General features: G+C 41.2%; 2 protein-coding genes across 3 annotated transcripts; one reads left to right on the top strand and one right to left on the bottom strand.

Moving 5' to 3' along the window:
* The first annotated feature begins 64010 nt into the window (after nt 1–64010).
* On the top strand, nt 64011–95787 carry SBSPON (somatomedin B and thrombospondin type 1 domain containing). The gene is made up of 5 exons (XM_061123477.1): nt 64011–64275; nt 76308–76502; nt 87830–87920; nt 89580–89756; nt 93608–95787. The coding sequence occupies exons 1-5, from the start codon at nt 64062–64064 to the stop codon at nt 93723–93725; spliced, it is 795 nt and encodes a 264-aa protein (XP_060979460.1). The 5' UTR covers nt 64011–64061; the 3' UTR covers nt 93726–95787.
* Nucleotides 95788–103794: 8007 nt separating this feature from the next.
* TERF1 (telomeric repeat binding factor 1) lies at nt 103795–143645 on the bottom strand. Of its 2 annotated transcripts, XM_061123475.1 has the most exons (10): nt 143311–143645; nt 137242–137337; nt 131213–131334; nt 127543–127629; nt 124244–124393; nt 123211–123323; nt 120888–120947; nt 119343–119437; nt 113051–113160; nt 103795–104968 (listed from the first exon to the last, which is right to left on the bottom strand). In XM_061123475.1, the coding sequence occupies exons 1-10, from the start codon at nt 143612–143614 to the stop codon at nt 104792–104794; spliced, it is 1314 nt and encodes a 437-aa protein (XP_060979458.1). In that variant the 5' UTR covers nt 143615–143645; the 3' UTR covers nt 103795–104791. The 2 variants fall into 2 exon arrangements, with proteins under 2 accessions (XP_060979458.1, XP_060979459.1); XM_061123476.1 differs by lacking the exon at nt 120888–120947.
* Nucleotides 143646–144179: the final 534 nt, after the last annotated feature.

Genomic DNA, 144179 nt, shown 5'->3' with positions numbered 1-144179 from the left:
AGCAAATCAAGTCTTGCCGTCTTTCTAGGCTTCAGATTCCTTAGTTGTAAAGTGGGAGAATTTTAGAAGCTCTGTCATACAGACGTTGTGAAGATTAAATGAGATTATCTGTGCAAAGCACTTGGAAGCATGCCTGCCTGCTGGTAAGTGCCCCATGGAGGTGTGCTGTTATTTCATCAGACAGAAGCTGTGACCCATCCTTCTCTAGCTGTTGGTTTTCCGGGATGCCTGCCCACAAGCTATGATGCCTTGCTGTGCACAGAGCTAACACCCTCCCCTCTGGATTGCATGCCAGCACTTTTGCACTTAAAAAGGACCAGCCCACCTAATAGGTTCCTTCCTTCAAGGGACGATACCTGGTTCCCCCACTCCCCCCTCAAATGTGCCCCTGAAAAGGGTTGTCAGGGTCAGAGGTCTACCAACCACAGCTTCTATTCCCACCCCTAAATGAAAAATATAGTCTCCTTCCCTCAATAAAGACTCTTAAAATTTTTTTTTAATTTTATTGCAGTATAGTTGATAAATGCCTTCCCAGGTGGCTCAGAGGTAAAGAATTTGCCAATGCAGCAGAGACTCACGTTCGATCCTTTAGTCAGGAAGATCTCCTGGAAGAGGAAATGGCAACTCACTCCAGTATTTTTGCCTGGAAAATTCCATGGACAAAGGAGCCTGGAGGCTATAGCTCATGGGGGTGCAGAGAGTTGGACACAACTGAACGCACATGCACGCACATAGTTGATAAATAAGGACTCATGTCTCAATATTCCTATGAAATAAAAGAGTTCTTAGAGCTTATTCCTTATAGTAGATTTTTTAAAATAAAAAGTACCTTTTGTACAACTAGAATAAGATCACTTCATTGAATAGAAGATTTTTATCTATCCATAGTGTACAGAAAGCAATCTTGTCCCTTGATTCTTCTTTTTAATCACTCTATCAGTCTCCTGAATTTCCTGGCCCTTGTGCTCTGAAATTGTAGCTACTGAAATGTCTTGACGAATCCAGGCTGCCTTGAACTGACTGGGCACCAGCGTCCAGCCTTTCTGAGGCTCCAGGCGGAGGGGGAACAGCAGAGGGCCAGAAGACCTGGGGGTCTACGGCTTCAGGGAAGATTCTAGCCTAAGGCAAGAGTTGACCTAATCACTGAAACAAGAAACCCTGAAGGGACAAAAGCCCATATTGAAAGATAGGGGAGAACTATACATTTGTAAGGGCTTCCCCAGTGGTGCTAGTGGTAAAGAACTGGCCTGCCAATGCAGGAGATGTAAGAGACGCAAGTTCGATCCCTGGGTCAGGAAGAGCCCTTGGAGGAGGGCATGGCAACCCATTCCAGTATTCTTGCCTGGAGAATCTCACGGACAGAGGAGCCTGGTGGGCTATGGTTCACAGGGTTGTAGAATCAGACACGACGAAAGTGACTTAGCATGTTTATATATGTATATATATATATATATATATATGTGAGATTCTATTGTTTCTGTTTCTCTAAAGAACCTTGACTAATACAGGAATTCAGTCTCTGTTTTATTGTCCTCTTGAAGAATTTTGCATTTTATTAAATAATTGTTATTGAGTTTTTTTTAATGATAAAACACATGCTGTATTGAAAATACAAATAGTATCAAGGTAGTCACGGTAAACATCTTGCTGAGAGCCCTCCTCTATTCGCTATGCCTGTGTTGGCATGTTTACCCTACAAAATTTGAATCATGAGTCTATATCCTGTCTTTTTTTTTTTAAAATAGCATTTATTGTAAGCACTTAAAAATGTCATTATAAAATATATGGAAAGCTGTTTAGGGGCTGTCCACTAGTCTGTTTCTGTTGGAAATTTAGGTTGTTTCCTATTTTCTGTCATTATAAATAGCTCTGCAAGAAAAGTTTTTGTACATAAATCTATGTCTGCCTCTCTGATTATTTCCTTAGGGAAGATTCCTGGAAGGGGAATTACTCAGAACTCTGGCCTCATAAATAAGAGAATTATGAAAAAGGGAAGGGGAAAATTCAATAAATTAAATGAATTGGGTCGCTTGACTCATTCTAACTGAGAAAATAAGAAACACCTGACCTCCTCCAGGGCTGAACTCATAATCGCAGACATTACTCAGGGAGGCCATGAGGCGTGACAGAAAGAGGACCAATTAGAAGCTAGTTCTGGGCCCACTTTGGTTCTCTTCACAGCCAGGAGCTCTGCAGCAGCCTCTGACGTGTTCTGCTTCCAGTTTTTCGTGTCAAGTGGGGACATAATAACTGCCCTGCGTACTTTCCAAGAGGTCATGAAGAGCTGTTGATGGAATATATGTGAAGGGCTCCGCTAGGTGGTGGCGTGCTGTTTCTTCTGTGAAGTTGGTTTCAACTTTCCAAGGATAGGCAGTAAAGAATCTGCCTCCAACGCAGGAGATACGGGTTCGACCCCTGGGTCGGGAAGATCCCTCAGAGAAGGAAATGGCTACCCACTCCAATATTCTTGCCTGGAGAATTCTGTGGACAGAAGAGCCTGGTGGGCTGTAGTCAACGGGGTTGCAGAGCTGGAAACACTTGAGTGACCAACACTTTCCATTTCACTTTCACTTTCCAAGGATAAGTCAGTAGCCTTTACTCTTAACGCTTTCTCCAGGCTCTTTACTATTAATAGCATATGTAATGTTAAATTACAGTGATTTGTTTGTACTTCTGTTCCTCCAGCTGAGTCTGAGTCTTACTCAAGTTTTCCCCCCACTGGTGCTCATCAGAGTGTGAGGCATGCAGGAGGTGCCCGATTCATGTTGACTAAAAGAAACTGTAAAGTGCTAAACAAATGTGATATCATCCATCAGCATTTATTAAACACCAATGGTCTGTCTGAACTTAAGGTTCTCATGTGACAGTGTGGGTGTGCATGCGTGTGCGCTCAGTCATGTCCAACTCTTTGCAACCCTATAGACTGTAGCCCACCAGGCTCCTCTGTCCATGGAATTTTCCAGGCAAGAATACTGAAGTGGGTAGCCATTTCCTTCTTCAGGGGATCTTCCTGACCCGGGAATCGAACGAGTGTCTCTTGTGTCTCCTGCATTGACAGGTACGTTCTGTCCAGGGAAGTCCCCACATGCTGGTAGAACAAACATTTAAAAATTTCACGTACATTCGCTAAGTGCCCAATTGCTTATGCGGTTGTGAAGTGCTGCAGGAGCCATAGCTGAGGTGGTGCTGCTCAGGAAGGCGTTCTTGGACCAGACTTGCGTTTCTGAGAAATATTGGTCTTAGATGAGGGGAGAATAAAAAGATGTTATCCCAGAAAGTGGGACCGTGTGAGTGGAGGTGGTCCAGTGCAGTGTCCTAAAATGGGTCTGGTGTGCAGTCGGGGACCTTCCCAGGTGTCGCTAGTGGTAAAGAACCTGCCTGCCAATGCAGGAGACGTAAGAAATGTGGATTCCATCCCTGGGTCGGGAAGATCCCCTGGAAGAGGGTATGGCAACCCAGTGTTCTTGCCCGGAGGATCCTTGGACAGAGTAGTCTGACGGGCTACAGTTCATGGAGTATCGGAGTCAGACACAACTGAGCACGCACACACATGCAGCAGGGACCCCATGAACACTGACTGAGTAAGTGGGTAAAGAAGACACTGCAGCGTCACACATTTTGAGACCAAGATGGCCAAATGTGCCTTTCAAGGGGACCATCTATTTTATCAGTGCAAAGTTAAGATGTCACCCAGCAAATATTCCTGGAGTGTCTAATCATCTCACCAGTTTCCCAATACAGGTATGAGCGCTGTTTAGTTTTCCTCCATGCTGTGTGTAAAGTCACCTTGGATCTTCAGCAGATGAGTGAGAAGGGATAGCTGCTCTGTCACATCAGTTCCCGTGAGCAAGTGACCTGCAACCCTGAAGGGTCCTTCTGCTTAACCCACTCAGAGAAATTTTAAAAAGTCACTCTGTCCATTCTGTTCCGGCTGATATGGTACAAACCCTCAGTGTAGAAGTCATATTGCTGGCCAAAGACCAAGAATCAGGGGTTGTAAGGGATCATCACCAAATCATCAGTAAATGGCCCAGTAATCACACTGGATCATATATTTTGCCTTTCAGCCTCTTACTTTAGGTAAGATATTAAAACTCTCTGGAAAAACTGGGTCAAAGAGTGACATTTTTCAGATAAAATTAGAATCAGCTGGAAAGCAGACAACCCCTCCCCACCCCCAAAAGAAGTTGAACAAGATAGTAGTCTGACTATTTCTCATATGTAAGGTTGTCCAGGGTTTGTTGGTTGATCACACTGTCACCAGACAATACAAATTCCTTCTTACCCTACCTTCTTCTTTTCCCTGGTTATGGCCTACTTCTTTATGTCCAAGATGTCTGTGCAATTTCAGCCATCTCAGCCACTTTACAAACAGTAAAATGGAAGAAGGGAAGGGAGCAGGTGCAATTTCTTCCTATTACAGAACTTCAGAGAAATTCCACAGCACACTACTGCTTATGTCTAATTCAGTTCAGTTCAGTCAGTCTGAATTCAGTTCAGTTCGGTCGTGTCTGACTCGTTGTGACCCCATGGACTGCAGCACACCAGGCCTCCCTGTCCATCACCAACTTCCAAAGTTTACTCAAACTCATGTCCATTGAGTCGGTGACGCCATCCAACCATTTCATCCTCTGTCGTCCCCTTCTCCTCCCACCTTCTATCTTTCCCAGCATCAGGGTCTTTTCCAATGAGTCAGTTCTTCACATCAGGTGATCAAAGGATTGGAGTTTCAGCTTCAGCATCAGTCCTTCCAATGAATATTCAGGACTGATCTCCTTGAGGATGGTCTGGTTTGATCTTGCTATCCAAGGGACTCTCAAGAGTCTTCTCCAACATCACAGTTCAAAAGCATCAATTCTTTGGAGCTCAGCTTTCCTTATAGTCCAACTCTCACATCCACACATGACTACTGGAAAAACCAAAGCTTTGATTAGATGGACCTTTGTTAGTAAAGTAATGACTCTGCTTTTTAATATGCTGTCTAGCTTGGTCATAACTTTTCTTCCAAGGAGTAAGCGTCTTTTAATTTCATGGCTGCAGTCACCATCTGAAGTGATTTTGGAGCCCCCCAAATTAGTCTGCCACTATTTCCCCATCTATTTGCCATGAAGTGATGGGACCAGGTGCCATGATCTTAGTTTTCTGAATGTTAAGTTTTAAGCCAACTTTTTCACTCTCCTCTTTCACTTTCATCAAGAGGCTCTTTAGTTCTTCTTCGCTTTCTGCCATAAGAGTGGTGTCATCTGCATATCTGAGGTTATTGATATGTCTCCAGGTAGTCTTGATTCCAACTTGTGCTTCTTCCAGCCCAGCATTTCTCATGACGTACTCTGCATAGAAGTTAAATAAGCAAGGTGACAATATACAGCCTTGACATACTCCTTTTCCTATTTGGAACCAGTCTGTTGTTCCATGTCCAGTTCTAACTGTTGCTTCCTGACCTGCATACAGATTTCTCAAGAGGCAGATCAGGTGGTCTGGTATTCCCATCTCTTTCAGAATTTTCCACAGCTTATTGTGATCCACACAGTCAAAGTCTTTGGCATAGTCAATAAAGCAGAAATAGATGTTTTCCTGGAACTCTCTTGCTTTTTTGATGATCCAATGGATATTGGCAATTTTATCTCTGGTTCCTCTGTCTTTTATAAATCCAGTTTGAATATCTGGAAGTTCATGGTTCACATATTGTTGAAGCCTGGCTTGGAGAACTTTGAGATTTACTTTGCTAGCGTGTGAGATGAGTGCAATTGTGTGGTAGTTTGAGCATTTTTTGGCATTGCTTTCTGAACTGAATGAGACATAAGCAGGGGTGTGGTATGGAGTTTCTCGGAAGTTCTGTAATAGGAAGAAATTGCACCTGCTCCCAATATGTCTCATTGTCTGGAGCTTAGTTGGATGGCCACACCACACTGTAAAGGAAAATTGGCATTTAGCTGGGTATCAGTTCCCAGCTAAAATCCGGGGTTCAATTCATTTGAAAGAGAAGAAGATGCATACTTGTTGGACAGCCAGTGATCTCTGTTGCAAATTCGATTGTACCTTTCTCATCCTTGACTTGTTTGAAAAAGCAAACAATGATCCAAATAAGTGGAAGAATGTTGCACTTGGGGAAAATATTTAATACAACTTGTCTTCTGAATCTCAGGCTCTAATATTTCAGAGACACCAAATGAGAAGCTTATGGCCCTAGTGTCTTGTGCATTAGCCTGTATATGTATAAAAAATATAAAATATATTTATGTTTATTTAGTTAGGATGCTAATATTTGAATAGGTACCTTTTGTTTAGCAAATTTAACAATAATTTTTAATTGTCATAGTTATATTTTTCAGATTCAATGATTTTAACTTTATTCGTTGTGAAATATAGCACACACATAGGAAAAATGTCTAAAGTATAATGTAATTAATTTGTTTTTTTTTTAATATGGATCATTTTTAAAGTCTTCATTAAGTTTGTTTCAATATTGTTTCTGTTTTATGTTTTGGTTTTTTGGCCACAAGGCATGTGGGATCTTAATTCCCCAACCGTGGCTGGAACCCACATCTCCTGCATTGGAAAGTGAAATTTTAACCACTGGACCACCAGGGAAGTCCCACTTATTTTTTAAATAAAGCTTTTGAGTGCTTCTACGTCATTATTTAACTCGACTTTCTCAATAGTTCCGTGAGGACAGAAGGGGAGCCATCCATATTGTTACCCACGTTTGTTAAGAGAGAAACAAGGACAGATCATTTTCCCAAGTTCACAGCCAGTGGTGGATGCAGGACTTGAGCCCGTGTTCTGCCCCCAGAGCCCGTGATGGTCTGATTCACATTTTGCATTTATCTGATTTAGCATTTATCCAATGCTGCCTCTCTCAGAGGCTGTAGAGATCCTGTGAAATTTGGCAAAGACAGAAAGAGGTTGAGTATAGAGTTCTGAAAAATGATTGGTAAGTAAAAATGAACTGAAAGGAGTGGTAGCTGCTGTAGGTGTTTAAACATAAGCCATCCTGAGAGCTATAGAGTAAATGCAACATGAATTACCCTTCGAGATAAACAGTGTCTAGTGGAAGGGACGTGAGAAACCACTCTCATAGATTTAAGATTTTACTATAAATGAAATAAAGAGGGGGGAAAAAAGGACACATCCTTGGCAACCGTTCCTCCTTGCCACTATTTTTGGTTCCTTGTCCAAAGAAAGTTCTCAAGATTTCCTTGTAAGGACAAAAGAAAAAAAATCACCGTGTGACCTCCTGACCTGAGCAGAAACAACCATGAGTGAATATTCTCTTCTCCAGCAGTTGGAAAGAATTGGTTGCAGACTGGAAAATCTTCCCACCCACCCACAAAGGGCATAAACTGACAAAATCGCTTCAACAGTCTCGAAACATGGTCTCTTGGAATCATCATGCTCTCCATTTCAGATATGGAAAGCCCCCCAGGGTTTGCAGAAAGGGAGCACCCTAAGACGGAGGCTGCCTTTTCTTCCTTAAGTAGACATTGGATCTGAGCCCTTAGGAGAGATGTTTGGTTATATCATCATCCTTAGGAGAGATGTTTGGTTATATGTATTTCTCATAAACGCTTTCATTTGTGGAATGTCTTCTAGTTGGTGGAAAGAAACGATAAGGAGAATGTCTTGCTCCCATGTATTTGAAGCTGGATTCTATTGTGTGAACAAGTTGCAGAGCAATAGAAATAAAGAGTAACTCTTCTCCCACAAAGGAATGTTCAGTGAACCCAGCTTATTTATTTATTACACACACACTTAAATAATGTTTGTCAGAGTGCCAGCTGAGCACTGGACAAATACTAACTCATTTCATGCTCCTAACAACCCTCTGAGGGAGGTATTGTTTTACTGGTGAGGAAACTGAGGCACACAAAGTTTAATCAACTGGCGCAAGGTCATAGAACTTGTCAGTGGGCACAGGGCTATGCCCTGGAACCCATGAACACTCCCATCTTCCTGTTTACAGAAGTCCAGGAAAAACATCTATTTTTTTTCCAAGAAAAATTAATTTTTTATTTGAATAATGAAAGAAATTTCATAATGCATTTCAGTTTATCATATTATCTGATGATTTTGAATTTATGTTTATATATCTATACTAAAATTTTATTTTTATTTCCATTTATTTTTATTAGTTGGAGGCTAATTACTTTACAATATTGTAGTGGTTTTTGCCATACATTGACATGAATCAGCCATGGATTTACATGTGCTCCCCATCCCGATCCCCCCTCCCACCTCTCTCCCTATCCCATCCCTCTGGGTCTTCCCAGTGCACCAGCCCTGAGCACTTGTCTCACGCATCCAACCTGGGCTGGTGATCTGTTTCACCCTTGATAGTGTACTTGTTTCAGTGCTATTCTCTCAGAACATCCCACCCTCGCCTTCTCCCACAGAGTCCCAAAGTCTGTTCTGTACATCTGTGTCTCTTTTTCTGTTTTGCATATAGGGTTAGTGTTACCATCTTTTTAAATTCCATATATATGCGTTAGTATACTGTATTGGTCTTTATCTTTCTGGCTTACTTCACTCAGTATAATGGTCTTTATCTTTCTGGCTTACTTCACACAGTATAATGGGCTGCAGTTTCATCCATCTCATTAGAACTGATTCAAATGAATTCTTTGTAATGGCTGAGTAATATTCCATTGTGTATATGTACCATAGCTTCCTTATCCATTTGTCTGCTGATGGGCATCTAGGTTGCTTCCATGTCCTGGCAATTATAAACAGTGCTGCAATGAATATTGGGGTACATGTGTATCTTTCAGATCTAGTTTCCTCGGTGTGTATGCCCAGGAGTGGGATTGCTGGGTCATATGGCAGTTCTATTTCCAGTTTTTTAAGGAATCTCCACACTGTTCTCCATAGTGGCTGTACTAGTTTGCATTCCCACCAACAGTGTAAGAGGGTTCCCTTTTCTCCACACCCTCTCCAGCATTTATTGCTTGTAGACTTTTGGATAGCAGCCATCCTGACTGGCGTGTAATGGTTTTAGTTTGCATTTCTCTGATAATGAGTGACGTTGAGCATCTTTTCATGTGGAAAAACATCTATTTGAAGATAGAAGAACTTGGGAGCAAAGTTTATTGTAAGATGTTTATCAAATCCAGTGCCCTGTATTGTTGTTTTTCAGTTGCTTGGTTGTATCCAACTGCAGCTCCATGGATTGCAGCATGCCAGGCTTCCCTGTCCTTCATGATCTCCTGGATCTTGTTCAAACTCATATCCATTGAGTCAGTGATGCCATCCAACCATCTCGTCCTCTGTTGTCCCCTTCTCCTCTTGCCTTCAATCTTTCCCAGCATCAGGACCTTTTCCAATGAATTGGCTCTTCACATGAGGTGGCCAAAGTATTGGAGCTTCAGCTTTAGCATCAGTCCTTCCAGTGAATAATCAGCATTGATTTCATTTAAGATGGACTGGTTTGATCTCCTTGCTGTCCAGGAGACTCTCCAAAGTCTTCTCCAACATCACAGTTCAAAAGCATCAATTCTTCGGCGCTCAGCTTTCTTTATAGTCCAACTCTCACATCCACACATGAGTACTGGAAAAACCATAGCTTTAACAATGCGGATCTTTGTTGTAAAAGTAATGTCCCTGGTTTTTCATATGCTGTCTAGGTTTGTCATAGCTTTTCTGCCAAGGAGCAAGCATCTTTTAATTTTATGGCTGCAGTCACCACCTGAAGTGATTTTTGGAGCCCAAGAAAATAAAAACTGTCACTGTTTCCATTGTTTCCCTGTCTATTTGCATGAGGAAATTTTTTTTTTTTCACCATTGAGCCATCAGGGGAAGCCCCAGAAGTTCTCTGAACCCCTTCAATTAAGGTTTTTATGGAGGCTTCATCACTAAACAGGTTTTCACCAAAAAGAGGAGGTTTTCACTGAAAAGAAAACTCCATTTCTCTCTCTCGGTACTGTTTATGTTGCCCAAAGTGGGTTTTTTCCCCACACTGATCATAAGGCAAGGTGTGGGGGAAGCACAAAGATTCTGTGACCTCTCTAGGTGGCCCATTCTCCAAGTCATCATCAACTCAAAAGTTCTCTTTGTTTTGTCATTCAGTCGTTAAGTCCTATCCAACTCTTTGCGACCCATAGACTGTAGCCTGCCAGGCTCCTCTGTCCATGGGATTTCCCAGGCAAGAATCATGGAGTGGGTTGCCATTTCCTTCTCCAGGGGTTCTTCCCGACCCAAGGATTGAATCCACAGCTCCTACATCTCCTATATTGGCAGGCAGATTTTTTTTTTTAACCATTGAGCCATCAGGGAAGCCCCAGAAGTTCTCTGAACCCCTTCAGTTAAGATTTTTATGAAGGCTTCACTACATAGGTGTGATTGATTAAATCGTTAGCCATTAGTGATTAACTCAGACTCCAGCAGCTTCCACCCACCCCCACCCCACTCTTTCTGGAGGTGGGGTCAGGAGTGGAGGGGCATGCTGAAAATTCCAGCCCTCTAGGGAAACCAGCCTTCTACCTACCTCCCCTATCCTTAGGGGCTGTCCAAAAGTCAGGTCATTAACATAAACACTGATGTGGTGGTAAGGGACTTATGAATAACAAAAGATGCTCCTTCCACCTTATTGCTCTGAATCTGTTTGGGAGCCAGGGATGAAGAACAAAATATATATTCTTATTCAATCACAATATTACCATGGCAGAGTATTCAATTAGTGGTTTTTGGAAGGAAGGAAGGGAGGGAAAGAAAGTAGAAAGGAGGGAGGGCTGGCAGGTGGCAGCATCTTTAGATACCAGGAAGAGAACACTGGTTTGAGCATTATCTCAAAAAAAGAAAAAATGGTGCTACTGAAGATGAAGCTATATCTAATCCTCTTTCCTCATCTCTTTCATGAGGATTATCACAGCTAACTTGCATTTGTTTGTCTGATATAAAGAAAGAAAGTGAAGTCGTTCAGTCATGTCCAACTCTTTGTGACTCCATGGACTGTAGCCTACCAGCTTCCTCCGCCCATGGGATTTTCCAGGCAAGAGTACTGGAATGGGTTGCCATGTCCTTCTCCAGGAGATCTTCCCAACCCAGGGATTGAACCTGGGTCTCCCACATTGTAGGCAGACGCTTTTCCATTTGAGCCACCAGGGAAGTCCTTGTTTGATATAAATATACATCAAATCAGATAATACCTGTGGTGTAAGTACTTTTAGAACTAACACCCAAAAAAGATGTCCTTTTCATTATAGGGGACTGGAATGCAAAAGTAGGAAGTCAAGAAACACCTGGAGTAACAGGCAAATTTGGCCTTGGAGTACGGAATAAAGCAGGCTAATAGAGTTCTGCCAAGAAAACGCACTGGTCATAGCAAACACCCTCTTCCAACGACACAGAAGACTCTACACATGGACATCACCAGATGGTCAACACCGAAATCAGATTGATTATATTCTTTGCAGCCAAAGATGGAGAAGCTCTTTACAGTCAGCAAAAACAAGACCGGGAGCTGACTATGGCTCGGATAATGAACTCCTTATTGCCAAATTCAGACTTAAATTGAAGAAAGTAGGGAAAACCACTAGACCATTCAGGTATGACCTAAATCAAATCCCTTATGACTATACAGTGGAAGTGAGAAATAGATTTAAGGGACTAGATCTGATAGACAGAGTGCCTGATGAACTATGGACGGAGGTTCATGACGTTGTACAGGAGACAGGGATCGAGACCACCCCCATGGAAAAGAAATGCAAAAAGGCAAAATGGTTGTCTGAGGAGGCCTTACAAATAGCTGTGAAAAGAAGAGAAGTGAAAAGCAAAGGAGAAAAGGAAAGATATTCCCATTTGAATGCAGAGTTCCAAAGAATAGCAAGGATAGGTAAGAAAGTCTTGCTCAGCCATCAGTGCAAAGAAATAGAGGAAAATAATAGAATGGGAAAGATTAGAGATCTCTTCAAGAAAATTAGAGATACCAAGGGAACATTTCATGCAAAGATGGGGTCAATAAAGGACAGAAATGGTAGGGACCTAAGAGAAGCAGAAGATATTAAGAAGAGGTGGCAAGAATACACAGAAGAACAGTACAAAAAAGATCTTCACGACCCAGATCATCATAATGGTGTGATCACTCACCTAAAGCCAGACATCCTGGAATGTGAAGCCAAGTGGGCCTTAGGAAGCATCACTACAAACAAAGCTAGTGGAGGTGATGGAACTCCAGTTGAGCTATTTCAAATCCTGAAAGATGATGCTGTGAAAGTGCTGCACTCAATATGTCAGCAAATTTGGAAAACTCAGCAGTGGCCACAGGACTGCAAAAGGTCAATTTTCATTCCAATCCCAAAGAAAGGCAATGCCAAAGAATGCTCAAACTACCACACAATTGCACTCATTTCACACACTAGTAAAGTAATGCTCAAAATTCTCCAAGCCAGGCTTCAGCAATACGTGAACTGTGAACTTCCAGATGTTCAAGCTGGTTTTAGAAAAGGCAAAGGAACCAGAGATCAAATTGCCAACATCCACTGGATCATCAAAAAAGCAAGAGAGTTCCAGGAAAACATCTATTTCTGCTTTATTGACTATGCCAAAGACTTTGACTGTGTGGATCACAATAAGCTGTGGAAAATTCTGAAAGAGTTGGGAATACCAGACCACCTGATCTGCCTCTTGAGAAATCTGTATGCAGGTCAGGAAGCAACAGTTAGAACTGGACATGGAACAACAGACTGGTTCCAAATAGGAAAAGGAGTACATCAATGCTGTGTATTGTCATCCTGCTTATTTAACTTCTATGCAGAGTACATCATGAGAAACGCTGGGCTGGAAGAAGCACAAGTTGGAATCAAGATTTCCTGGAGAAATATCAATAACCTCAGATATGCAGATGACACCACCCTTATGGCAGAAAGTGAAGAGGAACTAAAAAGCCTCTTGATGAAAGTGAAAGAGGAGAGTGAAAAAATTGGCTTAAAGCTCAACATTCAGAAAACTAAGATCATGGCATCTGGTCCCATCACTTTATGGGAAATAGATGGGGAAACAGTGGAAACAGTGGCAGATGTTATTTTGGGGGGCTCCAAAATCACTTCAGATGGTGATTGCAGCCATGAAATTAAAAGATGCTGACTCCTTGGCAGGAAAGTTATGACCGACCTAGACAGCATGTTAAAAAGCAGAGATATTACTTTGCCAACAAAGGTTCATCTAGTCAAGGCTGTGGTTTTTCTAGTGGTCATGTATGGATGTGAGAGTTGGACTGTGAAGAAAGCTGAGCGCCGAAAAATTGATGCTTTTGAACTGTGGTGTTGGAGAAGACTCTTGAGAGTCCCTTGGACTGCAAGGAGATCCAATCAGTCCATCCTAAAGGAGGTCAGTCCTGGGTGTTCATTGGAAGGACTGATGCTGAAGCTGAAACTCCAATACTTTGGCCACCTCATGCAACAAGTTGACTCATTGGAAAAGACCCTGATGCTGGGAGGGAGCTAGGGCAGGAGGAGAAGCAGATGACAGAGGATGAGATGGCTGGATGGCATCACCAACTCGACGGACATGAGTCTGAGTAAACTCCGGGAGTTTGTGATGGACAGGGAGGCCTGGCATGCTGCAATTCATGGGGTCGCAAAGAGTCGGACATGACTGAGCGACTGAACTGAACTGAACTGAAGTACTTTAAAAAAACAGACTGATATGTACATGAAGCTTTGTTGAAATTATTATGACCAGACCAGCTCACTTGTTTTCGTTTTCAATTTTTCCTTATGCCACCCTTTATTTGACTTTGGGTGAAAAAAGAAGAGTCAAGAAAAAAAAAAATTCTCATGTTCTCCAGAAGTCATTAAAACTAGCTACTAATCTTTTTCCCTTTGGCTGAACATTCCAAATATGACACCACTTCCCCAAATGCAAAACATTCATTATTTTAATGATACTTTTATACAGGAAACACTTTCTGAATGGCATTCATCCAAAATCTTCAAGTACACTAATCTTCAAGGCTTGAAAGTGTTTTACTGGCTTGCAAACTCTTAAACTTTCTGTTTATTGTAAAAATAAGGATGACACACCTCATGATTATCTGCTATCTCCAATGGAAGAGTGTTATCTACATGAAGCTTTATTCTTCTATGCCCCTTCCATACCAGTCAGTTCTCACTTAATCACGGACACATCCCGTTTGTGGTGTCACCTGTCTCTCCTTGGGAGGGTTTCAACTACGGACTTTAGGGGCACATCTCAGGAAGTCTAGGACCAGAGGTGGGACTGTCTGGGTCTCTGAAAGAATATAAGCTTTCTATGGAGTCTAGGTTCAAAGTCAAATGTAACTTTTGAGCTTCTCTCTTTTCGTGTGTTTCACCCACATTTCTCTCTGTCCTCTCAGTGTGGATAATTGAGATTTAGCCACATTTTAAATCCCTCCTTCCCAGTTCATTCCAACCAGAATTCCACCCCTACAATTTCATGGAAACTGCTCTTAGTTGTCCAAGTCACTAGATATATTTTAGAACCTGGGAATATAGAGGCAAACAATCAGGCCTTGACGTTGAAGACGTTGTTGACCCTGGATTAGAGACATGGGTAAACAAACAGTGTAAGACACAGTAAGGGCTTTGGCAGATGTTTAGGAACAGAGTGGACATCAACTGATCCGTCTGTGGTGGTTGAGATGGGTGGGCAAGTTCTCTCGACATTTTCTGTTTTCTTGGTTTCAAGAATAATGCCCCTTGGTTTTCACAGTGCTGCCTCCTCTATCCATCCCCTACATGTTGGTATTACTCAGGTGTCCAGACAAAGGCTCCTGTTCTTATTCCTTGGGCTTTCTTAGGACAATCTTATCCATAGTTCTGACTTCTGCCCCAATAAGATGGTGACATCCACATTTCTGTTTTCCATTGTGTATCTCTCTTTTTGGCTCCAGATTTACTTGTCTGTTCACCTAGGTCTCCCACAGTCATCTCAAACCCAACACATCCTAATCTGGACCCATCATCACAAACCTTCTTCTCTCCTCTGTTGCCTATTTCAGTGAATGGCACCACCATTCACCCCTCCCCGTTACAATCCTGGGAGTCATCCTTGACTCACACAATCACCAAGTCCCATTGGTTCTGCCTCCTCACTGCCAGATGAGCTGTGCTCCATGCTGTCCCCCTGTCCACAGAATCAGAGCCCTGCTCCATACAGCTTTCTGGGACTGGCACTTGGGTCTCTCCTTCAACTGTTTCCCTGATAACTGGGCCATCGCCTGGTGACGCTTCTTGGTGAGAAGCGTTTCCATTTTGGATGGCAATGTGATTACACAGGCAGTGGGGACCTGCTCTTGTGTGTGTGGGGGTGGGGGGAGTGTCTCCTACTCTCTAGCGCTATAATCTTTCTCTGATATCTGTTCTTAAATGCCCTGTTATTAGCAGCCAAGTCATAAAATGGAAAAATAAATCTTAATCTCTTCCTTAAGAGGAATGAGGAAAGTATTATTGAAATGGAAAACATGATAGAGGAACAGCTTCAGATTGTTTCCGATGTTTGGGAAATTCCGACCAGGGCAGAGTGGAGGATATTTGTATTAATTTTTTACATTTAAAAAAGTTTAAAAATAAACAGTGACTGTAAGATTTTGAAAGAAATTTCTTTGCAGAGACCAGAAAGACTGGGCCTCCTGTAGTGTTATTTAGAAACTTGAATCCATGATGACAGTGTGTGGTTGAAAAAAGGGAAACTATGTTTGCAAAGATACTGCTTCTCATTGTGTTTGGATCTGAGTTAGTTATAGGTCTTTTTCATTTTTGTTATGTGTTGCAAAATTGGTATAGAGAAAAATTAGAACTGGGGGTTGAATAATTTTCTCTAGTGAACAAATAATTCCACACAATTTATATAATGATGAGTCAGATGAACAGTTAATTTACCATTTAAGTGAGCAAATTCTAGTCCTTAAAACAAATGTACTCTATAGATTAAATAAACAATTCCCTGTTTTACATGTTTTGAAATTTAAGTTTACATTCCAGAAATTTTGTATTTAATGTTTCGGACCATCCTAGGTGGAAAAACCCTTGAAGAACTTATGAATATTTCAGGAAACTTCTTGTTTCTTCTTAGGAAACATAGAAGTGGTCATCACTATTCAAATATAAAATAAACATAAATAAGAAACTCCTTGTTTCTTCTTAGGAAGCATAGCAATGTCTCATAGCGCATGTCATTTTTCTTCTGTCTGATTTCTTTGTTCTTTATACTGCTGAGATTACAGGAATGAACAGCTGTTCAGACCACCTGTCTATTAATGACTAGTACTTGACACAATAGGATTTTGCCCCCAAGACATCCAACTGATGCTAACCTATAATTTCCTTCCATTTTAGACAAGACAGAATCAAAGTGTTTATGTCTCTATTTTATCATCACTGTATTTAATCAGTTGTTGTATTTGAGAGTTATATCTTTTCCCACTACAAAAATGATCCTTCCTTCTTTTGTTTCTTCCTTTTTTCTTCCATTTCTCCCTCCTGCCCTCCCTTCATTCCTTCTTTCTGTGTTTAACAACTATTATCTGAGCCCCTAATCTGTCATACAGTGGATGTTGGAGATGAAAGAATAGTTCAGACATAGATTCTCACAGAGGAGGCTAGTGTAGTGGAGAAAGCAGATATGCAAAGAGAAAGTCATAAAAGAAGTAAGTGCGGTGATCAAGATACATACAAGGAACGCAGACAAAACCCAAAATAAAGGGTAGTTGGGACTTCTCTGGTGGTCTGGTGGTAAAGAATCTGCCTTCTAGTGTGGGGGGTGAGGGTTCAGTCTCTGATCAAGGAACTAAGATCCCACATGTCGTGGGGGCAACTAAGCCCCCGCACCACAACAAAGAGCCCACATGACACAACAAAGACCAGACACAGTCAAATAAAGTAATTAATTAATTGATCAATTAATTAAAAGATAAAATAAAGGAAGGTTGAGGATCCATCAGGAACTGCCTCCCAGCAATGCGAACCCGAGCAGGTAAAGGAGGTTTGTGTGTAGGAGAGAAAAGTGCTCAAGGCTTTCTGGTTAGTGAGCCTGGGACAAGCAAAGAACAGGAATCTGAAATCATAGAGTGAGGTCAGAGAAGAAGACCAGGTCATCATATCTAGAGTGTGAATTGTGAAGCAGGAAAGAAATAAATGAAGTTAGGAAATTGTTCAGGTGCCAGATTATGGAGACATATTAAAGAGCTTGGATTTGATTCAATCAGAATAGGATAGACTTGTGGGATCTAAGATTGAAGACAGAAAACAATGAAGAGATGATCACCTTGGTCCAGGAAAGGTAAGAAAACGTGAGGTCCCAAACTAGGGTGGTGAGGAGGGAAGAGAGCCCAGAAATATTTAGAAAGTAAAATTGGCAAATGTAAATGATTGTTGGACACTAGGAGAAGGAAGTCCATGGGTGGAATCTAACTGCTAGGTTTCTGGTTTGTGTGATGGAATAAAGGGTGTGCTACCAAGTAAGGTGGGGTGGGGGGCGGGGGGAGGCAGATACGCTGGTTTAGAAGAAAGCATCGTGAGCTGTATTTTGGACATGTTGAGCTTGAAATGTCAGTGGGGTATGAGGTAGATGTGTTCAAAGGTGGTTGGGTATACAAGCCTGGAGCTTGAAAGAAAGATTTGAAGATTTATATTTTTGAGTGATGGGCATGTATGTAGTATTTAACATCCAAAAATATAATAATATCATCAGTGACTGCTCTGGGATATAGAGGATAAGAGAAGCAGTTGGATAAGGGAGAGACTTTAGAAACAGCAACATCTGAAGAATTGCTAGAGCAAGAGAATGCCCACAAAGAGGACAGGAAATAATGGTCAGAGGAGCATGAAAATAACTGAAGGAGACATCATCATGGACAGTATGGGAGGGAGATGTCTCAAGGAGAATGAGAACAAGACTCTACAATGGAGGGATTTCCCTGGTGGTCCAGTGGTTAAGAATCCACCTTGCAATTCAGGGGACTCGGGTTTGATCCCTGGCCAAGGAACTAAGATCCCACATACCTCAGAGCAACAAAGCCAGTGCCTCAACTAGAGAGCCCATGGGACACAACGAAAGATCCTGCAACTAAGACCTGAGACAGCCAAAGAAATTTTTTTTTAAAATGTAAATGGACTAAATTAAAAATAGAAAAAAAAGACTATACAATAGAGGAGAGGCCCACAAGGTTTTGACAGTTAGAACTTCATTGGAGAGAGAGGGAAAGAGTTCAAGGAAGGGGATGAGGAGAGAGGTGGGAGAGAGGTTTAAGAGGGAAGGGACATATGTATACCTACGGCTGATTCACGTTGATGTATGGCAGGAACCATCACAACGTTGTAAAGTAACTATCCTCCAATTAAAATAAAAAATTGTAAAAAAAAAATTAAAAAAGAAGAGTAGGGGAAGCAGAAGTCACACTAAAATGCCCTAGAGGGGAACAGGAGCTGACACTTAGAATCAGTGAATGTATATTCACTGATTGTAGAGAGTTTGGATGAGAAAGAGAAGAGAGAGCGATTTGATAGTAATCAGAGCGGAACTTGTAGTTGAGAGAGATCTTTGAAGAACTGGTGTGGTAGAAATGAATTTTTGAGAGAGCTACTTTGTAGAGAGAGTAGAATGTTGCAACTTAAGGTTTCTGATATGAAAACAGTTCTAGGTGATAGTAAGATTCATGGTGTGGCCCTAGGAATATATAGATCATTAAAGTTAAAGAAATCATTAAAGTGAAAAAGTATAGGACTGTCTAAGCAAGGACATTGTATCTGCAATGTACATACAAGTGTCCCAGGTTCATGAGAGAATTTGAATGTAATAGGAATCTGTGAACCAGACTCCAAAGACTTTAATGATGGTAATTGCATATCTTAATCAGGTGATGTGTTTCTAGGGAATGCTGTAAGTTATTTGTATATATTTAAATCCTGTGGGACTGGTGTTGAGGAGAGGAAAGGCTTCTCTGAAGAAGTCACACTTAAGCTGTGTCCTCGATAAAGGTCACAAATCAGTCACAGGAAGAGCCCAGGGAATAGTATTTCAGACAGAGGGAGCAGCAAGTTTAAGAACTTCAAGGTGAAAATCATCTTGATATGTCTAAGAGACACAAATGAGACCAGTGGATGAATGAGATGAGACTGGAAAGGTAGGAAGGGGATAGGTCAAGTCGCCCTCCTAGGTTATGATAAGGCAGGGTTGGATATTATTCTAGTGACAGAGGAAATCCATGGAGGGTTGTGAGCAAGGGAATGACTGGTAGGAGACATTTATCAATGGATTCCTTGAGCTCCTGCTGGTTTGAGGTCTTCTGAGCCAAGGCATTTACAGCCATTGTTTGTATAAGGAGATCTTCCAGGATAGCAAAGCTTAGAGATGTTCTTTCTTTTCTCTGGAGACATCCCAGAGTAATAAAGATAATGCTCTTTCCTTTTGCTTCCTGGAGGAGTGTGGCTTACATTCCAGGGTAATGAGTAATCTCTCTCTTTAAGGGGAGGATGGGCAGGTTACTAACAGCCCTATATAAAATCAGATTTTCCTGACTTCAGAGTTCCTCTCCTCTGATACACTCCACTGCATGTGCAGGTATTGTCTGCCTTGTCATGTTGAAGAACCAAAGCAAGATATAGCTCTGGCTACTGCTCCTGCTGTGAGTAAGAAATGATCTTTTTCTCTGAACCAGAAATACAGTGGTCTCATGTCTTCTGTTGGTATAAGTAGATAAACCTGTGATATGGTAGGCCGGCTTGTTAGCTCTCAAGTGGGTCAAAATCTCAGACCCTCCATAGTGTCTGATTTATCAAGGGTCTAATCCAATTTGCTTTGGGAAGGGATTTTATAATATCAAAAGGAGATGGAAGGTTAAAGAGCCGAGATGCTTTGCCTGAGACGAGGTAGACCAAGGTTTTCATTGGGACTTCGAACATGAGAAAGTTTTATAGGTGATTTTTTAGTGCTTTTCAAAAGAGACCATCTTGGCTCCTCTGAGTTTCTCTTCTGAACCCTCCAGGCATGTTATCATATAGTTTCTATTCACAGATGACTCATACCAATCTTCTGAAAGAGGGCTATATTCTCAAAAGGTGATTCAAGTAGACTCGAAGAGATCGAAAGAAAACGTAGGGTTACCAAAGGGAAAAAGGAGGAGAGAATAAATGAGGTATTTGGGACTAATATATGTTCTGTGCTCAGTCGCTCAGTTGTGTCCAGCTCTTTGTGACCCCAGGGACTGTAGCCTTCCAGGCTCCTCTCCATGGGATTTTGCAGGCAAGGATACTAGAGTGGGTTGCCATTTCCTTTCCCAGGGGATCTTCCCAATCTAGGGATCGAACCTAGTCTCTTGAGTCTCCTGCATGGACAGGCAGATTTTTTTTTACCACTTAACACCACCTGGAAAGCAGCATATACACACTACTGTATATAAAATAGATTAACAATAATCTACTGTATAGCACAGGGACCTATATCCAATATCTTTAATAACCTATACTGGGAAAAATCTGACAAAGAACATATATATATATATATATATATATATATGTGTGTGTGTGTGTGTGTGTATATATATATATATATATGCACATATATACGTGTATATTTAACTGCATCACTTTTCTGTACCTGTGAAATGAACACAGAATTGTAAATTCTATTTTAAAAATTCAGATTAAAAAAGAAAAAAAAAAAAACAAACGTTACTGGGTTTCCCTGGTGGCTCAGTGGTAGAGAATCCACCTGTCAATGCTGGAGACATGGGTTTGATCCCTGATCCGGGAAGATCCCACATGTTGTGGAGCAACTGAGCTTCTATGCAACAGCTATTGAGCCTGTGCTCTGGAGCCTAGGAGCTTCGACTACTGAAGCTCATGAGCCTAGAGCCTGTGGTCTGCAACAGGAGAAACCACAGCAATGAGAAGCCCTTGCACAGCAACTGAAATGAATGTGCTAACTCGTTCAGTCATGTCTGACTCCTTGTGACCCCATGGACTGTAGCCCTGCAGGCCCCTCTGTCCCTGGAGATTCTCCAGGCAATAATACTGGAGTGGGTTGCCATGCCCTCCTCCAGGGATCAAACCAAGGTTTCCCGTATTGCAAAAGGATTCTTTACCAGCTGAGCTGCCAGGGAAGCCCAAGAATACTGAAGTGGGTAGCCTATCCCTTCTCCAGTGGATCTTCCCAACCCAGGAATCAAACCGGGGTCTCCTGCATTGTATGTGGATTTTTTTTTTACCAGCTGAGCTACCCAGGAAGCCCTGGCACTTCATTTTTGGACTGAGCAATGAAGACCCAGCACAGCCAAAAATAAATAAATAAATTTATTTAAAAAATAAAAAACAAAACTTTGCTGATTAAAGGTTAAAAAAAAGGGGGGGATTTGAAAAACAGCCCAATGGAAGGCACACACAGAAAGTCAGGAAGTTCCGCCATGGACTTTACAGGAAACAACATGAATAGACTAGTTCTAGAATTCTTTTTGAAAAGAAGAGGCTGCCTGATGGATTTCTGTTTGAACTGAGTTTACTGAGAAAAGGAGTTCATGTAAAACTGTCCTTACATTGTGTGAAACCAGCATCTGAAGATGCAGTGAAAACCTTGCCACCCTTCTCTCTGTCCGGGACCAGATGCTTCCAGCCCACGCATGGCAGAACTGCCTCCCTCCGGATGCAAGGCTCAGCTGGTGTGGGAGGCTGTGTTCGTTTCATGTCACCTGGAAAGAGAGCAGTCAGACAAGGGAGACTCTCTGGAGACCTCTTTTTCTGTCTTTATTTTGACTATGCATGTTGAACACAAAGCCAGTGACACCTTTGATAAAACTTACTATTTCCAGGTCCTACTGAACATCTGCTCTCGAGTAAAGAGCACTATTTGGATTCAAAACCAAACCAAACAACAATCTGCATTAAGGTAATGAATCTTGTACCTTCTTTTGCAGGGTCCTTTCCCCCCCTTATTGATCTCTAAATTCTCCTGTAGTCTCGGGGTTTACAGTTGGTATTTCTATCATGGACTCACATCTTCAAAGGAATTTGTTACTTTCAAATTTGTTCTGCATTATGCTGCCCCTCACTGCAATGGTGTGCCGTATTTCAGAAATGGGGAAACTCCTAAGAACTGATCCTTTGGATAAATTATAGTATTCTCTGGGTGGCCATGCTTTTCTTATTGAACATCCTACCAGTTATGGGGTGAAACAACCTTGTTGTTTTTTTTTTTAATTAATTTATTTGTTTTAATTAGAGACTAGTTACTTTACAATATTGTAGTGGGTTTTGTCATATATTGACATGAATCAGCCATGGGTGGACATGTGTTCCCCATCCCATCCCTCAGGGTCATCCCAGTGCACCAGCCCTGAGCACCCTGTCTCATGCATCCAACCTGGACTGGTGATCTGTTTCACATATGATAATATACATGTTTCAAGGCTATTCTCTCAAATCATCTCACCCTTGCCTTCTCCCACAGAGTCCAAAAGACTGTTCTTTACATCTGTGTCTCTTTTGCTGTCTCACATATAGGGTCATCATTACCATCTTTCTAAACTCTATATACATATGTTAGTATACTGTATTGGTTTTTTTCTTTCTGATGTCCTTCACTCTGCATAATAGGTTCCAGTTTCATCCACCTCATTAGAACTGATTTAAATGCATTCTTTTTAATAGCTGAGTAATATTCCATTGTGTATATGTACCACAGCTTTCTTATCCATTCATCTGCTGATGGACATCTAGGTTGCTTCCATGTCCTAGCTATTGTAAGTTGGGCTTTCCTGGTGGCTCAGTGGTAAAGAATCTGCCTGCTATTACAGGAGACACAGGTTCAATCCCTAGGTCATGAAGATCCCCTGGAGAAGGAAATGGCAACCCACTCCAGTATTCTTGCCTAGAGAATCCCATGGGCAGACGAGGCTGGTGGGCTACAGTCCAGAGGTTGAAAAGAGTTGGACATGACTTAGCAACTAAATAACAACAACAAATATCTATAAGCCACTGCATCTGTGGGAATTTGTTATAGCAGTGAGAGAAAACGAATATGCTTTATATGCATCAGAACACCTGACAGGCTGATTAAACTCCAGGTTGTTGGGGCTCACTGCCCAAAGCTTCTGACTCAGTAGGTCTTGATTGATTGAGGCCTGAGAATTTCAGTGTCTAATAAGTATCTAATAAGGAGATGCTGATACTGGTGGACACTTTGACAATGTCTGCTTTATCTCTCTGAAGCCCTAAACTGTAGCAGGTTATTCAGCTTTGAAAATGTCCCATTTTATTTATTCATACCCTTTAGTTTGAGAAATTCAAGAGTGAAAAGAGGACTTGAATGTATGGGGATAATGAAGCAATGACCACACTAAGCATGCACGCAAGTTTGTAAAAGTCAGTTTCATTCCCTGTGGCATGAGTTTGGGGGTAAGTCTGTATCAGAGAGATCAGTAGTAGCCTGTGCAAGAATGTAACTAGACAACTCAACTAGAAAAAAACCAACAACCCAACAGAAAAATGGGCAGAAGACCTAAATGTCTTCTTTAAAGAAGATATACAGATGACCAATAGGCACAAGAAAAGATGCTAAGCATCTCTAATTATCAGAGAAAGGCAAATCAAAACTACAATGAGGTACTGCCTCATACTGGTCAGAATGGCCATCATTAAAATGTCCACAAATAACAAATCCTGGAGAAGGAGTGGAGAAAAGGGAACCTTCCTACACTGTTGGTGGGACTGTAAGTTGGTGCAGTCACTATGAAGAACGGTATGGAGGTTCTTCAGGAAACTAAAAATAGAATTACTATATGACCCTGCAATCCCACTCCTGGGCATATATCCAGACAAAACTACAATTTAAAAAGATACATGCACCTTTATGTTCATAGCAGCACAATTCACGATAGCCAAGACACAGAAACAACCTTCGTGTCCATCGACAGGTGAATAGATAAAGATGTGGTACATATATACAATAGAATACTACTCAGCCGTAAAAAAAAACAAAATAATGCCATTTGAAGCCATGTGGATGCAACTAGAGATGATCATACTAAGTGAAGTAAGTTAGAAAGAGAAAGACAAATACCATATGATATCTCTTAAATGTAGAATCTAAAATATGGCATAAATGAATCTACCTATGAAACAGAAATAGACTCACAGATACGTAGAGAACAGACTTGTGGTTGCCAAAGGGGAGGGAAAGTGGGTTGAGAGTTTGAGGTCAGTGGATGTAAATATTATGTATAGAATGGATAAACAACAAAGTCCTATTGTATAGCAACATCCTGGGATAAATTATAATAGAAAAGAATCTTAAAAAGAATGTATATATGTATATAATGGAGTCACTTTGCTATACTGCAGAAATTAGCCCCTGGTAAATCAACTGTACTTCAATAAAAATTAAATTAAAAAAAGAGCATAATTAAGGGTAACCGCTTTGGGCTGCGTCATGTTCTTTGTGGGACGGAGCTGGATTCCACAACCCCATAACTCAGCATGGCCTTAATCCCCAGCATGGATGGAGCCCAGTGAGTCCAGAATGACAACATTGATCTTGATTTTCACCTGAGCTCAGGCCTTACTGTTTTCCCAGGTTTCACTACATGTCTGCTATTGCACAAATTCTTCAGCTTTTCTCATTCTCCGTGGACCTTTTAAAGCTCAAAAATATTAATAGTTCTATATGCTGAATGGAGTCTCTAAACCAAAGCCAGGTTGGTTGACAAGGGTGACTGAAGAGGCTTCTTATGGTCACTGGGCATCCTCACCTCACTTGGAGAGCAGGAGCTCGGCAAGAAAGGACAATTGTACTCAGGGTTATTTTTCAAAGCACATTCACATCTTTTATCTCATCCTGTCTGTCACAAACATTAATGACAAAAGTCAGGAAGGGAATACAGGCTTCCTGATCTTTAGCCCCATGTTCCGTACTGCTTATGCTGCTGTGACATTTTATCTCTGCCTCTCGATCAATGTCCAAAACGCTGTTGTATCTATAGGGAAGACAGAGCTAGAGAGAGAGGCAGAGACAAAGAAAGAGAGAGAAAAAAGGATACACACTACCCACACAGAAGGAGAGAGGAAGACAGAGACAGAGAGAAGGAAAGAAAGAGAAAGAGACAGAGAGAGGGAGAGACAAATAGAAAAAGAAGGAGGAAGAAGAAGGGAGAGAACAAAAGGAGTAAAAGAGGAGAAGGAAACAGAAAATAGAAAAGAGAAAGAAAGTAGAAAAGAAATAGTGAAACTCCTCAACGATTAGGAAAGATAACTCTCCATGTCTGTGAATGGGATTACAGGCATCCTTCGTCATCCACGGGGGACTGGAAACAGGACATTGCTCACTTCCACCCACACCTTATACCCCCTAACCTCCCACCCCTGCTGTCTGTCACTGCAAATACCCAAGTCTATGGATGCTCCAGCCTCATAAACATACACACAAAAGCCGGGTACAGCTGGCCCTGCACGCTCACCTCCTCCTCCCCCTGGGTGGCAGGGTCTGAGACAGCGCGTTGGCAGCTTACCTGTGGTGTCTGCAGGCTGTCCTGAGTCAGACTGGGGGAAGGATGAGGCTAGGAAATGACCCGGACACACTGACCGTCCCTGGGTTCTCAGGAGTCCCATAAAGTCCCTGAGATTACTCTCAGATAAGACCAGATGGAAACTGGAGAGAACAAAAGTTGGGAAAACAACCCTCCCCATTCTTTTTCAGTGTTGTCTTAACTATTATAAGATTAAGGTCAAGAAATCTTTCCACAGGGAGTGTGGGTCAACGTAACACTACTTGAATGGTGGAATGACATTTTTCAGAGCATAAAATAAGACCAATTCTGAAGGCTTGCTGTGACAACAGTCAGTTTGGCCAGGCTTGGGGTCTGGGAGGGGCAGAGGTGGGGAGGATGGCAAAGTGGGAGTTACTATCTCATGTTACGAGTCGCCCAGTTTTGTTTTGACTCAGGATTTAGAACCATCTCACTTCTTGCTTGACCCTCGTCTATACCTCCTGTTCTCTGTGCCCACAGACTTGCCTCTTGAGGTCCTGGCCCCTGGCACAAGCACCTGGCACATTGCAGGTTCAGCGGGTGAGGGGTTGTGTAGAAGGCAAAGAGATTCTGCTCCTGGGGAGGGCTAGTGCAAAGGGCGCTTGCTCCTCATTTGGTGGAATGTGGGAGTTGTGGGTAAAATGGATAGTTAGACAACATGACTTTAGGGTGCCTCAAAACTCTGAACTTCTGTATTTCTTGTGTGCTTAGAAAACTTCAATGATACCAATATCTGCACTGGAAAGATATTTATTAAATATATATATACTGGGGCTTCATTGGTGGCCCAGTGGTTGAGAATCCACCTTCCAACACAGGGGACTCATCTTTGATTCCTGGTCAGGGAAGTGGGATCCCTTGTGCCATGGGGCAACTAAGCCTGTGCTCCACAACTGTCTAGTCCATGTGCTCTAGAGTCCCCGCTCTCAACAAGAGAAGCCTGAGTGCCACACAAAGACCCAGGGCAACCAAAATTTTAAGAATAAATTAAAAAAAAATAAAAATAAAAATAATAAAACCTTTAAAAAATTTTATAGTAAATTTCTTTGTCAGAGGCTTATAAATAGCATTATTATTTGTCTTGAACATAAGGTCCCACTTTTCTATTTTCCTCTTTACTTAAATTAGATACCATAAATCCTAATAACTCTTACTGCTGTCATATCTTACTTTGCAAAACTGAAAGGGCACATTTTTAGAGTTCTGAAAGAAAGTTAGATTCTTCAAATGGAATGTATTCAGCAAAACATCAGTTGCCTCTACCCAAGGCTTCCCTGGTGGCTCAGATGGTAGAGAAAGTGAAAGTGAAAGTCACTCAGTTGTCTGTCCGACTCTTTGAGGACTGTAGTCCATGGAATTCTCTAGGCTGGAATACTGGAGTGGGTAACCTTTCTCTTCTCCAGGGGATCTTCCCAAGCCAGGGATCAAACTCAGTCTCCTGCATTGCAGGCGGATTCTTTACCAGCTGAGCCACAAGGGAAGACCATGAATACTGGAATGGGTAGCCTATCCCTTTTCCAGTGGATCCTCCCAACCAAGGAATGGAACCAGGGTCTCCTGCATTGCAGGCGGATTCTCTCAGTTGGTAAAGAATTAGCCTGCAATGCAGGAGACCTGGGTTCCATCCCTGGGCTGGGAAGATCCCCTGGAGAAGGGAATGGCAACCCACTTCAGTCTTCTTGCTTGGAGAATCCTCATGGACAGAGGAGTCTGGCGAGCTACAGTCTGTAGGGTCACAAAGAGTCGGACATGACTGAGCCACTAACACTTTCACTTTCAAGGTGTACATTATAAAGTATCAAAAGCTGTTTTTTCCAAACTTTCCACAATATCATCTATCAGTTCATAAGCTCTGGGAGAGCTTATAAAGCTTAAACACTTCCTGTGGTGATAGTGTTTGGTTGTAAGCAAAGGAAGGAAAAATAGCTGGAAGTTCTACAGAGAAAAGAGAGATGAAAAGGAGAAAATAATATCACTGTGAAATAAAAAGAAAATGAAAATATTTGACTTTGATCAACTATCAGTGCTTTGTGGAAAACAAAAATCCAGATATCCAGTGTCACCAATTTTGCAAGATTCGCCAGCTTCTATGTTCTTCTTCTTTTTTTTGGCTGTGCTAGGTCTTCATAGTTTCGAGAGCTTTTCATAGCTTTGAGAGCTTTTCTCTGGTTGTGGGGGGCGGGGGCCACTCTCTAGTTGTGGTGCACGGGCTTCTCATTGCCATGGCTTCTCTTGTTGTGGAGCAGAGGATCTAGGGTATGAGGGTGTCAGTAGTTGCGGCTCCTGGGCTCTAGGGCACAGGCTTAATAGTATGGCACACAGGCTTAATTGCTCCCCAGCATGTGGGATCTTCTTGGATCAGGGTTCGAATGTGTGTCTCCTGCATTAGCAGGCAGATTCTTTACCCCTGAGCCACCAAGGAAGCCCCAGCTTCTCTGTTCTTGAGGAAGAGAGTGAGGGACTTCTAAGAAGAATGTAGCATACTGCAGAAACTGAATTCACACTAAAGCAAAAACCACCCAGCCTTGTGTAGGAATTTCCATACCTATCACATTTCCTGGAGGCTGGGACCTGTTCAGAAATATTTACATGTGTTTCAGAAAAGAACTTTAAAGAAATAACATTTCAAGTAAGAAGTTACATGAAGAACTTGAAGAACTCAAGCTTCAGCTAATTTTTCAAAACCTACTTTCAGCCATACTATTCAGCCATACTAAGGATGATGGCAAAATAACAACATCTATTTTCTTGGGCTCCAAAATCACTGCAGACAGTGACTGCAGCCATGAAATTAAGACATTCCTTAGAAGAAAAGCTATGACAAACCTAGACAATGTATTCAAAAGCAGAGGCATCACTTTGCCAACAAAGGTCCATATAGTCAAAGCTATGGCTTTCCCAATAGTCACGTATGGATCTGAGAGTTGGACCATAAAGAAGGCTGAATGCCAAAGAATTGATGTTTTTGAACCATGGTGCTGGAGAAGACTCTAGAGAGTCCCTTAGATAGCAAGGAGATCAAACCAGTCAATCCTAAAGGAGATCAATCCTGAATATTCATTGGAAGGACTGATGCTGAAGATGAAGCTCCAAAACTTTAGCCACCTGATGAGAAGAGCCAGCTCATTGGAAAAGACCCTGATGCTGGGAAAGATTGAAGGCAGGAGAAGGAGGCAACAGAGGATGAGATGGTTAGATAGCATTATTGATTCCATGGACATGAGTTTGAGCAAACTCTGGGAGATGGTGAAGGACAGGAAAGCCTGGTGTGCTGCAGTCGTTGGGGTCACAAAGAGTCGGACATGACTGAGCAACTGAGCAGGCACTCACACTAAACAATTTAGGGATAAAAAGCCTTTAAAATACTTTAACTGGTTTTTCTGTGGGCATAGTATTGGCAACTTCCCTTCAGGGTTGTGTCAGTTCAAACTCAGGTTTCCTAACAGTATGTTTGAATGCTGATGGCAGTTTTCTAGTGGAGAGGAGAAAACTGATGATCGGGGTGGGGGGAGGGATGATTTCTGGAGAAATGTCCCTGAGAGGCAAGAAGGTGTGTGACTAATCCAGGGCTATTGACTCAGAGGGACCCTTGGACCCAGGCCAGTCTATAAAGTGTTTGTTGACAAGGTAAGTGCAGAAGTTGAAAGTATACATTCTGAAATAACAATTTAACAGAGTAATTTGATGCCTTTTAAAATGAGGCTTATAAAAAAGATGGGTTTTCTGTTACTTATAACTGATGTAGTATTTCTTACTTTGCCATCACCATTTCTGGGCTTCTTAACTCAAGTCTTAGATGGGTTATATCTAAGACAACCATTGTTGAACAAGGGTATTGCCCACAAATATACACATAAATATATTCATGCATGTATCATGCACGTGTCACACACATCTGAAGATAGCTTTCATCAGATGCCTGTAGTGGTCCATGACCCATGAAATGCTGAAGCAGCCTTGCCCCAGGGCTGCCTTGGACGCATCCTCTATACTCTCCTTTGACTTGCCTGTGTAGATACTTTCTTTCCCAGATTTCCAAGTCTTAAACTTAAATGCCAATTCCCAGCCCTACATATTTGTGTGGCCCCATCACTGATAATCATTTAAGCACAAGTGTCTTTGGTGGTCCCCTCCTCACTCTTCCAAAAGGGAGCTTTGAGGCTGAACCTTACAGGGAAACCAAGTTTCCCCCATGACGACCAAGCTCCCTCCCACCCACAGTGGGGGAGGGGGCACTGGGAAAGCCCTTCTAAATCCTCAGGCTCTCACCCATCTTGGTCCTTGGGATACAATTCTTTTTGGCTTGGCTGCTCACCACACGATTCACTGTTTAAACAAATTCCAGAAAGCACATCAATTATTACTAATGAATTCCAAATCAAATCATCCAGAACTACAAAGGGCCGCCAGATGTTTAGGGCAAGGAGTAAAGAGCGGGTGGGAGGCATGGGGAGAGGGAGAATTCTTTCCCACCGCTCTATTAACTTGGATCTGAAAGCTATAATTTATCAGGCACCTGACATAAAGAAGGATCACACACATTTTAAAATATTTCTTGGAGATTGTCCAAACATTAATTTTATTGTGGAATATTGCTTTGTATTGATGTCGTGTCTAGCAAAAACTTTTCAAACCTCTTTTTGCATTAAGGTCTAATTTTATCCTTAGAGTGTCTGAGTGAAGAAGCAAGGGTATGACAAGTTCTTGTTTTTCCAGATGAGCAAATTACAGCAAAGGTTTTGGGGGATTTGTTTTATAGTAGGACTTTGTTTAGAAACCAGATGTTCTGAGACTAGGACACTGCCATTTCCAAACAACCAGTGAGCTAAAAGACATGAAAACTTTGCAAGGTATAAATTTGCTAGGACTCACATGAAAGGCTCACAACAGGTTCCAAGGTATGTATCTGAATGAGATATAACCAGAAATAGAAGTCAGCTCTGCAGTGGTGAGTCTCAGGTTCAAAGTCAGAAAGTGGGATGGCCATGGGCAATTGAAGATCCCTGAGGTTGGGGCCCCTGACAGGGGGAGAAGGAGCCAAGGTTCTTTAAATGCTAAGATGCCATCAGCAAAGACATGGGAAAGCTTTTCCATTGTGCACCTAGGGTCAGCTGGTCAGCAGTAAAGCGCTGCTGAGCTGGTCCCTCTCTGAGAGGTTGAATTTCCTCCAGAAGCTTCTTCCATCATCAGGCTGATGTCAAGATTTCCAGTGGCACCTTTGGATCTAAAACAAAACCCTTCAAGTGGCTGTAATCAGTCTCCTGCAAAATATGGACGACTTTTGAGGTGGTTGATGGACTTCAGAGTGAGAAGGAGGGAACTGTGGTGTGTGAGACCAAGAAGGAAGGCTTTTTCAGGTGAAGGACCTGGGGCGCAGATAGGGTCAGAGATTCACCAAGGACCTACACTTTCTTTCTGGATGTTGAAGTGATTGTCGGTTTATGAATTTCCTTCTTCTGCTTTAGTTTCATTTTTATGCTCATTCAAAATACTTTTACCTCCAGTGGGTTTTGTAGGCTTCCCTGGAGGCTCAGATGGTAAAGAATTTACCTGCAATGCAGCAGACCTGGGTTCGATCCCTGGGTCATGAAGATCCCCTGGAGAAGGGAATGGCTACCCATTCCAGTATTCTTGCCTGGAGAATCCCATGGACAGAGGAACCCATGGGCAGGGCTATAGTCCATAGCGTTGCAAAGAGTCGGACACCACTGAGCAACTGACAATTTCACTTGCAGTGGGTATTATGTATTTAAAACTTGTGGTCTCAAATGTTGGAATGAATAAGAATTAAGTTTCCTGCTACATATTAGTTAAAACAACCAAATTTTCTTTAGAGGTAGATTTCTTTCTTCCTGTTCTTCCCCTTCCTCCTCCTCCTCCTCTTCTTTTTACAGTAACACATGTTAACTATCTCAAGAAGTGTTCATAGTTATAGCCTCGTGGAGAGAAAAGTCATAGTGGCTGCCCTTTGGTTTCTGCTGAAAGGACTGCTGAATAAGGCTGGGTTTTTGTTTGCAAGTGCATTTCATGCCGCATTCCATCTCAACAATACATTTGATTTATCAACTCTAAAAATAAGACATGCTTTAGAGAAAAAATGTGGGCTTGCTTGGTCAGGGTGAAAGTAATGAAATAAGCAATCTCTTGCAATCATTAACATTCCAAAATCATTTTCCATGGTGACTATCGAGCCAAGAGCTACCAAAACCGTTTTCTTTCATTTGCACTGTACATATCAATGCAAAACAAAAAAAGAAAAGAAAAACCCTACTTATTGAGTCAAGGACGTATTTGTTTGTTTTTTAACTCCAAGATCAACTTTCTAATCATCCATTTCTTTTAGAAACAATGGGATGATCACATAGTTAGAATAACACCTTGCTTCTTTCTCTTCCTTCTCTCCTCTTCTTGACTAGGTTTTATTTTTATTTTTTAATTTTTAAAAGTTTTTGGCTACACTGTGTGACTTGCAGAATCTTAGTTCCCCAGCCAGGGATCAAACATAGGCTCTCCACAGTGAAAGTGCAAAGTCCTAACCACTGGACCACCAGGGAATTCCCGTGACTGGATTTTAAATTAACTTTTACTTTAAAATAATACATAAACATGTTCATTAAAAATGTTAATTTTAAAGGCAAATATCATATGATATTTCTTATATATGGAATCTAAAAAACCCACAAATGAACTTATTTACAAAACTGAAATAGACCCACAGACATAGAAAATAAACTCATGGTTACTAAAGGGAAAAAGACAATTAAAATAAATTAGGAGGTTGGTATTAACATATATACACTACTGTCTATAGAATAAATAACCAACAAGGGCCTACCATATAGCACAGGGAACAATACTCAGTATCTTATAACAATCTATAATGGAAGAGATTATAAAATATATATATTTATATGTATATGTATAACTGAATCACTTTACTGTGTACCTGAAACTAATGCGACATTGTAAATTAACTATATTTCAATAAAAATTGTAAAATAAATGTTTACTTAAAGCTGAAAAAAATGTAAAAAATTTTTAACATGCTTAACATGTAGATTATTACTTTGAATTTTAAAAATAGAAGCATATCAAAGGGCAGAGAAAATTGTCTCTCCATCAAGTTCTCTTCTGACAAATATCACGACTCTCTTCATCTCTGTCGGTGCCAGTCGCCAAGTACCATGCCTGAAGTAACCAAAACCTGATGTTTCGGCAGAGTGATGGCTTTGAAGAACTGTGCCAACCCTTTTGAGAAACAGAAGTGCTGAGTGCAAGCCCCCACCAGACCTTCTGAATCATGAAAACCTTGTGTTGGAGGCTGACTTTCCAACAGAGTAGTCATTCAACAAACATTTATTGGGTGTCAACCCATGCACCAGGAGTTGAATTTCAAAGACGAGGGAAACGTGGTCCCTGTCTTACAGGAGTTTGCAATCTGTTTCTTCCTCTGCGACAATGAACTGTGCGTTCCCAACCAGCAAGGCTGCTGCTGGAATTAAATGAGAGATGTGTCAAGATTGGCAACCAGCACGTGATACTCAGAATGGGTTGTCATTGTTCAGTCACTCTCTGGCCTCCAGATGACAGCCTCACACCCTGACATCTGGGGCTCAGAGTGGATTCCTGAATTCAGCGTGTATATACGTGTGTGTGACTGCGTGTGCACGCAGGCATGTGGAGCATTGGGAAGAAAAAGACACGTCTGTCTCTTCCAGAGATTCTCAGTCTTGACCCTATTGGCATTTTAGACTGGATGAACCTTGCTGGGGTGTCCTGAGCACTGGAGGGTGGTTAGCGGCATCCCCATCCTCTACCGACTAGACTCCAATAGCACTGCCCCCACCCCATCATGACAACCAGAACTATTCCCAGACATCGCCAAGTGTCCTCTGGGAGGGGCAGAACCCACCCAAAGTTGAGAACCACTGCTCTACCCACTGGTCTTTAACCCCTCTTGTTGCCAACCAAATACATCACAGAGAAGGGGATGATAATTAACCTGTGTCGATTACTGTTGCATTGAAGTTTTCCAACATGTGCTGACTCAAACAGAGACCTGCTTCAAAGGACAGACCTTGTCAAGGTTATCTGCAGGCTTTCACTCACACTCTTAGCAGCACAATGCTCTTGACCTTTTGAGTCCAAAATGCTGCTCTCTCCAGGCTTCCTGCCCCAGGCACACCTCTCTCTTCCTGCTCACAAGTCTGCTTTCTTCTCTGCATTTGTGCAAGTGACGTTGTGACACTCTCATTGAGCTCCTTTTCTCATTTTTCCCAAGCAGACACACTCTTGACCTCCCCCTGGTTCCTCAGGATGTCTCTGTTCTCACCCCCACCGTGGCTGGAAGAGCCTCCCACATCCTTCCTGCTTAATCACCCCTGTCTCTTCCTTACAGATCCTTTTCCAGACCATACTCCGCAGGGACGGCTTTCCTAACTCTCTGTCTAGCAGTGTCCCTTCCCTCCAGCAACTTTCCCATGGATCATATCTATCTACCCGTCAATGAAACAGGCTCTGAAAAGAGCATAATTTGACATGCCTAATGGATTTCATTAAAGACGAGGAAACTCACTGCTCTCTACCCTTTTTCCTGAGCTGTATTTGCTTGGGTAGTTGTGAATTTCATAGTAGTCTCTAACATGTATCTTGGTCAAACATCCACTTGTTCCAGGCCTACTGATATTTCAAAAATGAAAGTCTATATGCTAGATGCCTGGCTGTTTACAAAGTCCATTTAATATCAGGCGTGAACCACAGACTCAAACTCCTGAGCAATTTGATCTCGACATGTACTTTGCCAGTTTTACTCTCTGCTTTGCTCCAAATCAATGTTGTTTTCCAAACTCCTTTCTATTTCCTGGCATTTAGTTCTCCAGTTTATGACAGTTTCTCATAGATTTCAATTCTTGCTAAAAAGTTATAAGTAACTTTTAATGAAAGAAAAAACTTAAAAGAAAGGGATAGGGAGGAAGTAAAGGCATGGAAGTGGGTGGGGGAAAGACAGCTTTGGGGTGAATAAGGTGTATCTCATGCTGATGACTCACTCATATTAAAACATATTAAAGTTTTTAGGTTTATTAATACGTTTCATTGAGCCAATAATATCCTCAAAGGCTACTTAGCATACTTTTGGGAAGAAGTTTGGGCACATCCTGTGCTTTATGAATCTAGTTACCAAAAAACTTTTCTCCGTGTAATTTCTCCATGTAATTGACTTTTTGACTTTCTCTTCTGTATTAAGTGTAGAACAGATTGATGAGCTTTTTTTTTTGTTTGTTTGTTTGTTTTTTATCCCTGGTGAGCAAATTTGGTGCCCTGGTTTTCTTTAGGTTACATCTGATGACTTTTTATTTTGATGACAATTTATTTATTGGTACTTAAAGGATAATTACATATTGTGTTGGTTTCTGCCATACATCAACATGGATCAGTCATAAGTATACATATGTCCCCTCTTCCCTGAGCCTCCCTCCCACCCCATCCCACCCCATCCCTGAGCCTCCCATCCCACCCCAGGCTGTGCTGGGTCTTAGTTGTGGCTTCCGGGATCTATTAATAGTTCACTGACCAGGGATGGAACCTGGGCCCCCAGCACAGTCTTAGCTCTTGACCACCAGGGAAGTCCTTATACCCAATGACTTTTTATGAGGCATTCAGAAGGTTCACCTATTTTCCTGATGACAATGGAATGAACAGTCTCAGTTCTCCTCATGGAGTAGCTGGTTTTAGTCCTCCTAAAGCTGCACTCCTATTCTTCATATGTTCTCTATCACTAATCCCATTCATTACTGAAAATTCTTCATTTTTCACTAAAATTTGTCCATTTTACCTGCAGGGGTGCTTATTTTTTCCAACACCTATTTTTGTAGATAAAATTTAAAGGCTCTCACATGCTGGCAGCTGTCTTGAGAAAGTTTAGTTCTGTACAAAGTAGTTCATCTTCCTGTCCTCATAACTTTCAAAAATTCTGAAGTAAAAACTGACCTGGAAACCACCTTTTAGAAACAGGGCAAAAATTTGAGCTGAGGACTGACTCAGTCTAACATTGTCCCTCTCCTGTTGCCTGTCATCTGAATTGGGTTTAAATTCCAGCTCCACCACTTTCTAGCTAGAGGATCTGAAGCAAAGTCACTCAATGCCTTTTTAACCTTGGTTTTCTCCTCTGTGAAATGTATTGCATTGAATTTTCATGATGATTAGATGAGTTAATAAAGGTTGTTGTTGTTTAGTCGCTATGTCGTGTCTGACTCAGCAATCCCATGGACTATAGCCCGCCAGGCTGCTCTGTCCATGGAATTTCCCAGGCAAGGAATACTAGAGTGGGTTGCCATTTCCTCCTCCAGGGAATCTTCCTGATCCAGGGACTGAACTCGTGTCTCTTGCATTGGCAGGTGGATTCTTTACCACTCAGCCACAAAGGAAGCCTGTTAATAAATGTAAAAGCACTTAAAACAGTGTCTAGCACACAGGAAACACACAGGGGGCTTCCCTGGTGGCTCAGATGGTTAAGAATATGCTTGCAATGCAGGAGACCTGGGTTCAATCCCTGGGTTGGGACGATCCCCTGGAGAAGGAAATGGCAACCCACTCCAGTATTCTTGCCTGGGAAATCCCATGGATAGAGGAGCTTGGTGGGTTATAATTCATGGGGTTGCAAAGAGCCGGACCAATTGAGCAACTAACACACACACACACACAGCACATAGTCAGTACTCAATAAATGTGAGCTTGGTTCTTCTACGGGATTGGGATCAGAGGATGGTATCTCTTAGGATAGGGTCAAGGTGAGAGATAGAATCAACATGCTGACCCTCACTGCCCTCCTCAAATTAGGAAATACCAACTGTGAATAGTTTTGTGAAGCAATAAACATCACTATTTTCTCTTTTTTTTGGCCACCCCATGTGGCTTGTGGGATCTGAGTTCCCTGACCAGGAATCGAACTTGTACCCTCTGCACTGGAAACCCAGAATCTTAACCACTAGATTGCCAGGGAGGTCCCCAACACCACTTTTAAAAAGTGAATTACAAACAACACCATAAAAATATGGGCAAATAACCTGAAGGCATTTCTTTAAAGAAGGTATACAATCGCCCCTTGAAAAACATGGGTTTGAACTGTGGAGTCTACTTATAGATGGATTAAAAAAAAAATGCCTACTACAGTACTACATGATCTGAGGTTGGTTGAATCTGCATATGCAATATCTCAGGGACAACTGTACAAATGGCCAACCTATACACACAAAGACATTCAAAATCATTAGTCATCAGGGAAAGGCAAATCACAACAGTAGTGAGACATCACTTCACATTCACTAGGATGGCTATAACCAAACCAAAACAAAGAAGCAAACGAAAACCAACACTGACAAAAAGGGGAAATAACAGGTATCAGTGAGGCTGTGAAGCAATTGAGACATGGTAGGACTGTAAAATTGTGCAACTCCTGTGAAAAATGTTTTGGCAATTCCTCAGCAGGTTAGTGTAGAATTACCATATGATTCTATAATTCCACTCCCAAGGTATATATCCTAAAGAATTGAAAATAGGCATTCAAACAAATACACGTGTACATGTGTGTTCACAGCAGTGTTACTCACAATGGCCCAAACAGCCTAAATGTCCATCAACAGATGAATAGGCAAACAAAATACAGTATCTCCACACAATGGAATATTATTCAATCATTAAAAAAGAATGAACTATGCTTATATACTTTTATACAACCTGGATGAACCGTGAAAATACTATGATATGGGAAAGAAACTAGACCCCTAAAAGTCTCACACCGCATGATTCCATTTATACGAAGTACTCAGAATAGGTAAATCCACTGAGACAGAACACAGGTTGCTAGTGGTCAGGAGCTAGAGGTAGGAAGATTTAGGAGTAACTGCTTAATAGGTACAGAGTTTCCTTTTGGGATTATGAAAATGTTTTGGAACTAGATAAAAGTGATGATCTCACAATATCATGACTGTACTAACCATCACTACAATCTAGTTTTCATTACCCATTACAGCCTTTAATATTCTGGTGGTAACTAAATGTTCTTCTTTTTCTTCATTATCTGTCCAGCTGCATAAAACCAAATTGCATTAAGTCTTGCATTGAGTTAGCCACCAATTCAGTTGGCTGAATTGTTCGTGTTAAAGTGGTTGATTTTATGTTATGTGATTTTCACCTGAATTTTAAAAAACTGGAGTGAGTTACTCACTTGCCAGTGAAGGTGATTTTTATAGGGGATTTAATACTTCATTGAGATGGAAGATGTATTTTCTAATGTATTTTAGTCAACGTTAGAAAAGTTTGCAGAAATATTTTCTTTAAAAAATGAAAATCCAAAACAGAAGTGGTCGTAAACTGGGGACTTTTAAGTGACTTCGCTATTCTCTCTGCCATGGCACAGCAGTGCTGAGTATGTGGCTTCTCTTGCTATGAGAGCTGTCATAGCATTGAAATCTTCCAACATGTTCTTGAGGTGCGCATTGTAATAGACTCATTGAGCGCTCTAGTCCAGTCTGTCAAACAGCATGAAGTAAGTCAGAAAGAGAAAAACAAATATCGTATATTAGCATGTATGTATGGAATCTAGAAAAATGGTACAGATGAACCTATTTGCAGGTCAGGAATAGAGACTCAGGTGCAGAGAACGGACGTGTGGACGTGAGGAGGGAAGGGGGTGAGTTGGGAGACTGGGATTAACATATATATACACTATCATGTATAAAATAACTAGTGGGAACCTGCCGTATACCACAGGGAGCTCAGCTTGGTGCTTTGTGAAGACCTAAACGGGTGGGATGGGGATGGAGTGGGAGGGAGGTCCGAGAGGGAGGGGATATATGTTTATATATTGCTGATTCACGTTGTTGTGCAGGAGAAACTAACACAACATTGTAAACCAACTATACCCCAATTGAAAAAAAAAAAAAAGAACAATTGTTACCTAATCCAAATGCCCCTTTTGACTGCCAACATAGAACCTACGAAAGTTCAGCAAGATCTGTGGTTTTAACCACATAAAGCCTCCCACTGTCCACAGGCCACACTGTATTTTCCACTATGTCCCACCTCCAATTCATGTGTCGCTTCAGCTTAGCTATCCTTGTTCACATTGAGACTTGCGCTTTCCTATCTCCTATCTTTGGTTATTGTCCAGATTTTATGACTGCACTGAAGCGCAAATACTCCAGTGGTGACTAAATGTTCTTTTCTTTATTATTTGTCCAGCACAATGAAACCAAATTACACTGAGTCTGGCTTTGATGCCAGTTGACTGGCTCCTTTCCAGGTGATAATTATTGAAGAATTTGTCTTACTATTTGATATTAATTACTCTGTGTGGGCTTCAGTGGAAAAAATATTCCAGAGATGGAATGTGACATTGGAAACAGGCCCAAATCCTGAATATTCTTCTCACCAAACCAGGGTGTGCTGAGCTTTTTAACCCTGGGAAGAATGATGGGACGCTCATGGGTGCCTTTAGAAGACTTCAGAACCTAAAGAAAAAAATGGAAAGAGCAAGCAGAGAAGGACCAAAGACAGTGGATGGGTGTGGAGGACACGGGATGGCAATGACTCTTGGAACATTACTTGAGCAATAAATGGTCATTTTACATGGTTTTGCTATTAGGAGGCATAATGGTTAACAGGAATTTGGGAATCAGAACATTATGGGTTATAAATGAAGCCCTACTAGATACTCGCATAAAGGCAGTCTATCTAACCCCTTAGATCCCTAGTTTTCTCATATGTAAGATGAAGATAAATTTGACAATAGCATATTAAAAAAATTTTGGGGGCTGCACTCCATAGTATGTGGGATCTTAGTTCCCTGACCAGGGATTGAACTCATACCTCTTGAATTGAAAGGTGGAGCCTTAACCACTGAACTGCTGGGGAAGGCCTTAGCATAACTTTATTATGAGGAATGTTTCAGCTAATGCATGCAGGATCTCACCACATGGTAGGTGATCAATAACTGACGTCTCTTACTGTAATTATTGTAGTAGCTGCTGTTTGTGCAGCCATTTACCTTTTTTCTCCTGCTTTATGGATAACTTTATAGAAAAGGAGCCCTGGTGAGGTACTTAAGATGACCTCTTTATTTAATTTTGAGCTATTAACATGAGCTAAGCAAGTATTCTTTTTTACATATTATTTATTTTTGGTTGCACTGTGTCTTTGTTGCTACCCAATGCCTGTCTCTAGTTGCGGTGAGTGGGGGCTACTCTTCATTACAGTGCATGGGCTTATTGCAGTGGCTTCTCTTGTGAAGAAGGGGCTCTAGGCCCCCTAATTTCAGTAGCTGCAGCACCTAGGCTCTGTAGTTGAGGATCCTGGGCTCTAGAATGCAAGCTCAGGAGTTGTGGCTCATGGGCTTAGTTGTTCTACAGCATGTGAAATCTTCCTGGAAGAGGGATCAAACCTATGTCCCCTGCATCGGCAGCTGGATTCTTACCCACTGGACCACCAGGGGAATCTGATGCAAGTATTCTTAAAACAAATGTTTGTTTTTGGTGTGCTGATTTTTCTTTTTTTCTTTTTGGTTTTGCACTAAACTCAGTCTGAGTTCTAAGATGCTTGTCTGGAAAAGAGGAACGGGATGAAACTGAATGTTGGAGAGTCACTGTGGAGCCAAGAGGCCACACAGGAGACTGGACAGCAGATGGCTGCCCCAGAAGGTGCCATGGAGGAGAAACAAGAGTTAACAGGATGGAGAAGTGGGAGGAATGTTGGAGCCTGAAAGATCCCCTGGGCAGTGGTCTTCAGGCTGGAACACGGAAATAGAAAAACTCAATTTTAACTCAATTTTTCCTCTGTGTGTCTTCTTTCTTGCTCACACGGGGCATTTCATTTCTGACACTTTGGTCACCAAATGTGTGGAGGGTTTTCTCCACAAAAAGAAGCAAGTCTTTATGGCACGAACTGAGTGTCCCACAATTTAATCAGTTCTGACACTATCTGCTCAGAGATGGCATCAGATTCCACAGGGTGAGAGTTCAGTCCTACAAGACTATCTGTCCCACCCCCTACCACACACACACACACACACACACACACACACACACACACTTCAGATGCCAGTTGAAAGCCTAAGTTGTCATCTGGGCTTCTAACCTCCCAGCTGTAGATTGGAGGTTCTAACAATCCCCTCCTTGGGTTTGATTACTTTGCTAGAGCAGCTCACAGAATTCAGAAAAAGTGTTTCCTTGACTCTTACCAGTTTATTATCAAAGAATATGATAAAGAATATAGATGAACATCCAGATGGAAGAGGTACATGTGACAAGCTAGGAGGGAGGTGTGTGTGCAGCATCCGTGTTCTGTCTAGGTACCACTCTCCCAGCTCCAAAACCTGTTCACCAACCCAGAAACTTCCTGGAACCTGTGCTTTTGGGATTTTAGAGAGGCTTCATCGCAGCGGCATGATCAGGCATCAACTTTGTCTGCAGCCCTTCTCCTTTCTCAAGAGAAGGGGGAGCGGAGCAGCACTCCTCTCACCCAGGAAACGACACGGGTTTCAGGGGCTCTGTGCCAGGAACTGGGGGCAGAGACAAATGTACATTTTTCCATTGTTTCATAATCACATTACCCTGGAATATACAAAATCTTTCCAAGAGGCATGTAGCTCATAGATATCTCTTTAAAAAAATATTTATTTTGGCTGTGTGGAGTCCTAGTCGTGGCATGTGAGTTCTTTTAGTTGGCACTCGAACTCTTAGTTGCAGCATGTGGGACCCAGTTCCCTGACCAGAGATAAAACCCGGGACCCTTGCTTTGGGAGTACAGAGTCTTAGCCACTAGACCATCAGGGAAGTCCCACAAATAGCTAAAGCTATCAAATTCAGTCATCAACATTCACATATATACTTCTTCATATGTCTTTGCCCAGCAAAGGAGTTGTAGGCCAGAAGATGCTCAGGCTCCCTCCACATTTATAACTGTTCTTCATCCATTTTACAAAGGAAAGATATCATCCATCTCTAACCTAGCAACACTGCACTGTCCTGGGTCTGACAACCTCTAGAATATCAAACAAAGGACCTTTTGATATATCATATTGGCAATCATGAACTTCCCAGGTGGATCAGTGGTTAAGAATCCACTTGCCAATGCAGGAGACATTGGTTCGATCCCTGGGTTAGGAATTTCTGCTGGAGAAAGAAATGGCAACCCACTCCAGTGTTCTTGCCTGGGAAATCCCATGGACAGAGGAACCTGGTGGGCTACAGTCCATGGGGTTGCAAAAGAGTCAAACATGACTTAGTGACTAAAGAACAACGATTGTCAAAGATGTGGAGAAAGTGAGTGATTCTAACAATCAAGGAACACACATTTTTCCAACTCAGATGATTTCCAAATACTTACTTTCAACAAAATTGAAGGATGACCTTTCTCAGTTGTAAGTTGATGATAAAAAATAATTTTTAATTACAGAAGACTCTAAAGGAGTTCAAAGAGTTGAGGGACTTTGCGATAACAAAGTATCTTTCATTTTCATATACTTAATTTATATGAACATTTTCCCAGTGCTCACATAAAAACAAGAATAAAATGTATACCAAGCCCAACTCATTACAACAATACGGCTACATGAATGAATTTTTAAAAACCCCAGCTAAGTCATTATTAAGTGATATATTTAGGCTGCCTTAGTTTATAGGCAACCCACTCTGGTTCTCCTTAGCTCTTTCACACAGCTCAGTTGAATTAATTAAAGGAAGAGTTCTGCTTTTTCAGCGGAAAGATGTTATGTAAGTGGTCTCTTGAACAGTCAGAACTCGGTTAGTTACAAACACAAAAGAGTTCAATTTTTCTTACTTAATTGTTGCCTTTAAAAATACTCTGGCAAATCCCCCACCCTCACAGCTTTTGGGTCATCTTCAGCTTTTTAAAAAGTTGGATCAAGTTCAGTCCATAAGGAAGCCTCATATCCAAACTGGCTATGTTCTGTGCTACTCCACTGAAAGTTTCTCTTTCCCATTAAATAATTCATTAAGAGACATACCCTTCACGGCTTCTTCCATCCTCAGCTGAGGCCATGGGTACCCTGATGCGTTGGTTTTCAAAATGTTTGTTTATGCACCACCCCCCACCAAAGGATGTTTTAAACTTGGGGTAAACCCTCACGAGGGTTTATCTTTAAAGCCTCATGTGTGTGCGTGTTAGTCACTCAGTCGTGTCCGACTCTTTGTGACCCCATGGACTGTAGCCCACCAGGCTCCTCTGTCCATGGAATTCTCCAGGCAAGAATACTGGAGTGGGTTGCATTTCCTTCTCCATTAAACCCTCATGGTTCAAGATAATTTGACTTTTAAAATTTTTTCTCAGTGATATAATTTGTGGTAACTTATACAATTTCTATTGTAGTATAAATATTGGTACTCAAACATACGCGATTGTATTACTCTCTTAAATATATTCATTGAAGTATGAACACCGTAGTTATGTTATAACCACTGCCATTCATTTGTAAAACATGGAAAAACGCTTCTCTCATCGTGGGAAAGTTTGCAATGTTCCTTTGCTTCTGTGAACTTGTATTTCCATTCTGCTTCTCCCATAGAATTTTATCTTATTATCTTGTAATGCTTGAAAGTTTAGGAACCACCCTATCACAATGCTTTATAATAAAAATATGTTTATAAACTTAAAAGTCTAGGTCTCTTATGTCTCTAAGACTGTAAGTGTTTAACTTTTATTCGACTGTGAGTTTTCAAATATTATAAGGATTGCTCAAAGTGACATATACATGTTAAAATATTTAAATAAATAACATTGTTAAACATAAAACATACAATTTAATTGGAAATATATTTTGTTTATATTTTGTCCTACTCCCCTAGCCCTATATTGCCTCTCCCCCATCACCGATGACCACTAGTGTTTTCTTTACATCTGGAGTCTGCTTTTTTTTGTTATATTCACCAGTTTGCTGTAATTTTTTAGATTTCACATGTAAGTGATATCATACAGTATTTGTCTTTGTCTGACTGGTTTTACTCAGCATAATGCCCTCCAAATCCCTCCCTGTTTGTTGTAAATGGAAAAATTCCATTCTTTTATATATTCCCAGGTGGCACTAGTGGTAAAGAATCCGCTTGCCAATGCAGGAGACATAAGAGACTCAGGTTTGATCCCTGGGTCAGGGAAATCCCCTGGAGGAGGGCATGGCAACCCACTCCAGTATTCTTGCCTGGAGAATCCCATGGACAGAGGAGCCTGGCAAGCTACATTCCATGGGGTCACAAAGAGTTGGACATGACTGAAGCAAATTAGCACCCATGCATGCAAATATATACCACATCTTAATCCATTCATCTGATGAACACTTAGGTTGGTTTCATATCTTGTCTACTATAAATAATACTGCTATGAACATTAGGGTTTATGTATCTTTTTGAATTAGTTGGGTTTTTTTTTTTCTTTTAGATTCCTGGGAGTGGAACTGCTGGGTCTTATGGTGATTCTAATTTAATTTTTTGAGAACCCTCTGTAAGATTTTCCACGGTGGCTGCATCAATTTACATTCCCACCAATAGTGTACAAGGGTTCCCCTTTCTCCACATCCTCATCAATATTTATTAGTTGTATTCTTTTTGATAATAGTCATTCTGACAGGTGTGAGGTGATTTCTCATTGTGGGTTTTGATTTACATTTCCTTGATGTGATGTTGAGCATCTTTTCATGTGCTTGTTGGCCATCTGCATTTCCTCTTTGGAAAAAAACATGAAACACACAATTTTATTGGAAATATGTTTTAGAGAGCTTCCAGCTTCTTTTCCAGCACCGTCCTTACCATGATGATCTGCAGACAGTGAAGCAAATTCCAGGAAAAGAACTTCTTTCTCTCTAAGAACAGAACTGAGTGGTGGTGGCCATGAAAAATTGTGCCCAGTCATGTCCCAGGAGTTCCATGGGTCACTGAACTTCTTTTAATTTCTGTTTCCCATCTTTGTAAACTGAAGGTAATACAATACATGCCCTGTTTCCTGCTCAGGATTGTAGAAAGGTTCACCTAAGATAATGCAGAAATGCCTTGTATGCAAACAAAACATAATTACTAATGACTGTTATTAGTAAAGGAGAGACATGCCCATCTCTGAAATGTTAGCCTCTGAGGCCTGGAACTTAAATTGCAGTTTTGATCACTATAATGCTCACTTAAGCTTGACCTGTTTGAAGCTTATCAGTATACAAGATATTAAAATAGATTAATTTTTCTAAAGAAAATGACAAGAGTCCTTTAGAGATCTTTGAAATAATCTTAAAAATAAAATTAAAAGGATTCCTGTAAGTGGAAGGGAAAAAAAGGACCAGGAAGCCTGGTGAGCTGCAGTCCACGAAGTCGCAGAGTTGGTCACGACATAGCAACTGAACAACAAAAAGCCAAAATGACTCAGGGTTCATGCTAGTGAGAAGTTGGCTCTGGGTTAGCCCCCAGCTAGGGCCTGGGACCCAGAAAAGCCAGCCACCCACTCCTTAATCAGGAATGAACTGTGAGTCACAGACTCAACACCCTGTGTGCACACAGCCCCGCAGCTTCTGGTTTTAAGAACCTTTCATCCTAGGCTCTTGGATGTGAGAGAAAGAGTGGGATCTCTAAAGAGTAAACAGACAAGGAAATAAGCAAGTGAGGGAGAAAAAAAAGGAAAAGAAAAATAGAGACAAGCAGCATGTTTGAAGTCTCCCATCTTGATTCCATCAGTGAAATCCCCCAGAGAACCTACAAAGTGAGCGGGCGGGCTGGGAGAGGCGGTGGAGGTGAGGTGGGGCCAGCACTCTGCTGACAGATCCCCCATCTCAGCTCCGCTTTGAAGTTGACCTGAACGATCCTTTCATCGGGTTCTCAATATCGCCGTGGCTATAATTTAAACTTGAAACAGGAACAAAGTGTTTGTACTATTGAGTAAATCCTCTGCTCCAAGAGCAGCTTCTCCAGCGCACATGGCTCCTCTCTGCTCTTCTCGGGGCTGCGTTGTTGCCTCCACGCTTCACACACACACACACGGCTCGAGGAAGCTTCACTCTGTAGAGCAAGTGGACACATACGTCACGACTGAGCGTGGCGTACAAACAGCGAATAATTAATAATAATTTTCTGAAGTTTTTCTGCCTCCTCCCTCCTTTCTTTCTTCCTTCCTCCCTTCCTTACTTTCTTGCCTCTCTTCCTCTGTTTCTTAGGAAAAAAATTGTTTTCAATCTTTTGTTTTTTTTCCATACTAGCATAATTCTATTACAAATGTAATGCTCATTATAAAATATTAGGAAAAATACAAACAAGGAGACACAAAAGGATCAAAACAGAACCATAGACTACCTCATGCTAAAGTAATCTCAGTTAACATTCTGGTGAAAATTCTTCCAGACCATCCATCTCCCTGTGTCTCTCTAACTGTGTGTGTCTGTCTGTATGTGTGTGTGTAAGTTGCTTCCGTCATGTCTGACTCTTTGTGACCCCATGGACTGTGGCCCGCCAGGCTTCTCTGTCTGTGGGATTCTCCAGGCAAGAATATTGGAGTGGGTTGCCATGCCCTCCTCCGGAGGATCTTCCTGACTCAGGGATCCAACCTATGTCTCTTACATCTCCTACATTGGTAGGGGGATTCTTTACCACTAATGCCAGCTGGGAAGCCCTTGTGTGTGTGGATTCATCTATTAATGATTACTTGACTAGAAATGAAGTTTCTTGGGGCTGATAACTTTTCTTCCTCTCATTTTGAGCTTTTAAAAATATTTTATTTATTTATTTGGCTGCCCTGGGTCTTAGTTGTTGCAGGATTTTTATTTGTGGTATTCAGGATTGTAGTTGTGGCATGTGGGACCTTTAGCTAACTCTTGGACCCCATAATACAACATGATTTTCAGATGAAAGGATCTAAATAGATGTGGAGGACAGAGCTTCCCGAACAGGATTTGTCTGATCTCACCCATGTGGTGTGATTTGAATGTGAAGTAAGGGAGCCCCCAGCGAGGCCATCATAAATAGCTTCCTCCCTAGCCCTCTCTGGTCCCTACACTTTCCAAGAGCCTATCATTTTTGTGCTACAGGAACCCTGGGAAGATTCTCAAGGAGAAATATGCTTGCTTATAGATAGTTCACCAAACTCTTAACAAGCTTTTAGTAACCATCAGTTTCTGGGAGGAGAGGAAAGCTTTGATCAAGGTCTGGGTTGGGGTGGAAGAAGTGAGGAAGAAGAGAGAGTTAAGGGAGGGGAAGTTTAGGGAAGAGGCTGAGTCTAGAGACCTCCTCCAGTGTGATGGATGTTCCAACAGCAAAGAAACACACAGACGTGCATGTGCACACATGTGCGCACTCACACACACACACACACCTGGGACATTGGAAGGAAGGATTAGTATAAAGATCCAATACTATTAGTACTATGGGGAAATAGCTCAGTTGGTAAAGAATCTGCCTGCAGTGCAGGAGACCCTGGTTCAATTTCTGGGTCGGGAAGATCCGCTGGAGAAGAGATAGGTTACCCACTCCAGTATTCTTGGGCTTCCCCTATGGCTCAGCTGGTAAAGAATCCACCTGCAGTGTAGGAGACCTGGGTTCGATCTCTGGGTTGGGGAGATCCCCTGGAAAAGGGAAAGGCTACCCACTCCAGTATTCCAGCCTGAAGAATTTCATGGACTGTATAGTCCATGGGGTTGCAAGAGTTGGACACCACTGAGTGACTTCCACTTTCACTTTCATGGGGAAATGAAATGAAGTATAGTAGGTCTTGAGCAATTGGAAATTCAAGAACAGAGGTCCCTCTGTTTCTTTTGCCTCTCTTGTTCCTCTACCCCTCAAGCAATGTCTTCTAATCACTCACTTGGCATCTGGCCCCAAATGGCCTCAGGCCCTAACATCATGACCGTCCTAGCCCAGTGCCCACTACCACTGACAGTTGTCTCTGTGTCTCTCAATTCAAATTCCACAGGGTGACGGCTCTGAAATCTAGCCGACCATCGAAATCGTTTGAGGGTTTGTAAACAGATTCCTGGGGGTCTGTCCCAAGCACTAAGTCAGCATCTCTGAGGAGAGAATAGGAGACTACTGCTCTGACTCTGTCAGAACTGCCGATGGTTGCCCTGGGGTCAAGTGTCTGTCCAAGGACACTGGACTGTGGCCAGGGTGGGTGGGCTTCAGGATGAATGTGGGGCCATTTCAGGGTTGAGATCAAGGAAAACACAATAACACTTGTTTGTGACTCTGTTCCTTCCAATCCATCTTCTACTTGCCACTGAGAGTCTTTTTTTTTTTTTTTAATTTATCCATCAGGTCATGCGCACAATCCTTTAGCAGATTTCTTATCTTTTTAAGATAAGGATCAAAATCCTTAGTATGGCTCACATAGATAGAGAGGTGAGGGTGGAACAGAAACAAACAAAAACATGCAGCAAACTCTAACTGCAAAACTGAATATCTTGTGACCTAAATTCTGGCTTGGGTTCTGCATAATCTTGTCAGTCCTATAACCTCTCTGGCCTTAGTTGTCTCACTGTAAGAGTGTGTGGTTGGATAAGATAATCTCTAAATTTCAACTTCAACATTTTGATATTTCTTGAGTCTGTACCACTGTTTGGGGGATAAGAAACCATTCTAAGTTTGGAGATAGGATTTGGTTGATGTAACATGGGTTGTGAATATTTTCACATCATATTAACTGGGGAGAAGTAACAGTGAGAAGTCAGTGGTAACAGAGGACTCTGTTTACAAGGTACTGACCAAGTCAAAGACAACAAACAAAACAAACATATTCCTTCTGGCTTTTGAGAACACAGTCAAATGACAAAGGTGAAACATTGGGATTCTGAGACTGTTTTTGCAAAAGACTCACTCTAAAACTGCTTACAAGTGTGTCCAGGTTTTAGCTCCGACAGTACATGGTAAATGCTGAAACAATTTAGTTCCAAACACACTGAAGAATTGGTACAGGAGGAAATGATGTGAAACTAACTACCAAGAGAAAATTAAAAGTCTTTAAGGATGACTGGTCACATTGCCGCTCGTAATAGTCATCTGTAGAGTAGATGAAATAGTGTGTCAACAATTCATTGGTTGAATGATTATAATGACTCTTGTAAGCTGATGAAGAGGCTTGAGTTGCAATTCAGGAGTACTTAATTCATTTCCACTGGTCAATGTCCATGTCCCTGAGGTCAAAGATGGCATCCATCACTTTAACATACTTGGGCCTTCAATAAATTCCAACAAATCCATAGCAGTAGATGGAGGCCAGTGGTTGGATGGAAGATGCTCAAAGACTCTTTCATCTAATATCCCACTTCCCAATCTTCCATCTACTTTTGAGATTGCTCACAACGGTTCCCCAGTTTTGAGGAATGCCCTTCTCTTCTGTAGGCCAGCCTTTCTCTCTCATCATTCAACCTGCTATGAAGTTTTACCTTCATCATGAATGCTGTCCTTGAGACTTCCCTGGTAGTCCAGTGGCTAAGACACTGCACTGCCAATGTAGGGGGCCTGGGTTCGATTTCTGGTCAGAGAACTAGATCCCACATACTACAGCGACTAAGAGTTCCCATGCTGCAACTAAAATCCCGTGTGCTGCAACTAAGACCTGGAACATCCAAATAAATAAATATTTTTTGAAAAAAGAAAAGAATGAGGTCCTTTAGTAGATAGGTTGGGGATGATGCCTTCTGATTCTTAATGTTTGATTGGTGGCGCTAGTGGTGAAGAACTTTCCTGCCAATTCAGGGGACGTAAGAGAGGCAGGTTTGATCCCTAAGTTGGGAAGATTCCCCTGGAAGAGGGCATGGCAACCCACTCCAGTGTTCTTGCCTGGAGAATCCCATGGACAGAGGAGCCTGGTGGGCCACAGTCCACGGGGTCTCAACAAGTTGAACATGACTGAAGTGACTGAGCACACACGTGCATGCTATCTTCTGTGCTGCCACAGCATCTTATAAATACTGTGACTGTAAGGCTTAGAGTATGTTATGTCCATCTGCTCCTCTCGACTGTATGTTTTTTTATAGCGGATGTCATGACGGCTTGTGTTTGTGTTTCCCACACCTACCACAGGCTGAGTCACTTCAGTCGTGTCTGACTCTTGGCGACCCTGTCAGGCTGTGTGCTCTGTCCACAGGATTCTCCAGGCAAAGGTACTGAAGTGGGTTGCCATTTCCTTCTCCAGGGTATCTTCCCAACCCAGGGATCAAACCCACATCTCTTACATCTCCTGCATTGGCAGACAGGTTCTTTACCACTAGTGCCACCTGGGAAACCCTACCACAGTGGCCAGCACACAAATACTTAGAGAAGGAGAATTGTATCAACGATGGAGCCAGTAGAGGACGGTGGGGAGGAGGAGTTACCATCTCAAATGGACTTTTTTTTATCAAGTTATCTTATAACAGTTAAAATGCTACACACTGATGATGAAAATAGAGCAGAATACAATACCGTCTGAATACAAGCGATTCAAACAGAAAAACTCTGTGTGGGAAATACTTATTTTGAATGTTGGTGCTAGAAAAAGAGAACAAAAAAAAAAAAAAAGAAAAAGAGAACAAGCTGGTTTAAATAAATGAGACTGAGGAAGTTAGGAGATTCTGGAGAGAGATCCTGAGTGTTCTAGGGAGTCACTCATATCTCCCTCCAGGTCAGGCTTCAAAGCACATGGCCTTCTTTTCCCTAGACATGCCCATTCTTTTTTATATAAACATATTCTTACATTTTAATGCTTAATGCCTTTTATTTTATTTATTTGTTTTTATTTATTTATTTATTTTAGGCCTCACCCCGAGCCATGTGGGGATCTTGTTCCCCAACCTGGGATCTAACCTGTACCCCCTGCACTAGAAATGCAGGGCCTTAACCACTGGACTTGCCCAATCTTATGTGTTTCCATCATATAAGATAATTTTCAGATTGACAAGTCAGGTAGAAGGAAGAACAGAGGAGAAAATGAGAGTTTAAAAAAATGCCTGAAGGAATCTGAGCAAGTTGGAAGGAAAGAGGAGGGAAGTCACTTTGGGTTGAATTATGTCCCCACCCCTACCCCCAAATTCATGCACTGAAGTCCTAGTCCCCAGAACTTCAGCATGTGCCCTTATTTGGAAATAAGGTCATTGCAGATATAATTAGCTAAGTTGAGGTCATGAGGGGGGGCCCCGAGCCAATATGACTGGTGTCCTTACAAAAAGCAGAAATTTGGACACAGAGACCCACCAACAAGAAGAACATCACGCGACTATGGAGACGACCGTCCACAAGCCAAGGAGAGAGGCCTGGCACAGATCTTTCCCTCACAACCTCAGAAGCACCCAGCCCACTGAAGGCTTGATTTCTGACTTCTGGCCCCCAGAACTGTGAGAGATGATAGATGATAAATTTCTGTTCTTTAAGCCACCCAGTTTGTGGTATTTTGCTACGGGAAGCCCTAGTAAATTAATCTAGGGATGAAAGAGAACGTATGTATACACATAAAAGAATGATTTCTTGGGCGGGAATGAACAGAATTGTGAACTGTGAAATACAGAGGCAGCGGAGGATCACTGCTGAAAGCCAGGTCTGAAGACCTGGAGCTAGCCAGCAGATGGCGCTGTTGATCGGAACAGATCGCAGGGCTGGGAAGAGAAACCCTGTCTTTACTATTGGACTTTTGCAAGTGGAGGAGCCCAGACCGGTAATTACTGGACATGCAGACTGCTGCCAAACTGTGTCCAGCATCTTCTGTGATTCTTGGAAGGCTGTGAACAAGGAATTGTGGGAAATATTTCTGATGGCTGTAATTTAGACGGGCTGCTCAGAGTGGTATGTGTGCATGGAATTTAAACTTTTGCTGCATCTGACAAAAATGCAAACTCCTAGAGGCTTTGAGACAGTGGCTGTGCCATTCTCTGCATAGAATCTTACACAAAATTAGAAGATGGTTATTCGTGGTGGTAATAATTTTATCCTTTTGAGTTTAGTAAAAAGATCATTTTTTCCTTAAAAAATTACATTTTTAAGTCAATAGTATTTGCATATACTTAAATCTCTGAGGCATGCTCTCCAGTTTACTTCTTAGAATATTAACAGCTAACATTTTAATATAAAAGTTATATATATGAGGACTTCCCTGGTGGCTCAGTGGTTAAGATTCTGGGCTTTCAGTGCAAAGGGTATGGGTTCCATCCCTGGTCAGGGAACTAAGATCCCACATGCTGTGTAGCATAACCAAAAATGATAATAAATAGATAAAAGTTATTTACATGAAGAATCCCACAGTGACCAAGTAATAACAATAAGTGCTTACCAAGCTCTTTCACCCAAGAGCTCTGTTATCAAGGTATAAGATCTATTATGGTTCCTGATTTACAGGTCAGGAAACTGAGACTCATGGAGTTTAAGTACAAGTAGGGAGCAGCAAAACAAAAAACTCAGTTCTTCCAACCCGAATTCAATATTCTGTTTATCTTTAATTAAATATTTTAGAATTTTAGGAACTGCTGGAAATACAAATCAAAACTACAATGGGATATGACACTTGTCAGAATAGTTGTTATCAAGAAGAAAGAAGTGTGGGTGAGAATGAGGAGGAAAGATGCCCTTGTCCACTGTTGGTGGGAATGTAAATTGGTGCAGCCACTATGGAAAGCAGTAAGGAGATTTCTTAAGTTAAAACTAGAGCGGCCACACTTCTGGGTATTTATCCAGAGGAAATAGAAAGATTAACTAGGAAAGATATCTGGAGTCCCATGTTCATTGCAGCGTTATTTACAATAACCAAGACAGAGAAGCTTCCTAGGTGTCCATCAATGGATGAATGAATAAAGAATCATGCATTCATGCTAAGTCACTTTAGTTGTGTCTGATTCTTTGTGATCTTATGGACCAGGGCCTGCAAGGCTCCTCTGTCAATGGGTTTCTCCAGGCAAGAATACTGGAGCGGATTTCCATGCCCTCCTCCAGGGCATCTTCCTGACCCAGAAATTGAAGCTGTGTCTCTTATGTTTCCTGCATTGGCAGGTGGGTTCTTTACCACTAGGGCCACCTGGGAAGCCCAAATAAAGAATATGGAGTACATATTATATACACAATGGGATACGACTCAAACATGAAAAAGAGGAAATGCCTGCCATTTGCAACAGCTTGGTTGGATCCTAAGGCGTTATGCTAAGTGAAATAAATCAGACAGAGAAAGACAAATACTATGTAATCTCACTTATATGTGGCTTCCATGATGGATCAGATGGTAAATGATTCACCTGCCATGCAGGAGACCTGGGCTCAATCCCTGGGTCGGGAAGATCCCCTGGAGAAGGAACTGGCAACCCACTCCAGTATTCTTGCATGGAAAATCCCATGGGCTGAAGAGCCTGGTGGGCAGTAGTTCATGGTGTCACAAAAAGTTGGACACGACAGAGTGACGAAGCCCTCACAGACTTCCCTGGTAGTCCAGCGGTTAAGAATCTGTCTTCCAGTCCATCCCTGGATGGGAACTAAGGTCCCACAAGCCTCAGGCAACTAAGCCCATGCACTCTGGAGTCCGCGCTGCAGTGAAGGAAGATCTTTGTGCTGCAACTAAGACCTGATGCAGCCAAATAAGTTTAAAAAAATCTTTTTAAAAGAAACTGAGCTCATCACTACAGATGATGGTTGCCAAAGGTGGAGGGTGGGAGGTGGGCAAAACGAGTAAAGGTGTAAATTTCCAGATATAAAATAAATAAGCCATGTAAATAAGGGATAGAATACTGAATGGTGACTATAATTAGTAATACTATATGTACATTTGAAACTTGTTAAGGAAGTAAATCTTAAAAGATCTCATCACAGGAAAAAATATTATAACTAAAAAAAGAGAGAGAGAATATTTAAGGAACTGATAATTGAAAATAATACCACAGGGTTCAATGTCTTCAGTTATCTCATGGTCTAAGTATGCACCGTCCGTCAAGATATTTATCATAAAGAACCTATGAAATTGTAATAGAAATCCAGTGTTGATTATATAATTAGTTCTCTGAGTGGAAAAAAAAAATGTAAACTCTTGAAATTGCACAAAACAGGTTTGAACGTCTCAAGTTTGGGCAAGTTCTTTAATGCCATCAATCTTCATTTTCTCTGTCAAAAATAAGTAGTAATACTTCCCTCGTAAGAGTCAATAAACTAAAATACGATTAAGTATGTAATATGGTGTGGTGGGCTTCCCAGGTGGCGCTAGTGGTAAAAAAACTGTCTGCCAATGCAGGAGCCACATGAGAAGCGGGTTGGATCCCTGGGTCTGGAAGACTCCCTGGAGGAGGAAATGGCAACCCACTCCAGTATCCTTGCCTGAAGAATCCCATGGACAGAGGAACCTGGTGGGCTATAGTCCATAGGGTCACAAAGAGTGGGAAATGACTGAAGTGGCTTAGCACACATGCACACGTAGTTTGTGGAACCAAGTAGGCCTTAATAAATGGTAGTTCCTTTATTCTCTGTAAAGAAGCGAGTATCTGGAGGCTTAGCGTGCAAAGAACATGTTTTCTCTGTAAGAAATTTCTAGGATCAAGGTCAAAGTCATAATACGCAGCCTGGACTGCCTCACACCCACACAGGGCTCCAGACATGCTAGTGAGCACTGGTTTCCCACTTGCCTCTTGGAACAAGTGGAGTAGGAACATTCCTCTCCCTTGAGTGGGGCACATTTCTCTCTGGCTTATAGGGCAGGCACTTCTGAAGACTGCTTTCACTGACTTAGTGGGAGTTGTACACGTAGAAAGAAAAAACAATCCACTATAAAAATCCCCACTGTGGCTCAGAGAAGGTAATTTTACCGTAAAAGGAGTAAATTACTTGACTTCTTTAATGTTATCCAGATGATTTTCTCCTTTTCATTTTCTAAGCTTTGCTTATAATTCCACACTATTTCCTCGCAGCTCGGGCCCAACTTGGGCACAAGCCAGAGCTTCAACCCTTGTCCTAAACAAGTGGTGCCAAGGAGGAGTTTTCTGGCTGTGCCTTTAAGATTTCAGAATCCCATTTTACATGAACCCGTTTCATGTAGAGGAATGCTATGTAGTCTCCAGAGTGTTGAAGGTGTATTAATTCATAAACTGTAGAGCTGGAGGTACTGAGTAGGAGTCAGACAGACATTCTCTGTAAATACTCAGGTAGTAAATATTTCCAGGCTTCCCAGGTGGTGCTAGCAGTAAAGAACCCGCCTGCCAATGCAAGAGACATAAGGGACCTGGGTTCGATCCCTGGGAGGGGAAGATCCCCCTGGAGAAGGAAACAGCTACCCACTCCAGTATTCTTGCCTGGAGATTCCCATGTACAGAGAAGCCTGGCGGGCTACAGTCCATAGGGTCTCAAAGAGTCTGACACAACTGAAGTGACTTAGTAGGCACACAGTAAATATTTCAGGCTTTGCGGGCAGTACAGTTTCTATCATCTGCAACTGCTCAGCCCTTGGACATGAAAAAAAGTATAGACAATACATTAACAATGGGTGTGGTCATGTTCCAGTAAAATTTTTAGGGACACTGAAGAGTGAGAGTCATTTAATTTTCACATGATACCAACAAATCTCTATAAACATTTTCCCCTCAGTTCACAAGCTGTACAAAAATCAACATAATTTGTCTAGCCCTGAAGTAGATGATTATAGTTCACAGAATCAGTGTTGGATCCATGGAAGATTTTAGGGTTTCTGAAAGCCCTTCATTTGATAGCCAAGATTCTGGAACACAGAGAAATAGTTTCCTCAAAGTCATACGTTAGAGATTTATGGGCCAAAATTCCCATTATGGGCCATAATTCCCATCTCCTGATTCCTAAATCAGATTTTTTTTTTTTTTTTTTTTTTTTACTATACCCTGTGGCATGCAGGACTTTAGTTGCCCAGCCAGGGATTGAACCCGTGTTGCTTGCATTGGAAGGCAGAGTCTTAATCATTGAACCTCTGGAGAAGACCCTAAATCAGACTTTTTAAAGTATTTTTAAAATTTTATTTCACTTTTTTATATTTTGACTGCACTGTGAGGCATGCAGGATCTTAGTTGCCTGACCAAGGATCAAACCCATGCCCCCTGCAGTGGAAGCTCAGAGTCTTAACCACTGGACCACCAGAGAAGTCCCTAAATCAGATTTTTCAAAACCATGTCATTCTACAATAGTGGAAGCTCAGAGTCTTAACCACTGGACCACCAGGGAAGTCCCTAAATCAGATTTTTCAAAACCATGTCATTCTACAATAATCTCTATGACTCATACACACTCATGCAAGCATCTGCATTGAATCCATAATTAATCTTTGGACATAAATGTCTGTCTCCAAATAAACCCTTGTGATTTCAACTTGGAGAGTCTTGGACTCAGCAAAAGGACTTCTTCAACTGTGTTACTTGCAGCCTAGTATTAAGGGTAAGGAAAGCATATGAGACCTCTCTGTCATGACTTATATCACCACTTAAGTTGAATATTAGTATTTTTGAGCTAAAAGGGTCATTGGAGATTTTCTTGGCTCACACCTTCGAATTATTTAATAGAAATCAAGGGCCAGAGAGCCTAAATGAACTGCCCAAGTTCATTCAGTGGCAAGATTTGGAAGCCAGGTCTTTGGATTCCCAGTGAAGAACTGTTGCAATTGTACCTTATAGTCTGACAGCTTGTGAATATGAAATTGTTTATGAAAAGGAATTTTATTGCTTATAATTAAAGCATGTCTTGTGTTAAAGTCCAGAGAACACATATAATAATCATTGATTACCAAATTGTTCTTATATATCAGGAACTAAACTAGACATTATATAATCCTTTCCTTCTTTATCTCTTTATTTCATTTTGCAGATTAGGAAGCTGAGGCTTAAAGTGTTTACAACTATCTATTCCATATTATGTAGCCAGTAAGTGAGAGAACCTTAGTTCAAATTTACTTTTTTCATTAAAACCTGAACTCTTCACTTTCCATGTCACCTCTGTTGGGTGCTCTTGTTTTAAGCCACAATTTCTTGTTTTAAGGAATTGCAACAAACTGGTATAAATTATAAGACAGATTTATTGGGGCAGGGAATTGCAAGATGAAAATGTGACTTCAAATGTCATTCAATCAGAGCCCTATAAGCCCTGGCTTTGTCTTCCCTGGCTTGTTGGCTAAGATCTTAGGTGGCTTCACATAGGTCAAATCTGTACTCAGGCATATCCAGTGAGGGTAAAGATGAAACTAAATCATCTATGGGCCAAACAAGCATCCTGATCCTGAGGCTCTGATTGCACAATCCCATGACTGGTCCGTAGGTTGAGGATGGAATTAACCTCAAAACTCATCACTAGCACTCCAGGTGAGGTTAAGCCACCCCAAACGAATTGCTGTCACATAAGAGAAGGAAGGGGTACTCCCTCTGGAAGGGAAAATCGGGGGCTGTTAAAAAAGAAGTAAAGAATGAATATTTTATAAGCAACCAGTGAATTTACCACCTTCATAGCCACCCTACATTTATTTAGTCAGTAAGGTCACAGATACAAAATTGGCAGCATAAACCTTGATAATGGTAACCTTGACTGCTTGCTATAAAGTGGTAGGGGAGGAACTGCTCAAGGTCCATGAAGCACACCAATCTTTAGCAAGCATCTTCGGATTCTTGCCTGCACTTTAGGCATTATTGAACAATTAGGTATCAGCTGATTAAGTCATACCTCCCAGGTATGTGAGGTTTTGCTGGGGGCTAAGTCTGCACTTTGCAGAGAGAGAGAAAGGAAATAATAGTGACCCAATTCAATCTCCCCTTGCCTGCCCAGATCCCCTGTCAGTCATCTCAGACACTCCCATCACCTCTTTTTAGAATAGCCCTCATCACAACATGCTGTGATGAACTGTTATAAGTCTACTGTTTCCATGAGACCTCAGGCTCCTTAGGGAAGGACCAGTTTTTACCCATCTTTGTCCATCAGCCTGGAGTAGCATCTCACCCACAGGAAGGGAATGACTGCACAGATAGAGTGACTACAGCGCTAGCCATGAAGGGAGGCTCGACCTGAACCCTGGAGTGCTGGCGAGGTCACTCAACTCCTTGGAGCCTGCCGGACTGTGTGTGCTCAGTCGTGTCCAACTCTTTGGAACCCCACGGACTATAGACCTCCAGTCCATGGAATTTCCAGGCAAGAATACTGGAATGGGTTGCCATTTCCTACTCCAGGGGATCTTCCTGACCCAGGGATCGATCCCATGCCTCCTGTGTCTCCTGCATTGGCAGGCGGATTATTTTCTACTGCTCCACCCGGGAAGCCTCCCCTCTGAGTCTCCTCTCCAACAAAATGAGAAAATTACCAATACCTGCCGCATGGGGTTTCCTGCAAAGCACATTATAGAATGTAAAGTGATGAGAGTGCTGTTTCTTTAGATTTTTCATTAATTCCCAGATGCATATTTTTACATTTTACCAACTTGGAAACTGAGATCCATTCTTACTGTGTACTGAATACGTATGTTTCCCCCGTATTCATATGTTAAAATCTATGGATTTCCCTGGTGGTCCAGTGGCTAAGACTCTGTACTCCCAGTGCATGAGGCCTGGGTTCCATCCTTGTTCAGGGAACATAACTAAAAGTTCTTAAGCTGCAACTAAAAATCCAGCATGCCACAGAAAAAATCGAAGACCCAAGTGCCTCAACTAAGACCTGGGGTAGTCAAGTAAATAAACAAACAAAAATTAAAGTATTTTTTAAAAAAGAAAAGAAATCTAATGCCCAAAGCAATGGTATTAGGAAGCAGAGGTTTGGGAGGTTATAGGTCCTTGGGAGGGAGATGAGTGCCCTCATAGAAGAGACTCCACAGAGATCCTAGCCCTTTGCCATGTTAGGTTACAGCTGGAAGGCACTATCTGTGAACTAAAAAGCAAGCTCTCACAATACACTGATCTTGGGCCCACAGACAGGTGAGGGATAAATTTTTGTTGTTTATAAGCCACCTGAAAAGAAAGTGAAAGTCACTCAGTCATGTCCAACTCTTTACAACCCCATGGACTATAGAGTTCATGGAATTCTCCAGGCCAGAATACTGGAGTGGGTAGCCTTTTCCTTCTTCAGGGGATCTTCCCAACCCAGGGATCAAACCCAGGTCTCCCAGATTGCAGGTGGATTTTTTACCAGCTGAGCCACAAGGGAAGCCCAAGAATGCTGGAGTGGGTAGCCTATCCCTTCTCCAGGGGATCTTCCCGACCCAGGAATCAAACCAGGGTCTCCTGCATTGCAGGTGGATTCCTTATGAAGTGAGCTATCAGGGGCTACAACAGTTGATGGTAAGCCACCTAGTTGATGGTATTTTGTTATGGCGGCTTGAATATACTGAGACAATACTGCAATCCACAAATAAGTATGCACCATATTTTAATCAACAGTGCTTTGTCTTATATACTATATCTTAGTACTATAATATAAGATAATGGTGAACCTTACAATTAACTATGTCTGACTGTCAATAAAATATGGGTTTTCCTGGTGACTCAGATGGTAAGGAATCTTCCTGCAGTGCAGGAGACCAGGTTTGATCCCTGGGTCAGGAAGTTCCCCTGGAGAAGGGAATGGCACCCCACTCCAGTTCTTACCTGGGAAGTCCCATGTGCAGAGGAGCCTGGTGAGCTACGGTCCATGGGGTCACAAAAGTCAGAGACAACTGAGCAACTGACACTTTCACTTTCAGATATCCATGCAGTATTTTGCCTGTGACAAATGCTCCAAAACCTGCCTAAGAATCAACTATTCTATTTCATGTGAAATCTAAAAAAAAAAACAAACAAACAAAAAAAACAAAACAAAGAACTTCCCTGGTGACAGTGAGTAGGAATCCTCCTACCAATATAGGGGAAGTAGTTTTGATCGCTGTTCCATGAGGATTCCACATGCTGCAGAGCAACTAAGCCCCTGAGTCATGATTACTGAGCCTGTGCTCTGGAGCCCAAGAGCCACAGTGACTGAAGCCCTTGGGCCTAGATCCTCTGCTCCCCAGCAAGAGAAGCAATAAGCCCACACATCATAAGGAAGAGTAGCCCCCACTCACTACAACTTGAGAAAGCCCACACACAGCAACGAAGACCATTACAACCAAAAATAAATAATTTTAAAGAGCAAATAAGTAAACATAACTAAATAGAAACAGAGACATAGGTTACAGAGAACAAACAGGTGGTTGCCAGAGGGGAGAGAGAGGGCTTTGGGGAGGATATGAAATGGTGAGGGAGATTAAGAGGGGCAAACTTTCAGTTACAAAATAAATGAGTCATGGATATGAAATGTACAATATGGAGAATACAGTCAATAATTGTGTGATAGCATTCTAGAGTGACAGATGACAGCTAAACTTATGATGGTGATGATTTTGAGATGTATAGAAATACTGAACCATTATGTTGAATACCAGGAACTACCATAGTGTTTCAGTCAATTATACTTCAAAAACAAACAAACAAACAAACAAAAAAACCAGTTGAAACTATTTGCAAAGCAGAAATAGAGCCACAGATTCAGAGAGAAAAACGTATGGACACCAAGAGGGGAAAGTGGGGTTGGGATAAACTGGGAGATTGGGATTGACATCTATACACTGCTTTGTATAAAATGGGCTTCTCTGATGGCTCAGATGATGAAGAATCACCTGCAGTGCGGGAGACCTGGAATAGGTAACTAATGAGAGCCTACTGTACAGTATAGGGAAAAACAAATTCATAGAAAAAGAGATCAGATTTGTGGCTACTGGAGGCAGGGAGTGGGGGAGGGGTGGGGAATTGACAGGCAAAAGCTACAAACTTCCAGTTATAAGATAAATAAGTACTCAGGATGTAGTGTACAATATGATAAAGGTAATGAACACTGCTCTTCATTACATATTAAAGAGAGTAAACACCCTGAGTCCTCATCACAAGGAAAATTTTTTGTTCTATTTTGCAAATGTTGCCTCTATATGAGATGATGGATGTTCACAAAACCTATTGTGATAATCATATGATGATGTGTGTGGTCAATTGTTACCTTAAACTTATCCACTGCTCTATCTCAATTGTCGTTAAGTCGCTAGGTTGTGTTCAACTCCTTTTCGACCCCATAGACTGTAGCCCACCAGACTCATTTGTCCATGGAATTTCCCAAGCAAGAATACTGGAGTAGGTTGCCATTTCTTCCTCCAGAGGATATTCCCAACTCAAAGATTAAACCCACATCTCCTGCATTGGCAGGCAGATTCTTTACCACTGCATTACCAGGAAAGCCCTGTATGTCAATTATATCTCAGTAAAACTGGAAGGAAGGAAAAAAGAATCAATTCTCCTATTTATCAACCTCAAGAGATTGCCTCCACAGCCCTCAGAGCATCCTGGATGCCTTTTATGACTCCCTGTCCATCCATCTGACATATATCCAAACCTTTCTGGAAATTATTCATATTTTCATTTCCACACATTTAGCACAGCACTCAGTCTTACTTGTCCTTATGTTCCATTACCCTCTCACCATCACCACTACCAAGCTTTAAGTAATGGGAAGAACTCTGCAATATTTTGGAAATATTTAGTTCGGGTCTAGTTTTCTCACTAATTAGCTAGATGTCTAACCTCTGTCATCTGTGGTATGGGGGTGCCAACATTTTCCTCACAGTTGTGCAAGGTTGAATGAGATCATATATGTCGACGTCCTTTAAAATGACTGGCCTTCTGAAATCCAGTGAACGGAAAGGCCTCCCTCCCCCTCTGTAATTTCACCAGTCTTGGGCAACTTCCAAAGCCAACACTTTAGAAGAAAGTGTCCTTTAAGATAGGTTTCGTGAATTCCTATACTCACCACACATTCCCTGGGATGATTTCTGTTCTCCTCAGATCCACAGGACGTGGAAAACAAAGTGACTGATTGTTGCATTTGACTGCACCCCGTTTCCAGTAAGAATGTGAACTCCACGCTTTAAATGTCAGTGTCCCCTAGACTCTGCCTTCCGGCAAGAACTGCTTCCCTTGCAGGGGCTGGCTGGAGAATCTTATCTTGATGCTTTCAAGGCCGTGCAAGATTTAACTTGAAATTGTGAGTTTCTTTCAATGTCACCTACCACAGACAAGCTCCTTTTTATGTTTGGTGATAGGAAGCAATCATTTACATCCAGCTTTATGGACAGAGGAGCCTGGTGGGCTGTCGTCCATGGGGTCGCAAAGAGTTGGATGAATGCAAGCACACACAGTACTCGACTGACCAGTGGTTGGTTCAATCTGTGGATGCAGAATCCGTGGATACTGGGATGGGGGGCGACTATACTATGCCATGGTATTTAAGACACTTGAACACCTCTGGATTTTGATATCTGTGGGAGAGAAGGTGGTGGGGGGCGGTCAGTCATGGAACCAATTCTCTCACCACCGCAGACAGAGGGATGGCTATATTTGCAGTTTCTTCTTTTTAACTTTGTGCTTCCCCCTGCTGTGTGTGTTAGTCACTCAGTCGTGTCCAACTCTTTGCGACCCCACTAACTGAAGCCCTCCAGGCTTCTCTGTCCATGGAATTCTCCAGACAAAAATATCGGAGTGGATTGCCATTCCCTTCTCCAAAGGATCTTCCTGACCCAGGGATGGAACCCTGGTCTCCTGCATCGCAGGCAGATTCTTTACTGTTTGAGCTACAGGGAAGTCCTTCCCCTTACTTTGCACACAGTTGAAACAGGCGTTTGTCTCTTACTTGGTTTTAGGCTTTAAATCATGAAGTGGGAGGTGGGTGGGCATTAGGACACCATCTAATTGATATTTAATGACCACTTTGTTCTCAATTTACCTACATCACCTCATTTCTATAGACAACACACAGCAATCTTAAAAGTTAGTATTCTTTATTTGAGTCGAGGACACTGGAGGCGAACTGTCCAAGATCATAGAGTCAGAACTGGACCCAACCTTTCTGAGCACAGACTCCCAACTTCCTGTTTTTGATTTTAGATTTTGGGTTTTGTCTGGGTATAAGGAAAAAGGGATGAAAAAAAGTATTTGAGGAAGCATTGGGCATTGTATTTTTAATTCTCTTAAACCGGAGGTCATCTTCTTCTACTTTCTGTATCTGAAAATGAACTTGTTAGTGGAGCATTTATGTTTTCCTGGAACAAGTCCAGATTCTTAAGACATTACAGAACAAGTCTCTAGCTAAAGGCATTCCATAAAGCAGACAGCCTTAGGGAAGATGTGGGAGATAAATTACATGAATGAGTTAGTATTAAGATGCTAATAAAATGTACACAGGTAAAAGCAGAGGGTATAATTTACTGAGAAAGTTATTTAATATCAACTACCAAGAACTAAAAATATTAAAAAGTAAATCTTTTTAAATTAAATTGCAAAAAGAGAGACTTACCTAAAGAGAAAAATAAGATTATTTCCAAGCCTGAGATTTATTAGTATAAATAATCACAAAGAAAAGATTTCTTTTTTATTTTAGAGCGTGTTTTCTTTGGACAGTGGGGAAAAATTGCTTTGTACCCTTGTCAAACTTCATCTGTGATTTCAGTTTATAAGGTACAATTCTTGTAAAAGATTCAATCTTTTTCATGTCACAGCTTTTTTGCTTAATCTTTTTTAATGTGTGATTATTGTTTATTTTCGCGGCCAAGTTTTTTTTTCCTTTTGTTACTTTTCTAGTCTCTGAAGAGCAACAGGAATTCTTTGAGAAGTCTTCATATGAGAAAGGAAAAAAATTATCCTGAAATTAATTAAATTTCTCAGATACAACTTTGTGGTCTCAGTTTCTTACAAAAACCATGAATAGTTTAAATGTTTAAAAACACAAAAGAAAATGAAACTTCCAGAACCTTTTGGTTAACAAAAGTACAGAAAATATATTTGGAAAAAAAGGTGGAAGAAAATGTCTATACGAAGGTAGGATGGCACTTGATTAAAGCAGAAATTAATTCTACAATACCATCTAGCAGAATTTCTTTGGGGAAATCTGCTTTAACAGAAAGCCAGGCACCGTTGGTAGTCTATGTATCATTAATTGATTCTTCGGTGAAAGAAAGTGTCATTTTCCTGGGGCAGGAAAAACCCATTAGAAAATGCCGCAGAAAGAAAGGACTTTTCTTCAATCTTATCTCTTCGATTTAGTGGCCTGGGGAGATTGTGGAAGGGAACTAGGTGTCCTGGGAAAAGTACATCGTGGCTTTCTGGGCTAAGTCTGGGCGAGCCGTGCGACTGAGCCCCGTTCGTGCCCATCGAGTGCTATAAGGCTCCTGGCTTCGGAGTCAAGCTGCCCACTGGCTAACCTGTCCCCAGACGTCAGGAAGCAGAGTTTGGAGCCAGGAGATGCGGCCGCCCTGGCGGGGCGGCTGGCGGGCCCGCTCGCTCCCTGAGATCCCAGAGCACCTGCTTTTCCGCTGCGTCCCGGCCTTCCCCGCGGGCTGGGCCGTGGGCGCCGTGGGCAGGGGGCCGGTGTCCCGAGCGTCGATCGCGGGCGCCAGGGGCGGAGGCGCCCTCCCCGCCGGTCCCCGCCCGGCTTCCGACGGGCGCGCCGCCAGGGCCGGGGAGGGGCGGGGGCAGGCGCGGGGCAGGGCCGGGCCGGGCTGCTCCGGGGCCGGCGCTCTCCGAGGCACCCCGGCACTTGCCCCGAAGGTGTGCAGAGCGCGCGCCATGAGGACGCTGTGGATGGCGCTGTGCGTGCTGGCGCGGCTGTGGCCCGGGGCCCTGGCCGGCTGCGCGGACGCCGGGCGCTGCTGCCCCGGCCGGGACCCCGCCTGCTTCGCCAGCGGCTGGAGGCAGGACCGGGTCTACGGGACGTGCTTCTGCGACCAAGCCTGCCGCGTCACCGGGGACTGCTGCTTCGACTATGCCAGGGCGTGCCCAGGTGGGTGGCGGGCCCGAGGGTGGGCAGCTGGCAGTTCGTCCGCAGCAGAGGGCCGCAGGTCCCACTCCGGGGACCGCAGTCCCGGAGCCAGGCGTTCCTGGGCTCGTCTATTCCACCCTAGACACCCTGTCCCCCATTCAGGTCCACCCAGCTCTCTGTCTTAGGGTTCTCAGCCCCCTCTCTCTAGGTGCTCCCCAGACTCTCCATCCTAGGGTCCCCCTGCCCCCTCCCCATCCAGGCATCTCCAGTCTTCTGGACATACAGTTCCAAAGCACCCCTTCCCACCAGGGCCTGGCCGTAGGGACTAGAGCCCGTGTTCTGGAAGGGCACAGGCCGTCTCTGGCTCGTGAAGCCCTCCGCTTGGGAGCTCCAGGCCTGGTCCGGCCACCGCCTGCCTGGAGACATGGCACTGGCATGTGCCAGGGGAACCCCAGGCCAGGTTCCACCGCGGTGCTTTCTGTTAACCCGTAGCTTTCAATCAAGAGCGGGTGAGGGGAGGAACGTGGCACCAAGGCCCGGCTCTGGGAGGGTGCTTTCTTCTGGAGAAGGAGTTCCTGGAGGACCGCAGCTGTCCTCACCTGCACTCTGGCCTGTTGCACAGACCCTCCCTCCTACGAGGTGTTCCCTATATTCTTTAAGTTCAGTTGTATCCACATAACATGATTAAGGGTTTTATCCCAGGGTTCCTAGTATGTTTCATTCTTGCTGGTTTTCCTTTAGGTTCAGTCTTTTTGATCTTTAAACCTCACACAGTATAGGCTCCTGGTACAGACGCAATAAATGCCAACTTAATTAAAAGGTAAAGGGAGATGTGGTGAGAATAGTCCTGAAGAACAAGGCGTACTTGAGAAGAAGCCAGGTCTGGAAAGAAAAGTAGCCCTGCTCCCTGATAATCACAACACCCCAAAAGCCACGCATGCATTAGGGCTAGACCTCAAGGATCCTGGTGTTGTGGCATCCTCAGCATGTTCCTGGAAAAGGAACCTGCGGGCTGTTATTCCCCAGGTACCCAGATGCCTGGTAGAGAGTAGCACTCTTTCTGCCTCTTTTTAGGCAGGGAGAGGCCACGGGCCCATGGCAGGATGGTCACCCAGGCCTGCTGCTAAAAGAACACAGTTGAAAAAATGAAGATTTTTTTTTTTAATCTTGATTGAAAGCTAATGATACATCTGAGAATATAGATTTTTTTTTTTTTTTTTTTTTTGATAAGCTGCTTTCCTGCTTCTGCACCAAAGCCAGGGCACTTTACTACCCAAGTAAGATGAAGAGTCAATTACTTAGGAAATGCAGTAGCCTCTGGACAGGTGCCCCTGCTCCTCACAGCATCCCTCCCAAACTCCTGTTTGTCTCAGTTCCCTGGATCACTTGAGCGAAGCCTTCCCACTATGGCAGTCTCTGTCTCCAAACCTTTTTTTCTCTCTTGAGCATTCTACCTACATTTTAAAGGGAAAGGCAGGATTCCTGCTGTTCAGATAATGGGACCCAGTCTGTGGTAAGCACAGTGATACAAAAACCATGAAGACACAGTTTCTGCCCTCCTGAAAGTTCAGAGTCCAGCAGGGAAGCACACGCAAAGCCATCTGCAACATGCTCAGTGTCAAAATAATGGATCTGGGAGGCCAGAGAGGAAAAGCTCAGAAGACCGGAGGAATTCAAGGAAGGCTTCTCAGAGGAAGTAATGGGCAAGCCTAATCACAGAGAATGAGCGAGAAGCCTCTAGAAGGGGAATGGGAGTTCTAGGAGGAAAGCATCCATGGTTGTTCAGCCTTTTGTGCCAGTGCTAGGCCAGGCCCTGACAGTCACCTGGTGAACAGGACAGACAGTGAACACAGCTAGATAGGTGAGTGTCAGGAGGAAAACTGGCCTTTTCATGAGCCCTAACAATGCTGTGAGGAATTCCAGAATCCTCCGAGTCTCTATTTGGTCAAAAATAAATCCCTCCTTTTTAGTCCAGGAAGTAGAAATACTAAAATAAAGGCCTGTCATTTCAGAGTGAGGATTTTTTGGGAAGGTGATAGCAGAAGAGAGAAGATTTTGCCATCTTCCAGAGAACTCAGAAAAAATTCCTGGGCTCTTAGTGCCTAGGGAGGGCTGGGGCAGCAGACAAAGAAACACAAACCAGAAAAGGGAATGGGGCCTGATAGGATTTTTAAAGGAGTATTTTCAGGAACCTTAAATGCCGTTCCCAAGGGAGTTAGCAGAGGCTCTCCCAGGCCTAGGCAGAAACAGACTTGGGATGGAAAAGGCTCCTCCGTGATAGATCCTCTGCATCTGAAGTTTTGGGGGCAAGGCAGCAAGAAAATAGAGACAACCAGGGACTTCCCTGGTGGTCCAATGGGTAAGACTCCTCCCTCCCAGTGCCAGGGGCCTGGGTTCCATTCCTAGTTCAGGAACTAGATCTCAGAGAATGCCGCAACTACAACCTGGCACAGCCAAATAAATAAATAAATAGAATTTTTTTTTTTTTTTTTTTAAAGAAGAAAGAAAATAGACAGTTGGAAGGCAGCCACTCTGTGAGCCTGAGCCTTCTCAGGCCTCAGAACTGAGGAGAGTGAGGGGCAAGACAGAGCTGAGATGCTTGGTTTTCTCAGCCCTGGACCAGCATCACAACCACACTTCATGTTTGGGGAAACATGAGGTGGGCTCATATTGGTGTTTCCCAGTTGTAGGAGCCGGGGCTTTCAGAGGGCTCTCCCATCACAAAGTTAACACTAGCGGGTAACAGAATGAGGTCAGAACCCACGACTGCCTGCTTTCACGCCGCCAGCAGCCCCATCTGTCTGTGCCAACTCGTAGCTGTGAGTTTCTCCTGGATAAATCAAGAACAGCAGCTTAGAGCTTCCAGTGACTCGGTGTACACAGGACCGCTCTGCCTCTGAGAATCGTGTTTGCTTCTTACCTGCCAGTGCTGCCGGAAGCAGTTTTGCCTGAAATGACATTACATGTGAATGAACAAGGTAACTGTGTCAATGGAACTTACCTCTAGCCCTTCTGATTTTTTCATCTTGAGAAATGCATTATTATTATTACTTTTTTGATGTGGCTAAGAGATGAAGTACTGGAAATTTTTTTTCTAAATAGAAAGTTATTTTTTTACTCAGGAAAAATAAGTTGACTCTAAAGACTGACTAAACTTTCAGGATTTCCCTGGCAGCACAGAGGTTAAGCCTCTATGCTACCAATGCAGGAGGTGCAGGTTTGATCCCTGGGCAGGCAACTAAGATCCCACATGCCCCATAGCACAGCCAAGAAAAACACACACACACACACACACACACACAAACCCAGAATGACTAAGCTTTCCAACAAACCCAGAATGACTAAGCTTTCCAACAAAAAATAAGTTCTGAAACTAATCATTTCAGAAAATCTCATTAGGGTGATGGCATGGGTTTCGACACCAATAATGTATGTCCATAACCACTCCACATCCCCAAATGATAGAAAATTCACCATTGGCTGGGCCTGATCAGATATGGGAAAAGGCCGAGGAGGGGGCAGATCCAAGTTACCCTGCCCTGAAAGAACTTTCTGGAAGATTTGCTTATCAGGCTTCTAACACCCAGGCTCCAGCTCATCAGCTGTGTTCACAGAGGCTGCCTTTTAAGACCGTAGAAGCAGTAAGTTGCACTAGATCTTGGATGAGCAACGTAAGAAAGAGTAATCATAAACTCAAGTGAAGCAGGACAAAGAAATGAGTAGCCTATATGGGCCAGTCTCTTCTGCCAGATTGATGGGAATCTAGGAAACCAACTAAGATTTTCCAGGTGGTGCTAGTGGTAAAGAACCTGCCTGCCAATGTAAGGAGATGTAAGAGACCAGGTTCAATCCCTGGGTCTAGAAGATCCCCCGGAGGAGGAAATGACAACCCACTCCAGTATTCTTGCCTGGAGAATCCCATGGACAGAGGAGACTACCGGCTACAGTCTGTGGGGTCACAGAGAGTCAGACACAACTAAAATGGCTTAGCACACAGCACTAGGAAATCAACTGGCCAAAATCTGCTGACATCTCAACTGGAGGGAGCAGGGGCACCATGCTGGAAAATACAGGCTCCCAAACTCACCCCTCAAAAAGGATGGCATAGTCCACGATGATTTAGAAAGTCAAGATTTCACTGGAGCCGTCATGGCCTGAGAGACAGTGTGTGGCTTCCCCTGCCTTTGTCCCTGCGGAAATAACGAGCAGGGACTGGCGCCAGAATTTGACATGATTTGGCTGCAGCCCTGGGTGTGCAGTCCAGGAGGGGAAAGTCATCTGTGCTTACCCAGCACTTACTCTGTGCCAGGCCCTCCTCTCTAAGGAGCCTCACAGCTCTCAATTTACTTAGGTCTCACAACCCAGCCAGGGATTCTCCATTTTGACCTCATTCTACGAATGAGCTAAACAAGCACAGAAACGTCAAGCAATTTGCCCAAAGTCACACAGCCAAAAAGTGATGAAGTGAGGTTTGAGTCCAGGCACTCTGAATCCAGAGCCCACAGGTTTAAACATTAGGTTTTCACTGCCTCAAGGAAATGAGGCTTTATGAGAAGCTGTGGAGTTTGCAGAGCAGGCACCATGTAAATATTAGAGTGAGTCTTTTTTTCTCCATCAGCTGTGTGCCTCTCGAGGGCAAGAAAATGTGTCCTGCTCCTCTTTGCAATCCCAGGTGGCACTAGAGGTAAAGAACTTGCCTGCCAGTGCCGGAGACATAAGAGACAGTGGGTTCAATCCCTGGGTCAGGAAGATCCCCTGGAGGAGGGCATGGCAACCCACTCCAGTATTCTTGCCTGGAGGATCCCATGGACAGAGGAGCCTGGCGGGTTACACTCCATAGGGTCACAAAGAGTCAGACATGACTGAAGCAACTCAATATGCACACACTCAAGAGCTATTGCAAGTGTTGCTAACAAACAATTGTCCAAAAAAAAAAAAGGAGGGGGGGACCATTCAGTGCCTCTGAGGCATATCCACATGTCCTTTTTAAAAATGATATTTTCCTTCCTTATCACAAAGCATATGTTTGTTGCAGAAAGTGTGGGAATGCACAAAAGGAGAAAAGAACTCACCTTAGAAACTTACTCCCTAGAAAGGTATCATTATCTTTTTTATTTTTATCCCCTTCCCTCCCACCCCAGGTTTGCACGGTGTCTACAATCCTGTTTTTCTAAGGTGACAGTTCATTTCACTGTCTTGCTAGCATTTCATAAACTTGTCCAGTTAATATCTCAAAAGAAAAAAAAAAAACAATCTATCAGGGACCAATAACATGGTTTCTGCAAGAGGAAACAAATATTTGGTCATTTTATTTATGCTTTTTGAGGGGCTCCATAGGCACTTGGGCAGTTTTTATGATCTTGTTGGACTTTCAGAGAAGTTGTGACACGTTTCCTGGGAAAGGGGCACACATGCATAAGGAGAGAGAAAAAGGCGGATGACGTAAATTTAAAATTGTGTCACCTAGGGGCTTCCTGGGCAGTCAGTGGTTAAGACTTCATCTTCCAGTGCAGAGGGTGTGGGTTTGGTCCCTGGTCAGGGAGCTAAGATTCTCACATGCTTTGCAGCCAAAAAACTGAAACATAAAACGGAAGTACTATTGTAACAAATTAAATAAGGACTTTAAAAGTGGTCCACATAAAAGAAAAAGATCTTTAAAAAAATAAATAAAATTGTGTCACCCTGAGGAGTGTGTGTGTGTGTAAGGGACTGTTTTATTTTTCCTTCATAGACTTTTTTCTTTTCAGTTTTTTTGCTGTGCTGTGCAGCTTGTGGGATTTTAGTGCTCCATCCAGGGATCAAACCCAGATCCTCGGCAGTGAGAGTATGGAGTCCTAACCACAACCACCAGGGAATTCCCTTCTATAGACTGCCGAGAAACAGAAGCCAAGCATCAATGCTGCCGCTGTGCATAAAGTGCAAAAAGAATATTTCCTTAGAAATGGTTAAGGCTAAGAACTGATTGGAATCTAACAAAGTGAGGGAGAAAGTGCTTAATCGTGGGTGGCCTTCACCTTTTAGGTGGCAAAGAGCCAGGCAGGCAGGGCCGGACTACAGAGAGGAAAGTCTGAGTGTCTGGTTAACCAAGGAGAGGCTATAGGAAGATAACCAGGCCTTACATTAAGAAGAAGTAATCCAGACTGTATTCACGAATGAGGGAGCTTGCCTTTCACTGAGTTTGCTGCTGCTGCTGCTGTGTGTGAGTGTGTGTGTGTGTGTGTGTGTGTGTGTGTGTGTGTGTGTGTATTTGGCATCATCAAAGAAAAGCATTAGAAAAAAAATTTTTTAGATTACCCTTTGATACCTACAGGACGTCCCTGGTGGGTCAGATCGTAAAGAATCTGCCTGCAGCTCAGCAGACTTGGGTTCAATCCCTGGGTGGGGAAGATCCCCTGCAGAAGGGAATGGCTACCCACTCCAGTATTCTTGCCTGGAGAATCCTATGGACAGAGGAGCCTGGCAGGCTACAGTCCATGGGGTTGCAAAGAGTCAGACGCAGCTGAGCGACTAACACTTGATACCTACAGTTGAAAATAGTGTGTGTAATTCTGGTTTCCACCTCTCTCTGGACTGAGAATGGGCCTGGGGAAAGTTGAGTGGGATTCTGAGAGGGAAAGTGTCTATTGAAAGATGGGTCCAAAAGCTGCAGGGCAGGGGTCTACTGGAACAGTAAGTCCATGAGTGGCTCAGACGAGATACACAGAGGGGTTTTTCCACCATATTCTGAAATTCTTGAGTGAGGGAAATCAGGCTCAAATAAAAGGAAATACCACTTCACACCACAGATATTAATGCTGAAAGAGCTTGTCACTTTCAAGAGGTGGTAATACCAGGAGATAAAAATGGATTAAGAGGGACTTGATGGACTGTGGTTGCTAGGAGAAACTGGACTCTACTTAACCTTAAGGAGCAGAGAAGCAGTGCTCCTTCCAGGGGACACTCTTTGGGGCCACCATTGCTAGGAGATCCCAGGCAACTCTGGCCCAGGTTAGGAATTTCTTCTGTGTTTGGCTCTGGGAGTTTCTGACTTTGTTCTTCTACCGGCTTTCCTTCACACCCTGGAGCCTCTGCCAGTCCTTTGGCTTCTTGTTGGGTTGGGAAAAAAGTTCATTACAGAAAAACCCAAATGAATTTTAACTTATGATGTGAGCAAGCCAGAGTCTGTTTCAATGTAGAATTTAATTTAGGAAGGAGGAGGACCTGGTCTAATGCCATTTCATTCATCCATTCAACAATTTATGGAGCACCTGCCATCTGCCAAGTGCTAGGGATGAAATACAAAATGAACAATAAACAAAATAAATACATATGTATTCTGAATTATGGGCTTCCCTGGTGACTCAGAAGGTAAATAGTCTGCCTGTAGTTCTGGAGACCCAGGTTCAATCCCTGGGTTTGGGAAGATCCCCTGGAGAAGAGAATGGCAACCCACTCCAGTATTCTTGCCTGGAAAAATCCCATGGACTGAGGAGTCTGGCAAGCTACAGTCTATGGGGTTGCAAAGAGTTGGACACAACTGAGCGACTTCATTTGGTTGGTATTCTGAATTATGGAGATGCTAGAAGGCAGGAAACACCGAGCTCTGAGAGGAAATAATTTTGTGGGGTGTGTGTATGTGTGTGTGTGATAAGCCGGTCAGGGAAGGTCTCCCTGGAAAGGAAATAGTTCAGCTGGGACCTCAAAGATGAGCCAAACCCAGACATGCCCAGTGTGGGAGGAACATTCCAGCAGAGGGAACGCACAGCCAAAGGCCCTGAAAAAGCACGAGTGGGTGTGGCCAGGGGCAGAGGGGCCACTGTGGGCAGAGCTTGGAAAGAGGTGGTGGGGAGTGGGGGCTGGCTCCCAGTGGGAGTGACAGGCAGGCACAGGCAGGTCCCCCAGGACGTGGTGGGCCACTCAGGGAGTTTCAATTCTATTCCAAATTCAATGGCAAAGCCTTGGAAGGAGTTTTAAAAGCCATTAAGAGAGACAGAGAATAGTGGTGCATCTTTTAAAATAATTTCACTTGGATCCTACTTGTGTTCAGTCACTCAGTGGTATCTGACTCTCTGCAACCCCATGGACTGTAGCCCGCCTGGCTCTTTTGTCCTTGGGATTTTCCAGGCAAGAATACTGGAGCAGGTTCCCATTTCCTTCTCCAGGGAATCTTTCTGATCCAGGGATCAAACCCGCATCTCTTGAGTCTCCTGCATTGGCAGGCAGATTCTTTACCACTGAGCCACCCAGGAAGCCCAACTTCACTTCGATATGACTGTCTGTTCCCCTTAGAACATGGGGAAATATCTGCTACTCTTGTGTGAAGATCCATTATTGAACTGTTTAACTTACTTTTCTGCTCTTGGCCGTTCTCCCCGTGGCTGTGGTGGGGAGGCTCCAGAAGAAGGGACATGAGCTGGCGTATGGGGAAAGGCTTGATGGTTCCTTGCAGTCCGAATCTGTCCACTGCCACTCCCCAGTGAGCCCAGAGCCAGAGGCGTTCACTGCACCCAAAGTAGAAGCTTAGACATCTGCTTTCTACCTCTGTTCTCTTCCATGTCTGATTCTGTCTCTGTTTCCCATTCCCTTATACTTCCTGGGATCACCTCCCAAATAAATTGCTCTCAGTCAGATCCATGTCTTAGGGTCCGCTTCTGGGGAAACTCAACCTGAATGTTATGTGGAGTTGAAACAAAGGAGAAGAAAAAGGCTTGCAGTGCTTCTAGGCACCCATTAAATCTAGGTTTCTTTCCTCTAAAAAGGGTAGGATGGTTCCATTAAAATCAAAGACCCGAGGAAGCTGCAGTGAGCTTGGAGTCAGGAGCTCTTTCTGCTGGCTAGGTGAGAGTCTGCCGGCCCCCAGTGACAGCCAGTGAAATGTGAAGGATGAGAAAGTCATATGAAGAAAGACTGTTTTGTTATGCTGTATTCAGATGTGAGTTAGGTGAGCTTTAGTGGGAAGGGAACAAGAACACTAATGGAAGAGTTCAAAAGGAAATCTGTGTCAAGCAGCTGAGATATATGACTTGTGGTAATAAATCTGTCAGAAGTTTCTGTTCTCCCAACCTCCGTGACCAAAGATTGCTTGTGATCTGTGACAAATTGCAATCCAAAGAATCAAAAGTTCACAAGTTAATCAAGATGAGACTCTTTTGTGCAGAACAGGAATAAATACTTCAGACTCATCTTCCAACTCAAAATATTTTGTGGAATACCTGTCTACTGGTAAAACTCTACATGAACTTTTTTCACTTTGTCTGACAATGAAGACCCCAAGATGTTCTTGTTTGGGGCCCAGAACTTTCTGATTCTCTTTATGAGGCTGCTAAAATCATAGATTGGGCTTCTCAGGTAGCGCTAGTGGTGAAGAACCCTGCCTGCCAATGCAAGAGACTTAAGAAATGTGGGTCCAATCCCTGGGTTGGGAACATGCCCTGGAGGAGGGCATGGCAACCCACTCCAGTATTCCTGCCTGGAGAATCCCATGGACAGAGGATCCTGGCAGTAGGGTCACAAAGAGTTGGACATGACGGAAGCCACTTAGCACATACATACAAAGTCATAGATCAGGAAGAAAGGGCATAGCATTTTGCCAAGGACAAATATTAACCAATAGGAACAACAACTGATTCAACGACTCTGTGATTTGAGGACTTTACCTATGATTCAAACCAAATAAAATAAAGATTTATGAGACAAGACATAAATGTTGAAGAAAAACTGGGAGACTAAATTCATCCTCCCATGTCAACTGTTACCCTATGGATAACGTACTGTTGTTGTTCAGCCGCACAATAGTGTCCAACTCTGTGACCCCATGGACTGCAGCACACCAGGCTTCCCTGTCTTTCGCCATCTCCTGGACCTTTGCTCAAACTCATGTCCATTGAGTCGGTGATGGATAGGGTATAATCAAGGCCATATAACTAAGTTTTGGGTTAAAGCCATGGCAAAATTGTATTTTATAGTGCCTCCAAATGTTTAATCTTTGAAACAAGTGTATATTTTTAAAGTGTATTATGAAGTGTAGTTCAAACATAGGACTAACTAAACTTAGGGATGAAGAGATTTGGGGAAGAAAAAGAGTTATTAAAGGAATTAAGGACTGGAGGTGTCCTTCTCAACCAGCTCCTAACCTGCAATCTCCTTAAATCCCTTCTGGTTCTATGGGCCAATTGAATCACAGGGCTGTGAAAATAAAAAGGGAAGGTTAACAAGAGATAATGAGCAGGAAGTGACCTGTTATTGATTTTCCAAAGGATGTGTGCATGGCAGATATTGGAAACGAACTCTGGTGTGGCTCATTCTTGCTTCCTTAGGTTGTTGACATGTGATACCTATAAGTTTTTTTTATCTGTTTTGTTTTTAGGTTCACAGGATTTTATTTTATTTATTTATTTGCCACATGGCAAGGCATATATGATCTTAGTTCCCTAACCAAGGATCAAATCTGGAGCCCTGCAGTGGAAGCACAGAGTCTTAACCACTGGACCACCAGGGAAGTCCTACCTATAAGTTTTTAGATGATTAATAAAAGCGGTTTTAGAGCAGTTTGACACTGTTGAGTTACTGACCGAACTTTATGTTTTATGTGATCCTTTTCATGTCATGGGTAGTGCTACCGAATGATGTAGCTTCCAGACACCACAAACTCTAAACTAGAGTGTGCTGAGAGGCAAAATGCATTTTCAAGTACAAACTGTCAGAAGTCCCATCAGATTTCAAAGAAGTTTGGGTGTTTTCTTGGTGAAGACTTTGAAAACTTGAACGTATGAGGGTGATTGGGAAAAGTGGGTCACATTTTGTGGGAAAGGAATTTTGGCATCCAGTTCAGGGTACATCTTCTGTTTCTTTGTTTTTCTCTTTTCTTATATCCAATTTCAAGTCTTCAAGTAATTCAATTTGAAAATTCAGTACAGTCCTTTTAAACGACTCATTAGGATTTTAAATGAAAAAGTTAAACATGCAACCACATTGATTTTTACAGTCATGGGCAGAGAATTGAAAACCTAATTCATCCCCTGACTTTGCCCCTTCATGCCCAACCATGGGTATTCTTACCCTCTGTGGGCCCTGGTTGCTGATCTGTAAATGTCACCTCGTATAGTGTATGAGTCCCTGAGTCATGGAAGGTAAGAATAGAGCACCAGGAGAAACCTGTCTGATAGGGGTCATTGGTGTGGCCCTATCATGTCTTAAGGAGGCACATTTCCTGATAAGAGTTGACCTGGGTATATGATGGGATGGTGGGAGACGTGATTGGTGGGAGAAACACCTGTTTTTTGTTTTTTTGTTTTTTCTGGCTGCACTGGGTCTTTGTTGCTGCACATTGGCTTTTTCTAGTCTCAGGGAGCAGGGGCTACTCTCTGGTGAGGGATCTTCTCGTTCTGATGGCTTCTGTTGTTACTGAGCAGGGTTCTAGGGCCGCTAGGCTTCAGTAGCTGCCAGCTAGGGCTTAGCTGCTCTGCAGTGTGTGGAATTTTCCCAGACCAGGGATGGAACCTGTGACCCCTCCATGGACAGGCAGATTCTTAACCACCAGACCCCCAGGGAAGTCCCACCTTTTCTTTTTTAGAATTTCTTTCCTTTATGTTTTCTAAAATGAACGTGTATTACTGTTGTTTAGTTGCTAGGTTGTGTCCAACTCTTTGCGACCCCATGGACTGCAGGGCGCCAGACTTCCCTGTCCTCCACCAATGAGTGTGTATTACTGTTGCCCTAAAAATATTCTGGACAGAGGAGGATAAAGTTACAATCAAAGGAAAACAAGGGCAAAGAGCTGATCTAACACCGGACTGTAAGCGGAAGTACCCTGAAGGCATCAGTCTCTTACTCGGGTGGGTCCTGGCTCAGACCCACCTTCAAGATCCGGGAACATCCGCCCGCCTCTAAGGGATACCCATTTATCAGTTCACCATCGGGGCGGGTGGCGTCAGTGTCAGCGTTGTGCGTTCCTCCTGATCCACCGCCGGGTCCGGCACGGTGTGTGCACAGCCTGAACTTGACTGTCTTGGCGGGAACGGCCTGGCCGGCGCTGGCTGTGCTCAGGTGTGCGTCCCCGTCGCGCTGTTTTTCAGCTCGCCCGTGCATCGTTGGGGAGTGGAGCCCCTGGAGCGGTTGTGCCGGCCAGTGTCGGCCCATGGCGCGCGTGCGGAGGCGCGCGGTGCAGCAGGAGCCTCAGAACGGCGGCGCGCCCTGCCCGGCCCTGGAGGAGAGAGCCGGCTGCCTGGAGTACGCGACGCCGCAGGGCCAGGACTGCGGGCACGCCTTCGGTACTGCGCTTTCCTTCATTGCTGGCCCTGGGTGGTGAGCATCCAGTCCAGGCACTGCAGGGAGCGGGGTGGGCCCGGCTGCGCAGAGGAGATAGGAAGCTCAGGAAGTGTTAAATAACGCCTTTATCCATCAGCTGCATTAAAGCCCTCCCCAACTCCCAGACCTTCCCATTTACAGCTTGTAGGTGGGCCCCTCCCGCGCTGCAGGAGCCAGCTGTAAGGGACGTGCACTGTGGTGGTTAGCAAACTCTTGTCAAGCTGACCACGAAGGACTTAAGGTAGGATGAAGCTATCTCACACAGGATAAGATGCGTCCAGTAAGGATAACTGAATTTCACCTTTCACCGCCATCCCTGTTTAATCAGGGACACTAGCATACCTGTGAAAATAATAGAAAAATTAGAAATTCCTGTTGTTGTTTAGTTGCTCAGTCGAGTCTGACTCTTTGTGACCACGTGGACTGTATCCCCTCAGGCTCCCCTGTCAATGGTATTCTCCAGGCAAGAATACTGGAGTGGGTTGCCATGCCCTCCTCCAGGGGATCTTCCCGAGCCAGGAATGGAACCTATGTCTCTTGCATTGCCCTCGAATTCTTTACCACCGAGCCACCTGGGAAGCTCAACAAATTCCTAAAGCATGATAAAATGATTGTCTTAAAAAACCAAATCAACTGGATTGGGGCTGATGTGATGAGATTTGTGATTTGGGAAGATTGTTTTAGTTGTGGGCTGGCCCAGGAGATCCAGAGTCAGCTTGTTCATGAATTGGGAGCCATAAGAAACTCACATAAGAAATAAACAAAAAGGCCAGAACCAGTGTGTTGATAGGGGTTGAATCTGATAGAGCAAAAAACACTGACTTCTCAGGGTAGCAGAGATCATGTTTTTTCATAGGAACCTGGAAAATTCCATGTCAACGTGATCCTCCCTGAGTCGTTTTGCTCCTTTGTTCTTTCCACACACAAGTTGTTTATTGAGAGTCTCCTGGATGCCAGGCACTGGGCTGGGTGCCAGTTACAGTGGGGAGAAAAGTTGCTGTGGAACCTGCTGTCAGGTGGATCACAGTCTAGCGGGAGGGGAAGATGATAAGCAGATCATCCTAGGAAACTAGTCCCAGAGAATTACCACTGCAGTTTGATCCAACGGGGTATGGAACAAGGGCTTCCCCATTGGCTCAGTGGGTAAAGAATCGGCCTGCAATGCAGGAGACACATGACATGTGGGTTCGATCCCTGGATCGGTAAGATTCCCTGGAGGAGGAAAATGGCAACCCTGTCTAGTATTCTTGCCTGGAGAATCCCATAGACAGAGGAGCCTGGCAGGCTACAGTCCATGGGGTTACAAAGAGTCGGATGCAACTGTGTGACTAAGCACTACAAGTATGGGATGTCATGTAGGGAACAAGGGAGAGGTGTAGTGAGCTGTGAGTGCGTTGTAAATACCCTCTGAGCCAACAAGGAGGTCCCATTGTGTTGTAAATAGATTCCTTGGTGGAGGAGGGGATCCACAGAGGCTAGGAGGGGAGGGACTTCCCCAGGATATGATGAGGCTGAAAACTGCAGAACCATCCATGTAGAGGGAACAGCGTGGTGAGCCAGACATTCAGGTGTAGGGGGGGTTGAGGGATTTGGGGACCGTCTAGGAAAAACTCATGACTACAAGAGGCAGTAACACACAATGACCTTACAGGTCGTGTGAGAGAGGATGATCAAAGGTTGCGATATGGCGACCACCATCCAGAGGGGGAAAAGAAGAGTCTGCCAGGAGCTCGTGTATCCAGTTGATGTCAACTAAGCAGCATGGTTTGGAGTCCCTGGGTGAAAGGGCTTCATGGGGCAGGTGTCATGGCGGCTTGGGGTCTTGCAACCATAAAGATTTACCTAATCAATGGCCAGCAGATGGTGGGTATATTTCACAGGCTATGCAAAATAAGTAGGATCTAAATGGCTAAAAATCTGCTTGTTTGGCTATTTTAAAAACAATTGAATATATAAAAACTTTAGTTTAGTGCCAGTAGGGTTTTGTCTCATTTTGTTTATTTTTGGCTGTGCTCAGGCTTTCTCTAGCTGTAGAGAGTAGGGGATATTCTCTTGTTGTGTAGCGTGGGCCCTAGGGTGCAGGCTCAGTAGTTGTGGCACATAGGCTTAGTCGCTCTGTGGCATGTAGAATCTTCCTGGACCGGGGATCAAACCCATGTTCCCTGCACTGGCAGCTGGATTCGTTAGAAAAAACAACGGCGCCACTTAGTTACAGGGATGGGCTGCTGGAACGTATTCCACTTAGTTACAGGGATGGGCTGCTGGAACGTATTCCTGCAGCACAGGCTGACCCTTCCGTGTGGCACCAGGCTGCTCAGCCCCCTTCCCAGGCCTAGGTCTCTTCATAGCAGTACCATAATGCGTATCCTTCCATCTTTTTGTATTGTCTTCAATTTCCTTCATCAGTGTCTTACAGCTTTCAGAGTACAAGTCTTTCACTTCCTTGGTTCAGTTTATTCTTAGGCATTTTATTCTTTTCGAGGCAATTGTAAATGAGATTGTTTTGTTAATTCCTCTTTCTCATAGTTTGTTACTAGCCACAATGTATTTTTGTGTATTGAATTTTTGGGTTGTACTGGGTCTCCAATGCTGGGTGGGCTTTTTTTCTAGTTACTTCAAGCAGGGGCTACTCTAGTTGTGATTTGTGGGCTTCTTGTTGTGGTAGCTTCTCTTGTTAAGCATGGGCTCTAGGGCTTGTGGGCTTCATTAGCTGCATCATGTGGGCTCAGTAGTCGTGGCTCCCAGGTTCTAGAGCACAGGCTCAGTAGTTGTGACACACAGGCTTGGTTGCCCTACACCATGTGGGATGTTCTCAGATCAGGGGAACCTGTATCTCCTGCTTTGGCAGGCAGATTCTCTACCACTGAGCCACCAGGGAAGCCCCTGTATATTGATTTTGTATCTTAAAACTTTACTGAATTCATTAGTTGAAACAGTTTTTTTCTGTGTGTGTGTGTGTGGAGTCTTTAAGGTTCTCTATATATTAATAGTATTATGTCATTTTCAAATAGTATCAGTTTTATTACTTCCTTTTCGAATTGAATTTATTTAAAAAAATTTTTTTCTTGCCTCATTGTTGTGACTATGACTTCCAATACTTTGTTGAATAAAAGTGGCAAGAGTGGACATCCTTGTCTTACCCTTCTCTTAGAAGAAAAGTTTTCAGCTTTTCATCATTGAGTGTGTTAGCTGTGGGCTTGTCATATATGGCCTTTATATGTTGAGGTGCATTCCTACTGTATCCAGTTTGTTGATATCAACATCATAAATGGATTTTGAACTTTGTCAAATGTTTTTGCACATCTATTGAGATGATCATATGATTTTTATCCTTCATTTTGTAAATGTCTCACATTGGTTGATTTGCAGAATCAATGAAACCATCCTTGCGTCCCTGGAATAAATCCTGCTTGATCATGGTGTATGATCCTTTTACTGTATAATTAAATTCAGCTTGTTAATATTTTGCTGAGGATTTTTTCATCTGTATTCATCAAGGATATTGGCCTGTAATTTTCTTTTTTTGTAGTGTACTTGTCAGGTTTTGGTATCAGGGTAATGCAGGCTTCATAAAATTTATTTGGAAAATTTTCCTCCTCTTTGATTTTTAGGAAACGTTTGAGAAGGATATTAAATATTTTTTTTATGTTTTGTGGAATTTGCCAGTAAAGCCATCTAGTCCTGGGCTTTTGTTTTTGGGGAGATTTTGTTTTTTCTTTACTGTTTCAATTTCCCTATTAGTAGCCAGCCTATTCAGATTTTCTGTTTCTTCATAATTCAGTCTTGTATGAATTTATTTGTCTAATTTGTTGATGTATAGTTATCTGTAATAGTGTCTTATGATCCTTTATATTTCTGTGGTATTAGTTGTAACTTCTCCTTTTCATTTCTAATTTAACCTATTGGAATCACCTTTTTCTTTCTTGGTGAGTCTAGCTAAAGTTTTGGAGAAGGAAATGGCAACCCACTCCAGTATTCTTGCCTGGAGAATCCCAGGGACGGGGGAGCCTGGTGGGCTGCTGTCTATGGGGTCGCACAGAGTCAGACACGACTGAAGTGACTTAGCAGCTAAAGTTTGTCTATTTGGTCTGTCTTTTCAGAAAACCAGCTGTTAGTTTCATGGGTATATTCTACTAATTTTTTAGTCTCTATTTTGTTTATTTTCACTCCGATCTTTATTATTTCAGGAAGCAGTGAAATAATATTTTTAATCCTCTTGGAACAAGGACTTGATAAACTGTGAAACAGCCTACCAAAATGCAGAAAACACTAAAATTAAGAGATTCACTCACAGGAAAACACCTTCTAGAGAAAAACACGCTTGGTGTTGTATTATTGTTGTTCAGTCACTGAGTTGTGTCCGACTCTTTTTGATCGCATGAACTGCAGCACCTTAGGCTTCCCTGTCCTTCACAATCTCCTGGAGCTTGCTTAAACTCAAGTCCATTGAGTTGGTGATGCCATCCAACCATCTCATCCTCTGTCACCTCCTTCTCGTGCCCTCAATCTTTCCTAGCATCAGGTTCTCTTTCAATGAGTTGGTTCTTTGCATCAGGTGATCAAAATACTGAAGCTTCAGTATTGGTCCTTCCAGTGAACATTCAGGGTTGATTTCCTTGAGGATTGTATTAGCTTTTGTGAATACCTCAGAAAGCTGGAGGCAGTACATTACCACAAACTTAGTGACTTAAACAACACAAATGTATCATCACACAGTTCTATGGTCAGAAGTCAGACACAGGTCTTACTGAACTTAAACCAAAGTGTCAACAGGGCTGAATTCCTTTCTGATGGCTCTGAGGGAGAATCAATTTCTTTGTATTTTCTATCATATCAGAGGCTTCCTTTTCTCATGGTCCCCTTCCTCCACCTTCCCAGCCAGATCGTAGCATCTTTCTGTACCTCTCTTCAGTCATAACATCTTCCTCTAACTCTTCGAAGGACCGTTGTGCTTACATTCAACCCATCTGGATAATCCAGAATCATCTCCCTATTTTAAGTTCAATCGAGTAACATCTTTAATTTCTCTTTGCCATGTAACATAACATATTCACAGCTTCTGGGGATTTGGATATGGACATCCTGAGGGAGGCATTATTTTGCCTGTGGTGAACAGGGAGGCCTGGCGTGCTGCAGTTCATGGGGTTGCAAAGAGTCAGACACAACTGAGTGACTGAACTGAACTGAACTGATGGATATAGGACAATGTCATCTCTTTGGGCTTACACATGAGGACATTGGAGCTCAGTGAGGTGACAGCATGACAGGTGGTCTCATTGCCCTAAATCTTATGAGTTCCGCCCCCCTTAATAGTGTTTTGCTTTTAAGCATTATCATTAGTTGTTATGATTATTATTATATTGAAAATCAATATTTATTATGTAAATAAATGAATTTACATTATCAATATGACTATTCAATTGATATTAATATATTATTATAGTATGAATATTAGTAATATAGACATGTTAATACTATACAAATGTTAATAATATTGATATATTATTATTATATATAATAACTTTTTGGGTTAGCCAAAAAGTTCATTCAGGTTTTCCCATGCTATCTAACAGAAAAACCTAAACAAACTTTTTGGCCAACCCAATGTTTTAAAATCACAATTACAGAGTCTGATAACTAAGTAGAAATATAAAGGCCATGCAAGATCAGTGAATAAAATATGATCATGAAGACACTCTAATTAATGATCAAGTAGCCATTGGCGGCTCAGCAGCAAAGAATCTGCCTGCCAAGGCAGGAGACACAAGTTTGATCCCTTGGTCGGGAGGATTCCCTGGAAAAGGAAATGGCAACCCACTCCAGTATTCTTGCTTGGAAATCCCATGGGCAGAGGAGCCTGGTGGGCTGCAGTCCATGGGGTTGCAAAAGCGGTGAACACAACTTAGTGACCAAACTCACACACAGCCTTTGCCCTCTTGCAGTTTCATTTAACGTGTATCATGAGTATATATTTTTTAATCATAAAAGCAAATCCAGAAGCATATATTATGTGTTTGTTGCCCATACTGACTATTGTTCATATGGGTTTTCCTTCTGCAAGAAGATCACTGTGCATTATTATGAACTGTATGATTCTAGGCTGGCATTATTTGTCAAATTTTCATTCCATTTTCTTTGACACCATATCTACAGACTAGTGGTTCTAAGCCTGCTTTTGTGACACCCCGTTGTGTCAGAGGGCTTTATGAAATTCTCAAAGCAAATTTAATTTAATTTCATGTTCAAAGTAAGTATGTGCAGTGCCACTCTTTTAGAAGTGGAAGCTGCTGTAAAAGCGAACAATGGTAGGCTGATGGGATGCCAGAGAAGTTGGCAAATAGTCTGTTAACAAAGAATCTATTACATTGGATATTGTTGCCAGGAAGGGGAGAGGAGGGGGAATGGGCATTTATTGAAAGCTTTTGTCCTGGAGCACCAGCTATGTGCTGCCACACAGAAGCAGAAGGGAGACTGGAGGCAAAAATAATTTCTAAATTACCTACTGCTCTTAGTGAAAAATTAAATTTGTGGGGGATGTTAAAAAATGGAGCTAGTTCAGAGTCCTCCAGGTATCTGGCTCTTGGCTTGTTTACTTTAGACTCGTGCCAAAGGGAAGGACACCCCCTTAGTAGAATGTGCCATCCAACCAAGCTTGGGCTGGAGGGGCCAGGACACAGGGGAGACAAGGTCCAGGGTTACCTGCTTAATTCTATGTGGGTCATAACCACAGAGACTCGACACTGAGTTTGAACTGTTACAGTTGTTCAGCTGCTAAGTCATGTCCCACTGTTTGCAACCCCATGGCCTGCTGCACACCAGACTCCTCTGTCCTTCACTATCTCCTGGAGTTTGCTAAAATTTGTGTCCAGTGAGTCAGTGATGCTACTTAACTGTCTTATCCTCTGCTGCCTCCTTCTCCTCCTGCCCTCAATCTTTCCCAGCATCAGGGTCTTTTCCAATGAGTCAGTTCTTCGCATCAGGTGGCCAAAGTATTGGAGCTTCAACTTCAGCATCAGTCCTTCCAATGAATATTCAGGACTGATTTTGTTTAGTATGGACTTGTTTGATCTCTCTGCAGTCCAAGGGACTCTCAAGAGCCGTCTCCAGCACCACAGTTCAAAAGCATCAATTCTTTGGCGCTCAGCCTTCTTTATGGTCCAACTCTCATATCCATACATGACCACTGGAAAAATCATAGCTTTGACTATATGGCCCTTTGTCTACAAAGTGATGTCTCTGCTTTTGAATAGTAGGTCTTAAAAAACAGACTTGATTGTACTGGGGCCCCTGCTTGGTCATTTACTATTTATTTTCCATTAAGTTCCATGAGCCTGTTTTCTGATGAGAAAACCTCATCAGAATACCTCTAGACAGAGCTTTGGTGAAGATCGGTGATGTAGAATATGAAACCACTTTGCAAATATACAAGGTGCCCTCCTGCTCCAGGCCCTCCCCTACCCCTGAGCTACACCTCGCGCCCCCCAGCCTAAGAGGGCTCAGAGTGTCAGGGCTAACCATTCCACCCTTTCCTCTCTCCACTCTCACTTCACAAAGGGACAAAAAGGGAAAATGAAACCAAATTTAAGCAGTTTATCAGTAATATGCTGCCATATTGAAACATTAATATTAATAAACTAGTGAAACTTTGTCATCTGTGTTGTAATAGAGTCAGACTGCCACACTTTTGAGCCTTGAACATGTTTCTTACGCTCTCTGGACCACAGTTTCCTCATCTGTGAAATGGGGAAATAATTGGACCTATCTCAAAGGATGGTTGTGAAAATTAAATGACTAAAGAGATGGGAATACCAGACCACCTGACCTGCCTCTTGAGAAACCTGTATGCAGGTCAGGAAGCAACAGAACTGGACGTGGAACAGACTGGTTCCAAATCGGGAAAGGAGTATGTCAAGGCTGTATATTGTCACCTTGCTTATTTAACTTATATGCAGAGTACATCATGAGAAATACTGGGCTGGATGAAACACAAGTTGGAATCAAGATTTCCAGGACAAATATCAATAACTTCAGATATGCAGATGACACCACCCGTATGGTAGAAAGCAAAGAACTAAAGAGCTCCTTGATGAAAGTGAAAGAGGAGAGTGAAAAAGTTGGCTTAAACTTAACATTCAGAAAACTAAGATCATGGCATCTAGTCTCATCACTTCATGGCAAATAGATGGGGAAACAATGGAAACAGTGGGAGTCTTTATTTTGGGGGGCTCCAAAATCAGTGCAGTTGTGACTGCAGCCATGAAATTAAAAGATGCTTGCTCCTTGGAAGAAAAGTTATGACCAACCTAGACAGCATATTAAAAAGCAGAGACTTTACTTTGCCAACAAAGCTCTGTCTAATCAAAGCTATGGTTTTTCCAGTAATCATTTATGGATGTGAGAGTTGGACTATAAAGAAAGCTGAGCACTGAAGAATTGGTGCTTTTTATCTTTGGTGTTGAAGAAGACTCTTGAGAGTCCCTTGGACTGCAAGGAGATCCAACCAGTCCATTGTAAACGAAATAAGTCCTGAATATTCATTGAAAGGACTGATGCTGAAGCTGAAGCTCCAGTACTTCGGCCACCTGATGCAAAGAACTGACTCACTGGAAAAGACCCTGATACTGGGAATGATTGAAAGTGGGAGGAGAAGGGGACAATGGAGGATGAGATGGTTGAATGGCATCACTGACTCAATGGACATGAGTTTGAGTCGACTCCAGGAGTTGGTGATGGACAGGGAGGCCTGGCGTGCTGCAGTCCATGGGGTCGCAGAGTCAGAATTGACTGAGCGACTGAACTGAACTGAACTGAATGCATGAAAAACACTTACTCAGAAGTGCATCACTGGTAGCTGTTAGTTGTATTATCTCAGAACTTTTTCTTCAGATTTCATACGAGAAACTGTAGTCTTACACTTACCCTCTACTTCCTAACCAAGTGTTTATTCCTTTAAGCTATATATTAAGTGCATTGCCTTTGACCTTTGGTAATAACATGCGCAGTACAAATTAGGAGCTCAGGTAAAGGTTTTGAGCTAAAGAAACATATTCAGAAAATGTTATAGTTTGACTGGCAGGATGCTACAAGGATTTAGCAGTAAGTGCACTCTTTACTTAGTGAATAAGTCTATACATGCATCAAAAGAACAGAATGAAAACAGTACACGAGAAAATGAAAACCCTTTCGATGTTTGTTTCTAATAATTAGGTCTAAGAGAAACAGAAGGATCCTGACGTACATGGATTCACTTGTCCTTTTTGATTCCGTCCGTGAATTTTGGAAGTTCCAAAGCTACAGTCACATTTAGAAAGAATGACATGTTCTCTTCGGAAAACAAACATGCTAGCACAGCAAGAAAGAGCCACTCAGCTGGGTGTCCAGAGCTTACACAAGATGTGGGTAATGTTCAGACAAGAGATTAGGTGCCCAGTCACATAGGACAAGAATGTGCCTACAGCTCTTAGGACCAAGTGGCTAAGCATGTCTTATGTTTCCATGTAATAGATAAATGACATCTCATTCAGAAAATCTAAAGAATTCAGGCTGCCACCTCGTGGCCAGAAGGAACTTAGCAATATGAACACACAGGCTTGAAGCATCTATTTTGCTGCTGGTTCTCCCATGCCGTTGTGCTCTTGTTGATGACTTGGGCATCTCACAAGCCAATCTCAGTTGGGATCTCCTCTTCCCGGGATGGTCCAATTTCTATATAAGAGGTCAGAAGGATAGTAGAGCTTTCTCAGCTGCAAGATTCAGTATAGGAACAGAAGACCTCAGGGAAATAGGACCCGTGAACCTCATGGCAGTTTCATGACTTCCTTTATTCATTCATTCATTGACCCATTCATTCCTTGAACACATATTTGCTGAGCATGTGAATGTGTGAGGGCTACCATGATGATCAAGGCAAAACCCCGTCTTCCTTGAATTGACAGCAGGATGGAATCAAGAGATCATCCCCAGGGGCTACACAGAGCAACAGATGCCCCCATCCCAGACTTAGAGATGAAATAGGAGGAAAACAAAGTAAGAGGGAAGAGGTAGAAGGAAAGGGTTTCTGCCTGTTTTGTTTTTTTTTTCATTCGACCCAGAGTATCAGAAGTGGCGGTGTGGGGGGTGTGGGGGGTGGGGGGACGCGGAGAGACCCTTCAAGACCTTCCTTCCCTGAAGTTGGTGTGGGGACCTCACTGTGCTGGCCAGCACCAGATGGTCACACCCTGGGTGGGGAAGCTTCCAGGCTGTGGTTGTCAGAAAACCTGGGAGCATTCACTCTTCCCTCCTTTGCTGTTCCTGTTTCTCCCTTTCTTGTTCCCTCTGGTCCCCTTTTTCGTTTTTTCTCCTTCTACTCCACCTTCTCTCTTGTCTTCTTCCTCTCGCCTTTGTTCCTTTTCTCTCTTACTTTATTCTTTCTACTTTTCACTTTTCTTCTCTGTTTCTCTTCTTTTCATTAAAAAAAAAAAAATCTCCCTTTCTCCATTACCTTACTTTTCCCCTTGGTCCCCCCTGCCCCACCCATCTTTTTACTATTCCCCCTGCTTCCTGCCCCCGAGCCTCCCCTCATCCCCAGCCCCCAATTTCCTTTGCACATGGTGAGATCACTGCAGATGGGCATGCCCCTCCCTGCCCAACTGTGCTGCAAGAGACTTTATGGAATTTGGTTCTGGGGTCTCTGGCCTCACCTCCTTCACTCCTTGGTGGTGTGCCGTAGATTTAGGGGTGGAGGGATTTATTTATTTATTTAACACCCAAATCATTTTGTATTGGGGCTTCCCTGGTGGCTCAGAGGTTAAAGCACCTGCCTGCAATGCGGGAGACCCGGGTTCGATCCCTGGGTCGGGAAGATTCCCCTGGAGAAAGAAATGGCAACCCACTCCAGTATTCTTGCCTGGAGAATCCCACGGACAGAGGAGCCTGGTGGCCTACAGTCCACGGGGTCGCAAAGAGTTGGACACAACTGAGGACTTCATTTCCTCGCCTGTAAACAATGTTGTTATAGTTTCAGGTGGACAATAAAGGGACTCAGCCATACATATACACGAATCCATTCCCCCCCAGGCTCCCCCTCCCATCCAGGTTGACACATAACATTGAGCAGAGTTCCCTGTGATCTGTGCTCTGTGGTAGGTCCTTGTTGGTTATCCATTTTCAGTATAGCCATGTGTTCATGACCTTCCCTAAGTCCTTAACTATCTAGGACGGGAGGGCTTTAGATGGGTTTGAAACCGAGTTTGGGAACAGTTGCTCTGGGGACTTTAAGCTGCACGTGTTCAAGGTCATTCTCCTTTCCCAGTCCCTGCCTTTATAACTACCTCCGCATTCAACAAGGAGCGAACAAGACAGGCGGCCTCCCCACACTGGACCACGGACACAGAAGATGCTGGGTAATTTGGTATTATTTGTTTTTCACTTATGTTTTTTCCAGTCGGATGGTCAAGTCAGCTCACGAAAGTAACTTGTTGGGGTGGAATTTCTTCTGTTATTATTCATGTACTTTGAACAAATAAAATGTGACTCTTTATCCCAGAGCTGGGAAATACTTGTCCCTTTCCAGTTTTTTTTTGCAGAAGGGGCTAGAAATATTTTGTCTCTGATCCTTAAGAAGAAACATGCTATGTAGAAATGAGATGGTATTATTTTATCATTCACACTAAGGATGCTCAGCTTATAGTCTTTATGGAACCGTGGACTCCAGTACCACCTGTTTGTGAATTTGAACATGGGTCCCATCTGAGGTCTGAGCATTTCTATCAAGACCTAAGGCTCAGAAGGAACCTCCATGCTCATTAAAAGCCCACTCTTCTGCTGTTAGAATAGGGACACCAGATGGCTGCATGTTCAAATCCCCATACCACCTCTTATTGCGCCTTAATTTTTCCTTCTTATAAAATGAGAATATTGATTCCTACCACGTGGTGTTGCTGTGAGCATTTAATGAGCAAATATCCTTGAAAAGATGTCAGGGTTAAGCTGTCTAAAGCTGACTGAAGCTGCATCATAGATTTCCTACCTTAGTACCTTAAGGTACCAAATAAACTTTACCTACCATCATTAAAGATCTTCTTTAAAATAGTCTCTCCAAACACTTTCCATCTAACTTATTACAATTGATAATTATATGGATTAAAAAACAAGAGCCCATTTTAGCATAGTTAGAACCTAAAATGCCATGTTGTTTTGTTTTCCTGAAGAGTTGTAAAATTGTGTTGCTTTTAAGTACAAAACTCTGAAATATTCATCCATGTCTGAATGCACCCCTGGGGCCTTCAGGGCCTAGTCACATAATATAATGTTAGAGTTTTCCACAGCTCAGTGTAAGGTGACTCTAGTCTGTTACAGAAAAGCATGTCTCAGCTTCCTGTGTCCTTTTATCTGTGATGTCCAGTATAACTTTGATGCTTGACTTCAAGTCAAAGCTCATCTCATTACCCCAGATTATGTAGGTGAGCCGGGAGAGTGGGTGTAGGGAAGGTCTCGGGAATGTTGGTGAGGCAGAAAAACACAGGTGCTGGCCTGGACATCCAGGACCAGCCTTCCTGGGGCTCACATGTTCTCAGATTCAAACAAGTTTCTTGTTCAATTTCTATAATTCATTAAAATCTCCGCAAAGTTATCAAGGGCAATTTTCCTACTGAAATGTGTTTTGAGACATAATTTCACGGTCAAACTAGATAGGACACAAGATGAAATTTGTGCAGTATGGTGTTGACCAGATAATTCAACCATGGATTGAAAAACAGCAAAAAGGTTCAGTTGTCAGATGTCAAGAGTTCAGCGCGTGAGAAACTTGACCAGGCCTTCTGTGACCTGTGACAAGGCAGCACCCTACCTTCTCCGGGCTCTCAGGTGTCCTCAGGAGGTTCCAGCCTTCCTAAGACTTTCTACAGCATCAGGACACTTCTTGTTGTTGTTCTTATTGACCAAGAAGTTTGTTTGGATTTTTCCATAAAGTGGTATGGGAAAATGTGAACGAACTTTTTGGCCAATCCAATAATTACAGCAAGTGAAATTGCTCCTTTTTTTTCTTTTTCTTTTTGCTCTAGATACTGTATGGAGTTCAAGACAGAGTCATTGACTCATCACTGTGCCATGGAAAATCGCCCCCTGACCAGATGGATGCAATATCTCCGAGAGGGCTACACGGTGTGTGTGGATTGTCAACCTCCAGCTATGAACTCTGTGAGCCTTCGTTGTTCTGGTGATGGCTTGGACTCTGACGGGTAAGGGAGAGAAACTGGTTGGAGGATTTTTCTTGGCCCTCATTTGGGGAGATATCGCCTCTTCATGTCATGTGCAATAGACCAGTATGCAATTTGGGGAGTCACAACAGTGGGGAGAAACTTCCATCTGGCCGTTCCAGAGTGCAGGATCTAGGACTTAGAGGCTCTGTACCAGAGAGGTGTGGGTGAACTTGGATATTGGGGTTCAGACCAAGGTCTCAAGGGACCTTCAGAGACCTGCCCCCAAAGCAGCCACAGACACTATGCAAACAGATGAGCTTGTCTTTGTTCTAGTAACACTGTATTAATGGACACTAAAATTTCAATTTTATAGAATTTTTATGTATCATGAAATAATATATGAATTGTTTTCAACTCTTTAAAAACATAAAAATCATTATTTTTATTACTATTTTTTAAAGTAGAGATAGAGTTGATTTACAGTATTATATTAGGTTCAGGTGTACAACATAGCAATTCAAAAATGTTATAGCTTATACTGCACTTATGGTTATTATAAAATATTGGCTATATTCTCTGTGCTGTATTCTTGTGGCTTATTTATTGTGTACATAGTAGTTTGTGCCTCTTAATCCCCACCCCTAGTTGTCCCTTGCTCACCCCTCTCCCCACTGGTAACCACTAGTTCTCTATATCTGTGAGTCTGTTTCTTTGTTATTTTCACTAGTTTGTTTTAACTTGCAGAATCCACATACAAATGATAACACACAGTATTTGTCTTTCTCTATCTGACTTATTTCACCAAGCATAATACCCTGCAGGTCCACCCATGTTGTTGCAACTGGCAGGATTTCATTTCCTTTATGGCTCAATTGTAGTATGTATACCACATATTCTTTATTCATTCAAGCGTTGGTAAACACTTTTATGCTTTCGTGTCTTGGCTATTGTAAGTAATGCTGCTATGAACATTGGGGTGCATGTATGTGTTTGAATTACTGTTTTCATTTTCTTTGGATATATATACAGGAGTAGAATTTCTGGATCATATATAATAATCATTTTTAACCTGTAGACTACACAAGGGGTGGGTGAGCTGGATTTGGCTCATGGGTCACAGTTTGCTGAACCCTGTCCAGATGATTCATACCCACAGCAAAATTTCAGAACCAGTGCTCAATGTGACTAAGATAGTATTGGTGGGCCTCGTTTTGCAGGATCATAAACTCTTTTGATGTTCTAAGCACTCAATTTTAATATGGGGGGGGGGTGGGATTCTCTCACACAACATGAAGCAATTCATGGGATACCAGGTTGGCGTCCAGTGATTTAACTTAATTCTGACACTCTCAGTCCTACAAGACTGCTGCCTCCTGCCACCGCCTTCAAATACCAGTTTCCAGCCCAGTCTGTGTTACCTGTTACCTGTGCTTCTGACTGACTGTCTATACATCAGAGATTCCATGATCCCTTCCTCAGGTCTGATTAATTTGCTAGAGTGGCTCACAGAACTCAGAGACACATTGACGGACTAGATGACCGTGCATGTGTGTGTGCTGAGTCACTTCAGTTGTGTCTGACTCTTTGAAACCCTGTGGACTGTAACTCACAAAGCTCTTCTGTCCATGGGATTCTCCAGGCAAGAATATTGCTGAAGTGGGTTGCCATGCCCTCCTCCAGGGGGGTCTTCCCGACCCAGGGATTGAACCCATGTCTCTTATGCCTCCTGCATTGGCATGCCGGTTCTTTACCACTAGTGCCGCCTGGGAAGCCTGATGAGATGACCAGTTTATTGTAAAAGGATATAATTCAGTAACAGCCTGATGGGAGACAGGGAAGAAGTGTGGGAAGGGGTGTCATTCTCCCCACGTCTCCGTGTGTTCACTCATCTAGACACCCTCTGAACTCTGTCCTTTTGGCTTTCCTGGATGTCTCACGATGGAGGTGTCATTGATAGTGACACCAATAGTCATTGGCTACTGACTGATTCAACTTCCAGCCCCTCTCCCATCCCTGGACGTTAGGGTTGGGGGTGTGGAGCCATGAATTCCAAAGTGCTAACCACCTGGTTAATTCTCCGGGCAACCAACTCTCAACTTCAGGTGCTTCCAAAAATCTGCCCATTCACATAAAGACACCTTTATCACTGTCAACATTTAAGAAATTCCAATGGCTTTGGGGACTGTCAGTTAGAAACTGGACAAAAACCAAATACACATGAGAAATATGGTTTAGTCACCTGAACGGCCAAATATGTTTCTTGTAAATCATAATATTGCATAAATCTACAGAAATCTAGATTGTCCAAAAGAATTGACACTTGAAAACATTTTACCTTTCTAAAAACCCATTCCCGTCCTGTACTTATCTACCAGTTAAATCCAATAACATTATTCATAACTAAGAGACGGGTAGAATTTGTGATGGCTTGGTTTATGGCTTTTAAAAATGTAAGATGGAATTGGTAAAAATAGATTAGAAAGAAAAATGTGGACCTTTCTAGTTAATCATTATTCCCAGAGCATATTTTAATACTTAATAACTTGACTTTATGTTTATTAGTCTCTTGTGTCCAACAGCCTCTATATCGAGTATGCACACGAAGAGTAAAGTGGGTAAAGAATTCACATGAAACAGAAACTTAATATGTAGACTTAACATTTTCCTGAATACCTCATCCATATTTTGACTTTAAAATGAATATTATAATTTAATATGTACCCATAAAGCACCTTCAACCCTGGCTGAAGTTCCAGTGACTTAAAAAATAATAATTTCAATAATAGGGCTATTTTCTTTTCACTGCTCACATTTTTAATTATGGAATCAAAGAGTTGGAAAGGATTACAAGGAATCATTTGGTTCAGTCCCCTCTAATTTAGATGTACACAAAACAGTATCCAGCAATCCCACTCCTGGGCATATACCCAGAGAAAACCACAGCTCAGAAAAACATGCACTCCAACATTCATTGCAGCACTATTTAAATAGTCAGGACATGGAAACAGCCTAAATGACAATCAACAGAGGAATGGATAAGGATGTGTTACATATATACAGTGGAATATTATTCAGCCATAAAAAGGAATGAAATTTGGTCATTTGTAGAGATGTGGGTGGACCTAGGGACTGACTGTCATACAGAGAGAAGTAAGTCAGAAACAGAAAAACAAATATCATGTATTCATGCATACCTGTCGGCTCTAGAAAAATGGCATAGATTACCTTATTTGTAAAACAGAAATAGAGACACAGACATAGCGAACAAACAGCTGGATGCCAGTGTGGGAACCCTGGGAGATGGGATGAATTGGGGAGATTGGGATTGACATATATGCACTATTGATACTATGTATAAAATAGGTAGAGAACCTATTATAGAGCTCAGGAAACCTACTCAGTGCTCAGTGGTGACCTAAATCAGAAGGAAATCCAAAAAAGAGCCGATATATGCATACGTGTAGCTGATTCACTTTGCTGTATAGTAGAACTAACACAACACTGTAAGGCAACTAGACTCCAATAAAAATACACTAAAAACATGTACACAAAACAGAAAGTCATTTTCCTTTATGCAACACTTCGTATACTCAGGGCCACTGAGAGACACAAATGCAGTGACCTCAAACTACAATTCTCAATGTGCAGGGTGGGGGGAGGTCCTCAAATAAGGGTTAATTGGTAACTTGTTTTGACAGAACCCAAAGAAAAGAAACAGTTGTGAGTTGTGATCATGTTTGTTTTTTAATTTCAATTTGTAATGCACTTCAAAACTCCAAGTGTTAACCTTTTAAAAAAACAAAAACCAAAACCTTGATTTATAATTCTGCCAATCAGAATCACCTTTGGTTTGCTTTAGTGTAACTCACATTTTCAAAATATCATTTCAGGAATCAGACCCTCCATTGGCAAGCAATTGGCAATCCTCGATGTCAAGGAACTTGGAAAAAAGTTCGGCGGGTAGAACAGTGTTCTTGTCCAGCTGTTCACAGTTTCATTTTTATATAGATCATGATATAAATGTTTCAAAAGGTGTTTGTAAACATGCTAAATACTAGCAAGTCATGTTTCCTTTGAAAACTCTTCAGCCTAAAGTTCCTAAATATATGTCATTGCCACATTCTGAAGCAGAGAAAAGAAATTCAGGGGCCAGTTCTTAAGAAACACAGTGCCTTTATTTTTATTTTTTACTGTTTTGAGGACCCATCCTAAAGTCTCCTGTGGTTTTATGACCTTGGCCTGTCACTTGGAGCCTCCTCATTGAACAGGTAGCCCTCTGGACACAGAGTAAGTCTGTTTGCACTGAAATGACTACGTTTTGTTGGTCCACTTACTGGTAAGTTGTCATTTAAGGATACACATGCTTTGAATCTTGGGTCCTTTCTTTCTATTCTGTAATCTCTTAAAAACTTCTTGCCTTAAAAAATGTCTACAGACATATGTACACTCACGCATGCATTTCCCATATATTATTCCACAAATTCTGCAATAATAATTTCAAGCAAATTTGTCACAAATAATTTTCCACAGAACAAGTTGTTTGAGATTTAGTAAGCAAAACCAACAGCTCTACTAAATATACTTTTTTTTTTTTTAAACAGAAGAAATTTTCTTCTGTTAACTGAAAAGCATCAATCAAATGTTCATTCTAGGTCAGTACAATTCCTTTAAATGTTTTAATTTCCATGAAGTGAAATTTTGGCAACGATAAGTGAAACAATTGCTTTAATTATGAACATTCTACCATCATTAGCATCAAAAATTATTTCCAAGGCGTAAAGCCTGAAATTGGCTACAATAATTTTGGAGTCCAACTTCAAGTTTAATTGAGGTAAACTTCCTACTTTTTCCCCCCCTATAACACAGGTTTTCTTTTGTTTGGAGTAGAAGGTAGAGGCATAGATTATGGAAGGCATAGATTTATTACAAATGCTATGATCCCCATCCCCACCCCACATCTACAAACACAGAAGTATTAGTTTCCTTATTGTATGATTGGAAAATCAATGAACCAGAGACAAAAGGCCTTGTTGAAGAATCTGGACTGACAGAGCCAAATCTTAGCTTCTCATTCAGAATTCAGCTTTGATGAAGAGCCTAATGTTGCCAAAGACTGTTCTATAAATGCAAAGCCCTTTTTATTTCTGAAGCAAATTTTAAATTCAGAATATTTTCTTCAGAGAACTGAATCTGGAGAGTTAAACTACAGGTAAACCTCGGAGATATTTGAATTTGGCTCCAGACCACCACAGTGAAGGGAGTCATAAGATAGTTTTGGTTTCCCAGTGCATAAAAAGTTACATTTACACCATAAGTTTGCAGTCTATTGTGTGCAATAGCATTATGTCTAAAAAATGTACATACCTTAATTAAAAATTACTTTTTTTAAAACCAAAACTACTAACCATCATCTGAGCCTTTAGTGAGTAGTAACATCAAAGATCACTGATCACAGATCACTTGAACAAGTATAATAATAATGATGAAAGAGTTTGAAATATGCTGAGAATTACCAAAATGGAACACAGACACACAAAGTGAGCAAATGATATTGGGAAAATGGCACCAATAGATTTACTCAATCTATTGCCACAAACCTTCAATTTGTAAAAAAAAAAAAAAAAAATTCTATCTGCAAAGCACAATAAAATGAGGTGTGCCTGTATATGAAATTTCTTTGATTTCATATGTATAAAATATTATTTACTAACAAATGATATACTAAAATACCTCTTTCTTGGCACTTATCATGTAATGATATAATGACAATAGCAACTTTGATAGGGATGGAAAAGTCCCCAATATTTAATGCTGAGAGTAGCAATATTTCTGAGAATGTATTTGTTTAAATGTCAGGACTGTTTTGTGGTAAACTAATTTCTTCATAAACTAACAATAAAAATTTGAGTCTCATAAGAGTTAGGAACTTCAACTATCAGCTCAGTATTAACATTTCAAGACCATTTCTAACATTTGTAAAACAAAAGTTTTGAAGGCATACTTGGGTAATTTTCAATGTTACTTAAAATTTTATACCAGTAAATAAACTTTCTGTTCACATTTTGAAAAACTCTTTACTTGTTTGGCTAGAAAATACCCAAGTTTTCTGGACAAGTCAGAGAATAAACAAAAAATTTCACAAAAGCCAAAAGAAAACATTTTAGAGTTGATAGGCATATGTATGATGACTAACAGCAATAAAGCTATGATGTATTTATGGTTCCAATATGTTATAACATTCAGCATAGTTTGAGTTGTATAAAACCAATTTTCAAATTACATATTTAGCTTTCACTACAGGACCATTAATTACTTTCATATTGAAGCATATTTTTGTTGTTTCTATTCTTATGAAGAATTTCAAGGGCTGGAAGACATAACTACTAAATAATGATCTTGAAAGGCTTGTTATTACTTCTAGTGAAGCCCAAGGAAACAGTACAAAACTGAAACAAACTGAAACATGTGGTCTAAATGATGAATGAAGAACCCAAAATTTTCTGTTTTCAGAGATAAAGATCAAGGATTTAAGACTTCTTTGGTATTCCTTTTTAATGAGTATGTTAGAGTTGGGGTCCTTTCCAATGACACTCTACAATGATTTACAGGCTCTAGCACTACTTAATAGGCTGCTTTTCAGAAGTGCATGAGAAAAGTAATTTGAACAAAAGTAAATATACTCACTCAGGAAAGAAGGGGAAAGGAATTAAAGATGGTGATCATTTAGTAGAGAAAAGCTGAGGGAGGGAAAATGAGAAAAGAAAAGAGTAGGAAAAGGATCAAGGTAAACTATAATCTTTTTAGGGTCTTTCTTGGAATTAAAAAAAATTATTTCCTTATTTTTGTCTGTGCTGGATTTTTGGTTTTGTGCCAGCTTTCTCTCATTGCAAGGTGCAGGTTTCTAATTGCAGTGGCTTCTCTTGTTGTGGAGCACAGGCTCTAGAGTGTGCGGGCTTCAGCAGTAGTTGTGTGCGGACTCAGTAGTTGTGGAGCACAGGCTTAGTTGCCTTGCAGCATGTGGGATCTTAGTTCCTGGACCAGGAATTGAACTCATGTCCCCTGAATTGGCAGGCCTATTCTTAACCACTGGACCACCAGGGAGTTCTCTTTCTTGGGATGTTTTTATCCAAGAATGTTGATTATGCATAAATAGCAATAGCAATAACTTACATTGTTTAGTTCTGCTCTGGCATAAAAATTGTAATTACCGTTTCTTCTAGGAATGAGCTAAAATGATGTAAAATAAAACTAGTCCTTCCCTCTAAGACTATTTTGGTGAAGGTTTATACAAATAAGTGTAAGATGGTTTAAAAAACCTGAATATTCTGATGAATATATTGAAAGAGAAGTGAAACTTCTAGGTCAAGGTGACAGATGGATAAACATGTTTGTCTTCTTCCTCAACTCCCATTGAGATTATAGGAGTCATGGAAGAGTCTGTAACACAGATGAGAAGGCAGGGATGGAATCAGCTCATAGATTTTGAAGAAACTTTTTGAAGATTGAAAGCACATAGGATTTTATGGATGGATAAACCAGAATAGGGGGACCATGCCCTTTCAAACATGTAGAAAAGAAGATGGAAGCAGAGCCATTCTTCTTGGGTGTGGCAGTCCCACCGAGCACAAACAAAATGGATCTTAAAACTCTCCACCCCTAGAGACAAACTTGTGAAATTTAAAATCAAGGATAAAGAAAAGACTATATTCCATTGTGTATATGTACCACAGCTTTCTTATCCATTTGTCTGCTGACGGGCATCTAGGTTGCTTCCATGTCCTGGCTATTATAAACAGTGCTGCGATGAACATTGGGGTACACGTGTCTCTTTCAATTCTGGTTTCCTCAATGTGTATGCCCAGTAGTGGGATTGCTGGGTCATATGGTAGTTCTATTTCCAGTCTTTTTATATACATATGGAATATTACTCAGCCATTAAAAAGAATACATTTGAATCAGTTCTAATGAGGTGGATGAAACTAGAGCCTATTATACAGAGTGAAGTAAGCCAGAAAGAAAAACCCTAATACAGTATATTAACACATATATATGGAATTTAGAAAGATGGTAACGATCATCCTGTATGCGAGACAGCAAAAGAGACACAGATGTATTGAACAGTCTTTTGGACTCTGTGGGAGAGGGCAAGGGCGGGACGATACGGGAGAATGGCATTGAAACACTTAAATTATCATATGTGAAATGAATCGCCAGTCCAGGTTCGATGCATGATACAGGGTGCTCGGGGCTGGGGCACTGGGATGACCCAGAGGGATGGGATGGGGAGGGAGGTGGGAGGGGGGCTCAGGATGGGGAACACATGTCCACCCGTGGAGGCCTCAAGTCAACGTATGGCAAAACCAATACAGTATTGTAAAGTAAAATTAATTAATTAATTTTTAAAAATCTGAAAAAAAAAAAACACTATAAAATCTTTCAAAGAAAGAAAAGCAGATTACCTACAAAGGAACAAGAATTCCCACGAGAAACAGCAGTCTTCTCATCAGCATCAGTGGATACTTGAAGTCTAATAGAATAAAGCCGCCAAGTTCTGAAGGACAATAATTTTGAAACTAGCATTTCCGTATCAGTCAAGGTACTAATTAAAGTGTGAAGGCAAAGATTCAGCCTTTCAGAGGTGTAGAGATTCAGAAGCCTTGTGAAGTGGTCCTCAACAGGGTATTTTTTTCTTTCTAGCTTTTTATTTTGTATTGGAGTATAGCTGATTAGCAAGCAATTTTGTGATAGTTTCAGGTGAAGAGTGAAGGGACTCCGCCAGACATGTACATGTATCCATTCTCCCCCAAACTCCCCTCCCATTCGGGCCGCCACCTGACATTAAGCAGACTTCCCTGTGCTCTACAGTGGGTCCTTGTTAGTTATCCATTTTAAATATAGCAGTGTGTACATGTCCATCCCAAACACTAGGGTACTTTTCTCAATTAAACGTGGCAAGTCGAAAAATATATTTACCTCCTTTACCTCCAGATTCCCAATAAAGTTAAAGGATTTTTTTTTAAAAAAGACAAAGAGTATACTGATAAGGAGATTGAGAGGGAAGAACCTGAAAAGAGGTGGCCGTAAAATTTCAGGACCAGTGAAGCAGAAGGAAGGAGAGTCTGATGCCTAGAAGAGGGAATTTCAGTAAGCAAGGTCCTCTCCAGCATCCCAGGAATGTAGTCTTAGCCACTAGACCACCAGGGAAGTCCTGGGGGACCCATTTTACAGCGCCATTTCCCTTGCCACCCTCTCTTCTTCTTCAGCAAGGAGGGCTGCCCAAATGCACAGCCCACGCCCAGACTGAGATGGAGTATAATTAAACAGGGATGCTGAAAGACTGTCTTCTCAGAGGAAGACTGAACTGGAAACAAATCCCAAACTCTCCCCTTCTCCCCAAGGAATTGTGGGAACACTGCTTTGGGTCAAAGAGGTTGTCACCAGTCAGCCGTCCTGTGAATCTGCAGCCCAAATTCTCATCACCAGCCTGGGTTTTAGAAATCTCAAACTGCTAATTCAGTTTCAAAGTGGTTCTAACCGACTTAAAAAAAAAGAGAGAATTAAGACCCAGATTTGGAATTAACTGCCTATCAGAACAAAGTCCAACATAATTCAGAGGAAGAAAACAAAATCTAGAACTGAAAGTCATGGGTCAGCAAACTACAACCTGCAGGCTAAATCTTGCCTGTAGTTTCTGTAAACATAACTTCCTTGAAACACAGTCACGCCCATTCATTTGCATGTTTATGTCTATGGGCCATTTCAAGTAGAGTTGACAGAAACCCAGTGGTCCACAAGGCCTAAAATATTTCATCTGGCCCTTTACAGAAAGCTTGCTTACCCTGGCTTAGATCATTGACATTTAATGTAATTATTCATGTGGCTGCATTCAGGAGCACCATTTGTTTTTTTGTTAGTCCTTGTGGTTTTGTTGGGTTTTGCTTCCTGTTTCCCCTTCTCTCTGTTTTTACTTTCTTAGGGATTATTTAAATAATTTTTACTATTTCAATTTATATATTAGTTATATATGTGTATTTTTTAAATGGTTGCTCTAGGGGTTACAATATCATACCTAATATTTTATAATAAATGTAACAGTTAATATTATTCCTCTTTAAACATTTATTCAGCTGCATTGGGTCTTAGTTGTGGCATGTGAACTCTTAGCTGTAGCATTTGGGAACTAGTTCCCTGACAAGGGATTAAACCTGGGCCATCTGCATTGGAAGGGCAGTCTTAGCCACTGCACAACCAGGAAGTCCCTAATATTATTCTTAATATTACACTTCATGTAAATTGGAAAAGCCTTGCAAGCATAAACTGGAAACTCAGAGAATGAATTTAAAAATTGACAATGGGCAGAACTTACAAGACAATGCTGAGCCATAACCTCTGTGGCAAACAGTTTAGAATGAGGAACTGAATTCCCAAAGCTATCTACCCAGAATGGACAGGACTCAGTTGATGATTACCAACATTACAATTTTTTTGTCCCTACTTTTAACTTAAGAGCAGAGAAAGTCAAGTATGTTCCCCAAAACAATTACATAAGATGCCTGCTGCTAGCTGGCCGGCCTCCAGCTTCCTCATGCCAACAACCTCCAATCAGAGCACGCCTGAAGCCTTGATTTTTTACTACAAAGCTTTCCCACTATAAACATCTGCCTGCATCTCTGCCAAACACAAGTGATGCTGGCTGGCTTCTGTGCTATATCAAGCTCTGAATAAACAGCCTATTTGTTTTCATTTTTGAGTGGCTTCATTTATTTCCATAACTCAAATAGTTGTGATATAAGGAGGAAGCACAAGCTGGAATCAAGATTGCCGGGAGAAATATCAATAACCTCAGATATGCAGATGACACCACCCTTGTGGCAGAAAGTGAAGAACTAAAGAACCTCTTGATGAAAGTGAAAGAGGAGAGTGAAAAAGTTGGCTTAAAGCTCAACATTCAGAAAACTAAGATCATGGCATCCAGTCCATCACTTCATGGCAGAGACGGGGAAACAGTAGAAACAGTGGCAGACTTTATTTCTCTGGGCTCCAAAATCACTGCAGATGGTGATTGCAGCCATGAAATTAAAAGACGCTTACTCCTTGGAAGGAAAGTTATGACCAACCTAGACAACATATTAAAAAGCAGAGATATTACTTTGCCAACAAAGGTCCATCTAGTCAAGGCTATGGTTTTTCCAGTGGTCATGTATGGATGCTAGAGTTGGACTATAAAGAAAGCTGAGTGCAGAAGAATTGATGCTTTTGAACTGTGGTATTGGAGAAGACTCCTGAGAGTCCCTTGGACTGCAAGGAGATCCAACCAGTCCATCCTAAAGGAGATCAGTCCTTTAGGTGTTCATTGGTAGGACTGATGATGAAGCTGAAGCTCTAATACTTTGGCCACCTGATGTGAAGAGCTGACTTATTTGAAAAGACCCTCATGCTGGGAAAGATTGAGGGCAGGAGGAGAAGGGGACGACAGAGGATGAGATGGTTGGATGGCACCACCGACTCAATGACATGGGTTTGGGTGGACTCCGGGAGTTGGTGATGGACAGGGAGGCCTGGCATGCTGCGGTTCATGGGGTCGCAGAGTCAGACATGACTGAGTGACTAAACTGAGTTATATAACCTTACTTTGTAGAAATGCAAATGAACAAGTATGGCTATATACATGAATTTGTTGAGTTGCGGCGGGGGCAGGGGGGGGCTGGGGTTGGGAAGACAAAGAATACAGAGTAGTTCATTTCCTTAAATCAAAAAGAAAAAGGACTTCCCTAGTGATCCAGCATTTAAGAATCCACCTGGCTATGCAGGGGACATGGGGTCAATCCCTAGTCTGGGAAGATCCCACATGCATGGGGGAACTAAGCCCATGTATAAGCCCACGTGCCTAAGCCCATGCTCCACAAGAGAAGCCACTACAATGAGAAGCTTGTGCTCTGCAACTAGAGGGTAGCCCCTGCTCACACTCACAGCAACTAGAGAAAGCCCCCATGCAGCAGGGAAGACCCAGAGAAATAAAAAATAATTAATTAATTAAGGAAAAAAAAACAGACACTCTCCCAGCCTTTGCAGTTTGGCTCTGAGTTGGGTAATTCATTCAACGCTGAACAGGCCACCTACAACTAACTCTGCCTTAGCCTCCATCTCCGGCCTTTATGAAGCCTAAAGGTCACACAGCATAGAGGCCTAGGGTGTTCCCAGGTCTTTCCTGAGACTGCATCTAGTCCTGGGCACAGGTGCCTGGTCTTCTGGATTCCCTGGTTTACTCAAGACTTTCAAAGCCTTTACCTACCAAACATTTCATGCAGCCATGAAATTAAAAGATGCTTGTTCCTTGGAAGAAAAGGTATGACCAACCTAGACAGTATATTAAAAAGCAGAGACATTACTTTCCCAACAAAGGTTCGTCCAGTCAAAACTATGGTTTTTCTAGTAGTCATGTATGGATGTGAGTTGGACTCTATAGAGAAAGCTGAGCGCCGAATTGATGCTTTTGAACTGTGGGGTTGGAGAGACTCTTTAAGAGTCCCTTGAACTGCAAGGAGATCCAACCAGTCCATCCTAAAGGAAATCAGTCCTGAATATTCATTGGAAGGACTGATGCTGAAGTTGGAAGCTCCAATACTTTGGTCACCTGATGGGAAGAGCTGATTCATTGGAAAAGACCCTGACGCTGGGAAAGATTGAAGGCAGAAGGGTATGACAGAGGATGAGATGGTTGGATGGCATCACCAACTCAATGGACTTGAGTTTGAGCAGGCTCTGGGAGTTGGTGATAGACAGGGAAGCCTGACATGCTGCAGTCCATTGGGTTGCAGTTGGACACTACTGAGCAACTGAACTGATTTTCTTCTCCAGGCTCTTCAATCTGTCTGCTGTCCCTGACCCCAGGCAGATGTAGGCACTACTTTTAAAGCCCATGAGTTCAGAGGAGGCAAAACAAAGGCAAATCTTTGAACCCTCAGGGAACTGTCAGACATGGAAACACCCCACCACAATCCTGAGCACAAGGTCTGTGTTGGCCTCTCCCACATTGTTAAACTGCACCCCGACAACATAGATCACTGGTCTCCTCGAACAGGGCAAGGAAAACCACCAGAATGCTCTACAATTTAGCAGCCTCTTTTTTTCACTAAGCACTCCCCATTTAAGTTATTAGATTCATTTCAAAAAGTTGATTCTAATAGTTTTTTTTTGCCAGCTTAATATTTGTTTCAGAAAAAGGAAGTCTCTCTGAAACTCTCCACTTTGTCACTCTCTATGTAACCTTTTTAATGACTGTTTTAGAAATGAAGGGCAGATTAGTGGTTGTCAAGGGTTGGAGGAATGCTGTAGGAGAGAGAGATGAGTCGCAACAGAAGCGATCCTCACGGTGTTGGAATATCTTGCCTGTGGTAGATACATGCACTTACACAAGTGCTAAGTTGTTTGGAATTACATACACCATACACACACGGTACAAGACTGGGAAAATCCAGGTAAAACTGATGATTTATATCAATAATCTGATGGTGACTTATTGGGGTTTAACTAACACTGGGGTAAGCTGGAGCAGGTGTACAAGGACCTATTATTTCTTACAACTGTAGGTGAGTCTAGATGTCTGAACAAATTTCAGTTTAAAAATTCAAAGTATTCAGATAAAAATGAGGAAGCATTTAGGAATACAATAACCCAATTTATTTCACTTTTCCTTTTTGTGTATCTACAAGTTATATAATAAAAACCTATGCTTACATAAATCTATAACAGTTCTTTAATTAAAAATAAAATTCTAAATAAGAAAGCACCACATTATAGCATAATTCTTAGTGATCTTTTTTAGTGGCACATGAAATAACTGAGCATCTTACAGTTCCTATCAGTTTAGATCTGATGATTTAGGGTGTTTGGAAAGAGGTTGACAAACTGGTCTATTTTGGCTCATAAATAAAACCATCAGCTTTGGCACTGATCATCAAAATGTCTGCAGTAAACACAGTGATGGCAACTAGTACTGTAGCAGGACAGATAGAATCAGGGAAGATTATCCACATTTTAATTTATTATACATATAAGACAACAAACTCAGCAACAATGAGAAAGTAATGTATAAAACTTTAATAAGAAAAACAAATGACAAAATAATCATTTAATTTTTTGTGCAAATACTTAAGCATTTTCACATACTTGTTACTAAAACATACATAACTCAAAATGCTAAATAATTCTAGTTTTTGACAAAATTCTCTATAAAGAGTATGTTGGTAAAAACTCAAAAGTTGTCTAATAAGGTGTGCAGGATTTTGCTTATTTACTATTTATCACAGACATTAAAATGATTATGTTTGAAGCCAATTCAAACATTTACAGAATGCCATTTAGGCCTGATATTTAATTAAATGAAAATATCGGAGAAATTGATATTTATGGCACCAGGTTACAAAGAAGCTTTATTTAAACTATCTGTCAAAGTTTTAACACCAGAACCAAAGTCAAATGTACGTAAATGAAACATAAGCTATTCTTGGTAGTAGTATAAACTTTGTCCTATGGGTATTACATTTTCAAGTTATTTCCTTTAAAATGAAACTACTTAAAAGGAAAATTTAAGTATATCTCATAGATTATTCTGTACATTTATCATTCTACCAGCAAATGTGTTAGTAATTAACATATTAAGGTCATAAATCATTACTCCTTATGTCAAAGGCCTCTTACTCACTGATTTAGAAACTTCACTTTTACGTGTGTCACGGAGTTGAAGTCAGCCCACACATAGATAGCAGGTTAACAGCAGTATATTTTTCCTCTAATCAGGCTTTCACTTTTTTATTGGAATAGGGTTTGGAGGTAGGAGGATTGAAAGCACTAGGGTTCAAAAAAATTTATTTTATCAAAGGAAAAAGATTCTTAAAGAATACAATGATGGTAATGCTCCTAACAGCACAAATCCTCATACTGAATGACTGTGCCACAGAAAAAATACTGTAATGCTTTAAACAGAATTTTAAACTACATTAATGACCAACTTTCAAACAACATGCAGTGACCAGAGTGTTAAACTGTTGTCTCATCAAGCTCTGCAAACACTCTCAGTCTTCACTGTCTGAACAGATCAGTTTTAGCTTCTTCATAGTCCTCCATCTGTCTTTCAACATGACGCTTGTTCGGTTGTTGAATTCATAATGTGATAGTATTTTAGACCAATTTCCCTCTCCGTATTTCCTCACGCCAGATCTCAGATTCTTGTCTTCTTCCCAAAGCCATGCCTTTTGATGAAAAGTAGGATAGTTAATCACAGAACAGTTCTTGACAAATAGCATTAGTTTCAGGTGTACAACATGATGATCTAGTATTCATATATATTGTGAAATGATCATCACAATAAGTCTAGTTAACATCTGTCAAAAGTGGATAAAAAGTAGAACAGTTATTCACAGAAACAATTCTTTTATTTTTTTCCATTTATTTTTATTAGTTGGAGGCTAATTACTTTACAATATTGTAGTGGTTTTTGCCATACATTGACATGAATCAGCCATGGATTTACATGTGCTCCCCATCCCGATCCCCCCTCCCACCTCCCTTCCCATCCGATCCCTCTGGGTGTTCCCAGTGCACCAGCCCTGAGCACTTGTCTCATGCGTCCAACCTGGGCTGGTGATCTGTTTCACCCTTGATAGTATACTTGTTTCAATGCTGTTCTCTCAGATCATCCCACCCTCGCCTTCTCCCACAGAATCTAAAAGTCTGTTCTGTACATCTGTGTCTCTTTTTCTGTCTTGCATATAGGGTTATCGTTACCATCTTTTTAAATTCCATATATATGCGTTAGTATACTGTATTGGTCTTTATCTTTCTGGCTTACTTCACTCTGTATAATGGGCTCCAGTTTCATCCATCTCATTAGAACTGATTCAAATGAATTCTTTTTAATGGCTGAGTAATATCAGAAACAATTCTTTAAAAAAAAAATCTAAATACACATTTTAAAAAACCAATATGTTACAATTTCTTAATGGTGGAAGAAATTCTGTGAATATATCTTAGATTTCTGTAAGATCTTGTTGTGGTGATATTGTCAAGGGTCCTGACTATATTACTGTTCATTTTACATGACATACTATGGCTCTGCTGCCCCAAATCAGACAGCTATAAGGTGTGAGAACTAAAGTGAAAGTGAAAGTGAAGTCGCTCAGTCGTGTCCGACTCTTTGTGACCCCATGGACTGTAGCCTACCAGGCTCCTCTGTCCATGGGATTCTCCAGGCAAGCATACTGGAGTGGGTTGCCATTTCCTTCTCCAGGAGATCTTTCCAACCCAGGGATCAAACCCGGGTCTCCCGCATTGCAGGCAGACGCTTTACCATCTGAGCCACCTGGGAAGCTCATCCATCACAAGCCCAATTTGTCTGACTTATGCCCACAATGTCTCTTAAAATTCTACAGCTGTTAATAGATTAGAGATATGTCTCTCTCCCTCTTCCTCTCTCTCATGCGTACTCAGTCATGTCCAACTCTTTGCGACACCATGGACTGTAGCCAGCCAGGCTCCTCTGTCCATGGAATTCTCCAGGCAAGAATACTGTTTATAATAGCCAGGACATGGAAGCAAGCTAGATGCCCATCAGCAGATGAATGGATAAGAAAGCTGTGGTACATATACACAATGGAATATTACTCAGCCATTAAAAAGAAAACATTTGCATCAGTTCTAATGAGATGGATGAAACTGGAGCCCATTATACAGAGTGAAGTAAGCCAGAAAGAAAAACACCAATACAGTATACTAATGCACATATATGGAATTTTAAAAGATGGTAATGATAAGCCTATATGCAAGACAGAAAAAGAGACACAGATGTATAGAACAGACTTTTGGACTCTGTGTGAGAAGGTGAGGGTGGGATGATCTGAGAGAATAGCATTGAAACATGTATATTATCAATTGTGAAACAGATCGCCAGCCCAGGTTGGATGCATGAGACAAGTGCTCAGGGCTGGTGCACTAGGATGACCCAGAGGGATGGGATGGGGAGGGAGGTGGGAGGGGGGATCGGGATGGGGAGCACATGTAAATCCATGGCTGATTCATGTCAGTGTATGGCAAAAAGCACTACAATATTGTAAAGTAATTAGCCTCCAACTAATATAAATAAATAATAATAAAAAAGAATACTGGAGTCGTAGCTCTTTCTTCCTCCGGGGGATCCTTCCGACCCAGGGATTGAACCCGAGTCTCCTGTGTCTCCAGCACTCGCAGGCAAGTTCTTTACCACTAATGCCCACCTGGGAAGCCTTAGAAATGTGTAGGATTCATGTAATACCAAATAGAACTCATGAATATTTAATTCTTCCCTAATGAACTCAGTGAAAACCCTGTTCTATGTTGGGCAAAGTACATACACACACACAAAACTCAAACCTTCTCACTTCCTCCAACAGATTTCTGACAACACAACGAACACAAACTAATTAAAGATACATTATTTTGTTTTTGGAGAAAATGACTAATACATTTTAAAAATCAAATTCAGTATTACACACAGAAAAAGATTACTGGCATTTGCTAGAGGTGACCAACTAACTATTCCTTCTACTGACATGCTCAGGAACAATCCGTAGGGTCATCTGAATGATTATTTACTGTTTCTGAACTATGAATGATTTCCCCAGCTGACTCACATTTGGTTTAAAAATTCACCCATCATCAGTCATGAATAGGCAAATATTGTATGATTTCACTTACGTGAGATATCTACAATAGTCAGATTCCCAGAAACAGAAAGCAGAACAATGGTTGACGGGAACAGGAGGAGGGGAAATGGGGGGCTGTCTAATGAGCATAGTGTTTCAGTTTCGCTAGATGAAAAAGCTCTGGAGGCTGCTGCACAACGATGTGAATGCATTTAATGCCAGTGAATCATACACTTAAAAAACAATTAAGGTGACAAATTTTATGCTATGTTTTACTACAAATACATTTTTAAAATGAATAAAGGTCTTGAGTAGAACAATTCTCCAAAAAAGATATATAAATGGTCAATAAGCACTTGAAAACATGCTCAATGTCACTTAATCATTACAGAAAAGCAAATCCAAAACCCTAGCAGATATTGCCTCAAACCCATTAGGAGGTACACCATCAAACAACCAACCAAACACAGAAAATAACATGTGCTGGTGAGGATGTGGAGAAACTGGAACTCTTATGTGCCATTGGTGGTAACAAAAACGTGTGTGACTGCTAGGGAAAACAGTGTGATGGTTCCTTAAAAATTAAAAGCATCATGTGACCCAATGATTTTACCTGTGGGGAGAATTCTATATTCTTTTGTATATAGCCAAAAGAACTGAGTGCAGAGACTTGAAATTTGCACACCCCTATTGACAGCAGTATTACACATAATAGACAAAAAGTGGAAGCAACCCAAGTGTACGTTGATGGAGAACTGCATAAGCAAAATTTGGTATATGAACACAATATCATTAGCCTTAAAAAGGAAGATTCTGACACATACTACAAGGGAAATGATCTTTATCTTGTCCTCAAGGTAAATGAGGACATTATGCTAAGTGAAAGGAGTCAAATACAAAAGAAAAAATACGTAGATTTCCACTTATATGAAGTACCTGCAATAGTCAAATTGAGATAAAGGAGAAAGTTGGTTGCCAGAAGCTTGTGGGGGCGGGGTGAATGAGGCGTTACTGTTTAATGGGTACAGAGCTTCAGTTTGGTAAGATAAAAAGAGCTCTGTGGATGAATGGTGGTAATGGTAGCACAGGAGGTGTTTAATGCCACTGAACTATACACTTTAAAATGGCTAAGATGGCAATTGAAAATTCATTGGAATATTCGACTCATGCTGAAGCTCCAAAACTTTGGCCACTTGATGACTCATTTGGAAAAGACCCTGATGCTGGGAAAGATTGGGGGCAAGAGGAGAAGGGGGCGACAGAGGATGAGATGGTTGAATGGCATCACTGACTCAATGGACATGGTTTGTGCAAAATCCGGGAGATAGCGAAGGCCAGGAAGACTGGTGTGCTGCAGTGCATGGGGTCACAAAGAGCTGGACATGACTTAATGACTAAACAATAAGATGCAATTAAAAGGAGGGAAAAGAGAATCCAGCTTAACTGTCTGACATACCAAAAAGAAACTCAAGGTGCTTGTAGACAAACATGAGATCAAAATTATCTTGTGTACGACTCAATGCCATAAAACTGGCAGTAAGCACCACTATACCTCCTGCGGAAGTTTGTCTGAGCTGTCACCGATCAGCAATGGTGCTGCCTACAAGTGTAAGGCTACTCACCCTCTAGACAAAGACCGACATCTGTCCTATGACCTTCTGTCCTGACAAGCCAGCCCGCTTCCCTCACTAGTCACCACTCCTAAAAGCCTCACCACACTCCTCATTACTAACTGACACAAAACCAAAGGAGATATAAATTCTCATGTGTGCAGTGAGGAGTTTAAAGGGGAGAGGGATGTACTTACTGATTAATCTCTGGGTTCATGTAAATCTTTTGAGAATGTGATGAAAGCTATGGACCCACTTTGCAGACAAGTGAAGGTACATAAAATTTTACATGAAATTTCAGGAGCCATTTAGAATCCTCTTTAAAAAACCTATCAATTTTATAGTCCTTCAAGTTAAGAATTTTTGTTGGGTAAGAAGCTGCCACACATTTATTCTGTTTTAAAAAGTAGCCTTTGATTTGTGCAAATCTTATATACATAGCACTGTTTCCTTGTTTTAATCTCAGTAATATTTAATAGAGAGCACAGATGATATCTGATAAAATACAAAAGCCCTTTCTCTGAAGAAATAACATTCTCTGCTTGAATACTATTTAGGTTCTATACTATTTAGAGCAACCAAAGTTTAAATGGTATTTCCAGTGGATCATATACAGCAGCGTTAGGCAGGCTACTGCCCCCTGTATAGCGCAGGAGTCAAACAACGGCTTTTACATTTTAAAAAGTTGCTTTCAATAAAGAGAAGAATATGTGACAGAAACTGTATATGGCTCACTGCCTAGCCCTTTATAGAGTTTGTCAACCTTTGATCTAGAAGTTATAATTTTGTCAGTAAAAGTTAATTGAAAAGCACAATGTTTAACATTAAACATTTAATTTTTTTTCTTCTACTGAAAAGGAGCAACTGTAACTTATATTATTGTTACTTCATGATTATGGCTTATTTTGTTTGATCTGAATGGTTTTTTTTTTTTTTTTTACAGTCCTTGCTTAATTTCATCTATGATTTAAGGGGGAAAGAGTCTTAAAAAACACCATATGGAATATATTAGTAATCATACAGCAAACAGGAACTATACTCTTCCATCCCTGGTTGGGAAACTAGGATCACTCAAGCCACACAGCGTGGCCAAAAACAAAAATAAAAGAGAAAACTTAAAGAGGTCAATCTCTATTGTTCATAGATGGAACTGAATAAGTGACACAATGGACTTACCAGTGTTAAGATTAGAAAGAAAATATAAGGACAGCACAATTTCATAAGTTTACTTTTTTGCTTAACACGCTTTCATTTCTTTACTTTGTACTGGTGACCTATTACACTAGATTCCCTTCACAGTGACACATGGTTAACTAAGAGTCTAAGATAATGTATTTAAGGACAAGAGCAAAAACTGTGCCCTTGGTACTATTCTGTCTTTTGCTTTCTTGAAAAAAATAAAATTAAATCTAGCCATGCTCATAACTCAAGATACAGAAAGCACACAACAAATTAAAATGCACTGATCTTTTCTTTCCTTAAGGCTAAAAAGTTATACAACTTACATTTTAAAATTTTTAAATTCTAATGCCTTTTAGAAAAAAAACCCAATGCTTTAAGAATGGTATCATTTATTTACACCAATGTAGTCCTTGGATCTAGTGCTATGTCAGTAAATGGCACAGGCATTTTGCACTTTCTAATCTGTTGAAATGTATACATTCTAGCCTAGTTTGGTCTATTTTTAAAGCCTGATTTGGTGTGAGTAATCAAGTCGAAAATCTAAACTTCGAAATATGTAATGAGCAACTACCTTCCACTAGTTCATATAAATCATTTCAAAGGCATCTATTTTATCTGATAAATAATAAGTCTATACTTTGGAGAAGGGATTGTTCCTTACACAGCCACCAGGCAAGCTACAGGCTTGCTCTACTGTATTCTCCAGTAATGACTTGATGACTCAAAGGTCTGCTCCTACCTGCCCCCTTTACTTCTCTCAGATGAGAGAAAGCCAGAGCTAAAGCGGTGACCTCTCTCTCCCATGACACAAAACCTTCAGATTGGCATTGTTCAGGAATATGGAGATCTCAGACCATGATGCTGAGGAAGCTGCCAGAGACTCAACTGTTCTAGAAACTGAGAACCATAGTAGTCCCCAAACAGAAAGAAACCTTGTGTGTGTCTCTAAGAATAGAACCTACCAGTTTTCTACCCCTTTACTTTCTGCCTCAGAGGAAAGATGTGGGAGGCAAACATAATCATATAAAATACTAATTTTAAAAAAGCAGCTCAATTTAGAGACCTGATTTCTAGTCTTCATTATAAAGCACATATTCTTGTGGGTTCATAACTGAGTATTAAGTATTGGCACCATCCAATGCAGGACATTTTTTCCCAAGGGCCAACTGGATTTCCCCCCCGAAACAAAGTTTTTATACTGAGCAGATGCTGTGTCACGATTGTGGTGGTGCAGTTCTGATATCCTCTAAACTTTATGGGTTCATAAAACAGGAACGAGTAAACTATCAGTCTGAAAGCACAGTCCATTCCTCCCACTATTTGCAGTAACAAATGGATGTTATTTTAAACAGTGTGCCCTTGTGCTGCTCAAGTCCAGCTGGTCTACCACCCTAGGGTCCATACTGAAACACCAACTGACTGGAGAGAAGGGGCTTTGGAGCTTTAAAAACTAAAACATCCTTCCACTTTCTTACTCAGATTCCTCAAACGGAGTTGGGAATAATGTTCTTTTCATCTTTCCTATCCTATCCTTTTTTTCTCTTACTGTGAAAAATAATTGTCAATCTCAAGACACAGACTGAACTCACTGCCTGCTGAGACAGGACTGTTGGTTTGTTTCCTGGTCATACCTATATGTTGGTGCTCTATGTAGTATAGACATGTTTTAAAATAAAACAGATGATATATATTAAACAATGATATCATTTATAATTTAAAAATACTGTATAGTAATTCCCATCACATACCATCCATGGGAAAAAAGTCTTTATTGTTGAAAGCCACTTACTTTTCTTCTGAATAAATTTACAAAGGACGGCCTCTTTTTAAATTGTGATAAGGCAGGCAAAAATACCTTTGTTTGTTTAACATACAAATGTAGGAGAAAGAAATTGTCCAAGAAACTGTGCAAGACTACTGCAATCAAAATTTTTAAAGAATTCAAATCTCAATACAAAATAAGATAAAATTGGTCGTTCATTTAACAAGTTATCCCACCAAAATGCCAACAGTAGAAAGCTAGAAATAAAACCAGACACAGAATTTTTTGGCATAATAAATAGTGATAGACAATATCACCTATATTCTATTCTTTAATTGTACAGTTGCTATCCCACATGTTGTTTCAAATATAAAAAAAAGAGAAACTGTTTTCTTGATGTATATCTCTAAGTAACACCTATAATTCCACTTAGAATTGTTACCAGAAGAACCATAGGGAAAGATAAGTATATAAGGCAGAGACTTCTGGATTTTAGACCAACCTGCAGAGTCCAGGACTTGACCCTACCCCAACATATCAACAATGAACCATTTGCAAATAGCTTATAAAAAAAATCATCTTAAATAATTTACTCATCTACTGTAAACAACTAGAAAACCAGATAAAATACAATAAACAATGGTTTCAGAAACTGGACAGATAGCACAGGACTATAATCACTGAGAGGAAAAACAAATGAGTGAGTCCTAAAACTGACTCAGATTTCTGAACAGGAAAACTCTATATCAAATGGTATCTCCTTTTTTAAAGCACACAAAAATCTTATTTAAACTGAACCTCTGTTAGGAGGATACAAAAATAAGTTTTACCGTGTGGATTTAAGTTTTACCCTACATCTGATAAATGGACTGTAGGATGGATAATTCTAAATAAATGTCATTAATACCCAGCTTAAGATTATCTTTAAAATGTGAGTGAACTCTGAACAGGCATTTTGATCAACTTATCTAAGATGGCAAAGAGGAAACATTTTATTCTCAAGATTTTTTAGAGCTGAACAGAAATAATGTGAAATAATCACAATTACTCCTTATGACTTTAACATACATTAAGCATTATTAAAGTAAAATAAACAAGTACCTGTTTTTTCCTAGGTCGATGCTTTTCAGGAGTTACAGGCTGACTTTTTAAAATACGTATTCTCTTACTTTCAGAGGCTCGCCTACTGTTCTCCTTTTTCTTTCTTCCACCTAAAAGCAGAAACACTATCATCAAAAACTGCCCACATTAAAAGAATTATATTTTTAAAGGTTATCATGAAATTCCTATTTATTTTATAGCTATTAAAAAAAACCTGTTTAATCTTTTTCCTTTGAATCTGGAAGCAGTATGGTATAAACGCAAAAATCAGCCTTTGAAAATCAGGGGGCATGTGTTTCCTTTCCAACAAGGGCCTGGCAGAATCGCTCCTGCAGAGGGTGGCGAGAAGGGGCACTCTGCCATCAATGAGATGGTGATTAGAAATGACACCAGCAACATCCACAAACTTATCAATGGAGTAGGTTTCAAGAAGCACCTGTGGGGGCTTCCCTGGTAGTCCAGTGGTTGAGAACTTATGTGCCAACGCAGGAGGCACAGGGTTCAATTCTTGCTCTGGGAGGATCCCACATGCTGTGGGCAGCTAAGTCCAGGTGCCCAGAGCTCAGGCTCTGCAATCAGAGAAGCCACAGCAGTGGGAAGCGCACACACAACTGGAGTCGCCCTGAAGCTTGTACACGGTAACAAAGACCAAAGAGAAAGAAAGCCAAAAAGAAAGAAGTCCCTCTGGCATTCAAAGAGATCTGGAAATACGCCATGAAGTAGATGAGAACTCCGTATGTATGCACTGACACTGCGCTCAACAAAGCTGCCTGGGCCAAAAAAATAAGGACTGTCTCATACTGCATCTAGCTGTGTGCGGTTGTCTCAGAAAATGTAATGCTGCTGCTGCTGCTGCTAAGTCGCTTCAGTCATGTCTGACTCTGTGTGACCCCACAGATAGCAGCCCACCAGGCTCTGCTGTCCCTGGGATTCTCCAGGCAAGAACACTGGAGCGGGTTGCCATTTCCTTCTCCAATGGATGAAAGTGAAAAGTGAAAGTGAAGTCGCTCAGTTGTGTCCAACTCTTAGTGACCCCATGGACTGCAGCCCACCAGGCTCTTCCGTCCATGGGATTGTCCAGGCAAGAGTACTGGAGTGGGGTGCCATTGCCTTCTCTGGAAAATGTAATGAGGATTCATCAAAGAAGATTTATATATTCGTTATCTATTTAACTACCATCACTTAAAAAAAATCTACAGACAGTGTGAATGAGGACTAACTGCTGATTGTCAATGTTACAGAGCTGCAAAAAAACAAAACAAAGAAAAAAAAAATCAGAGGGGATGTGCTTTGAATCTTGATTCTCTCATGCCTCTGAACAAGTCATTTCACCTCCCAATGCCTGTCTTACCATCATCTGCTAAAAAAAGGAATATTTACCTTATAGGATCATTGTAGTTTCTTAAAATAGTGTTTAAGGAATATCTGACACAGTATAAGAAATAAATCTTTCTCTCTTATTTACAGTTTAGTAGGATAAGAAATAAATGTATATGCAACTGAAAAGAAATAGAATGGTCATTATTGAAAGAAAACTGTATATGTATAGTTGATCCTTGGATGATGTGGTTTTCAATTACATAGGTTCACTTATACAGATTTTTAAAAATAAATATAGTTTCTATGTTTTCATTTTACAAATCTTTTTAAGTGTGCAGAAAAGTTTATGTTCGATTAGAGATCATAATATGTGGAATCAAAAGAACTAGGGTTTGAGTTCTGATTTTATGCCACCTATTTCAGCTGCTTACCCTCAGGTAAGTCACTTATCAATCCCTTTGTTTCTGAGGCAGAGATGGCAGTATGGTGTTGACTGCACAGATTTGGAGCCCCTCATCCCTACTGTACTGTATAGAAACCTAAAAGAATCTACACATAGAATTAAAAAAGGGTTTTAGCAAGATGGTTCCATACAAGATCAATAAACAAAACTCAACAGTATTTCTGTACATTAGCAACAGTTAAAATATTTAAATAACCAAAAGATAATATTTACAATAGTAACAAAATATAAAACATTCTTAGGGATAAATCTAGCAAAAGTAGGCAACATCTACATGCAGTAAATTATAAAGTTTTACTATATTTGTTAAGTGTGTGCACACACGCATACATGCTGTAAGAAAAATATACATAAGACAATCTAAATAGAGAAATGCTTTTGTGCATAGGAAGATAATATAAATGCGTTAGCTCTCTCCAAAATTATCTATTACAATGTAATTTCAAATAAAATTTCAACAGGGTTCTTTGTAGAACTTAACAAGAGTATTCTAAAATGACGTCTAAGGAGAGGTAATTAATCATGAGCTCTGAGCATTCCTGTAGTTCTTGCTGAAGGTACAAGACTTTACTAAACAGTTTGTGAAGTTAGTAAACTTTCAGGTACCTCAATAGGTCACCGGAACCACAGGCTGACCACTATGTAGCTACTCTCTCCTGGAGAAGTGAACTGGATTATTTACTACAATGTTTTGGTTGTTGCTTACTCAAACAGCACCCTTGGCCCCAAGTTCCTCTTTCCAATACAACCTACTGCCTGTGCAGCATCTACATGGGTGCATTCTGCTGTCTTTGGGACCTGGCGAGGGAAACCAGCACAACCATGCTGTTGCCATGTACAACCTGCTGTGCTGTAGCAAACTGCCCTGTTCCGACCCACTGAGTCTTGTTGTACACTTTCTGGCACCTATGGAGTGGTAGCAGCTTCACTGCTTGCCATCTTTCATGAAGTTTCCTCCCGCCCCCGACAACATGGAGGATGAAAACACCAAGAATACTTAAGATGTTCCTAAAGAATAGCAGCATGATGAAGGAAATTACTGTCACATACTGAGTTATTTCTAAACTACAGTGATAGAGACAATGTGGTATCACTGCAGGGGAAGACCATATGTGTTGGTAAAGGCTAATGGAAACCACACCGTTATGAACAGAGATTTTCATATTGTGAACTGTTCAGACAGGTGCTAGAGGACTAAAAAGGCAAAAAGGAAACAATAAATTAACAGATTAACAATGAAGAGAAATTCATAATCATAGCTGGAGACGTCAATACTTCTTTCTCTCAGTAATTAGTAGAAGAAGACAAAAAATAAGCATACATATAGAACATCTGAAAAGCACTATGAATCAATTTGACCTAATCGACATTGTACACTCAATGATAGCAGAATTCACATTCTTAAGTGTACATCAACAGTCACCAAGATAGACCACATTCTAGGCCATAAGCTAGTCTTAAAAAAGAAAAAGAAATCCTACAAAGTACATCTTCAGGCTGGAACAGAATTAACTGTAAATCATTAATAGAAAAATACCTAGGATATCTTTAAATATTTGAAAATTTAACAAACAGCTTAATAGTCCAGATGATCAAAGAGAAAAGTCTCAAGGGAAGTAAAAAATATATTTTGATGAAAATAAAAATATAACATATAGGGATGAAACTAAGACAGTAATAAAAGGAGAATTTATAGCATTAAATGCACAAATAAGAAAAACTGGGCGTCTATGAAGAAAAAACCACTCATATACAAAGGGAGGAGAGTCAGGTTGATATCAAACTGCCCACAGCAACACTCATTCAGTTAGAAAATAAAGAAACAAAATCTGCAAAGTTGTGAGGAAAAGTATTTCCAAAGAATACTGTATTTAATCAAATCTTTTCTTTTTTTGCTACTCTCACCATTACAGCTGAAATCAACAGTAGTCTGAAGTTTATATTTACTGTTATAGAGGCAATCTGACTCAAGCTATCAAAGTATTTCTTATTATTTATTCTTCGTTTTGAAGGAATCATAGTTTACTGATATATTTCTTATGAGATAGCATTAATGTGTACTTCACTGAATCCTCCAGTTTCACCTCTTAAAAATTAAGTGTAAATATACTTTTAAGTACATACGTAACCTCATCACTTTTTAATAAATTTTTATTTGCTTCGATTCTATCCTCTCCTTGAGGCAGTTTATCTATCTCAGCATTTAAGGACATGGGCTCTAAAAACTCAGAAATGTTATTGTGGCTCTGGTTCTGTTCATGATCTGTGTGACCAAGGGCTTTCTACACTTAACCTCTTTTTGTCTTGGCCTTCTCATCTGTAAAATGGGGGTGATTAAAAAACAAATGCACTGATTCAGATTGTTTTAAGGATTAAATGAGTTTATGGATAAAAAGCTTCTAATTCAAATATTAATCATTTCACTGAATACTGGTGAAATTTTTTTGCATAGAACTCAGGTGATGCAAGAGATGCAACAGATGTGGGTTTGATCCATGGGTCAGGAAGATCCCCCGGAAGAGGAAATGGCAACCCACTCCAGTATTCTTGTCTGAAAACTTTCATGGACAGTGGGGTCATAAAGAGTCGGACATGACTGACGGACTAAGCATGTGCACGTGCGCGCGCGCGCGCGCGCGCACACACACACACACACACACACACACACACACACACGTATATACTACTAACAACTAACAAAAAGTTAAGAAATGTACTAAAACTCATAGGATCGTCTGTTTAATATTCACAGTCACTGTCAAATCACTCTACAAAGGGATTACGGTCTTCATCAGTCTAATTACTGATCAACTACAGTGTAGAAAAGTATATGCTTCCATTTCTCTGAACTTTGTATTATGAAATTAAAAGTCCAGAAAAAAAATCCTCAATTATTTTAGTTTAGAATTATGACTCCAGTGCTCACTTTGGCAGCACATACACTAAAATTAAAATTTTGATTTCTAGTCATTTGGCAGCACATACACTAAAATTAAAATTTTGATTTCTAGTTATTTCTAGGAACTTCACCAGGACCTTCACTGAAGCAAGTATTTCTTTGCCTTATCATTGGCCATCCACTATGAATAAATTTATTCAATTAATATTTACTGCATATATTACAGCACAGGGAGCTCTACTCAGTACTCTGTAGTAGCCTATATAGGAAAACAATCTAAAACAGAGTGTATGTATATATTTGTGAAACAGACTCACTTTGCTGTACACCTGAAACACAACACTGTAAGTCAATTATACATCAATAAAAAATTTTAAGAAGTATTACTGCAGGTCTACCATGTACCTGGCATCAAGGTGGTACATCTATTATTTTTATATTGATCATTAAATATTTAGGTTTAAGTCAAAAATATTTAAAAATCTTTGCATTAGAACACAATAGGTTCAATAAACATTTTTTGAATGAATGCATACCATGGAGGAATTTATAATCAAATTGTAATTGAAAATAATTATGGACTGCTTTTAAGATTTTTTTGGTTACTGTTTTTTTTAATCTAGCAATGTTTTTTATAAGGATAATAAACTCTAAATGCAATGAGGAGAGTAGTCAGATTCTATATACAGTCATCCTCACAATAGTCATGGATTCTGGTATTTGAAAATTCACCTAACTGTTGAAAGTTGTAAATCAAAAATCAAAACTTTCAATGCTTTTGTGGACATGCACAGAGTGGCAAAATATCTGAGTCATGTTCCCAGCTGAGGTTAAATGAGGTGAAGTTCTGTCTTCCTATTTCAGTTCCCACACTAGAAATAATTCTTTTTACAGTCTATTTAGTGCTGTATTTTTGGGCTTTCAGGAGGTAATTTTGCTGTTTAAAATGGTTCCCAAGTGTATTGTGGAAGTGCTATCTAGGGTTCCTAAGTGCAAGAAGGCTATGTATGATGTTCCTTATAGAAAAAAGTTATGTGTGTTAGATAAGCATCATTTAGGCATGAGTTACAGGGCTGTTGACCGTGGATCCAACGTTAATGAATCAATGGTGGTGGTGGTTTAGTCGCTAAGTCGTGTCTGACTCTTGTAACCCCATGGACTCCTGCCAGGCTCCTCTGCCCATGGGATTCTCCAGGCAAGAATACTGGAGTGGGTTGCCATTTCCTTTTCCAGTAACGAATCAGTGATATATACTAAATAAGGTGACTTTCAACAAAAACACATAGAACAAAGTTATATTTTGAACAGTTGACCAAAATGTTGTCACCAGAGGCTCAAAAGAACCTAACACTGTACTCCTCTGTAAGTGTTTAATATTCACTAAGTGTTCAGGATGACTTTAAAGAATATTACCATAAATAACAAGCACCAACTCTAACTTTCTAAATTAAGCATCACCTCTAATTAACTCTATAAACCCAAGGCATTCAATCCCTTTGTGTTTTCCTTTTCTGAAGTATGTCTGTATGTTGAGATGTTAGGTCAAGGGTTGGACTGCTCTCAAGGAAGTATCAATTCTCCATTCCTAAACCTGTAATAAATGTACTTACTTTGACTTTGAAGAGTTTCCACTCTTTCCTCTTTCTTCTTAAAATCTTGTTCATTTCCACGTTTCAACTTAGATAAGAAGAGATTTTTGTGAGACCTAAATGAAACACAAAAGCCTGTGATTTGTTCTGCAAAGACTAGAAAGGCTATGGGAAAAGGTAGCGGATTTGTCTCAATCTCTATCTAGGACCTGCTTCTACTTTGGCCTGTTTCCTTTGGTGTTCCCCTTGCTTAGTATCCCATCTTAACCTTTGGTCTCTTTAAGATTTTTGTTGTCAAGACTTTCTGCTCTCCCATCATTTATTTTCTCCACTTCATTTACTCAGAAATCAAGATCCTTCTGGCCTTTCAACTGGAGAAATTTCAAAATTCTTTTATACATGATGGTAGATATCACGATTACAGATTCTGAAAAAGGGCTTTTTGGAAAGGTAAGATTGTTTGGAAATATAGGAAGGGGCAGAAATTTTGGACAATTCTGCAAACTTTGTATTATTACAATTTATAAAGGGGCAAACTAAAATGAGAGGGGGAAAAAAGTTTACTTAAGCTTAGGCAGCTCTTTTATTATCACCTAAAATCTATACTTCTACCCCGGAAATGCTAATGCAACCACAAATGTTTTCCCTCCCTTCTCAAACTTTCTGTGTGCTCTGGAACGCCAGTCTCAACTTCTACACCTTGTCTAAAGTCTAGCTCTCCCCTGGGGACATTTCTCTGTTCATGGCCTTGAGTAGAGATTAGCTTCATCTTCCACATTCCATGAACCAGAGGGTTTTGCAGGTGGGTCTCTGCACTTCCTGTTTCTTAATGTCACTTTCAGGATCCTGTTTCATAGAAACCTCAGCCTTTGAGGATTCATGCCATTGAGGCATATTGCCATTTACTATTTTCCATAATCATTTTTTATCCTTCCAAAGCACTTCCCATCATTCACAGATCTTTTTCTGAGTGCTGCCATTACCATGAATTATTTTCATGTTTACATGAATAAACTAGATAACATCCTGGCCCATTAATTCCTCATCTCCAGTGACCTCCTCCACACCAAATCAGCCACTCCCTTCCAAGGTTCCACTTAGCATCCCAACTGCTCTATACTTGGCAATCACTCATGCAGACTTTCTGCTCTCTGAATATGCTACATTGTCTGTTACAAAATTTATAGCAGATTAAACAGTTTTTAAAATAATTTCTTAAAATCAGGATTTGGGACATTATCAGAAATGTAACCCCCTTCCCTTTCCTGCCCTAGCATCATGCCCTTGTTTCTGGTACTATCAAGTTAACTAATTATCTGATTTAAATTCAAGGACTCCCTGCTTGTGTGCTCCTTGCAGAAACAATGTGAAACAACCCAGGATCCGAAGAGGCAGGTCTCCACAGTTTGCCATTTCAAGGGTCTTAATATCTGTTGAGGTAAGTAAGACTTTGTGACATTCTTCAAATCATAGCGTTTGCATGCAGCTATTATAATCTACCTAGGTTTGCATGAATTGCTTCAAAGATTTGAAAAACAGAGAAGAAAAATGTCAAATTTACTTCACCTCAATAAGGATACTGTATCCCCTGAGGATTCAGTTACCGCAGACTGTTTGTCACTAACACTTTAAAAGAAGAAAACATTTGTAAGAATGCAAACATAAGAAATTGTTCATAAGGATAGTACTTTCCACACAGTCAAGTCAAATTTCAATTTATAAAAAGCATCTCTGGAAAGAAACTCTGGTAAAATTAGGACCTTTACAGTCCACTACAACATGGCTCATTTTTGCCCAGATGTGCTTTCCAGAGACACCAAAATCAATGTCTTTCCCAAACATAAGTTCAGCAGAGGTGATGCTGTAACTGAACATTCACAATATCACTCTTTCAGAAACTCTCTCAAGGAGCTTTATTAATATGAATTTCTTATCCTACCTAGCAGTCTTCAATTGAACTTTTTATAAAATTCTTCTCCTTTGCTATAGTTAAAATTAGCTCCAACAAACACAGCAGGACCATTTACAGCTTCATGCCTTCCTCTGGAATTGTTCCTCTCTACTGAAAGGACATTTCCTCTTCCACCCACCAATAAACCATCCTTTGAGGCCCAGCTCCATGCTCACACTTTCTAGAAGCAGATCGTCAACTCCTTCAGCATTTAAGTCTATCAGTAAACTTCAACAACAAATTATGTAATGTCTGCTACTGTTTCTGTTTCAAGTCTATAAATCTTACTGCCTCAAACAGTTTATAAGCTTTGCCAGATGAAAATATTTCTTTCATCTAGTACCGACAGCATAAGCATTTCATCTTTCCTAGCATTTGTCTGACTTCAAAATCACATTTTTGATCCTATCCTTTTTTTACTTGCATCTTATTGATTCTTGCTTTGAAACTGGTGAATGTGAGTCCCAGGATGGTTTTAATATTTGCTTGATTCTTAAACTTTACTCTGTCTCTAGCTTTTGGTTTTTCTCCTGGTGTCTAGTACCCTAAAAGATTTAATGTATGTCTGGTAATGAACCAGGCATCAAGGATTCAAAGCTATTTATGAACTTTCAAAGAATTCTCCATCTAGAGAGAAATCTACAGGTAAACAGGTATGTTACTATCCAAGATAAGCCATCCTACAGAGGTATAACTTGGTGCTATGGGAATACAGGAAGTGACAAATGCTCAGAGCTCAGCTAGATTTCTTATAGGTGATCTTTAAGCTAGACTTCGAAGGGCAAAAGACTTTGCTGGAGGCAAAGTCGACTTCTCAAAATAGGTCTTAAAAACTGAGGTCAGTCCTGAGCTGTGACTAATGCCATATCCATCCAATTCAGACTCCAACTCCCACCTCTAAATCAGTAGTTAAGATGGGGGCTCACAGCACTTAAGCCATGGTCCTGAGAAGAGAGAATACTATATCCACTCCCAAATACATCCACACAGAGACCACAAGGATTTGACTATTTGGTCTTGGTTTAAGGGTGGATGAAGAGGAGGAATGGACCATAGGTTCATTAGAAAAGATCTTCATAATGGTAGATTTATTGTCTTCAATAAAGTTAGTTTCTAAAGCCAAAGCAAAAGATAAAAGTCAATTCTGCAAAAATTACCCTCAAAAAAATCCCTAAAGAAGACACAATTTTAGAAATTGAATTCTTTTCTCCCAATATGTAGGAATGACACAGCCTGCTTCCTTCCAACACTGGAGCAGATCAGTGTCTGCACTTGTCCACCAGATGAAGAGTTAGCTTGCCCTTAGACAAGACGAAGGGCTTCCCTGGTGGCTCAGTGGTAAAGAATCTGCTTGCCAATGCAGGAGACACAGGAGAGGTGGGTTCGATCCCTGAGACGGGAAGATCCCCTGGGATCCCCCTGGCATGGCAACCCATTCCAGTATTCTTGCCTGGAGAATGCCATGGACAGAGGAGCCTGGTGGGCTACAGTACACAGGGTCACAAAGAGTTGGACACCACTGAAGCGACTGAGCACACATGCATGCACAGAGAAGATGAACAATATTTTAACATATCAGAATAACCCTCAGTGCAACAGTCACATGAGGGCCATGTAGGATTTGAGAACTAAGGGGCACAGATGATTCAGGCTTCCAGCCTCAATATTGTTCTAGAGCTCATGTTCCCTGAGAACAGTAAAGGATATCACACTATCTACACAGTACTGTTTTCTCTCTACTCTTGCTTAGCATATACAACAGAATTTGCATAAGCCATGATGTAACTCTACAGTACTTCCAAATATACAAATGTTAGTCATCAGTAAGACAATATACCTACTGCTCAAAAATTATTTTTATTAATAAGAGCTCACTACCATCACTTTTACATACATATTACATTCATAAGACAAAAATGTACTAATGAATCTACAAACCTTTTTCCTGTATCCAAATTAGCTTCAGTTGCCAATTCAACATCTTTACCATTAGGTTTATCTTCAGCATATGTTGTTCTTGCTCTTTTAGTTTCCACTACTTTTGCTGCTGCCTTAAAAAAACAGGGATGTGGGAGAGGAAGGAATGCAATAAGCCATTAAAAACAAATAGTATTAAATCAAGCCTTCTAGTTATTTGATAGTCATAACAAAAGTATCTCTTTACAGACCACTAAAGGGCACTGTATTGTTTACCCAAGTAACTGTGACATGACCGTCAGCCACCTGCTTGGTTTATAAGCATCATGGAGAAGGGCTTTCCTTGTAAATGTACTTGATACACACAACGCGCTGCAGAATATTTTTTTCCTCTTTGAGTGTGCTGGGTCTTAGTTGAGGTATGTGGGATCTTTAGTTGTGGCCTGTGGGATCTAGATCCCTGACCAGGGATTGAACCCTGGTCCCCCTACTTTGGGAGTGCAGAGCCTTAGCCACTGGATCACCAGGGAAGTCCCTATAGACAATTTTAAGATAAAAGTTTACTTAAAGAAAAAATAAAATGAAAAAAGATTCTAGGTATTTCAAAATGAAACTATCTCAAATTAATCAATGCTCCAATATAACATATTACAACTTTCTGGAGCTAAGACAGGATAAAATGTGATAAAAAAAAAAATGTCTGTAGTAGCCCTTCTTCAGTCCAACTTGACTTTTCCCAAAAATATGCTAAGATTTTCTTTTAAATTTAATTAAATTAAAACTATTTCTTTTTCACTTATTTCTCATTTCATTTTGGTAAGTTTTCCCCTCAACTTTTTATTGTGAAAATTTTCCTCAAGACTTACTTTGAAAAGCTGAAATACTACATAGATCAGAAATAAACTTTCTTTTAGATGCACTAACTAACATTTCAGCATACTATTCTATAAAATCACTAACTAAATTTCTGATTAGTTTTTAAGGATTTCTATTTCAAGTATTTTCCTTTATTATAACAATGTCTATGTTTAGAGCTTCTCTCAAACACACATACCTTCATTAGAAATGTTGATGATTTTTCATTTAGCACACAACTCACATAACTCTTAATTTTCTCCATCATGTGGTTGTAGCTGAAGTGTTGAAAAAAGGAATGGAATGTATCTTTCTGAGAGATTATCGTAAGTAATTTCCTTTTAAAAGGCTAAAGAAAACAGAAGAAACAAATCACAAATAAGATACTAGAAATTCTGTCATATTGTTTAGCTGAAGAAAGTCAGTAAACCAAAACTCAAGATTTTACAAATTCTCCCATTTTAAATGCCCACCAGTATGTTTTTGACAAAAAAATATTCTATACTTTATACATATACAAAAGGATTAAAATAACTTATAAACCTAATTATCTATGATCAAGTTTAAGAAATAAGACATTATCTATTCAATTGAAGTCTGATTATCATAATCTGATGGCAATTCTTGTCCTTCCTGGCCTTCTTCTCAAGGTAAGCAGTATCCTGAATTTAGAACTTAGCATATCCATGCATTCCTTTACACTTGTACTACATATGTATGCATCCATAAACAATGTATAGTACTGTTTAGCATGGTTTTAACTTTATACAAATGGTGTTATACTATGTGTATTCTTCTGAAACTTTCTCTATTCTGCTCAACTCTATGTTTATAATACTTATCCACACTGATTTGATACTTACAGAATTACTAGTTACTTTCACTGTTAAATAGTATTCTATTGATCAAAAATACCACTTATTCATCTTTTCTTCCAGCCTGTGTAAGTATTTAGGCTATTTTCTATTTCCACAATTCTATTAAACATATTTCAACATGTCTTCTGGTAAACAGTACAAATTTTTCTTAGTTCTTTCAATGCTGATTGCATAATTAAGCTATAAAGCTTAAAAAAATTTTTACTTCTCAAACTCTATCTCAGAGCAATTTTCACAGTTGGGCCTGAATTTTTTTTTGGTTTTTATTTTTTAAATAAAGCTTCATGACTTTAAAAGCACACAGTGAAAGTAAGAACAGTTACTCTAGGGTATTTATCTAGAAGTGGAATTGCTGGAATGCATGCTTATCAATTTTGCTAAAATACTCTTTGAAGCTTAAGTACCAATTTACAGTCCTGAGAAGAAGGTATAGCAGTGCTATAATTTCTCCACATTTTGAGCCAACTGTTGGTGTTCTAAGACATTTTAATCATTGCCACTCTGAGGTACAGAAAATGTTATTTCAAAATATTACTTGGTGCAAGCGTGGTGCGTGTTTAAGTCACTACAGCTGCGTCTGACTGTTTTCAGCTCTGTGGACTGTAGCCCACCAGGCTCCTCTGTCCATGGGATTCTCCAGGCAAGAACACTGTAATGGGCTGCCATGCCCTGCTCCAGTGGATCTTCCTGACCCAGGGACAGAACTGTCTCCTGCGGCTCCTGCATTTTAGGTGGATTCTTTACTGCCAAGCCACTAGGGCAGCCCATATTACTTGGTACTGCCCTGATAACAAGTATTAGTGAGGTTAGCATTTTCTCTTTATGTTTATTGGCCATAAAATTTCCTCTTCTGTGAAGTACAAGCAGAGTGGAGTTTTTAGTCATCTCACAGTGCTAAGGCAAAAAAGTTAAGGCAAGGAACCCAATAAACATCAGGTTTTCAGCTGAAATCTCTGGAGGAGTATACCCTAGGAACAGGGGCAAATTAGAGATAGAATGAGCCTTACTAAAAGCTCTGTTTCTCAATGAATTAAAGTGATTCCCCTCTCCCCCATACCAGTATGTGAAAAGGTACTCAGCTTCATTAATCATCAAAGAAACAGAAATTAAAACTCAATAAGGTAGCACTACCTCACTGCTAGAATGACTAAATACTTGCCAGAGTGACTAAAATGAAAACCACAGGCATGGTCTGTGAAGCAACTGGAACTCTCTCACACTGCTGAAAGAACTGATACTGCTACTTTGGAAAACTGTTTCACCTTATCTACTAAAACAATATGTGCATATATTTATAACCTATCAAATCTGTTCCTAAGTATTATCCAACAGAAACACATATATTTGTTGTACAAAAGGCATGTAAAGGAATCTAATGGCCTGGAAATAACTCAAATGTCCATCCACAATACAGTGGATAAACTGTGGTATGTTCCTACAATGGAGCAATGAGAATAAGCAAACAATTGTTACAAGCAATGCAGTGGATCTTTCTGACAAACAGAAACCTGCTATATGATTACATTATATAAAGTTCAGAAATAAGTAAAGCTAATCTTGGATGTTACATGTTAGGAGAGGGGTTACTCTTGAGAAGGTGGGAAGGACAGTGACTAGAGAGTGCTGGTGATGTTCTGCTTCTTGATCTAAGAGGTCATCACACAAAGTGTGTTCCTTTTGCGAAAATACATCTACTTAGGCCATATGTATTCTACTAAAGGTATGCCACTGTTCAATTAAAAGTTTACTAAAAACTGTATAAAACTATCTTTCTTTGATAAGCTTACTTGATTCCCACAACACTTTGTTTTTAATACTTAAAAATTAACTTCTATTGACCTTAATATTACACATACACAGAAAGATTAGTGATCACATAAGAAACCATTAGAAAAACAGGCAAGTTACAATGCATTCTTCCCTACCTGTGCTGCTCAATACGGCAGCCACTAGTCATGGAGTCCTTGAAATGTGTGAGCCCTAAGTTTAGACTTAAGTGTAAAATACACCTCAGATTTCAAAGACTTCGTATAGCTGTTGCTCAGTATTGGTAGGGAATTGGCCCCAGAACTCCCCTCTGATACCAAAATCCAAGGATGCTCAAGTCTTCTATATATATAAAATTGTGCAGTATTTGCATATAACCTACACACATCCTTCTGTAAACTTTAAATGTATCTAGATAACCTATAAAACCTAACACAATGTAAATGCTAGGTAAATAGTTACCAGAGTGTGGCAAATTCACGTTTTTCTTTTTGAAACATTTTGGAACTTTTCCTCCTAAATATTTTCCATCTGCAGTTGGTTGAATCCCTGGATATGGAACCCAGGATACAGAGGGCTGACTGTCCAAAAACAGGAGTGCAAAATACCTCACCAATGCTTTTTCACATGGATTGCTAAAAAAAATTAGCTTCACTTGTTTCTTATTTTTTTAATGTGGCCACTAGAAAATTTAAAAATCACATCCATCACTGGCATTACATTTCTATTGAACTACATTTTTTTTTTTAAACTATACTGTTTAAAAGAGAAAGCATATCTTTTCCCTCCCAATGTTCTTTCAATTTTTCTTATTCCACATAACCAGCTCTAAAATTCTAACGTAAATAATTACCGTGTAAGAATTTGGGTCACCAAATACTCTTTCAAAGACTTCTTCTGCTTCCTTAAAATTGCCATTTTCCATGCAAACGGCTATAGCCTAAAAATCAGAATGACAAATACATACCTTAGATTCCTTTTTAAAATATCTAATTGCTGTTTAATATTAAAATAACTCAGGTAAGGTCTAAACTACTTCATCTAAAATATTCTTATACAATTTAACAATTTTGATTTGATAAATGATATATAATAGCTTTTCAAAGATGAAGTAACTGTGGTCCAAAAAGACATGAAATTTTTCACTGGCCTCTTCTACTTAATTATTAATAAATTAGAAGGTACATTATATATACTGAGGACTCACCAAAATAATAATTTTAAACAAAAGGGAAATAAGACAGGAGGCAGATGGATGGTATCTGAGATGATTAGGAGATATATATATATAGATATATATATAAAATTTGTCATTTAGGAGCCTAGGAAAATTGCTAATAGAAACCCAGGAAGCCAGATGCTTTTGAATAAGCATTTTATAAACAGGCCTTTTTTTATTTCCCCCAATTGATTAAAAAAAAAGAAAACAAAACTATTTTGTATTTGGGTAAAGTCAGCAAAAACAAGACCAGGAGCTGACTGTGGCTCAGATCATGAATTCATTATTGAAAAATTCAGACTTAAATGGAAGAAGGTAGGGAAAACCACTAGACCATTCAGGTATGACCTAAATCAAATCCCTTACGATTATACAGTGGAAGTGACAAATAGATTCAAGGGATTAGATCTGATAAATGGAGTGCAGAAGAACTATGAACAGAGGTTCATGCAACTGTACAGGAGGCAGTGATCAAGACCATTTCCAAGAAAAAGAAATGCAAAAAGGCAAAATGGTTGTCTGAGGAGACCTTACAAATAGCCGAGAAAAGAAGAGAAGCAAAAGGCAAAGAAGAAAAGCAAAGATATACCCATTTGAATGCAGGGTTCCAAAGAATAGCAAGGAGAGATAAGAAAGCTTTCCTATGTGATCAATGCAAAGAAATAGAGGAAAACAACAGAATGGGAAAGACTAGAGATCTCTTCAAGAAAATTAGAGATACCAAGGGAGCATTTCATGCAAAGATGGGCTCAATAAAGGACAGAAACAATACGGACCAAACAGAAGCAGAAGATATTAAGAAGAGGTAGAAAGAAAACTCAGAAGGACTATACAAAAAAGATCTCCACTACCCAGATAACCACGATGGTGTGATCACTTACCTAGAGGCAGACATCCTGGAATGTGAAGTCAAGTGGGCTTAGGAAGCATCACTACAAACAAGGTCAGTGGAGGTGATGGAATTCCAGCTGAGCTATTTCAAATCCTAAAAGATGATGCTGTCAAAGAGCTGCACTCCATATGGCAGTGAATTTGAAAAACTCAGCAGTGGCCAAAGGACTGGAAAAGGTCTGTTTTCATTCCAATCGCAAAGAAAGGCAATGTAAAGAATGCTCAAACTATCACAAAATTTTGCATTCATCTCACACACTAGCAAAATAACACTCAAAATTCTCCAAGCTAGGCTTCAACAGTACATGAACTGTGAACTTCAGATGTTCAAGTTGGATTCAGAAAAGGCAGAGGAACCAGAGATCAAATTGCCAACATTGGCTAGATCATAGAAAAAGCAAGACAATTCCAGAAAAACGTCTACTTCTGCTATACTGACTACTTCTGCCAAAGCCTTTGACTGTGTGGATCACAAGAAACTGTGGAAAACTCAAGAGATGGGAATACCAGACCACTTGACCTGCCTTCTGAGAAATCTGTATGCAGGTCAAGAAGCAACAGTCAGAACTGGACATGGAACAAGGGACTGGTTCCAAATTGGGAAAGGGGTACAACAAGGCTGTATATCGTCACCCTGCTTATTTAACTTATATGCAGAGCACATCATGCGAAATGCTGGGTTGGATGAAGCACAAGCTGGAATCAAGGTTGCTGGGAAAAACATCAACAACCTCAAATGCAGACACCACCACCCTTATGGCAGAAAGCAAAGAGGAACTAAAGAGCCTCTTTAGTTGAAAGTGAGGAAAGTGAAAGAGGAAAGTGAAAAAGCTGGCTTAAAACTCAACATTCAAAAAACTAAAATCATGGCATCTGGTCCCATCACTTCAAGGCAAACAAATGGGGAAACAACAGAAAGTGACAGACTTTATTTTCTTGGGCTCCAAAATCACTGCAGATGGTTACTGCACCATGAAACTAAAAGATGCTTGCTCCTTGGAAGAAAAGCTATGACCAACCTAGACAGCATTATTAAAAAGCAGAGACGTTACTTTGACAACAAAGAACTGTCTAGTCAAAGCTATTGTTTTTCCAGTCGTCATGTATAGATGTGAGAGGTGGACCATCAAGAAAGTTGAGTGCCAAAGAATTGATGGTTTTGAACTGTGGTGTTGGAGACCGTGAGAGTTCCTTGAACACAAGGAGATCAAACCAGTCCATCCTAAAGGAAATCAATCCTAAATATTCATTGGAAGGACTGATGCTCAAGCTGAAGCTCTAGTACTTTGGCCACCTGATTGGGAAGAAGTGACTCATTCGAAAAGACCCTGATGCTCAGAACGATTGAAGGAAGGAGAAGGGGACAATAGAGGATGAGATGGTTGGATGGCATCACTGACTCGATGGACATGAGTTTGAGCGAGTTGATGACAGACAGGGAAGCCTGCGGGCTGCAGTCCATGGGGTCAAAAAGAGAGACTGAACTGACTGACTGATGAAAGTACTTAGAACAATATCTTCAAATAGTAAGCAATGTATTATTACATGTTTGCTATGTATTTCACAGTAACCTGCTCAACTTTATACTAGCAAATTTAACAAAGGCTGCTTCCCCTTGACCTCCAAAAGTTTGGGATAACAAGATAGATCCCTTTGGCCTGAGTTGAAATTCTTAAAAGCAGCAGTCATGTTTTTGCCCATTTTCTTCAGGTTTAATTCTACTTGACAGTCACCACACGATCAATGATTAATTCTTGAGAAGGTGTGACACCACCTGGATTTTAGTTTAACTATGAAAATCTTGAGAACGTGCTTTCCTGTAAGCAAAGCATATTTTCCCTTCTATCTTTGGATGATTTTCTTTAGTTTCTCACTCTTCAACAGGCTACTTGTAAGATTCTCTATATAGTTAAAATTTTACATTCTCTCTTTTTAGTTTTACATTCTCTTAATCACAAAAATCCATTTCATTTTCTATCATTTGATAACCTTGAGTGGGAGAGCACAAATCACTGGTGTTTTAAGTTTAGTGATCTTTAAATAGATCTGATGGACTGTAGCCCGCCAGCCTCCTCTGACCATAAACACTGGAATGGGTTATCATTTCCTACTCCAGGGGATCTTTCCAACCCAGGGGTCAAACCCATGTCTCTTGCATCTCCTGCATTGGCAGGTGGATTCTTTATCACTTATGCCACCTGGGAAGCCCCTATTTTCCAAAGTGGGGGCAATATGCACTTAGGTAACAAACATTAACTCCAGTTCTTAGAGTTCATGTCAAATTTCTAAAGAGAATAATTATATTGAATTTTACTAAAGGTTCATTGTCCAACAATAGCTCTTAAGTTTCTTTAAATGTCACGCTTTTATTTTCTAGGAAAATAATAATTATAAACACAAAGAATACTCATACCTGAATTTTAATTAAATTCTCTATTTCTTCATGAAGCTTGTCATGTTCCTTTTCAATTGAAGCCCAAATCATCAGGGCTGATTCCAAGGGTGTAATTCGTTCATCACTTTCAAACTGTGCATCTTTTAAACCAAAATAAAAACAAGTACCTTAGAAAACTATGAAGAACTTTGTCAATTTTTTATAAATTACTTTCTTTAAATATTGACTGATTGTATTCTATTTGCCAGGCACTGCTCTTATATATGCCAGTTTAGGAAAGATTTTTCAAGTTAATTTCCTCATTAAAATCAACTTAAAATAGAAAATGCTAGATGAGTTCACAAAACATTTGAAGCTTTTCTCTACTAAAATATTTATTTTAAGGACTTCCTTGGTGGTCCAATAGTTGAGAATCTGCCTTACAATGCAGGGGACTCAAGTTTGATCCCTGGTTTAGGACCTGGGATCCCATGTGTTGTGGGGCAGCTAAGCCCACATACCACAGGTACTGGGCCGGCACTGAAACTAGAGAAAGCCCACTCACCTCAACAAGAGAAGCCTGTACACCACAACAAAGACCCAGAGCAGCCAATATATATACATATGGGTTGACTTTAAGAGCTGAAAGAAACATTTTACATAAGGTATCACAGTAACAGAATTCTTAAATAAGTCCAACTGCAGTGTAACAAACTTAAAATAGAATTCTGATCTTAGCATATACTAACTGAAATCCTTATTATGTATTTTGTAGATATTTGAAACAGGTATTCAGGTTCTCTCTACTAACATTCTTCCAATTACCAAGGCTTAAAAATCTAAGGAGTCATTGTTTTACTCCTCTTTCTCATCACTGTATCTGTTGCAATATATCATACAGTGGTTGTAAAAACTTTGGAGTTTATTCCAGACTCTATCACTTATCATCTTTAGGGTGCTGAAAACCTATTTCACCTAAGTCTCAGTTTTCTCACCTATAAAATGCCACAATTGTAAATACCATGTGAGTATTTAATGAGATAATATTTTTCTATTCACTAAGTATATATTACAGCTCATTTCAATACTCATCTTTCCTAAGAAGTTTTTCTTGATTGACATTATCGCACCCTTCTTGCTAATCTACCTTCCTTCTTATAAATGTGCCATACAGAAAAACTGTATGTATGTTAGATCTTAACTTAAAAAACATTACAGTGTAGAAAAATAAGTATTGTATATTAACACATATATATGGAATCTAGAAAAATGGTACTGATGAACCTACCTGCAGGGCAGGAATAGAGACTCAGATACAGAGAACAGACAGATGGACACAGCAGGGGAAGGAGAGGGTGGAACAAATGGAGAGCAGCACTGAAATACACACATTATCATGTATAAAACAGACAGCTAATGAGAAGTTGCTATATAGTGCAGGGAGCTCAGGCTGGTGCTATGTGACAACCTAGAGGCGTGGGATAAGTTGGGAGGTGGGAGGGAGGAGACTTGTATCCCTATGGCTGATTCACATTGTTGCATGGCAGAAACCAACACAACATCGTAAAGCAATTAGGCCTCAATTAGAAATCATCAAATCCAAAAGAAAAATGATAAAAAACTTTACAGTGTAGACTTTCACTTTCAGGTAGGATGATGACACTGCAGCACGGCAACACTCTCACTATGACCAGAAAAAAAAAATGGGGACAAACTGCAAAATCATGTTGCTGAAGACAGGAAAGAGCTGTGGAAGCTCTGAGAACTGGGAATACATCCTAGCAAGAGATTCCCTCTCAGGTGAGCTGATGATTCACAGCTCTTTTCCTCCCTGGGCTCATTTGCTGAAAAGGCTAAAGATCCAGTGTGCTCCAGGCAGGGAGGCTTTACTGGGGGTAACAGAAAGAGGGGCTTCTGGTGGTTACCTTGGGGCTAGCATGATGGACTGGAAACTAAAGGAACTGAAAATACATGGCTAGCTTTTCCCCAGAAAGCTTTTGCTGAGTTCTGGGGCAGTGCAGGAAGCTGGGGTGGAAAGTATGAAAAACTTCCAGTTGCGCAGATCTTAAGATAAAGTCCCATGAGAGGGTGGATCCTGCCATAAACAAAAGTTTCCCCTTTAAGACATTTGCCATGTTTTAAAACCAGGTGGAGCAGGAGACTATAAAGTTAATAAGGCAGCCACTAGCTATTTATAATTACTGGACAGTTAAAATAAAGGTGGTAAAATATCTCGTTTTATATCAATCATATGTTGACATATATTTTAGAAATACCGGGTTAAATTAAGACATTGCTAAAATTCTACCTATTTCTACTTTACTTAATATAGCTAGTAGAAAAGTTTTGATTATATATGAGGCATACTTTGGGCTTCCCAGGTGGCACTAGTGGTAAAAGAACCTGCCTGTCAATGCAAGAGATATAAGAGACTCTGGTTCGACCCCAGGGTGGGAAAGAACCTTGGAGAAGGGCAAGGCAACCCACTCTAGTATTCTTGCCTGGAGAATCCCAAGGACAGAGGAACCTGGTGGGCTACAGTCCACAGGGTTGCAAAGAGTCAGACACGACTGAGTCAGCTTAGCTTGCATGCATGTGGCCTACTTTATATTTCTATTAGGCAGTGATGCTATACAGCAACCACTAAAAAAATAAGCAGAAGGGTTATATATATAGCTGAAAATCCAATATAAATTAAAATGAAATTTTAAATGCTGCCTGAAATATACTGATTCTTGTTCACTAACCCCAGCCTATTATATCTAAGATGTGCTCTGGGGAACTTCAAGATTAAACCATGGAGTCACACACAAAATAGGAAATTTTTTGACCCTTTTTTGATATCTTAAAGATATTAGTCGTTTGGACTATGGTAACTTTGTGGTGACTCTTAGTACTGTTACACATTACTAGCAACCATCAGATTTGTAACCTCTTGTTGAGCTTATTTCAGCACTTATTCAATAAAGGAATATGACTTAAACTATAATATCTCTTTCTCTTGTCCTCATTTATTCTAGATTGTAATGGCCAAGACTGGTTCAGTTTATCAGTAATGGCTATTATTTACAGCACAGTCATTTAAAGGACCTTCTGACGCTACACAAGCCAGAGTTGGATTAGCGAGAGTCCTGAGAGTGGTACTAACAGGCTGGAATTCCCTGTAATACAACAAGTTCATAAGTAAACAGCTTCATGTAATACTGTCTTACCACTAGAGACTGTTGGGAAAGCCTTCTGTAAATTGCAAACCCCAATATAAATATGCAAATATTTGCATCAGAAGGTCCTTTAAGTTACCATGCTATAAGTATTAGCCATTACTGATAAACTGAACCAGGCTTGGTCATCACAGTCTAAAATAATCTATGAAGACAAAGGAAAGAGATATTATAGTTTAAATCATATTACCTTATTAAGTAAGTGCTGAAGTCAAAGTCGAATAAGAGGTTTCAAACATGCTGGTTGCCAGTAATGTATGACAGTATTAAGAGACACCACAGAGTTACCATAGTCTAACTGAGTGATTATGAGTGATTATGCACTCAACTCCTTACTGAAAAATTCAGACTTAAATTGAAGAAGGTAGGGAAAACCACGAGACCATTCAGGTATGACCTAAATCAAATCCCTTACGATTATACAGTGAAAGTGACAAATAGATTCAAGGGATTAGATCTGATAAACAGAGTGCCTGAAGAAGTACGGACAGAGGTTTGTGACACTGTACAGGAGGCAGTGATCAAGACCATCCCTAAGAAAAAGAAATGCAAAAAGGCAAAATGGTTGTCTGAGGAGGCCTTACAAATAGCTGAGAAAAGAAGAGAAGCAAAAGGCAAAGACGAAAAGGAAAGATAAACCCATCTGAATGCAGGGTTCCAAAGAATAGCAAAGAGAGATAAAAAAGCCTTCCTACGTGATCAATGCAAAGAAACAGAGGAAAACAATAAAATGGGAAAGACTAGAGATCTCTTCAAGGAAATTAAAGATACCAAGGGAACATTTCATGCAAAGATGGGCACAATTAAGGAAAGAAACAGTACGGACCTAACAGAAGCAGAAGATATTAAGAGGAGGAGGCAAGAATACACAGAAAAACTATACAAGAAAGATCTTCACAACCCAGATAATCACGATGGTGTGATCACTCACCTAGAGCCAGACATCCAGGAATGTGAAGTCAAGTGGGCCTTAGGAAGCATCACTACGAACAAAGTCAGTGGAGGTGATGGAATTCCAGCTAAGCTATTTCAAATCCTAAAAGATGATGCTGTGAAAGTGCTGCACTCCATATGGCAGTGAATTTGGAAAACTCAGCAGTGGCTAAAGGACTGGAAAAGGTCAGTTTTCATTCTAATCCCAAAGAAAGGCAATGCCAAAGAATGTTCAAACTATTGCATAATTGTACTCATCTCACTTGCTAGCAAAGTGATGCTCAAAATTCTCCAAGTCAGGCCATGAACTTCTGATGTTCAAGCTGGATTTAGAATAGGCAGAGAAACCAGAGATCAAATTGCCAACACCCACTGGATCATCGAAAAAGCAAGAGAGTTCCAGAAAAACATCTACTTCTGCTTTATGGACTACACCAAAGCCTCTGACTGTGTGGATCACAACAAACTGTGGAAAATCCTTCAAGAGATGGGAATACCAGACCACCTGACCTGCCTCCTAAGAAATCTGTATGCAGGTCAAGAAGCAACAGTTAGAACTGGACATGGAACAACAGACTGGTTCCAAACTAGGAATGGATTACGACAAGGCTGTATATTATCACCCTGCTTATTTAACTTACATGCAGAGTAAATCATGTGAAATGCTGGGTTGGATGAAGCACAAGCTGGAATCAAGATTGCTGGGAGAAATATCAATAACCTCAGATATGCAGATGACACCACCCTTATGGCAGAAAGCAAAGAACTATAGAGCCTCTTGTCCATCTAGTCAAAGCTATGGTTTTTCCAGAAGTCATGTATAGATGATCTCACATGTATAGATGTGAGAGTTGGACTATAAAGAAAGCTGAGCGCCGAAGAATTGGTGCTTTTGAACTGTGGTGTTGGAGAAGACTCTTGAGAGTCCCTTGGACACAAGGAGATCAAACCAGTCCATCCTAAAGGAAATCAACCCTGAATATTCATTGGAAGGACTGATGCTGAAGCTGAAAAACTCTAATACTTTGGCCTCCTCATGCAAAGAACTGATTCACTGGAAAAGACCCTGATGTTGGGAAAGACTGAAGAAAAAGGATGAGAAGGGGAAGACAGAGGATGAGACGGTTGGATGGTATCACCAACTCAATGGAAATGAATTTGAGCAAGCTCTGGGAGTTGGCGATGGACAGGGAAGCCTAGTGTGCTGCAGTCCATGGGGCTGCAAAGAGTTGGACATGACTGAGTGACTGAACTGAATATTATCTTTAAAACAGAGTATATGGAGCATGGTTTCCTAACAGCAGCATCAGAATCATTTGGAAACTTATTAGAAATGTAATTCATCCTACCAAATCAGAAATTCATGATGGGGAAGGGGATACATCATTCTGTTTCTTAACAAGTTCTCTAACAATTCTGAAGTAAGCAAAAATTTGAGAATCATTGCTCCAAGAAGATAGGGATATTTCCTTTGCTAGCTTTAAATATGCTTGTGTATAGATGTACAGGCCAAATACAAGTGGGCAAACTCTCAAAAAAAAAATGATAGCTCCCATCTCTTTCTGGAGAAGGCAATGGCAACCCACTCCAGTACTCTTGCCTGGAAAATCCCATGGACAGAGGAGCCTGGTAGGCCTACAGTCCATGGGGTCGCTAAGAGTCAGACACGACTGAGCAACTTCACTTTCACTTTTCACTTTCATGCATTGGAGAAGGAAATGGCAACCCACTCCAGTGTTCTTGCATGGAGAATCCCAGGGACGGGGGAGCCTGGTGGGCTGCCGTCTATGGGGTTGCACACAGTCAGACACGACTGAAGTGACTTAGCAGCAGCAGCAGCATCTCCTTCTTCTCATCATCACACCTTCAGACATAGACTGAAATATGTCCCATATAATATAAAAACATACTTACCAAGGGTTTTCCCAGCTGCAATTCTTGTCAAAAATTGACACACATATATAGTTCTCAGCTGATAAGCTGTTAGACTGGACAGTCCATGAATAATAGCTGAAAGTGAATCAAGTAAATTTTATTAAAACATTAAAAAAAACTTCCAAACTTGGCCCTGCGTACCATACCTCTGTGTGGTTTGTTGAGTAATAAGTTAACAAACATCACCCAAAGATTATCATAAATTTAGAACTGTATGCTTTATTCACAGACAATTTTTAAGAAATTAGAACAAATGTGAGTAACAATGAACACTTTACCTTCAAAATAAAACTGATGTTTCATACACAGAATAATAAATCTTTAAAACTACATACTTTCATGGGTACTATTCTGTACTAATGAAAAGGGAGATTTAGATCCAAACTGTAAAATACGTCAAATCACTAGATGGAAACTTATTTTATACCTTAAGATGCCTAATGTAATAGGAAATATATTATTTCTCTCAAGGTTTCAGTTGAATGAGAGTCTCTTTAGTTTATAAAACTTTATTTTAAAAACATGTATTTATATTAATCTCCCCAATATTTGAACATCCAACTAGGTGTCATGCTAGGTAGTAAGTACGTACAATGATGAGTAAACCATAATCCTGGTTTTCAGTGAGTTTACTATGTACAATAAAAGACAAAGATTAAATTAACCAGTCTTGCAGCTGCTAAGCAGATGAAACAAATACTTATTTTCATTTATTTCCTCAATTTTAATATGCCAAAACGTTATGCTATACCAGAGATTATCTGGACCAAACATAGTCATAAAATAACAGGATTCAAAAAGAGAACAAAACTTATATAAAATTTAAACACAACTTATTCAATATTTACAGAATATCTACTGCTGGCCAATGGTAGGGACTCATGACTGAATGATAGATAGCCCCCTAGGAAGGTTTTAGTCTGAAAAGACACAAATTAAACAAAAAGGTAGGCAGGTGACTAATTAAAATTTTAATGTGTCATAAAGGGTAAGTATGGTAAAGGAGCAAAACAGAAGAAAAGCCCAATCTATTCTAGAGAAGGATTGCTCTTTGTACCTATTAGGCGTAAAACAAAACAATGAAAATCTACCCAAGTTGAAGCCAGCTATCTGCTTTTTCCATACCTGTAACCAAATACTACTGACAGAAAGACACCAGAGGATCTAATGACCAACAACAATAACAACTATATTTAAGCAATTACTAAAATACCAGGCACCTACTTTAAGTCCTGAGCAGTGGTTTTCAACTGGGGGTGTTGTAACTCTGTCCCCAAGGGACATTTGGCAATGTCCAGGGACATTTCTGATTGTTCCACTGAGACATTCTGACTGAGTGGGAGGATGGTGCTACTGGACCTAGTGGCTGAGGTCAGGGATCCTACAATGCACCAGAGAACCTCCACCCTGTCCCCTCTTCACCCTCAAGCATACAGAGAATAAAGAATTATGTGGTACAAAACCTCAACATGCTGAGGTTGAAACCTTGCTTTATAAATATCAGTTCATTTGCTTCTCTTAACAGCTGTGAGGTAGATGCCATTATTACTACCATCTTACAGATGTGGAAACTGTGGTGGTATCAAGTCCCTGCTTCAAGGCTTGTGACGATAAACAAGCAGAGCCAGGAATTAAACTCAGGCAATTTACAAGGATTCCCTGGTGATCCAGTGGTTAGGACTCTGTGCTTCCTCTGCAAGGGGCACAAATTCCACCCCTGGTCAAAGAATCAGGGAACTAAGATCCCACAAGCCATGCAGCCAAAAACACAGACATACACAGTCACTAAAACAAACAAAAAACCGCAGACAACTAACGATGGAGCCCAAGCTCTTAATCACAATCCTACACTGCCTCCCACGATGGAGACAGGTTAGGAGTATCAGTCTGGAAAAGGCATTATCTGACAAAAGTGAGGTGGGAGAACAATTCTGAGTGTGAATGAAAAAGCTAAGAATTTTCTAGTAAGCATCTAGAGTCGCATATGTTTACATTCTTGAAAAGTGTAGTACATGTAATTCTATAAGAGATAAAATGGAGTCCTGTCAGTCAAAAATGGCATACAGACACAATGTTCAGTTCACAGTTTGTGTATCTGTCACTGATTTAGCAATGCAACTTGGAAAATAGTTTACTCTTTCTGGATTTCTGTGCCTTTAACCTTAAAATAATGGAGGTGGCCTAGATTATTCCTTGGGTCTTGGGCTAGAACCTTAAAAGGTCTTTGTTTTTTGTTTAAATAACTTTTTTTTAGAATGGTTTTAAATTTACAGAACGTTGTGAAGATAGTCGAGTGCGTGCATGCAAGGTTCCTTCAGTCGTGTCCAACTCTGTGCGCCCCATGGACTGCAGCCCACCAGGCTCCTCTGTCCATGAGATTCTCCAGGCAAGAATACTGGAGTGGGTTGCCTTGTCCTCCTCCAGGGGATCTTCCCGCCCAGGGATCAAACCCATGTCTCTTACATCTCCTGCACTGGCAGATGAGTTCTTTACCACCACCTGGGAAGCCCCAGGATAGTAGAGAAGTCCCATATAATAGTCTCCACCCAGTTTACCCTGTTATTAGCAACTTACATTAGCATTGTTACATTAATTAACCAATATCGATACATTATTATCTAAAGTCCAAACTTTACTCAGATTTCTTTAGTTTTTACTTAATGTCCTTTTTCCGCTGCAGGTTCCCATCCAGGGTTCAGTTCAGTTCAGTCACTCAGTTGTGTCCAACTCTTTGCGACCCCATGGACTACAGCATGCCAGGCCTCCCGGTCTATTACCAACTCCTGGAGTTTACTCAAACTCATGCCCATTGAGTCGGTGATGCCATCCAACCATCTCATTCTGTCATCCCCTTCTCCTCCCACCTTCAATCTTTCCCAGAATCAGGGTTTTTTCAAACGAGTCAGTTCTTCCCATCAGGTGGCCAAAGTATTGGAGCTTCAGCTTTAGCCATCAGTCCTTCCAACAAACATTCAGGACTGATTTCCTTTAGGATGCACTGGTTGGATCTCCTTGTGTCCAAGGGACTCTCAAGTCTTCTCCAACACCATAGTTGAAAAGCATCAGTTCTTCAGTGCTGAGTTTTCTTCATAGTCCAACTCTCACATCCATATATGACTACTGGAAAAACCACAGCTTTGACTAGACGGACCTTTGTTGGCAAAGTAATGTCTCTGCTTTTTAATATGCTATCTAGGTTGGTCATAACTTTTCTTCCAAGGAGCAAGCATCTTTTAATTTCATGGCTGCAGTCACCATATGCAGTGATTTTGGAGCCCCCAAAAATAAAGTCTCTCACTGTTTCCATTGTTTCCCCATCTATTTGCTATGAAGTGATGGGACTGGATGCCATGATCTTAGTTTTCTGAATGTTGAATTTTAAGCCAACTTTTTCACTCTCCTCTTTCACTTTCATCAAGAGGCTCTTTAGTTCTTCTTTGCTTTCTGCCATAAGGGTGGTGTCATCTGCATATCTTTATTGATATTTCTCCCGGCAATCCTGATTCCAGCTTGTGCTTCATACAGTCCAGCATTTCTCATGATGTACTCCGAATATAAGTTAAATAAGCAGGGTGACAATATACAACCTTGACATATTCCTTTCCCGATTTGGAACAGTCTGTTGCTCCATGTTCGGTTCTAACTGTTGCTTCTTGACCTGCATACAGACTTCTCAGGAGGAAGGTCAGGTGGTCTCGTATTCCCATTTGTTTAAGAATTTTCCACAGTTTGTTGTGATCCACACAGTCAAAGGGTACCACATTACATTTAGTCATCATGTCACTTTGGGCATCTCCTGGTCATAACAGTTTCTCAGCCTTGCCTTAATTTTGGTGACCTTGGGGGTGTTGAGGTATTTTGTAAACTGAATCTCTCTATTGGGATTTGTCTGATATTTTTCTTGTGATTAGACTAGAGTTTAGAGAGGAAGATCACAGTGGCAAAGTCCCACTTTCATCACATTATATCAAGTGTACATGCTATCAACTATCACTGTTGATGCTGACCTTGGATTACCTGGGTGAGGCAGTATTCGTCAGTTTTTTCTACTTTCTTCCCCTTTCTATACTGTGCTCTATACAGCCCACACTTTAGGAGTGGGGACTTATGCTCCACCTCCTTGAGGACAGAGTAGAAACATGAATTACCTGGAACTCTTCTACATTGGAGATCTGTCTCTTCTCCCACTTGTATATTTATTCCAGCATTTATTTACATCAGTGTAGACTTTATGGATATTTTTAAATAATTTAGGTTATAATACAACACTACAGTTGACCCTTTAACAATGAGGTGGTTAGAGACACTGACGCTCCAAGCAGTTGAAAATTCCAGTGCTGGTTCTCTGAATACACGGTTTAACCAACCACAGATTGTGTAGTACTGTAGTATTTACTACTGAGGGAGAAAAAAAAAAAAACTGGCTTGTAAGTGGACAGGTGCAGTTCAAACCTGTGTTGTTTAAGGGCCAACTGCATTTTCATTTTCTTGCTTATGTCTGCTTGGGCTATTGGGAACTCTGGCAGTTGGCTCCTATGACCCTTTGTGCCCCCATAATTGTGGAGCTTTGTTTCTTTGGCAGTTTTGTTTTGCTTTTAGCACCACCTTACTTTTTGTCACAAGATGCTCCAGGTTCAAGTTGTATATTTCCAGTCCCTGTCCTGGAATTAGGCTATTTCTATGAAAAATGGTATTGGAAACCAATACCTGAATGCATTGGAAAGACTGATGCTGAAGCTGAAGCCCCAAAACTTTGGCCAACAGGTGAGAAGAACTGACTCATTGGAAAAGACTCTGATGCTGGGAAAGACTGAAGGCAGGAGAAGGGGATGACAGAGGATAAGATGGTTGGATGGCATCCTGACTCAATGGACCTGAGTTTGAGCAAACTCTAGAAGACAGTGAAGGACAGGGGAGCCTGGTGTGCTGCAGTCCATAGGGCTGGAAAGAGTTGGACACTACTGAACAACTGAACTGAACTGAACCCTGTCTCTAGTGTTATCTGTGACATAGGGGAAAGGTTCTTGGACTGGAAGATAAGGCTGGAAGATAAGACTGGAAGATAAGGTGTCTGGACCAACTCTCTTAACCTATCAATGCTTTAAGTTGTTTAGATCACTCCTCCATAAACTGAGATTACTCGCCTCACTCATAATAACTGTGAAGCTAAAATGTGTCAACATGGTTTTCGGAAGTATTTAATTTTCTATTAAATTCTATCTTGGGGTTGCGGTCTGCTGCAATAAGCTGAAAGCCAACTCCAATAAATATTAATACCGGAGTATCTTTCAGTTATCATTCAAAAAGCCAGCTAGCCTTCTGTAGGCATCAATGTCTTTGCCCATCATTCACAGGCTGTTTTGCATAGGTGGTAGACTTCATTGTCAGTTACTTTCATCCTGAAGCAGCAGGCTCAATGAGGGCTTCCCTTGTGGCTCAGCTGGTAAAGAATCCGCCGGCAATGCGGGAGACCTAAGTCCGATCCCTGGGTTGGAAGATCCCCTGGAGGAGGGAAAGGCTACCCACTCCAGTATTCTGGCTCGGAGAATGTGATGAACTGTATAGACAATGGGGTAGTAAAGAGTCGGACACGACTGAGAGACTTTCACACACACACAGGCTCAGTGAGGCTTAAAACAGCTCACAGAGTAATACAAAACACTGATGCCTAGGTCTCAGTGACTTGCTAAAACGAAAAAAAAAAGCTTTCACAAGAGTACCTCAGAAAAAAGCTGGAAATGCAAGCGCCTAAGGAGACAAAAGGAACTGGACACTGGGTTAAGCGCAATTTTGTACATTTTACCTCACTTAATCCTCTTATCACCTCAACGGGTTATTCTCATTTTACCGACTAGTAAAATTTATGAATCTGAGAAAAACTGAGGAGCTGATGAGAGGCGGAGGCGGGATTCGAACCAACGATTGACTCCGAGCCCGGGGCCCTCAGCAAGCAGCCAGACCCCGGACCCCTGAGGTATGGCGCTGCAAACCAGGCCTCAGTCGCCCGCCGCGGTTCCCGCTCCCGGCCCGGGCGCGCCCAGCACTCACCCTCGGCGCTGTCGCGGGTGCGGTGAAAGTCGTCGGAGCGGCCGTCACGGAAAGCCCGGCAAAGCGAAACGCAGAGGAAATCGAGCATCCAGCCGGCAGCTACCGCCTCTGCCTCAGCCACCAGGCCCGGGTCCTCCTCCTCAGGGACCCCCGGCTGTACCTGGCACTCGAGCAGTTCTTGGCATTCAAACTGCTCCTGATCATCTGTCACCGTGTCCGCCACCTGCTCCTCCGAGGAACCCGCATCTTCCCCGTCCGCACGCCCTCGCGGGCTCTGAGCCGCAGAGGCGGTATCCTCCGCCATGTTAAACAGCTCGTACAGCTTCGGGCCTTTCCGGCGCAGAGAGACGACTGGCTCGCGCCGCGCGGGGCGGAGCCCACGGGGGAGGGGCCTCTTCCGCCTGAGGGAAAGCACCAATCAAACACCGCTGGGGTGGGCGAGCGGCTCGAGCCTGGCTTCGGATTGGCCGAAATCTGCTCCAGTCTCTGGATGTTAAATTTACCGGTCGCCCTGTAGCGCCGCTGTGTTGGTAAACTAGACAAGTCCAGGCTAGAGCCGGAGAGGACTGGAGGTGGTTGGTGGTCAGTGGCTCAGTCGCGTCCGAATCTTTGCGACCCCATGGACTGCAGCACCCCAGGCTTCCCTGTCCTTTACCATCTCTCGGAGCTTGCTCAAACTCATGTCTGTTGAGTCGGCGATGCCAGCCAACCATCTCGTCCTCTGTTGTCAGTCTGCCTTTAGTCTTTCCCAGCATCAGGGTCTTTTCCATTTTAACTAACCGTGTTGTTCTAGACGATGTTGCATTTTAGCACCAGAATAGAATAGTTCCCCAGGTGGGGAAAGTGTTTTAACTAGAAAAATAAAACAT

The sequence above is a fragment of the Dama dama genome, chromosome 21 (genome assembly GCF_033118175.1).
Source record: "Dama dama isolate Ldn47 chromosome 21, ASM3311817v1, whole genome shotgun sequence".
Taxonomy (NCBI): Eukaryota; Metazoa; Chordata; class Mammalia; order Artiodactyla; family Cervidae; genus Dama; species Dama dama.
Note: the sequence above shows the minus strand (reverse complement) of the source record. Positions and strands in the feature narration are given on the sequence as shown.

Excerpts from the sequence above, each read along its gene's own strand:
- TERF1 (XM_061123475.1), bottom strand. The coding sequence starts at position 143,614 with ATGGCGGAGGATACCGCCTCTGCGGCTCAGAGCCCGCGAGGGCGTGCG. Across the intron at positions 137,338-143,310 it reads CACCCGCGACAGCGCCGAGG|CTATTATTCATGGACTGTCC; the intron begins GTGAGTGCTGGG and ends ATTCACTTTCAG. Across the intron at positions 123,324-124,243 it reads CATCAACATTTCTAATGAAG|GCAGCAGCAAAAGTAGTGGA; the intron begins GTATGTGTGTTT and ends TGTTTTTTTAAG.
- SBSPON (XM_061123477.1), top strand. The coding sequence starts at position 64,062 with ATGAGGACGCTGTGGATGGCGCTGTGCGTGCTGGCGCGGCTGTGGCCC. Across the intron at positions 76,503-87,829 it reads GGACTGCGGGCACGCCTTCG|TCCCTGCCTTTATAACTACC; the intron begins GTACTGCGCTTT and ends CTCCTTTCCCAG. Across the intron at positions 87,921-89,579 it reads ACGGACACAGAAGATGCTGG|ATACTGTATGGAGTTCAAGA; the intron begins GTAATTTGGTAT and ends TTTTTGCTCTAG.